The following is a 121,896-nucleotide window of genomic DNA, read 5'->3' as shown; positions in this document are numbered from 1 at the left end:
GTCCGAGTCAATACAGAAGACATCTCAAGATGTGAATGGAGTCCTCCAACCCTTGTATTATTACATACATTCATGATATTGTACCTGATTTAGCTGTTCAAAATAAGAAAGTCTGGAGTTGACTGATTCTGATTCCTGTGAATATGAATCAGTTGAATCAAATGAGTCAATTCTGCACAATAATTCTAAAAAGGAAAGGGATCTACAGTGGTGCTTGAAAGTTTGTGAACCCTTTAGAATTTTCTATATTTCTGCATAAATATAACCTAAAACATCATGAGATTTTCACAGAAGTCCTAAAAGTAGATAAAGAGAACCCAGTTAAACAAATGAGACAAAAATATTATACTTGGTCATTTATTTATTGAGGAAAATGATTCAATATTACATATCTGTGAGTGGCAAAAGTATGTGAACCTCTAGGACTAACAGTTAATTTGAAGGTGAAATTAGAGTCAGGTGTTTTCAATCAGTGGGATGACAATCAGGTGTGAGTGGGCACCCTGTTTTATTTAAAGAACAGGGATCTATCAAAGTCTGATCTTCACAACACATGTTTGTGGAAGTCTATCATGGCATGAACAAAGGAGATTTCTGAGGACCTCAGAAAAAGCACTCTTGGTGCTCATCAGGCTGGAAAAGGTTACAAAACCATCTCTAAAGAGTTTGGACTCCACAAATCCACAGTCAGACAGATTGTGTACAAATGGAGGAAACTCAAGACCATTGTTACCCTCCCCAGGAGTGGTCAACCAACAAAGATCACTCCAAGATTAAAGCGTGTAATAGTCAGCGAGGTCACAAAGGACCCTAGGGTAATTTCTAAGCAACTGAAGGCCTCTCTCACATTGGCTAATGTTAATGTTCATGAGTCCACCATCAGGAGAACACTGAATAACAACGGTACCAGCGAATTCTAAAGGAAAATGTCGGGACATCTGTCCATGAACTGAATCTCAAGAGAAGGTGGGTCATGCAGCAAGACAATGACCCTAAGCACACAAGTCGTTCTACCAAAGAATAAAGTTAATGTTTGGAATGGCCAAGTCAAAGTCCTGACCTTAATCCAATCGAAATGTTGTGGAAGGATCTGAAGTGAGCAATTCATGTGAGGAAACCCACCAACATCCCAGAGTTGAAGCTGTTCTGTACAGAGGAATGGGCTAAAATTCCTCCAAGCTGGTGTGCAGGACTGATCAACAGTTACCGGAAACGTTTAGTTGCAGTTATTGCTGCACAAGGGGGTCACACCAGGTACTGAAAGCAGAGGTTCACATACTTTTGCCACTCACAGATATGTAATATTGGATAATTTACCTCAATAAATAAATTACAAAGTTTAATATTTTTGTCGGGCGGCACGGTGGTGTAGTGGTTAGCGCTGTCGCCTCACAGCAAGAAGGTCCTGGGTTCGAGCCCCGGGGCCGGTGAGGGCCTTTCTGTGTGGAGTTTGCATGTTCTCCCCGTGTCCGCGTGGGTTTCCTCCGGGTGCTCCGGTTTCCCCCACAGTCCAAAGACATGCAGGTTAGGTTAACTGGTGACTCTAAATTGACCGTAGGTGTGAATGTGAGTGTGAATGGTTGTCTGTGTCTATGTGTCAGCCCTGTGATGACCTGGAGACTTGTCCAGGGTGTACCCTGCCTTTCGCCCGTAGTCAGCTGAGATAGGCTCCAGCTTGCCTGCGACCCTGTAGAAGGATAAAGTGGCTAGAGATAATGAGATGAGAATATTTTTGTCAAGGGCGGCACGGTGGTGTAGTGGTTAGCGCTGTCGCCTCACAGCAAGAAGGTCCGAGTTCGAGCCCCGTGGCCGGCGAGGGCCTGTCTGTGCGGAGTTTGCATGTTCTCCCCGTGTCCGCGTGGGTTTCCTCCGGGTGCTCCGGTTTCCCCCACAGTCCAAAGACATGCAGGTTAGGTTAACTGGTGACTCTAAATTGACCGTAGGTGTGAATGTGAGTGTGCATGGTTGTCTGTGTCTATTGGCCCTTTTCCACTACCCTTTTTCAGCTCACTTCAGCTCACTTCAGCCCGACACGGCTCGCGTTTCGACTATCTAAGAACAGCACAACTCAGCTCGCTTCAGCCCTGCTTAGCCCCCAAAACTCGCACGGGTTTGGAGTGGGGCTGAAGCGAGCCAAACCGAGCTGAGTGAGGCTAGGGGCGTGAGGAGACACTCCCCTGTGCACTGATTGGTGAGGAGGAGTGTCCTCACACGCCCCGCGAACACGCTGGGATCTGTAAACACCGTAAACCCGGAAGAAGGAGAATTACGAATTACGAGAATTATGAAGCCTTATGCGCCTCGCCTCATCTATACGCGCTTGCCAGTATCTGTTGGCGTTGTCGGTGACAACAAGCCACAGCACCAAGACCAGCAACACTAACGACTCCATGTTCTCCATGTTTATTGTTTACTCTCCGGGTTGTGAGACTACTGCTTAAAAGATCACTGATGTCACTGTTTGCGCCGCTTAACGACATCACCTGACGTCCACCCACTTTCGCTAACTCCACCAAATGTATCCACCCACTTCCAGCCAGCACGGTTCAGCGCGGTTGTAGTTGAAATGCAACTCCAACAGCCCCGCTCGGCTCAACTCAGCCCAACTCAGCACGGCACGGCTCAGCCCGACTCAGCCGCGTTGGTAGTGGAAAAGCGGCATATGTGTCAGCCCTGTGATGACCTGGCGACTTGTCCAGGATGTACCCCGCCTTTCGCCCGTAGTCAGCTGGGATAGGCTCCAGCTTGCCTGCGACCCTGTAGAACAGGATAAAGCAGCTAGAGATAATGAGATGAGATTAATATTTTTGTCTCATTTGTTTAACTGGGTTCTCTTTACCTACTTTTAGGACTTGTGTGAAAATCGGATGATGTTTTAGGTCATATTTATGCAGAAATATAGAAAATTCTCAAGGGTTCACAAACTTTCAAGCACCACTGTAGATAAGAGCTTTGGTTTTAATGCTGTCCTGTGTGTTAAATTCCTGATCTGGATTTCCTGAAGCATCTTCTCACAACGTAAATGATTAATCCACTGATGCTTACAAAGATGATGAATCCTAGAAACACACACAGGACTGAAACTTCATTGCTGTTGGTGGTTGATAATTGTTGTCGCCCTGGTTAAAAAACAAAAACACAATTTGATTATTTATTCAGAAACTTCCAAAGCTGTAGGCTGAGAAGCTGTGTGACTCAACACTAAAAGGCATTTGTGTGTCAGTTTTCCTTTCACACGCTACCTGACATGCATGGAGACTGACTATACATCAGTACAAAGTGGGACTGCATTTTCAAATAAAAAACTCAAACTCCACTGGAACGTTCACTCAGCAGCTCACAGTCACTACGAACAAAACCATGACCTTTCAGTTTTCAAGGGTCTTAATTCACATTAGAATAAGGGATACTGACCTTCTACCTTCAGTAAAACAGCTTCTGGGTCTCCGTCCTGAGACTCATCATGGAGGAGACACTGATATAATCCTGCATCAGACAGATGAACTGAACTGATGTGAAGAGAGAGACAACCATCTAGAAAACCTTTTATTGACATCATCAATCTGCTTTCTGATGCTTCAGCAGTCGTCACTGATCTGTTTGCCGGGGTGTACAGCAGAACCTTTTGTCCATCTTTCTTCCAAGTGACATCTTTAAGATCGTCCTGAGTGTTTCCGTAGCATGGGAGGGTGACATTCTCCCTCTCGAAAGCCTTTATAACTGTCGGAACTGTCAAGCAGAAACAAGTTCAGCTGTATGACTGTGCTTTTCTGTAAGAGCTACTCCTGTGTGTAGGATCACACTTTACTACACACGTTAAGAATGACAGTTTTTGCTGATGACATCAGGCACTTACCGATAACTTTCAGCTTTACTTCAGTAACTGGGTTTCTATTACAGCTGCACCTGTAGGAGCCGGCATCATTGTAGGCTACTGAACTGATCGTCAGGGAGAAATTTCCTCTGCTGGCATTTCCTGATACTGAAAATCTCTCATAATACTGTTCACCGTGACACATCCGGCTTTCAGCAATGATGGCTTCGCTGGGAATGAAGCGGGTCCACTGGACCACCGGACAATTTCCAGAGCAGGTACACGGGAAGGTCACGGGGTCATTCACTATGATTTCTCTGAAGATGAAGGCTTGGCACTGCAGCATCAACACGGAAACTAACAGATCAGAGAACAAATTAGAATAGAGATTTTGAACATGTGACACAATCAAGTCAGACGAATTTCCTGCCCATTACTGATCTGTGTTTTAGTTTACTCTTTTGGAAACCATCTGGACACAACATGGCAAACACATCCAATCTTTACCCCCCATGAGCCCCACTTTCCAGTTTAGTGAGAACTTGTGCCCCTGTTACACCCCAGCATGGCAGTGTTTAAATAAAACCCATAACAGTACATTTTCTTTATAATCCTTTTCCAAAACTCTTGTCTAATGTCTCATGAACGGTTTCTGACCATCACAGGAGAATTGTGGTCACTCCGTGTGCACTTCAGGAAAACAGATAAACCACCGAATATTATGGAAATATAAAGTGATGGAACTGAACATACAGAACAGAAGTTTTCATCAAGGGTAAAAAGTTTAAAAGTCAGGTCATGAGCACCTTCATTCATCTTTTGGAGTTTATGATTTAATTAACATTTACTCTGAATTCGTTTTAATTTATGATAAATTGTGCAATCAGCATTATATAGGCTCAGTCCTCACAGTTTCTGAGGGATAAATATCGATTATCATCTTTACTTTTTGTTTTTAGTCGGAACTGTTCACGGTCTCACATTCTTGCATGTGTTGAAACCGGTGCGCAAGTCTGGTCTGCGCATGCGCACTGTTTTGTACTCACCACAGAATGACTTTAAAATATCCGGCTGTAGTCCCTTCCCAATCACAGGAAAATCAGTCTTTAAAGCTGAATTCATGATGATGTCTGAGAAAAACTGACCTACAATACGAGGGGAAAAAACATTTATTATTATTTTTTTTTTTTTTGCCACAGTGACTTCAGCACCATTATACTTTCCCCTTTAAACTTTATGCCTCATGTTCTCTGAGTTAATGGAGTGTTTCTTAAAACACAGTAAAATATTGGTTTATTTTATTTCATGACACAGAAAGATGAAGAAATGAACAGCACGTTTACTTCACAGCAGCAAAGTGACTTTGTGGCTGTATGGATTTAAGTGTCACTCACTACTATTTAATAAAACAATTTAAAAAGACTCACCGATGCACGTTTGTCTAAGACAAGTGGGATGAAACACGAAACAGGACTGCAGGACTCTCGGAACCAAACTTGATAAAATAATGTCTGGCTCCTAATATATCTTCAGAATCTGCCTTTCTGCTGCCCCGTGCTCCGCCGCTGGCTCGCGCTCCGCCGCTGGCTCGCGCTCGCTCCCCCCGGCTTTCTGCTGCCCCGCCCTCCTGGCTTTCTGCTGCCCCGCCCTCCTAGTCGGATGTCCAATCAGTTGCTCAATGTAATCTGATGTATGTGTGAGAGGATCACCGCCTTCAACCGGTTTTTCTGTTCTTCAGGAACTTGAACGCGCTCTTCATTATCTCGAGTTGTGTTTGTGTTATTTATTTATTTATGACGGGACAGTGAGTACAATAACCCTTATCAAAAAGAAGTATACGTCAAGTTCATTTTATTAAGTATACTTTTGTGTACCAAGTATACTGATATCAATGTACTTACAGTATACTTGTAAGTAAACTAATTTAATACTTCTTGGGACTAAATTGGCCCACTTTTAGTTTATAAAAAGTACACTTTAAGTCTAAGAGAAGTAAACTCTGAGTATACAGCTAGTATTTTTTATTTTGTACTGCAAGAATACCACAAGTAAACTTATATACTAATAGTTTACTAGTTATATACTTGTAGTCGACTCTAGTTTACAAAAGCATACTTCATAGTGTACTAGTCCACTTTTTAGTTTACTAAAGTATACTTTGTAGTATACTGGAAATATACTATCGGTTTACTCGTTACACACTTCTAGTCCACTTTTTAATTTAAAAGTATACTTTATAGCATATTGTAAATATAATATTAGTTACGGGTTATATACAGCAAAGGCGGTCGCATTTTCTGCTCTCCCTCTCCCTCCTTTTTTTCCCTGCTTGTGCTTCTGTGTCTTGTCTCGTCTGCTGTACTTTTTGGAGAGACTCTTCCTGCATTACTTTCTAAACTAAAAAAAAGCATGGAATTGATAAACTGGTCTCCTAATGAAATTGACACAGTTTTCTCGACGAGAAGTTTGGGTTCGGGGGAACCCGTCTGTCCTGCCGGAACGTTTGCGGCTGATTACACGATGGACGTGTGGGAGCGGTGGCGGGTCGTGTGCCTGGCGATTCTTTCTGTGGAGGATATTGAAGATATCTACCTATTCGGAACCATGATTACAGGACTTTTGCTGATTGGATTAGGCATTGCCCTGGTATATCGAGGAAATCAGACAACGGTGACAGCTGTTCAAAGCCCCACAAAGCTGCCCGATATGATTGGAGTGGTGGGCAAAGCTGTTGGCACTCAGACTGTGGACATTCAGAACTTTAACCACAAAATGGTTGTTATCTCGGAGCAGCTTTCAGCTTTGCAAGGAATACATTTTTCGGAGATCAATTTGAATAGAATGGACAGATATGGACGAGTGGTGTGGACGTGCAAAGACTGCGTCTGGAAAGACCAAACAATTTATATCTTATCGACATTCGGCGCCCTGAGACAGCACCGGCCTTGGTTCAGGCCGTTGCTGAAGCAACATTTCCCCCTGAAGGTCACTGCCGGGAGACACTCTCGCATTCCTTCTCTAACTCTCCGCAGTCGCCATTTTTACCCCTAGTGTGACAAGCGGGTGCGTGACCAGCGCCTTCATGGCTGCAGGAGTGGACGGCTGCTTGCTTGCGCTGGATTACCTCCTCCCCTTCCCCCTGATTCCCCCCCTCAAGTCCCATGTTTAAAGTGTACTTGTGTTGTTGTGTGCTTATGTGCAAAGGTTTTTAAATGTTCCCATACTGTACTCCTGACAGGAGCATAGTGGGGGGTGGGGGTGTTCTTTTTTTCCTTATCTCTCCTCATGTTGTGTTTCCTTTTTATCTTTATCCCTGTCTTCCTGTCCTGTCTACCCTATGTCAATTGTATGTTGTATATGTACGGACAGGTTGACGGCTAATTTCGCTGGTACATGTGACTAGTGACAATAAAGGGCATCATCATCATAAGTCCCTGATGTGCGTGGAGTACAGAAGCACGGCAGGCGGGAGCTGATGTACACACACACACACACGTGTTCTGGTTGGGAGAGCCTCCCTCTCTCTGCTCTCTCCCTCCTTTTCTATTCTCAGTCACTGCAACCACACAGACGGGCACACTGACTTTGCCACTCACCTTCCCTGGCCCCGCCCTCCATTCACAAACTGATGATAGGCCACGCCCCCGCTGCCACAATCTCGTCCACTTTAGTTTTGAAGTTTACTGCAATTACCCATCTAGGTATACCATTAGTTTTCTCGCCCTCACCCTTACCTCATGCACACTACCAGTAGACAACTTAAGTGTTTTTTTACCTTAAGTTACAATGAAGTTATGAAGGTAAGAATTCACAAAATAACAACTGATATTCAGGATTAAGAACATATTCATTTTCTTTAAAAATCAAAACATTGTATTAAATGCCAAAGTATAAAAACATGGCAATGACGACTGAAATTGACATCCAAGCTCGAAAGAAAAATAAATAAATAAATAAATAAATAAATAAATAATCCCACTCAGGAGAAATTAAAACAAACAAACCTTATATGGAACCACAGACATACCTAAGAGTCAACAATGCTGTCTATAAGGCACAAATATTTTAATACTTTATTACACTTTTGTTAAGTATAGTATCTTGATCAAAAGTTCAAGTATAAGCTTAATATACTTAGACTTTTCTATATACTTTTCAGTATAAGCCAAGTATACTTATGCAGGGGCGTAGCCATCATTTTAGAAGTGAGGGGGACAAATTGTTCAGAGGTTTATTGAGTGATTTATCATCCTCTCACATTGAATTGCACCTCTCCTTAGCAGCTAAAGAACCACATAACCACAAACAGCACAGCACCAGGGAACCGACTTCAGTTCTTTAAAATGATATACTATCAAAATCTAAAGTCAAAATCTATAAAGTAAAATGTATAAATAGAATTAAGAATAGTAGTAGTGACATAGCTAGTTATATTCTCTTCTCACCTGCGACCCTGCATAATCGTCCCTGTTGGCCTCTGGTCCACTGTCTCCTCTCTCACCCTGCTCTTTCTATTGTGGCAATAAAGATTAAAAAATATGTGGAAAGCAACATTTTGAAATAGAATTAGGAATACAGTAATAATCAGCAAATTCATGTACTTTAAACTTTAACTACCACAAAAATAAATTAAATCTTTACAAAAATAACAGGTCAAAGGAACACAAATACATTTATATTCTTATTTTCTACCCAGAAGTGAGTAATCTTAGAGTAGCCAAAATAGTAACGTTACTCAAGTAAGAGTAGGGATGCAAATTATCGATTAATTCATTAATCGTTAGTTGATTGACCTTAATCGATTAACTGATAAGCGGGTTTTTTCCTGAGAACATACATTTCTCACGGTGTCTTTAATGTAAAGCAAAATATTGCTTATATACTGAATAAAAAAAAAAAATGCATGTTATATTCCCCAATTAATGTTTTATTGTACCAGTTGGGATACAGTACAGATAACGGCATTTAACCAAAATAAATTCTGCACAGAAAATTGAAATACATAAAAAAAAAAATAATAATTGTGCACTGGTTCACCTGTTGCATGTGAAACATTAAGCAACATAAAATAAATTTTAAATCTATACAATATGGGCTTAGCCTACACAATATTAAGCCTACATATAATTATCTGGTAAAGTACTTATATGAAAAACTTGAAACATTAGCAGCAGCACTTATAATGCCCCTTGTTCTGAGAAAGGTAACAGTAAGATTACTAGCCCTGGAAACTTACAGTAACATGTAGTACTGAACACAATTTAAATCATCCCTGAGGAAGGTGACAGTAAAATTAGAGGGCCTCTATTAACCAATTAAATGAAGACATAGGCTACCTCTCCTGAAACAAAAACATTCCTGTCTCAATGTGTTTTCAATAGACTCCTGACCTAGACCCCTGTATTTTTGTTCAGGAAAATAAGCATATTAACATGGTCTGGAGTAAGTCGTGTGCGTGGCCTGTTTACAGTGAGGCCAGCTGCTGAGAATACACGTTCAGATGAGACAGACGTGCCCGGTATGCACAGATATTGTCGTGCCACATTTGCCAGCCTCGGGGATCGCCCTTCATTGACTTTCCACCATTCTGTGGGACTGGAATCGAGGAGTGGTGAGGGATCCTTGAGAAACATGTCCACTTCTTTTTCTATGTCATTGTTGCAGCTAGTGGTATAGTTTTCACCCAGTAGAAGAGTCATAGCAGAAGTGTGCCTCTGAAGTGCAGCTCCCTGGACTTGCACATCATCTCCAGTGGTGGCTTCATCATCTCTTGATGTGCAGCTCACATGTTCTGCCATAGCCAGTTCAAGCAGCTTGGAATGAGCTGAGATCCTGCTTGCTGGCACCAGAAATCCCAGGTGCTTATGCCGTGGGTTCAGCATCGTTGCTATCATTGGCGTTGTTGATGTGAGGTCTTCAGACTCAACCTGTTAAAAATGAAATAAATGAGAAAGCTAGCATCAGAGTTTTATTTAATAAGGTTTGACATGACAAGGGTACTGTAACAACTGCATAAAAACGCAGTTTATACCGTGACAATGTGTCAGTGATAAGTATTAAGTTATGCACCCCACAATCTGTTAATATAGAGCTCAAATGTGATGTTGATTGAGAATTTAATTAATGGCCATAGCTTACCTTCATCCGTTCAACCAACGAAGTGTGCACTTTAGATTTGAATTCCGCCACTCTGCTGCCGTCTCCATCTGCCGTCTTGAGGTGTGTGTTGATCAGACTGAATGTGATTGGGTACGTGTTGGATATGGATACCTCAGTATCTGCAGACATTACAGTAGTTGCACATTTGAGAGCCTCCAGTGCCGGCGCCATGTCTTCCATCAGCTGCCAGAAGTCGTCTCTCAACTCCAGCGTCCTCGCATCTGTAAGCTTGGTCACTGAGCGGTCTGATAGTACAGCACACACGGCCCATCGCTGTTCTACGAGTCTGCCAAACATTTCACATACAGAGTTCCACCTAGTTTTGCAGGACTGAATGAGTCGATGAGCTGGTAGCTGCATTTGTTTTTGTTTTGCTTCTAGCGCTTTCGTTGCTGGAGTGCTGTGATGGAAGTGTTTCACCAACCTGCCAGCAGCTGCAATTACTCGGTTGACACCAGCAGCAGCGAATCCGTCGTTGACGGCCAGATTTAAAGTATGTGCAAAGCACGAGACTGATTTCCAACTGATATGTGTGGGGTTGTTTGCCGGGACAATGTTCCGAGCGTTGTCGTGAACACAGGCCCGGTGAGTCCCCATGACTCCACAGCCTGGTTCAGTTTGCCAGCTAAATTATCAGCTTTACACTACCGTTCAAAAGTTTGTGGTCACTTTGAAATGTCCTTATTTTTGAAAGAAAAGCACTGTTCTTTTCAATGAAGATCACTTTAAACTAATCAGAAATCCACTCTATACATTGCTAATGTGGTAAATGACTATTCTAGCTGCAAATGTCTGGTTTTTGGTGCAATATCTCCATAGGTGTATAGAGGCCCATTTCCAGCAACTATCACTCCAGTGTTCTAATGGTACAATGTGTTTGCTCATTGCCTCAGAAGGCTAATGGATGATTAGAAAACCCTTGTACAATCATGTTAGCACAGCTGAAAACAGTTGAGCTCTTTAGAGAAGCTATAAAACTGACCTTCCTTTGAGCAGATTGAGTTTCTGGAGCATCACATTTGTGGGGTCGATTAAATGCTCAAAATGGCCAGAAAAATGTCTTGACTATATTTTCTATTCATTTTACAACTTATGGTGGTAAGTAAAAGTGTGACTTTTCATGGAAATCACAAAATTGTCTGGGTGACCCTAAACTTTTGAACGGTAGTGTAGTGGCAAGTCACTGTAATGTAGCTTTCTGTAGTCAGTGCCGTCCAACAATCCGTCGTCAAAGCCACATTAGCCGCGGCTAGCTGTGTTTTTAGCTCAGCCTTCTTGTTTTTGTAGTGTGCTTCCAGGCGGGTAGTTATGGTCGCTCGAGAAGGGATATTATAACCTGGCTCCATGAAGTGTATTAACTCCCGAAATCCCTCGCCGTCAGTGGTGCTAATTGGCATGATATCTCTTTCGATCATGCCGCAAATCCTCTGAGTAATGCCCTCAGCTTTCCTGTCGTCGCATACTCGCCTTCCCATCACCGCAGCGACAGTCGGTTGTGAAGGCGGTATCTTAGCGAACTCGTAGGGCTGCTGAACTTAAACGTAGTACCGCAGAGTTTACATTGAGCGTCTTTGTCATCATTAATTAGTTTGAAATGCTCCCATACTCCACTCCATTTTGACCGCCTCATGTTTGTATGCTGGGTCTCTTGCCGCCCGCAAGAATCCCGCCTTACGTTCAAGTACGTTCGGTGTGGCCTAGATTAAGCAATGACACCCTCAACTGGCGACACTATGATATTTCACTGAAAAAAAAAAAACTCCTGTGGAAAATGGCCCTAGATTCAGTTAACCTACAATTAATTTAATTTAATCGATTAAATTCTTTGACAATTAACCGATAGTCGATTAACCGTTTACATCCCTAAGAGTATTGTTACTTTAGAATAATATTACTCAAGTAAAAGTAAAACGTATTTTGCAACAAAACAACTCTTAAGAGTACAATTTACCCAAAAAGTTACTCAAGTAAATGTAATGGAGTAAATGTAACTAGTTACTACCGCCTCTAAGTTAGCTAGCTAGCTTAACTAACTAAACTAACATCTATTTGTCATCTTTTAGCTAAACATTATCTACATTCAACAGCATTACTCAACTTACACGGTTTGTTTGGAAAAAACTGTCTAAAGTCTTTAGCCTCTTGGCTGGTTTGCTGAACATTCACTGAAAAAAAAACGTTCAAAAGTTTGGGGTCACCTAGACAATTTTGTGTTTTCCATGAAAAGTCACACTTTTATTTACCACCATTTGTAAAATGAATAGAAAATATAGTCAAGACATTTTTCTGGCCATTTTGAGCATTTAATCGACTCCACAAATGTGTTGCTCCAGAAACTCAATCTGCTCAAAGGAAGGTCAGTTTTATAGCTTCTCTAAAGAGCTAAACTGTTTTCAGCTGTGCTAACATGATTGTACAAGGGTTTTCTAATCATCCATTAGCCTTCTGAGGCAATGAGCAAACACATTGTACCATTAGAACACTGGAGTGATAGTTGCTGGAAATGGGCCTCTATACACCTATGGAGATATTGCACCAAAAACCAGACATTTGCAGCTAGAATAGTCATTTACCACATTAGCAATGTATAGAATGGATTTCTGATTAGTTTAAAGTGATCTTCATTGAAAAGAACAGTGCTTTTCTTTCAAAAATAAGGACATTTCAAAGTGACCCCAAACTTTTGAACGGTAGTGTACAGAAGCACTGCCCAGATCTGAATCACACCAAAGATACTCATACAATATTTTTTAAAACGTCTCTGATCACACACGACAGCGGGGTTTGTTTGCTGCCTTAGATCCGCCTGCTCATGATGCGTTTAGAGGCGGCTCGGAAAAACGCGTTTCCACATGTTAAAAATGAATTGAGTGGTTGTAATGGCTGTAAAAAAGTGCAGGGGACAGAGGGCACAAATACGGGAAGTGCGGGGGACATGTACCCCGCGTCCGCTACGCCCATGTACTTATGTATAACTTTATGAAGTATATCTCTGATAAGTAAATAAAAAATAAACTGAAAACATACTCTCTTATTTTTAGTTTAAAAGGAGTATACTAGAAGCACACTTGAATAAACTTCTTTTTTGTAAGGGAACTATTAACAGGCCTCCAACTTTCTGTTTGTTTGTTTTCCTGAAACTGCCGACTTTTGTGTTTTCCATTTTCTCTGTGGTGCACTATAAGTTATTGTGAGTAAGTGTGACGACAACTGTCATTAATTTTCATTGACAGTGTGAGCTGGATAGCAGCTGTATTGGTTTTGAGTGTAACAGTGTTGTAGGGCTCTAGAACACCTTTAGTCTTAAACTGGGTATATATATATTATATAGTCACAGCTACAATTATTGACACCTTAACGATCTTTTGGATGTTGCAAAAGTAGAAAAGACTTTCAATACAAAAATTGTGAATTAATAATTACTCAAACTTCCACTGGAAAAAAATATATGAGTAATTCCCGATTACTTAGCATATCAGATCACGTGACACCATTCCACAATAGCCCTACGCACATCTACATCATCACCTGTTTATCGCAGTGCATTATGGGGGATAGCCGGGTCGGCAGTTGTGCAATATAACGGATGTTAGATTAATAACCCTCTGGGGGTCTGAGGGTGTTTTCTGGCACTCTAATGATTTTAGTATGCTCTGATTTTGTTGTCAATTTCAACAAATCTAAGCAGTATTTTCAGTCATATGACTTTTTTGTATTCTGCACAAGTTCAGCTACAATAACATCTATGTAGTTTGTATGTCATTATTGTACTTTAAAAAAATGGATAAATGAAGATGTTGTAAAAAGCAGTTTTAGAACTGTGTTGGAATGTGTGGAAAAACATGACCTTACCCATTGTGTCAAACCGTTTTGGTCACCTGAGGTGATTCTGTTCAGTCTTTGGAATGCATCAAGCACAAAAGCTTAAATCTGCTCCATTGATTTGGACAATTAACTGGCCATCAAAAATGTATGTCCTATTGTTTTGAAATAAAGGGTTGGCAGTGGGAGGGGTATTCAGTGAGAAGAGTAAAAATTTCCATTCAATTCCAATGAGAAGAGTGAAAACCCCTCCCACTGCCAACTCTTAATGCCATCCGGTCAAGTCCCAATGGGTAAGGTCATGTTTTTTCACACATTCCAGCACAGGTCTAAAACTGCTTTTTACAACAGCTTCACTTATCTGGTATTTGATAATTCATGGACTGGAATCCTTCTGAGATAAGAGCTTTGGTTTTAATGCTGTCCTGTGTATTAAACTCCTGATCTGGAATTCCTGAAGCATCTTCTCACAATGTAAATGATTAATCCAATGATGCTGACAAAGATGATAAATCCTAGAAACACACGCAGGACTGAAACTTCATTGCTGTTGGTGGTTGATAATTGTTGTCGCCCTGGTTAAAAAAATAACAACTTGATTATTTATTCAGAAACTTCTAAAGCTGTAGGCTGAGAAACTGTGTGACTGTCAACACTAAAAGGCATTTGTGTGTCAGTTTTCCTTTCACACGCTACCTGACATGCATGGAGACTGACTATACATCAGTACAAAGTGGGATTGTGTTTTCAAATAAAAAACTCAAACTCCACTGGAACGTTCACTCAGCAGCTCACGGTCACTATGAACAAAACCATGACCTTTCAGTTTTCAAGGGTTTTAATTCACATTAGAATAAGGGATACTGACCTTCTACCTTCAGTAAAACAGCTTCTGGGTCTCCGTCCTGAGACTCATCATGGAGGAGACACTGATATAATCCTGCATCAGACAGATGAACTGAACTGATGTGAAGAGAGAGACAACCATCTAGAAAGCCTTTTATGGACATCATCAATCTGCTTTCTGATGCTTCAGCAGTCGTCACTGATCTGTTTGCCGGGGTGTACAGCAGAACCTTTTGTCCATCTTTCTTCCATGTGACATCTTGAACATTGTGCCGAGTGTTTCCGTAGCACGGGAGGGTGACATTCTCCCTCTCGAAAGCTTTTATAACTGTCGGAACTGTCAAACAGAAACAAGTTCAGCTGTACAACTGTGCTTTTCTGTAAGAGCTACTCCTGTGTGTAGGATCACACTTTACTACACACGTTAAGAATGACAGTTTTCTGCTGATGACATCAGGCACTTACCGATAACTTTCAGCTTTACTTCAGTAACTGGGTTTCTATTACAGCTGCACCTGTAGGAGCCGGCATCATTGTAGGCCACTGAACTGATCGTCAGGGAGAAATTTCCTCTGCTGGCATCTCCTGATACTGAAAATCTCTCATCGTACTGTTCACCGTGACACATCCGGCTTTCAGCAATGACGGCTTTGCTGGGAATGAAGCGGGTCCACTGGACCACTGGACAATTTCCAGAGCAGGTACACGGGAAGGTCACGGGGTCATTCACTATGATTTCTCTGAAGATGAAGGCTTGGCACTGCAGCATCAACACGGATACTAACAGATCAGAGAACAAATTAGAATAGAGATTTTGAACATGTGACACAATCAAGTCAGATTAATTTCCTGTCCATTACTGATCTGTGTTTTAGTTTACTCTTTTGGAAACCATCTGGACACAACATGGCAAACGCATTCAATCTTTACCCCCATGAGCCCCACTTTCCAGTTTAGTGAGCACTTGTGCCCCTGTTACACCCCAGCATGGCAGCGTTTAAATAAACCCATAACAGTACATTTTCTTTATAATCCTTTTCCAAAACTCTCATCTAAGGTCTCATGAACGGTTTCTGACCATCAGAGGAGAATTGTGGTCACTCCGTCTGCATTTCAGGAAAACAGATAAATCACCGAATTTTATGGAAATATAAAGTGATGGAAATGAACATACAGAACAGAAGTTTTCATCAAGAGTAAAAAGTTAAAAAGTCAGGTCATGAGCACCTTCATTCATCTTTTGGAGTTTATGTGATTTAATCAACATTTACTGTGAATTCGTTTTAATTTATTGTAATGTTATGGACTTTTCTGTGCAATAAGCATTATATAGGCTCAATCCTCACAGTTTCTATCGGATAAATATTGATTATTATCTTTACTTTTGGCGGCACGGTGGTGTAGTGGTTAGCGCTGTCGCCTCACAGCAAGAAGGTCCTGGGTTCGAGCCCCGGGGCCGGCGAGGGCCTTTCTGTGTGGAGTTTGCATGTTCTCCCCGTGTCTGCGTGGGTTTCCTCCGGGTGCTCCGGTTTCCCCCACAGTCCAAAGACATGCAGGTTAGGTTAACTGGTGACTCTAAATTGACCGTAGGTGTGAATGTGAGTGTGAATGGTTGTCTGTGTCTATGTGTCAGCCCTGTGATGACCTGGCGACTTGTCCAGGGTGTACCCCGCCTTTCGCCCGTAGTCAGCTGGGATAGGCTCCAGCTTGCCTCCGACCCTGTAGAAGGATAAAGCGGCTAGAGATAATGAGATGAGATCTTTACTTTTTGTTTGTAGTAGAAACTCATGTTCTCACATTCTTGCCTGTGAAGATGAAACAGGCGCATGCGCACAAAAGGTCCATCAGCGCTCTCGCGCTGTCTTTTTTTTAATGTGTAAATGATGGTGACGAAGGCGCTCAAATATCAACAGGCTTCAATGAATCATCTCGAACAGCACAATAACAGCACATCTGCTAGCTTCCTCTGACTTCAGTACTCACCAACCCGGGCATTACCGTCAATCACACAGTATGCGCCTGTTTTTCTGACCACATTGGAAATAAGCTTCGGCTTACTGGAAGTAAGATTTTTTAAAGAGGAAATACCATTAACACTAAGTAACGTTTTGATAAATTCAATATAAACCAGTTCAGGAAGATAAAAGATAAAAGATAAAATCCTTCAGGGACTTGCACAAGTTTATGTATAGTTTATGTATAGTTGTCAGTAGTTTTTTAGTAGTAGTTTTATATTAGTTTTATTGTACACATTTTCCTATGTCTATTTTAGTATTTATGTGTGCACTTTATAGTGAAGCTTTAAATCTCATTGTACTTGTATAATGACAATAAAGGCTTTCTATTCTATTCTATTCTATTCTATTCTATTCTAAAAGATCATGTAGTGACTAGACTCAGTGCCATAGTGTGTTTTATACAGAAAAAACAGGAACACTTACCAAACACAAGAAAGTCAGGGCTTAAAGCTGAATTCATGGTGCTGTCTGAGAAAAACAAAGTTCCAGTACGAGAAACAAGTAACATTTATTATTATTATTTTTATTATTATTATTATTATTTTCCACAGTGACATCAGCACCATTATACTTTCCCCTTTAAACTTTACAACTCATGTTCTATGAATTATTGGAGTGTTTTTTTTAAAACACAGAAAAATATTGGTTTATTTTATTACATTACACAGAAAGATGAATAAATGAATAGCACATTTACTTCACAGCAGCAAAGTGAGTCTGTGGCTGTATGGACTTGTTAAGTGTTACTACTATTTAACAAAACAATTAAAAATAATTAACTTACCAATGCACGTTTCTCCAAATCAAGTGGTTTGAAAGAGGACTGCAGTATATGAATGGAAAACGTAGTTTTCTGGTAACTTGGTGGCCAAGCACACCACCCCCTCGGGCATTACCGTAAGTCACACAGTATATCCACATAGAGCATAGGTGGCCAACCCGCGGCTCTTTGCCTGGTGTCATGCGGCTCTCACCTTCACATCCAAGTTGGTGTTCGTTTGTGGTTTTATGTGCGTTTTCGCTTCACTGCAGTTAATTACGGTTATTTTATTAAAGGTGCTTTGCTTAGTTTCATTACGGTATTTTCACATCATGACAAATGCGCAGGTGCGTGAGATGATATGCTAAATTTCAGATCTCAAAATGGCAGGGAAAAAATGCACTTCAAAAAGAAAATATGAAGATGAAAACAGGACGTTTTTAACAGAGTGGGAGGATTTATATTTTTTTCGTTGAACGTTATGGCAAGCCATTCTGCCTTCTATGTCAGTCGTCATTGTCGCATTTCAAGGCTTCAAATCTTCAGCGTCACTTCAGCTCACTACATGCTAAAATCGACCAGGACTTTCCGAAAGGGAGTGAACTTCGTAAACACAAGTTAATCACGTTAAAAAGTCAATCACAAAAGCAGGTACAGCTCTTCAAAAAATTTACAAAACAGAGACAGTAACACATACTGTTTGAGGAAATTAAATTAGCACTTTGTAATTTCCATTTTCCGACTGACTGTATTTATTTGAATACTTATTTATTTGAATGCAGGTCTTGTGCAGGTCATGCAATTGAGAATTCAAGCTGAATCAAAATGGCTTTTGCATTTTCGATGTGAAACAGGTAACTCCAAAATGCACTAGAATACAGGAAATTGCATCTAAGAAATCCAAAATTTTTCAGGGGAGGCCCCCCGGAACGCCCCCAATGGGGGGAATCCCCACATGTAAAGAATGTCTGCCTTTGTGCCCCACCTACAATTTTCTTCACCAGTCGCCACTGTTGAAAATGACTGGCCTGTGGTCTTGGTACTGCAGTAAATGTATCATTATCATGTTGGTGTGGGGCATTGGTTAAGTTGGAGTGTGACATCAATGTGGCTGTGTGTGTGTGTGTGTGTGTCCGCGCGCGCAGAAGGAAGGGTAATATTTGTGTGCCCATGTTCATGTGCCGATGTGGCTCTTTGCCGTAACACAGTAAGAATTGTCTCTTGGGCTCCAACTGGTTGGCCACCCCTGACATAGAGTTTCACAGTAACGAAGTACATTTACTTGAGTACTGTACTTAAGTGCACTTTTTGAGTATCTGTACTTTACTTGAGTATTTTTTATTTTTTTTTGGAAACTTATGACTTTAACTTCACTATATTTGAAAGCCGGGCAGCACGGTGGTGTAGTGGTTAGTGCTGTCGCCTCACAGCAAGAAGGTCCTGGGTTTGAGCCCCATGGCCGGCGAGGGCCTTTCTGTGCGGAGTTTGCATGTTCTCCCTGTGTCCGCGTGGGTTTCTTCCGGGTGCTCCGGTTTCCCCCACAGTCCAAAGACATGCAGGTTAGGTTAACTGGTGACTCTAAATTGAGCGTAGGTGTGAATGTGAGTGTGATGGTTGTCTGTGTCTATGTGTCAGCCCTGTGATGACCTGGCGACTTGTCCAGGGTGTACCCCGCCTTTCGCCCGTAGTCAGCTGAAATAGGCTCCGGCTTGCCTGTGACCCTGTAGAACAGGATAAAGCGGCTAGAGATAATGAGATGAGATATTTGAAAGCCAAATATCGTACTTTTTACTCCACTACATTTCTGCCAAGGTCCTCGTTAATCGTTCCTATGAAGCGGTTTTGAAAGTGGATGTTTTTTCTTTTCTTTTCTAAAATGTGATTGTTTTTTCCGCAGGTGACACTGAGACAGTCTGTCAGTAATCACTAGGGTCACGTCTTGTCCATAGACTGTATAAAATCAGTTATTTCTCAACAGCATTATTTGAACACGATCAGTTGATGGCAGAATGGAAGAAGGCGGTTCTTCTGAGGAATGCATACACAACCATGGCCATAACTAGAACCCATGTTTCAGTTTTCTGAAAGTATTAAAGATTCGTTTTGTTTCAAATGTTTGCTTTGTTTGTCGAAAACAAACCACGTCACAGCCTATAAAAACCCGCCATCCAACCTGTGGGAGCATATTGAGGTATATAAACATTTTATTCCAAGCCAAAGCTTGTACTGAAGTTGTCTGTGCTTTTAGAACTAGCGATAACCTCAACCCAATTGAAATGCTGTTGTGGGACCTTAAGAGAGCTGTGCATAAACAAGTGCCCTCAAACATGAATGAACTGAAGCAAGCGATGTTTAAAGAAGAGTGGGCCGAGATTCCTCCACAATGATGTGAGAGACTGATAAAATCATACAGAAAACAATTGCTTCAAGTTATTCCTGCAAAAGGTGGTTCTATTGCTTGTAGAACCACCTTTTGCAGGAATAACTTGAAGCAATTGCTTTCAAATATAGTGAAGTTAAAGTCATAAGTTTCCAAAAAAAAAATACTCAAAGTACAGATACTCAAAAAGTGCACTTAAGTACAGTACTCAAGTAAATGTACTTCGTTACTGTGAAACTCTATGTGGATATACTGTGTGACTTACGGTAATGCCCAAGGGGGTGGTGTGCTTGGCCACCAAGTTACCAGAAAAAAATTGAATCATGGGGTGTACTTACTTTTTCACACATGGATTCTACATTTTCACTTAATTTTTGTAAAATAAATCATGACATGGTAGAATCTGTTGTGTGTTACTTTACACTTGAGGTTAGATTTGCATCATTTTAGGGCCTGGTAAGGATCAGATGAGTTTTTGTTATGTCTTGATTGGTAAAACCATGTAACTGGAAGAGGCCGGGTGTACTTTCTTTTTCACATGACTGTAAATTCCACTCAATGTCTGTCCTTTTTAATGAGTTATGTGATTCAGTGAACTTTGACCTCACTGATGACTGACCAGAGCTCTATGGACCAATCAGAAAGTGTAAATATTTCCACATCTGGGCCTCTACTGAGCTGTCTTAAAAGCTGTTATGAAAAGATCAATAACAAGCCAACAAGCATGTTTGAATTTTGTTTTTCCAAATTTTACGCGAGTGTTAGATACGTGAGTTTACAAGTTATGTGAATTCATTGTATTTTATGTCCACCTGCATAAATGTGTTTATATTTTATAAAATGTGGTCATAACTTTGAAATATATTGAAGAAAACTGCTTGGAAACGCCTGATGCAGTACGGTGCAACGTTGGCAGCTTTGTCTGCAGAGTTTCAAATTTGAAAAGACTTTCACCAAAAACAGCATGTAACAAGACAGACGGACAGGTTTTACCGTCGTCATGGCACCGGTGGGACTTCTGGGTTCCACTTCCTGGAGAGTGCACCTCACAGCTGGTGATGGACTCCGTTTCCCAGCAGCCCCTGCACTGATCTCATGCCCCTGATGATGCCCACTTGTCCTGAGTTTATTTTGGTAATTAGTGTAGTTCTTTGTTAAAAACCTGAATTTTGTGCACCATTTTGTCTTGTGCTTGCTGTTTTCCTGCCATGTTGCTCAGCTCGGTTTATTCCACATTCCCAGTGCTTTGGTTTTCATGTTGGTTTTGTGAATAAAACTCTACACCTGCACCCGTCTCCTACTCCTGTGTGTCTGACATTTACAGTTTGGTTTGTTTGTTTATCTATAAGACAGATCAGTTGCCATTGCAGCTCACTGCTGTTTATTGTTCTCGTTATTGTGTGAGTTCGCAAAAGTTGAGTAAAATTAGGTCACAGTAGGGGGCAGTGTGCAAAATGTGGGTTACATAGAACCTGACAGACATACAGTCAACCCATGTTACCTGATTATCTTCACTGTGGCAGGGCTTCATGACACCGCCTTTGATGCTTTGTGACAAGAGGAAGCATGAAGTGGCAGCTCAGGTCTCTGCAGGGCGATGATGATGATGATGATGTCATAGTAACAATGGACAATCTGACAGAAAACAAGCCAGCCTAGGTAAACACACCTCTGAATAGAAAATTTCACACAATTAATCCACAGCCAGGGCTTGCAGGGATTGTGCACATTTCAGCCTCAGACTCTGTGATCACAAACTCAGGCTGCCAGTTACCAACACCTCAACTAAAGATTCTACAGCATTCCACTCCATAGACCTCATGGCGTCTGAATGAGCACTGCATAGAGAAACTATAAGGAGACAGAATTTGTGCCTCAACCACTAAATGCATTAAATGTATAATTGACAACAGAGGAAAAAAAATCATGCACTCATCATTGGATATGTTCATAACAAAACAATGCGTCTGTTGATTGAGTGGACGTTTATGAAGTAAAAAATGATCCATACTGATATTTCTGATGCTAAGTTACAAGAAAATTGTGCTCTATCTTACAGGATGTGAAAGAAAGTTCAAAAGCTCATTGTTTGCTGCGTCCATGGGCTGAATCAGATAACCTGCCTTGGATTTATGTTTTTTAGTCTAAAATAATTGGTTTGTTTTATTTATTGATAGTAACAGAGCCAGAATTGACGTCTGTGTATAAGGGACAGCCAGCACAGCGGGACAGGGGTGTGACGTTTTAGACATTGACGTTCTTCTTTCCGAGAGCAGCGCAAATTCAAATGTGCCCGTCTATGGCGTCAAAAGGTCTGCCTCAAATCGCTTCCTACTTCTCTTCACTTTCTCCTCCAACATATTTCTGATCACACAAACATGTTGCTTGCATGAGTCTCTACTCATTTACCCCCCCATTTGTGAGCAGTTTTCTGTGGCTCACCTAAAGGACACAATCATGCTCACCCATGACCCGCAATAGGTAAGCAGCATAGACAATTCATGAATGAATGATTTGATAGTTTTTCTTTATCTGCTCCCAGGGTACCGTTGGGACTGCAGCCACGTTTACTCATGAAATTTTGTATAAAATGTGTAATCACTGACAAACAGCTGTGATTTACGAAGAACAGAAACTGTGACCTAACACTAGGCCAAAAATTGATGAACAAATTCTGAACATGTTGAAATTGAGAGAAGAATCCTTTCTGAAAACGTGTATTTGTGTTCCCTGATTGTGTTTGTTTATTTTGTGCCAATAATTCTGTAGCTGACTGAAAGAAAAACTGACGCTTTGTACTGTTTTGTGGATATTTGTATGATTGAGGCTGTTTGATTTGTCTTTTGTGATTTGTTTTAGAAGAAAGTGATGTTAAGAAACAAAAAATGTAAAAACATATTTGTTAAAAAAATCACATTTTTGATCTTATTGAGATGAAATTGAAATAGTTTGCTTGAGTGGGTTATATAAGATAAATAATCACGTGAACATGGAGGGCTTTTTATTTGTTAATATGGATCTGTGTGCACTTTGTCCACTAGATGGCACTAGATTACACACAGTCGTGCTTTCATTATTAATTAAAATCTGTTTATTTTTTTCCCTCTATTCTCTTTTTGATGAAGCATCCTAAAGTGAAATGATTTCTTTTCTACAACAACAACAACGTTTTAAAAAGGACTGGGATTGGATTCTAAAAGGAGCCGATTCTGTTTGACTCGATTCCAGGCATTTGGATCTCGAGAGTCGACTCGTGAATCGATTCCACACAGCGAAATTCTAAAATATTGCTATTCTGGAGATGATAAATGAAAAACAAAAACAACTCACTACGACCACCAAAAATCTCTACCAGACATAAATGATCTGTTAGTTTATGACCAAAACACCCTGATAAAGATGTGCATATAGATGTCTGAGCAGTGAAAACACGGGGGGGGGGGGGGGGGGGGGGGGAGTTAATAACCCATACAGTTAGTAGTTCAGTTTGAAACACATCAGTTAGAAGCTGTATTACATATGTTTAATGAATTTTGCACGATTTATTTTGTTAGATCTCTTTTCCTTTTTAGAATTGTTGTGCAGAATCGACTCATTTGATTCAACTGATTCATATTCACAGGAATCAGAATCAGTCAACTCCAGACTTTCTTATTTTGAACAGCTAAATCAGGTACAATATCATGAATGTATGTAATAATACAAGGGTTGGAGGATTCAATTCACATCTTGAGATGTTTTCTGTATTGACTCGGACTTATCTTGGGTTTATTTGCATTTGGTCTTGGACTTGTTTCTGTCTTGGGCACTGCTCTTAACTGAGAGTTCGTTTCTGTTCTCAAAGTTTGGCAAGAATTCAAACAGCTGCCTTCATCAGTGGTGCAATGCACAAATTAAGCCAACTAACCAACTCAATCATGACCCCGTCTCACTTTCATCTGGACTCAACCCCCTGAAGACTGGATCTCAGGTAGTCCTGGTGTTGGAATTGCCTTGGACTCGACATTGGTGTTCTTGATGAGAGAATGATTTATTATAGTTCATCTATTAGTCATCAAAGATGATAAGATTATCTCATCTCATTATCTCTAGCCGCTTTATCCTGTTCTACAGGGTCGCAGGCAAGCTGGAGCCTATCCCAGCTGACTACAGGCGAGAGGCGGAGTACACCCTGGACAAGTCGCCAGGTCATCACAGGGCTGACACATAGACACAGACAACCATTCACACTCACATTCACACCTACAGTCAATTTAGAGTCACCAGTTAACCTAACCTGCATGTCTTTGGACTGTGGGGGAAACCGGAGCACCCGGAGGAAACCCACGCGGACACGGGGAGAACATGCAAACTCCGCACAGAAAGGCCCTCGCCGGCCACGGGGATCGGACCCGGACCTTCTTGCTGTGAGGCGACAGTGCTTACCACTACACCACCGTGCCACCCATGATAAGATTAATTAATTTTAAATTTATTTTAGGTACAAAATCTAAACAACAGCATAATATAGATTTTATGATACTGTTGGCCAAATTTCAAACACATAGATCTTAAATTTGTAACACACACAAAAAAAATAAACCTTTAGACAAGCTGGGTAAAGTGGCATGTTTAATTATATTTTATTAGAAAACACAATAAAAAAGTCATGAATTATTTTTCAACCTTCCATGAACTGAATACAGTGTGAACACAAGGAAAGAAAGAACAAAACAACAAGGCAGGTGAACGTCCTGGGATGAACAGATCAGCACTGATACTGTAACATGACTATTACTGTTATTGTTAGCTGTAAGGTTATTTACTTCATTGACAGATGAAAAGTATCTGATACAAATAATCTCAAGAACTGAACTGTGAACTGATCTGTAAATCACAAGTCCAGGTTTTGGACATGGGGTGGCAAATGTGGGTCCATTTGGCACCATCTACTGTAATATAATACTGAAAAGATTTGGTCAAACTGTAATAATGATTTCAGTGAGTTTATTTGTTGGGAGGATGTGTGGCCACGCCCCTTTCTTTTTTCTTTTAAAAAAAACCCAATAAAACTATGTACTAATTATCCGTGAGTTGATTCACTGCTTCTATGGGACAACTGTGTGACGAGATAGACCTGTGCTTGAAGAGAGCCCGCGATCGAGATCGATGTCTTGTCCCTGAATGAGAATCTTTTCCAAACAGCCCTGCAGGTGGTGCACAGTCTTTGAGTCCTCACTCTCACCTGCAGCAGTGTTCACACGAGTGTCAAATCATACAAAACACCCACAAGCATATAATAAAGCACAGAGTCCGTTTAAAGATATTTTGGAGCAAAATTAAACAGTTATTCCACAAAACTGAGTCGTACATGAGCCGATGAGGCATGTAGCACCAAGTTGGCTATAATCCATGTACGACAAGATTGAGTGGAATAACTGTTTTATTCTATCCACATTCACTGGATTTTGAGAAACGGAGCATTTTTATTTTAATTTTTTGCAAATCGATAAATAAAAACTTTATACAAAACGTCCAACAAAATAATTTTTGCTTAGAATGTAAGCAAACCGGCGAAATGACAGTATCAATTTGTGAAAAATGTGATAATAATAATTCATGAAAAATAAAAAAAGATACATTTTTACCATCAAATACTTTCATTTCATGTTTTGATGTTTTTTTTTTTTTTTTGTATTTTGGGGGGTTTTGTTTTCAAATACAGTTTTGATTTCATCCTCAGTTGGTTCAGGAACACACTCCACCATTCTGTTTTACTGTACTCACAGTATATGAGCTGTTAGCCTCGTAGTAGAGTAGCCAATCAGAGCGCACGATTGCTCATATTCAGTGAATGTGGTGAGAATAATGATCGATATATTAAAGGATACAGAGTTTTAGACTTGTATAAGCATCATTTATCTTGCAGTATTAATGACTAAGCTTCCAAAAATCTTGACTTAAAGAAAATGATCCATAAATAAACTATAAAACGATTTACACATACAATAGGTGACATTTCTGATCTGAAAAATCAGAACATCAGGGGAAGCTATATAGATCTGATTTTCGGATTACAACATGATAATTTAAATCATCATCAATGCTGTTTTTCACTGGTTTCAAAACTAATGGCACCCCATGCTCGATATTTGTACGTTAAACTGACTTGTTTCCGTCAACAACCATCTGCGATTTGTGTGGCTCCCCTCTTTTTTCTTTTAAAGTATGACAATTTCTTATTTAAAATATTCTTTGGGGCACCAATAATTTTGCATATGATTTACTGTCTTCTAAAAGGAGTTCTTTTGATAATTATTTTTGTTATTTTTGATTGGAAGAGTTCATGATTGTGTGTAATGTAGACTAAAATAATAAAATAAAAATAAATATTTTTAGTTTTATACAAAGTATTTAAAAAACCCCATCTATTTATTTTAGACATTTTGATTAATTGATTGAACACCAAAATTACTTCATGTTTCTCAGAGACCAGAAAACGATTGAATTAGAAATAAAGTGATTTTTATTTATTCATTTTAATTAAGGGTGTAAATAGTTCTGGAGTTGAAGCTTTAAGATTAAATGACACTGGTACAGTGTCTTGCAAAGTATTCATCCCCCTTGGTTTTTGTCTTATTTTGTCACATTACAGGCTGGAATTAAAATGGATTGTTGGAGGGTTAGCACCATTTGATTTACACAACATGCCTACAGCTTTAAAGGTGCACAGTGTTGTTTTATTGTGACACAAACAACAATTAAGATGAAAAAAATGAAATCTGAGTGTGCATAGGTATTCACCCCCTTTCGTATGAAACCCCTAAATAAGAGCTGCTCCAACCAATTCACTTCATAAGTCACATAATTAGTTGATTAAGATCCACCTGTGTGCAATCGAAGTGTCACATGATCTGTCATATGATGTCTGTATAAATCACCCTGTTCTGGAAGGACCCTGACTCTGCAACACTACTAAGCAAGCAACATGAAAACCAAGGAGCCTCCAAACAGGTCAGAGACAAAGTTGTGGAGAAGTATAGATCAGGGTTGGGTTATAAAAAATATCCCAAACTTTGAATATCCCATGGAGCACCATTAAATGGGTGGCATGATGGTGTAGTGGTTAGCACTGTCGCCTCACAGCAAGAGGTTCTGGGTTTGAACCCAGCGGCCGATGAGAGCCTTTCTGTGTGGAGTATGCATGTTCTCCCCATGTCTGCGTGGGTTTCCTCTCACAGTCCAAAGATATGCAGGTTAAGTTAATTGGTGGCTATAAATTGACCATGAGTGTGAATGGCTGTTTGTGCCAGCCCTGCGATGACCTGGCGACTTGTGCAGGGTGCACCCTGAGTCTCGCCCATGGTCAGCTGGGATAGGCTCCAGCTTGCCCTCTGCGACCCTGCATGGGATAAGCGGTTACAGATAAAACAAACAAACAAACAAGCACCATTAAATCCATTATAGCAAAATGGAAAGAATATGGCACCAGAGAAGGCTGCCCATTAAAACTCACAGACCGGGCAAGGAGGGCATTAATCAGAGATGCAACAAAGACACCAATCAAATTTCGTAATGTTTATAAAATACTACTATTGACCTTTAAAGTACTGAATGGTCTTGCGCCACAGTACCTGAGTGAACTTCTGGTCCTTTATGACCCGCCATGTCTACTTAGATCAAAAGGTGCAGGCTATCTGCTGGTACCTCATACTGTATAGTGAAGGCTACATCAGGGGGCAGAGCCTTTTCTTACAAAGCCCCACAGTTATGGAACAGCCTTCCAAGTAGTGTTCGGGATTCAGACACAGTCTCAGTGGTTAAGTCTAGGCTGAAAACATATCTGTTTAGTCAAGCCTTTTATTAATAGTGTTTATGAGGTAAAGGAGTAGATCTGAAGGGTCCTCAGACATAGAGTGTTTTGGTAAACTGGGATGTATGGATGCTGTCAATCCCCATTCACTTGCTCACTCGAGTTTGTTGACTGTGTAGTGGCTGCTGCTTTATGCCCCAGGGCTCCCTCATGTCTGTGTTACCTTCTGGCTCTCCTCTTTTAGTTATGCTGTCGTAGTCAGTTGCCAGAGTCCCTGCTTGCCCTCAGCACAAAATTTACACTGTTCTTACTCATCAGGTGACATTGGGCATACCTAACAACCTGTGTTTTCTCTCTCTTTCTCTCCCCTCCCCCACCCACATCTGTCCCTCTGAGTTACATGTCAACCCTGAGATCGATATGCTGACCTCTTCTGCTCCTTGGACCTGCGTGATCCATCCTGATGCCCTACGTCTGGCTGTAGTCTCATCACATTGCTCCTGTGGAGGATGGACCCATACGGACAGATGAAAGTCACACTTGGAAGATGTTCTGGACACTTACAGTAATGCTTTTATGGCTGAAGACTACAGTTGACTTGCTAACTTTAGGACTGCAGTTGTCATGAATGGTTTTGCACTTAAGTTTCCATCAATGAAGAGTTTATAACTTCAGCAAAACAGACTTCATGTTAAAACTGTTAAAATGTTATAATCACATTGTTATCACCCAAATGAGGATGGGTTCCCTTTTGAGTCTGGCTCCTCTCGAGGTTTCTTCTTCATGTCATCTGAGGGAGTTTTTCCTTGCTGCTGTCGCCACAGGCTTGCTCATTGGGGATAGATTAGTGATAAAATAGCTCATATTCAGTGGCATAGCCAGGATTTTTTACATGGGGTGGCCAAAGGGGGGCCAAGGATATACAAGGGTTTTATCGCATCGCTCCTGTGGAGGACGGCCCCATGAGGACAGTTGAGGGTTACACCTGGAGGATGCTCTGGACTCTTACAGTAATGCTTTTATGGCTGAGGACTACAGTTGACTTGCTAACTTTAGGACTGCAGTTGTCATGAACAGTTTTGCACTCAAGTTTCCATCAATGAAGAGTTACAACATCAACGAACCTGTCTTCATGTTAAAACTGTTAATGCTATAGTCATGCTGTCTGTTGTTGCCCAAATGAGGATGGGTTCCCTTTTGAGTCTGGTTCCTCTCGAGGTTTCTTCCTCATGTCGTCTGAGGGAGTTTTTCCTTGCCACCGTCGCCACAGGCTTGCTCATTGGGGATAGATTAGGGACAAAATTAGCTCATGTTTTAAGTCGTTCAAATTCTATAAAGCTGCTTTGCGACAATTTTTATTGTTAAAAGCGCTATACAAATAAACTTCACTTGACTTGACAAGGGGTGGCCATGCTGTGACTAAATAAGGGGGTGGGTCCTCCCCCGGGAAATTTTGAATTAGCTAGATTTGATTTCCTGTATTCTGATGGATCTGGTGGCATATCTGGTGCCTAACTCATGAACAAAACCCATGTGAGCCAAGAGGTCAGAAATTAATGTATTAATTTATTTATGTAACATGAAGCATCTGCAAAACAAAGAAACCATCCAACTCGTTTACTCCAGTTAAGCATCAGGATTTTAACGATCACTACTAAAATGCAAAAGTAAAAACTAAAAGATCACCTGTCCCAGGCACCTGGGAAGTAGTAAGGATATTAGTCAGGCTTGAATAAAGAGTGCTTTGCTCAGGAAAAGGAAAATACTTGTATACTTAACTCATACATACAACATACGTAAACACTTACAACATGTTGTGATATTGTCCATTGTAAGTACTGTACAAACTAAATGTGTTGAGTTACAAAGTGTGTGTGTGTGTGTGTGTGTGTGTGTGTGTGTGTGTGTGTGAGTGTGAGTGAGTGAAAGTGTTACACTGATGTAACACATGACATAGGTGAGGTGTAGTGCATGAGTGGTGTGTGTGTGAGAGAGAGGGGGAAAGTATGTGCACTGCATGTAGATATAGATGAGCTGTAGTATAAAATTGTGTGTGTGTGTGTGTGTGTGTGTGTGTGTGTTGAGAGTGCATGAGTTGTATCTTATAGTGAGTGAGAGAAAGACATAGTGTGTGTCAAGAGAGTGAAGTATGTGTTCATATGAGAGAGAGAGAGAGAGAGAGAGAGAGTTAAGACAGTGCATGAGTGTTACATTTAAATATAAAAATTTAGTGCATGAGTTGTGTGTCTGTGTTGAGAGTGTATGAATGTTACATGTAAATATAGAAATGTAGTGCACAAATTGTGTGCGTGTGAGAGTGAGATAGACAGTGTGGTAAGAGAGTGCATAAGTGTTGTGTATGAATGAGTGTGTTACATGTAAATATAGAAATGTGGTGCATGAGAGGGGTAGGGGGAGAGTGTGTGTGTGAGAGAGGGGTAGGGGGAGAGTGTGTGTGTGAGAGAGAGGGGTAGGGGGAGAGTGTGTGTTGAGAGAGAGGGGTAGGGGGAGAGTGTGTGAGAGAGAGGGGTAGGGGGAGAGTGTGTGAGAGAGAGGGGTAGGGGGAGAGTGTGTGAGAGAGAGGGGTAGGGGGAGAGTGTGTGTGAGAGAGGGGTAGGGGGAGAGTGTGTGTGAGAGAGAGGGGTAGGGGGAGAGTGTGCGTGAGAGAGAGGGGGGTAGGGGGAGAGTGTGCGTGAGAGAGGGGTAGGGGGAGAGTGTGTGAGAGAGAGGGGTAGGGGGAGAGTGTGTGAGAGAGAGGGGTAGGGGGAGAGTGTGTGAGAGAGAGGGGTAGGGGGAGAGTGTGTGTGTGAGAGAGAGGGGTAGGGGGAGAGTGTGTGTGAGAGAGAGGGGTAGGGGGAGAGTGTGTGAGAGAGAGGGGTAGGGGGAGAGTGTGTGAGAGAGAGGGGTAGGGGGAGAGTGTGTGAGAGAGAGGGGTAGGGGGAGAGTGTGTGAGAGAGAGGGGTAGGGGGAGAGTGTGTGTGTGAGAGAGAGGGGTAGGGGGAGAGTGTGCGTGAGAGAGAGGGGGGTAGGGGAAGAGTGTGTATGAGAGAGAGGGGTAGGGGAAGAGTGTGTGTGTGAGAGAGAGGGGTAGGGGGAGAGTGTGTGTGTGAGAGAGAGGGGTAGGGGGAGAGTGTGTGTGTGTGAGAGAGAGGGGTAGGGGGAGAGTGTGTGTGTGTGAGAGAGAGGGGTAGGGGGAGAGTGTGTGTGTGTGAGAGAGAGGGGTAGGGGGAGAGTGTGTGTGAGAGAGAGAGGGGTAGGGGGAGAGTGTGTGTGAGAGAGAGAGGGGTAGGGGGAGAGTGTGCGTGAGAGAGAGAGGGGTAGGGGGAGAGTGTGCGTGAGAGAGAGAGGGGTAAGGGGAGAGTGTGTGTGAGAGAGAGAGGGGTAGGGGGAGAGTGTGTGTGAGAGAGAGGGGTAGGGGGAGAGTGTGTGTGAGAGAGAGAGGGGTAGGGGGAGAGTGTGTGTGTGAGAGAGAGGGGTAGGGGGAGAGTGTGTGTGTGAGAGAGAGGGGTAGGGGGAGAGTGTGTGTGTGTGAGAGAGAGGGGTAAGGGGAGAGTGTGTGTGAGAGAGAGAGGGGTAGGGGAGAGTGTGTGTGAGAGAGAGGGGTAGGGGGAGAGTGTGTGTGAGAGACAGAGGGGTAGGGGGAGAGTGTGTGTGTGAGAGAGAGGGGTAGGGGGAGAGTGTGTGTGAGAGAGAGAGGGGTAGGGGGAGAGTGTGTGTGTGAGAGAGAGGGGTAGGGGGAGAGTGTGTGTGTGAGAGAGAGGGGTAGGGGGAGAGTGTGTGTGTGAGAGAGAGGGGTAGGGGGAGAGTGTGTGTGTGAGAGAGAGGGGTAGGGGGAGAGTGTGTGAGAGAGAGGGGTAGGGGGAGAGTGTGTGTGAGAGAGAGGGGTAGGGGGAGAGTGTGCGTGAGAGAGAGGGGGGTAGGGGAAGAGTGTGTATGAGAGAGAGGGGTAGGGGGAGAGTGTGTGTGTGAGAGAGAGGGGTAGGGGGAGAGTGTGCGTGAGAGAGAGGGGGGTAGGGGAAGAGTGTGTATGAGAGAGAGGGGTAGGGGAAGAGTGTGTGTGTGAGAGAGAGGGGTAGGGGGAGAGTGTGTGTGTGAGAGAGAGGGGTAGGGGGAGAGTGTGTGTGTGTGAGAGAGAGGGGTAGGGGGAGAGTGTGTGTGTGTGAGAGAGAGGGGTAGGGGGAGAGTGTGTGTGAGAGAGAGAGGGGTAGGGGGAGAGTGTGTGTGAGAGAGAGAGGGGTAGGGGGAGAGTGTGCGTGAGAGAGAGAGGGGTAGGGGGAGAGTGTGCGTGAGAGAGAGAGGGGTAAGGGGAGAGTGTGTGTGAGAGAGAGAGGGGTAGGGGGAGAGTGTGTGTGAGAGAGAGGGGTAGGGGGAGAGTGTGTGTGAGAGAGAGAGGGGTAGGGGGAGAGTGTGTGTGTGAGAGAGAGGGGTAGGGGGAGAGTGTGTGTGTGAGAGAGAGGGGTAGGGGGAGAGTGTGTGTGTGTGAGAGAGAGGGGTAAGGGGAGAGTGTGTGTGAGAGAGAGAGGGGTAGGGGAGAGTGTGTGTGAGAGAGAGGGGTAGGGGGAGAGTGTGTGTGAGAGACAGAGGGGTAGGGGGAGAGTGTGTGTGTGAGAGAGAGGGGTAGGGGGAGAGTGTGTGTGAGAGAGAGAGGGGTAGGGGGAGAGTGTGTGTGTGAGAGAGAGGGGTAGGGGGAGAGTGTGTGTGTGAGAGAGAGGGGTAGGGGGAGAGTGTGTGTGTGAGAGAGAGGGGTAGGGGGAGAGTGTGTGTGTGAGAGAGAGGGGTAGGGGGAGAGTGTGTGAGAGAGAGGGGTAGGGGGAGAGTGTGTGTGTGAGAGAGAGGGGTAGGGGGAGAGTGTGTGTGAGAGAGAGGGGTAGGGGGAGAGTGTGTGTGTGAGAGAGAGGGGTAGGGGGAGAGTGTGTGTGAGAGAGAGGGGTAGGGGGAGAGTGTGTGTGAGAGAGAGAGGGGTAGGGGGAGAGTGTGTGTGTGAGAGAGAGGGGTAGGGGGAGAGTGTGTGTGTGAGAGAGAGGGGTAGGGGGAGAGTGTGTGAGAGAGAGGGGTAGGGGGAGAGTGTGTGAGAGAGAGGGGTAGGGGGAGAGTGTGTGAGAGAGAGGGGTAGGGGGAGAGTGTGTGTGAGAGAGAGGGGTAGGGGGAGAGTGTGCGTGAGAGAGAGGGGGGTAGGGGAAGAGTGTGTATGAGAGAGAGGGGTAGGGGGAGAGTGTGTGTGTGAGAGAGAGGGGTAGGGGAAGAGTGTGTGTGTGAGAGAGAGGGGTAGGGGGAGAGTGTGTGTGTGAGAGAGAGGGGTAGGGGGAGAGTGTGTGTGTGTGAGAGAGAGGGGTAGGGGGAGAGTGTGTGTGTGTGAGAGAGAGGGGTAGGGGGAGAGTGTGTGTGAGAGAGAGAGGGGTAGGGGGAGAGTGTGTGTGAGAGAGAGAGGGGTAGGGGGAGAGTGTGCGTGAGAGAGAGAGGGGTAGGGGGAGAGTGTGCGTGAGAGAGAGAGGGGTAAGGGGAGAGTGTGCGTGAGAGAGAGAGGGGTAGGGGGAGAGTGTGTGTGAGAGAGAGGGGTAGGGGGAGAGTGTGTGTGAGAGAGAGAGGGGTAGGGGGAGAGTGTGTGTGTGAGAGAGAGGGGTAGGGGAAGAGTGTGTGTGTGTGAGAGAGAGGGGTAGGGGGAGAGTGTGTGTGAGAGAGAGAGGGGTAGGGGGAGAGTGTGTGTGAGAGAGAGAGGGGTAGGGGGAGAGTGTGTGTGTGTGAGAGAGGGGTAGGGGGAGAGTGTGTGTGTGAGAGAGAGGGGTAGCGGGAGAGTGTATGTGTGAGAGAGAGGTAGGGGGAGAGCGTGTGTGTGTGTGTGTGTGTGTGTGAGAGAGAGGGGTAGGGGGAGAGTGTGTGTGTGAGAGAGAGGGGTAGGGGGAGAGTGTGTGTGTGAGAGAGGGGTAGGGGGAGAGTGTGTGTGTGAGAGAGAGGGGTGGGGGAGAGTGTGTGTGTGAGAGAGAGGGGTAGGGGGAGAGTGTGTGTGTGAGAGAGGGGTAGGGGGAGAGTGTGTGTGTGAGAGAGAGGGGTGGGGGAGAGTGTGTGTGTGAGAGAGAGGGGTAGGGGGAGAGTGTGTGTGTGAGAGAGAGGGGTAGGGGGAGAGTGTGTGTGTGAGAGAGAGGGGTAGGGGGAGAGTGTGTGTGTGAGAGAGAGGGGTAGGGGGAGAGTGTGTGTGTTGAGAGAGAGGGGTAGGGGGAGAGTGTGTGTGTGTGAGAGAGAGGGGTAGGGGGAGAGTGTGTGTGAGAGAGAGAGGGGTAGGGGGAGAGTGTGTGAGAGAGAGAGCGGTAGGGGGAGAGTGTGTGTGAGAGAGAGAGGGGTAGGGGGAGAGTGTGTGTTGAGAGAATGCATGAGTGTTGTGTATGTATGAGTGTGACAATTAATAATCAATGTGTACTTCCACAAGTAACACACAACATCTCTATATTTTCATGTAACAGACAAACATTAACTTTAAAAGTTGTATTCTGCAGTTAGAGTGAGCAAAGTGATTCACAGACAGCTTACTTGCCGACGTAATTTTCTCTTTTGAGTCGTACAATCGAAAACCACCGACGTTCTGCTTTCTATCTATCTATGTGTGCACACAGCACAAATCCCACTGTAGCTGGATATCTCTAAAGACGCATATTTATCTATACGGTTGCATTTACATGTGTGGCAGCGGGGGCGTGGTCAAGCACTGGTCTGTGACAGGAGGGCGGAGTCAGGGAAGGTAAGTGGCAGAATCACTTCACCTGAGAGCAATTAACCTGTGTTTGTGTCTTCCCAGTGACCGCGCCCTATATGAGGAGGGAGAGCGAGAGCAGAGGGAAGCTCTCCCTGGAACCAGACGCCGAGTGTGTGTGTGTGTCTGTAACAGTAACTCTTAGTGGTTAGACTGAAAAGTTTGGCAATAAAACCGAGGTGCAAACCTGATCTCTGTCCTGCCGTCCTCTGTGCTCCACCCACACCTAGGGAAAGCTACAGTGGTGCTGAAACCTGGAACATGGAGCAATGGAAGTGGGCGCGGTGGTTCGGATCCCCGACGCGCCAGAGGCCGCCCTCGATCGGGCCGGAGCGTATCGCATACCAGTGAGTATCCAAGGGGCTACATATCAGGTGTTGGTGGATTCTGGTTGTAATCAGACCTCAATTCGCCAAAGCCTGGTGCAAAACGAGGCATTGGGGGGAGCACAAGGGGTGAAGGTGTTGTGTGTGCACGGGGATGTTCACCGCTACCCTTTGGTGTCGGTCCACATTATTTTCAGAGGGGAAAAAATTTATAGTGAAGGCGGCGGTTAATCCTCGCCTTACCCACTCTTTAATTTTGGGGACTGATTGGCCGGGATTTCGGGGTTTAATGACGCGCCTAGTAGAGAGTGGGTCCTGCCAGTTGACGGGGGGGGGTCCCGGGGTCGTTTTGGTGGGAGCAGCTGTCGCAGAGCCGTCTACGTCATCTCCGCGTCAGGGTGAGGCGCCACCGGCTCCTCCTCTCTCTATCGGGGAATCCCTCGCGGATTTCCCATTAGAGCAGTCGCGAGACGAGACTCTGCGGCATGCGTTTGACCAAGTGAGAGTAATCGATGGTCAAACGCTCCCGCCGAACGCCACCCCGTCCTTCCCCTACTTCGCGATTATGAAGGATAGGTTATACCGAGTGACGCAGGACACTCAAACTAAAGAGCGAGTCACGCAGCTTTTGATTCCAAAGAGCCGCCGGGAATTGGTATTCCAGGTGGCTCACTTTAATCCCATGGCTGGACACTTAGGGCAAGATAAAACACTAGCCCGAATAATGGCCCGATTCTATTGGCCGGGGATTCGCGGCGATGTCCGTAGGTGGTGTACGGCATGCCGCGAATGCCAGTTAGTAAATCCAGCGGCCATTCCAAAAGCTCCATTGCGCCCTCTACCGTTAATCGAGACCCCGTTTGAAAGAATTGGGATGGATCTCGTCGGGCCATTAGATCGGTCAGCACGAGGGTACCGCTTTATATTAGTTCTAGTGGACTATGCAACGCGATACCCGGAAGCAGTGCCTCTGCGCAATATCTCAGCACGCAGTATTGCAGAGGCACTCTTCCGCGTCATCTCCCAAGTTGGAATCCCGAAAGAGATTCTGACTGATCAAGGCACTACGTTTATGTCACAAACACTACGTGAACTGTATGGGTTATTGGGGATTAAGCCAATCTGCACCAGTGTATATCACCCACAAACGGACGGTTTAGTGGAATGGTTCAACCGCACCCTCAAAAATATCATTAAGAAATTCGTAAGTGAGGACGCACGTAATTGGGATAAGTGGCTCGAACCCTTGCTGTTCTCAGTGCGAGAGGTCCCCCAAGCCTCCACGGGGTTCTCCCCGTTCGAATTATTATATGGGCGTAAGCCGCGCGGCATCCTGGACGTGCTGCGGGAAAATTGGGAGGAGGGACCTTCACAAAGTAAGAATGAAATTCAGTACGTTATGGACCTGCGCGCAAAACTCCACATGCTCACCCACCTAACTCAGGAGAATTTGCGGCAGGCCCAGGAACGGCAAGCCCGCCTGTACAACAAGGGTACGCACCTTAGAGAGTTCACACCGGGAGATAAAGTATTCGTACTCTTGCCCACGTCGAGCTCCAAATTAATCGCCAAGTGGCAAGGACCCTTTGAGGTCACACGGCGAGTCGGGGACGTCGACTATGAGGTGAGGCGAACAGACGGGGGGGGGGGGGGGCGCTACAGATTTACCACCTCAATCTGCTCAAACTCTGGAATGAGGAGGTCCCCGTGGCGTTGGTGTCGGTAGTTCCGGAGAAGGCGGAGCTGGGGCCGGAGGTTCAAAAATGGAATTTGGCATCACATACCTCTCCAGTCCCCTGTGGAGACCACCTCTCCCCGACCCAACTCACAGAGGTCGCCCAGTTGCAGGCCGAGTTTTCGGATGTGTTCTCGCCCCTGCCCGGTCGCACTAACCTCATAGAACACCACATAGAGACACCCCCGGGGGTGGTAGTGCGTAGCCGCCCTTATAGACTACCCGAACACAAAAAAAAAGGTGGTTCGGGAAGAACTTCAGGCCATGCTCGAAATGGGCATCGTCGAGGAGTCCCACAGCGACTGGAGCAGCCCGGTGGTCTTGGTTCCCAAGGCCGACGGCTCGGTCCGGTTCTGTGTGGACTATAGAAAAGTCAACGTGGTGTCTAAATTCGATGCGTACCCAATGCCTCGTATTGATGAGCTGCTCGATCGACTAGGCACGGCTCGCTTCTACTCGACACTGGATTTAACGAAGGGATATTGGCAGATCCCCTTGACTCCATTATCCCGGGAGAAAATGGCCTTTTCCACACTGTTCGGCTTACACCAGTTCGTCACACTTCCGTTTGGGCTGTTTGGGGTGCCCGCTACGTTTCAGCGGCTGATGGACCGGGTCCTCCGGCCCCACGCCACCTATGTGGCCGCCTACCTGGACGACATTATCGTTTATAGTAACGACTGGCAGCGGCATCTGCAACACCTGAGGGCCGTCCTTAGGTCGCTGAGACGGGCGGGACTCACTGCCAACCCAAAGAAGTGTGCGATTGGGCGGGTGGAAGTACGGTATCTGGGCTTCCACTTGGGCAACGGGCAGGTGCGTCCCCAAATTAATAAGACAGCAGCGGCCTGCCCGAGGCCCAAGACCAAAAAGGGGGTGAGACAGTTCCTGGGGCTGGCTGGCTACTATCGTAGGTTTATACCTAATTATTTGGACGTCACCAGCCCGCTGACTGACCTCACTAAAAAGGGGGCGCCAGATCCGGTCCAGTGGACGGAGCAGTGCCAGCGGGCTTTCTCGGAGGTAAAGGCTGCACTGTGTGGGGGGCCACTTTTACACTCCCCTGACTTCTCTCTCCCTTTTATGTTACAGACGGATGCGTCGGACAGAGGGCTGGGGGCCGTTTTGTCCCAGCAGGTGGAGGGGGAGGATCGCCCGGTCCTATACATCAGCCGGAAGCTGTCAGTGCGTGAGGGGCGCTACAGCACGATTGAGAAGGAGTGCCTGGCGATCAAATGGGCAGTCCTCGCCCTCCGGTACTACCTGCTGGGGCGCCCTTTCACCCTCTGTTCGGACCACGCGCCCCTCCAGTGGCTCCACCGCATGAAAGATGCCAACGCGCGGATCACCCGTTGGTATCTGGCGCTCCAACCCTTTAATTTCAAGGTGGTCCACAGGCCGGGGGCGCAGATGGTCGTGGCGGACTTCCTCTCCCGTCAAGGGGGGGGAGTCGGCTGCAGGCCGGACGGCTGCCCGGCCTGAGTCGGGCGGTGGGGGTATGTGGCAGCGGGGGCGTGGTCAAGCACCGGTCTGTGACAGGAGGGCGGAGTCAGGGAAGGTAAGTGGCAGAATCACTTCACCTGAGAGCAATTAACCTGTGTTTGTGTGTCTTCCCAGTGACCACGCCCTATATGAGGAGGGAGAGCGAGAGCAGAGGGAAGCTCTCCCTGGAACCAGACGCCGAGTGTGTGTGTGTGTCTGTAACAGTAACTCTTAGTGGTTAGACTGAAAAGTTTGGCAATAAAACCGAGGTGCAAACCTGATCTCTGTCCTGCCGTCCTCTGTGCTCCACCCACACCTAGGGAAAGCTACAACATGTAAACGAAGGTTTCAGTCACTGAAAACGGATACTTTCGAAAACCCCGGGCAAAGTGGAGATTTCTGGAAACTCTGAATTGTCTGAGGACAGAATTGTAACTGTATGTCTACAAAGTGAGAAAACTTGAAGAGAGTATAAGAGATGAATAACTTACATCCCAAATTAATCGCACGTTCTCGTAGGTTGTTGTGTTGTCGGACTAGAGCATGACTATCTGATACCACTTGCTGCTTCAACGCGCGAAATCTTTATGTGCTGCGGTAATATGCATCCCTGCAGAAACCAAATAGGCGGAGCAAAAATCCAGCGGGCGGAACTAACATTTCGTGGGACATATCGGTTTTATAAATGTTATTGTCTGGGCCTGGGGTGGCCAGGGCGGGGCCAAGGCGTGCCCTGCGGTGGCCACGCCCCCCCGGCTACCCCTTAGCTCCACCCCTGCTCATGTTTAAAGACATTAACATTCTGTAAAGCTGCTTTGCGACAATATATATAGTTAAAAGCACTATAAAAATAAACTTGATTTGACTTGACTTGACCAAAGATTACACTGAAGGAGCTGTAAAGATCCACAGTGGAGATGGGAGTATCTGTCTATCGGACCACTTTAAGCTGTACAATCCACAGAGTGGGGCTTTGTGGAAGAGTGGCCAGAAAAAAGCCATTGCTTAAGAAAACACATTTGGACTTTGCCCAACAGCATGTGGGGACAAACACACGGAAGAAGATTCTTTGGCAAGATCACTAAAATTGATCTTTTTGGCGATCATGGGAAATGCCATGTGTGGTGCAAACCCAACACCCTGAGAACACCATTCCTACAGTGAAGCATGGTGGTGGCAGCATCATGCTGTGGGGATGGTTTTCATCTGCAGGGACAGGAAAGCTGGTCAGGACTGAAGGAAAGATGGATGGCACTAAATACAGGGCAATTCTGGAGGAAAACATATTTGAATCATCCAGATGTTTGAGACTGGGACGAAGGTTCACATTCCAGCAGGACAATGACCCTAAACATACTGCTAAAGCTACACTGGAGTGGTTTAAAGGGAAACATTTAAATGTCTTGGAATGGTCTAATCAAAGCCCAGACCTCAATCCAATTGAGAATCTGTGGTATAACTTGAAGATTGCTGTATACCAATGAAACCCATCTAACCTGAAGGAGTTGGAGCAGTTTTGCCTTGAGGAATGGGCAAAAATCCTAGTGGCTAAATGTGCTAAGCGAATAGAGGCATACCTCAAGAGATTTGCAGCTGTAATTGCAGCAAAGGGTGGCTCAACAAAGTATTGACTTGGGGGGTGGGTGGGGGTGAATACCTATGCACACTCCAGATTTCTGTTTTTGCATCTTAATTATTGCTTGTGTCACAATAAAAAAACAATTTGCACCTTTAAAGTGGTAGGCATGTTGTGTAAATCAAATGGTGCTAACCCCCCAAAATCCATTTCAATTCCAGCTTGTAATGAATGGAGATGAATACTTTTGCAAGACGCTGTATATTATACAAATGTAAATTCCTGTAAAACGCGATGATTATTGTGATCAGTAGCTTTACCTGGCACTCCGCCAAATGCTAAGCTCATCCCCTCCGTCCACCTCGAGAGGAAGTCAATGCTTTCATTCTCCAGCTCTGTTTCTCCATTTAACACCAGCGAATGTTTCAGTAAGGTCAGAGTCAGCTTGGAGGAGTCAGCAGTGTTGCTCGAACCGGATTCTTCCTCCAGCTCCACAGTGAAACCCTGCAATACAGCAAACCAGTTTTATTCTTTCCTCACATGCAACTTCCATCCATTATCTGTAGCCACTTATCTTGCACAGGGTTGCTGTTAGGACTGGGACTGTTTTGGCCTCTAGAGGCCGCTGTTATTTCCTGTTTTTTGTCTATGTTTGTTTTAGCCTCTAGAGGTCGCCACTGTGTCCTGTGTTGGTGTCGATTGCCTGTTTTCATTAGTGTCACCTGTTTCCAATTTATTTTGTGTATTTATACCCCCTGAGTTCACTCCTCTTGTCACGGAGTCTTTGTGCTGTTATGTTTAGCTCCAGTTACCTCTGTTCTGTGTTCCTTGCCGTTGTCTCTTTGGTTTTGCACTTTGCTTTTCTTTTTGGACTTTTTGGACTTTGTGTTTACTGTTTTTTGATCTTCTGAGCGTTGGTATTTTGCCTTTTCTTTTCTAGTTTTTTGCTTTTGTATTTAACTTTGACCTTTTGGATATTTTATTTTTCCCTTCATCTTGAGTGTTTTTTGGATTATATTTTTGTTTGGACTGTAAATATTGTAAATAAACTTTTTGATACTTTTCTACTTCCGCCTCACGCCTCTGCACTTGAGTCATCCCCCTGGTGGCCTAGTGGGGGTTTGCTGGATTATCACACCAACGAACCAGGTTCAAATCCCAGTAAAACCCTAACAGTTGCAAGGCAGGCTGGAGCCTATCCCAACTGACTATGTGCAAGAGGCGGGGTACACCCTGGACAAGTCACCAGGTAAAGCAGGGCTGACACATAGAGACAAACAACCATTCACGCCTATGGTCAATTTAAAGCCGCCAGTTAGCCTAACCTACATGTCTTTGGACTGTGGGGGAAACCCAAGCACCCAGAGGAAACCCATGCAAACTCCACACAGAAAGGCCCTTGTCAGCTGCTGGGCTCGAACCCAGGACCTTCTTGCTGTGAGGCGACAGCGCTAACCACTATGCCACCAATATGCAATTTATTTTTTAAAAATTTCTTCAAAAAATGGTCTTATTTTCCTGAAGTGCAACTTATTCAGTCGACTGTGAATCTTTTAAATCTTTTAATAAATGGCAAGACACTCTATAAAGAAAGCCAATTATTTATGTATATTTATTAAAAAAAACCTACATTGCATTACTTTATAGCAATGTGTAGTAAATTATGAATGCCATTATGAATTTGGATATTTGAACAGTATTTAACGTTAGGTTAACAGTTAGGTTAACGTGGGGCACCCTTGGGCTGAAGTGCCCTTGAGCAAGGTACTTAACCCCTGACTGCTCCCCGGGTGCTCTTGTGTGGCTGCCCACTGCTCTGCGTGTGTGTGCATGTGTTCACTGCTTCAGATGGGTTAAATGCAGGGGATGAATTTCACTGTGCTTGAAGTGTGCATGTGACAAATAAAGGTTTCTTCTCTTCTTCTCAGTATTTAATCCTAGAATAAAGAACCAACAATAGTCCAACACAGTCCAAAAATAAATAAGTTATACACAGAATGAGTCAAATAACTGCAGCAATGAAACAGAAGTGAGTAAAATAACTAAATTAGTAAAGAGATAATTTCATTACAGCACAGGGTTGTTCACTTATATGACCAAAAGTCTGTGGACACCTGACCATCATAATCCTATGTCCTTGTTGAACATCATCCCATTCCAGATTTATTCCCCCCACGTGTTTGCTGTTACTCTTCTCTTCTGGGAAGGCTTTCCACTAGATTTTGGGGTGTGGCTGTAGGGATTTGTGTTCATTTAGTTCAGCTACAAGAGCATTTGTGAGATCAGGTACAGAAGAGGCTTCAGTTCCAATTCATCCCAGAGGTGTTCAGTGGGGTTGAGTTCAGTCAGGGCGCCATGCAGGACACTCGAGTTCTTCCACTCCAACCTTAACACCTTTACACACCATGACTTCATGGAGCTCTTGTGCTTTGTGCACAGGGGCATTGTCATGCTGGAACAGGTTTGGGTCTCTTAGTTCCAGTGAAGGGAAATTGTAAAGCTACAGTGTACAAAGAGCTTCTATGCAGTTCAGGGGTGAACATACTTTTGCCCATATAGTGTGAGACAGTGATGAACATGGAGAGACTATCAACTGGACATACTGGGCTCTGGCTAATAGAGGGCGGTTTATTATATATATATATATATAAGTGAATTTGCACACAACACACACCACACACGTGCCAATGGATGTAAATTTATAGAGATAGTAGTGTTGCAGGGAGGGGCTCCCTGCTTCAATTCCTGCCTAATCCATCCCTGGGGATGAAGAATCTCTTGTATCTCTTCAGCTTTTAATTTACATTTTACTAAAAGTTATACGATTATCATTCAGTGCCTTCATACCCTGCTCTCCTTCCCCTTAACCCCAGGTAGAATGTACTGGAAATCAAGGCTCTGGAGACTCAGCAGTGTCCCACGCCAAGATCCGTACACCTCAATCGTGACTCCTCGCTCTTCTGTCTCCACTCCAGGAAGATCTGCAGCAATACAGAAGATAATTATTGTAAACAATAAAGCTCTCTAACAGTCAGGAGTCAAAGTGTTTTTGAAATCCAATGTGTAATTTGGTGTATATATATATATATATATATATATATATATATATATATATATATATATATATATATATATATATGAATGTTTCAAAATTATATCAGCATCTCTCTTTCTGAATGTGATCTACTGTTTAATTATTTTTTAATAACATACACATATTATTTTAATAACTGCCCCCAAACTCTCTACATTGTGATTGATTGTTTCATTTAATCCTCATTTTAACTTCATATTTATCTGCAAGAAGCGCTAAAAGGAGCCAAGTGAGTTTAATGGATGTCTTAGAAGTTTCAATAAAAAGTTAAGAAAAAGAAAAAGTAAATAATAATAATAATAATAATAATAATAATTATTATTATTATTATTATTATTATTATTATTATTATTATTATTATAATACAATGATTAAATAATGTTTCATAGTTTATTTGAACTTAAGTATCTTCTAAAGTAAAAAAAAAATTAGATTTTATGAATTGAATCTCCAGTCAAAATAAGAATTTTTTAAATATTACTTTTGCAAAAAAAAAAAGACTGCAAAATAATGCTCATAAAAAATTTCTTAAACTTTTTGGAACCTGAACAACTTTTCATGTAAATTCCCTTTGATTAAAATCAAATAAAATTAAAATTAATCTATATTTTTGAAATAAAAAACCTGAATAATTAATACATTTTTATTTTATATTTATATATATTTATAAATTGTCTACCAAAATGTAATCTTTCCCACCAATAAATGCTTTCTTGAACAAGAAAAAAAAATATTATACATAATATCCTCAGTTTTACATTATTTAAAAAAAAAATCTCATTGCTTCTATATAATACACTTCAGATCCCGGCCACACTAGGCATTTTGGATTGATGACGTGTCCGTCACGACATTCAGATGTATTACTTACTTTGACCTCCTTTTGTTTCTTTATTTCTCTGCTTTGTGTCACACTTTTAATCACTTTGATCTGTATTTTAAATGCATGAAAGGTTCGGTATAAATAAGGACAGTGGCATTATACACCCACCTGATGTATTAAACAGAATTAATCCACTTCCAGGAAAGTAGCTGCCTTTCTTTATCTCTGGAAAGCAAGTCGAAGGTTTCCAGCTCGGCTCTGTGTCCCAGGGAGTGCTCAGGTTCAGCCAATTTCCCGCTCGTATACATCCATCCATCTCAGGATTAAACTGAGAGAGCATGAGCGAGGGATGAGCTCACAGAAGTGCAAACATAACACCATAATAACAAATAGACGAGAATAAATTGACTGACAGGATGCAGGAGCCTCTTCTGATCCACCAGCATCCCTCCAAGAGCCAGACGTATTTTCCCCGTCAGTAGGTCATCTGTCTGATCCGACTCCATTCCCACCAGCAGCTCCACCTTATTGTTGATTTCCACAATCACGTACTTCTGCTCGCTGCGCAACTCCAACTGATAACATGAAGGCAAAAACAATGCAACACACAACAGACATTTTACAGAATATTTTGTTTCGTACAGTCAACACAGTTGAGTCATGGGAGAGTTTAAAATAGAAAACATTAGGTCTAGTTTTACTAGCCCTGTTATGCACCTCTCTCCGTCATGAATACATAAACACTTTTAATCACTTTGAACCTGTCACGTTGGTTTCTTTAAGATACACACTCACTGGCCACCTTAACAGGAACTTGTTGTTGATTCTCAGATTCCTGTTCTTGGCTGCAGGAGTGGAATCCTGTTCTTCTGCTGTTGCATGCTGAGATGCTTTGCTGCTCACCACAGTTATTAAGAGTGATTATATGAGTTGCTATATCCTTCCTGGCAGCTCAAACCAATCTGGCCATTTTCCTCTGACCTCCCTTATCAACAAGGCCTTTGTTTCCACCCACAGAACTGTCACTCACTCACTCACTCACTCACTCACTCAATGTTTTTTGCTTTTCGCACCATTCTGTGTCAACTCTAGAGACTGTTGTGTGTGAAGACCCCAGAAGATCAGCAGTTTCTGAAATACTCAAACCAGTCCATCTGGCTCAAACCAACACCCATGCCACAGTGAAAGTCACACTTTGAGATCACAAGTTTTCCCATTCTGATGTTTGAACACTGTGAACATTAACTGAAGCTCTTGATTTGTATCTGCATGATTTGATGCATTGTGCTGCTGTCAAGGGATTGACTAATTAAAGAACTGCATCAAACAGTAGGTGGATGTAGGGTTGCTCCTAATAAAGTGGTTGGTCAGTGTAGTCTCCCATATGAAATCTACCACATCCCCCTTGCTGTAATCCCCTCAATGTTTTAAAGAAACATTCGATGTCCTGCAGCATAGTGTTTAATCCATTATAAATTCCTTTACTGGTTACTGCCAAAGTTCCTCAATGTTTCAAACATGATATCATCCAATCTCTTTTCAAAAGACAACAAGTAGATTATAGGGATTACACTAACTTCTGACCTATCTCAAAACCATCATTAATCTCCAAAATTTTGGAAGAAGTTATATATTCCCAGCTAGTCCCATTCCTGAATACAAATAACATATTTAAAGTCTTTCAGTCAGTTTTCAGGACATTTCACAGCACCAACTCTGCACTTTTAAAGGTCACAAATGATTTACTGTAGTGTTATTGTACTTGAGTCCGGTCTCAAGACTCCTTTTGGAAGATTTCGGTCTCATCTCGGAATCAACTGCATTTTTACTCGGTCTTGTCTCAGTCTCAGACATAGAGGACTCGGGATTTTATTTCAAGACTGGTCAAGACCACAACTGTGAGGATTTCACTAAATTGCCTGTGCATTGTCTGATTTACTTGTTCACATTGTTACTATGATTGGATGTAAAATTTCCTGCTTCCAATGAAACCAATAACGTAACTCATTGCTAATTTGAAAATTTTTTTCCTGTTAATGGCTGTCACCCCTTCTCCACCCTCTTTCACACACATTGATCTGGTCTTGGTTTTGATTCGGTCTCGCCTTGCCTTGATCTTAACTTAATCTCAACCTCTCAAAGTCTTGGTCTTGTCTTGGTCTCGATACACTTTGGTCTTGGTCTTGACTTGATATCAACCCCTCAAAGTCTTGGTCTTGATACACTTTGGTCTTGGTCTTGATTTGATCTCCACCCCTCAAAGTCTTGGTCTTGTCTTAGTCTCGATACACTTTGGTCTTGGTCACAACTTGATCTCAACCCCTCAAAGTCTTGGTCTCAATACACTTTGGTCTTGGTCATGACTTGATCTCAGTTTAGGTGGTCTTGACTACAATACTAATTTACATCAAGTCATGACCAAGACCAAGTGCTTGCTTCTAACTTTGGTAACTGTGCCATATTAATTCTGTTAGACCTCAGAACAGCTTTCAACATTGTAGATTATGATGTGCTGATCGCACCATTGAAACATTATGTTGGTATTCAAGGTGCAGTATTAGAGTGATTTGTCTCTGACCTCAAAGAATGAACCTTTTCAATTAATATAAGTGCATTATTTTCCTCTGTGGCTACTATTAAATATGGATTACCCCACGGGTGTATTTTGGGGCCTGTGCTTTTCTCAATATATTTTCTCTCTCTAGGAGATATCATTCAGAAGCACAACATTGACTTTCACTGTTATGCCGATGACACTCAAATATCTGTCACTGCAGCTTAATGATCCAGATTCCTTGAACAGGCTTTGCGATTGCCTGAACTACATCAAAAGTTGGATGTCAAATAACTTCCTACAACTATCCATCCATCCATCCATCATCTGTAGCCACTTATCCTACAGAGTCACAGGCAAGCTGGAGTCTATCCCAGCTAACTACGGGTGAGAGGCGGGGTACACCCTGGACAAGTCGCCAGGTCATCACAGGGCTGACATATAGAGACAAACAGCCATTCACACCTATGGTCAATTTCATTCATTCATTCATTCATTATCTCTAGCTGCTTTATCCTTCTACAGGGTCGCAGGCAAACTGGAGCCTATCCCAGCTGACTACGGGCGAAAGGCGGGGTACACCCTGGACAAGTCGCCAGGTCATCACAGGGCTGACACATAGACACAGACAACCATTCACACTCACATTCACACCTACGGTCAATTTAGAGCCCCCAGTTAACCTAACCTGCATGTCTTTGGACTGTGGGGGAAACCGGAGCACCCGGAGGAAACCCACGCGGACACGGGGAGAACATGCAAACTCCGCACAGAAAGGCCCTCATCAGCTGCTGGGCTCGAACCCAGGACCTTCTTGCTGTGAGGCGACAGCGCTAACCACTACACCACCGTGCCGCCCACGGTCAATTTGAAGACACCAATTAGCTTAACCTGCATGTCTTTGGACTGTAGGGGAAACCAGAGGACCTGGAGGAAACCCACACAGATACAGGGAGAACATGCAAACTCCACACAGAAAGGCCCTCGTCAGCTGCTGGGCTTGAACCCAGGACCTTCTTGTTGTGAGGCGACAGTGCTAACGGCTACACCACCATGCTGTCCCCTTGCTGCAACTAAATGACAGGAAATCTGAAATGATTTTATTTGGTCCCCTAAATTGACAAAAAGTATCATAGGAAGCCTGAGTTTCCTGTCTCCATATGTTAAACCTTATGCCAAAAATCTTGGTGCCAAACAAATGAACACTGTTGTTAGGGGTAGCTTCTTCCAACTTAGGACAATTTCAAAATTCAGCCATACCTCTCTCCCCAGGACAGGGTAAAACTTATTCATGCTTTTATTTCATCTTACTTGATTATACTAATTTATCTGCCAATCTGCCCAGGTAAACTCTCTTTCAGCATTTACATCCACCTGTCACCTGCATTACTGATGCCAGGAAAAAAGAAATTGAATAAAATATTTCCAACAAACAAATGCATCACAGACGGTTTCTTGCCATTATTTTTGTTTTCATAATTTTTTATTTGTTATCTTGCCACTATACCCTTCTTCTTTCAGCTGTTAAGGGTCACCATAGCAGATCATCCAGATCCACATATTTGATTTAGCATCCATCCATTATCTGTAGCCGCTTATCCTGTACAGGGTTGCAGGCAAACTGGAGCGTATCCTAGCTGACTATGGGCAAGAGGCAGGATACACCCTGGACAAGTTGCCAAGTCATAGCAGGGCTGACACATAGAGACAAACAACCATTCACACCTATGGTCAATTTAGAGCCACCAATTAGCCTAACCTGCTTTGGACTGTGGGGGAAACCGGAGCACCCGGAGGAAACCCACACAGACACGGGGAGAACATGCAAACTCCACACAGAAAGGCCCTCGTCGGCCACTGGGCTCAAACCCAGAACCTTCTTGCTGTGAGGTGACAGTGCTAACCACTACACCATAGTGGTTTTTATAGGTTTTTACACCAGATGCCCTTCCATTCCCAATCTATCCAGGTTTGGGAGCACTAAGTATGCACTGGCTTGTGCAACCCCAGTGGCTGGGTACTGTTACCTAATTTGAATGTCTTTTGAATAGTGGAGGAGGAAACCAGAGCACCCGGAGGAAAGGCCCCCATTGGCCATGAGGTTTGAACCCAGAACCTTCTTGCTGTGAGGCGACAGTGCTAACCACTGTACTACCGCGCTGGCCCCTTGTGTGTTAAAAATCTCTTATTTTCCACCAACTCTCATCCATCCTACAACAAAGTCCAAAAAACTTTCCTCTTTTTTTCTTGTTTGAAAGTTCAGGTACTCATGTTTGTTAACTTGATTTGTATCTGCAATTTCATCCATGGCTGTGGTTCAGGAGCACATAATTGGCCCTTATTTCTTGGTGAAAGGATGAATTTCTTCTCTTGCCAATAACAGGCTTCTTTTAAATCATGTCCAGTCCTTTTAGTACTGTGCAAAAACAGTAAAAATTGAAGCAAAGTCAATGTTTGATGCAAGACGACCCTTTGCTTACAAAAAAATACTCGTCTCAGTTACAATGTGTAGAGTTTTATCAGGAAATGAGTTGTACGTTTGACTGAGCATCTTACAGAACCAGACATAGTTCTTCTGGACACTTTGACTATCACGCGTGCTTCTTAATTTTGCCGCAAAACCCAGTAGCCTTCATTATAATCATGATATTAATCTGCTACTTTCTTTACTGAAAAACATTTTTTCTGTAACATTCCATTTTGTGCTGGAAAACTAATGTTTGGAATTGTAAATTTTTTTTTTTGCACTGACTCGATAAGTGAAGATAATCAAAGAAATAAATTAAAAATCTATTACAAAGTTAGTACTAAGAAATAGGTTGTCTAAGATGTTTACAATACTGTATGTGGAGGGGCAGCACTGAGGTGTAGTGGTTAGCACTGTCAGCTCACAGCAAGAAGGTTCTGGGTTTGAGCCCAGTGGCCGACGAGAGCCTTTTTGTGTGGAGTTTGCATGTTCTCCCTGTGTCTGCGTGGGTTTCCTCCAGGTGCTCTGGTTTCCCCCACAGTCCAAAAACATGCAGGTTAGGTTAATTGGTGGCTCTAAATTGACCATAGGTGTGACTGTGAGTGTGAATGGTTGTTTGTCTCTATGTGTCAGCCCTGCGATGACCTGGCGACTTGTCCAGGGTGTACCCTGCCTCTCGCCCATAGTCAGCTGGAATAGGCTCCAGCTTATCTGCAACCCTGAACAGGATAAGTTACGGATAATGGATGGATGGATGTGGAGGAAGGAAATTAGTGTCACTTTCTATGAGCAGTAGTGTGAAAAAAATCCAGTGGCTTGGGGAATGCATGTCTGAACCGTCACACTCTGAAGATGGTGTGCATTGGACAGAGTTAGCCAGTAGGTGGAAACTAAAATGGGAAGAAAATGCATATTGAGCTTCATTCTTCAAGAAGAAAATCACATCTACAGTTGTTTTGTTTCTAAATTTTCATTGCAACAGTTAAACTGTTAATTTTAGGATTTGTAGTTTAGCAATTGACGATTTTACAAATGGGCGAGAGGCGGGGTACACCCTGGACAAGTTGCCAGATCATTGCAGGGCTGATACAAAGAGACAAACAACCATTCACACTCATGGTCAATTTAGAGTCACCAATTAGCCTAACCTGCATGTCTTTGGACTGAGGGGGAAACCGGAGCACCCGGAGGAAACCCATGCAGACATGGGGAGAACATGCAAACTCCACACAGAAAGGCCCCCATCAGCCACTGGGCTCGAACCCAGGACCTTCTAGCTGTGAGGTGACAGTGCTAACCACCACACCACCGTGCCGCCACATTTGTACATTTATTTGAAAATAAATTACTAATTAAATAATTAATATATTAATTTATGATGAAAACTAATTTAATTATTTCTTTTTAGGAGTTGCTGATCTTTTACAGACTGCTACAAGGAATAAGACAGTGACATGTAACATTTTTACTGCCATTAGCTCATCCGGCCAACAGGCAATTAGCTTATGCCATCATTTGTTGTCCATCATCCATCCAGCATCGTCCACATTTCACGAAAATTGCTTCTTTGCTCTCAATTCTTCACTGCATTTTTCTTCTTTTTGGCAGGAAGGTAATATATAGCTTCTATATATCGCTTGTATATAGTGCACATAGCTTACAACATTTTTGCGCAAAGTGGCTCACTTTAGATCGTTCCTTCTGGACTAGATGGGACTGGAGCGAGCTACGCCATCATTGACAGTCTCTTTTATTCTTTCTTTGCATCATGGTTCCCATGGCAACAACGGCAATATGCTCAAGTGAGTGTTGGTTTCTCTTTTGTTCCTATATCCGCCCACAACCCCCCAACAACCCCAAAAAGGTTTGCTTATTACCCAATGGTGTACAGATGTTTTGTGGTACCTCTTGATTAGTTTGCTTATTTATACCCTCTTGTATTTTTGTTTCTTTGTGAAGTCTCATCAGTGGTATTATGTATTTCTAAGCCTTTTGTTCTTGTTTTGTTTCATAGCTATGTGTATAGCTTTTCCTCATTTTGACCCTTGCTTCTTTTCCCAGTTGATTATAACTAATTATAATCCTGTCCGAATGTTTTGACCAATTACATACACTCTGATTATAATTCTTGGATTAATTACATGCTGATTTTACACACTTGTGTCCTGCAAGATTCATTTTAGACTAGAATTCCTGTGGGTGCCAATAATTGTGATACACCATTTAGGAATTCATCAATTGAAGATTTACAGAATGTTTATTTTCTCCACACCAAATGCAGTATTTATATATACTCACCGGCCACTTTATAAGGTACACTGTGCTAGTACCAGGTTGGACCCCTTTTTGCCTTCAGAACTGCCTTAATTCTTCATGGCAAAGATTCAACAAGGTGCTGGAAACATTCCTCAGAGATTCTGGTCCATATTGGCATAATAGCATCACGCAGTTGCTGCAGATTTGTCGGCTGCACATCCATGATGCGAATCTCCCATTCCACCACATCCCAAAGGTGCGCTATTAGATTGAGGTCTGGTGACTGTGGAGGCAGTGAACTCACTGTCATGCTCAAGAAACCAATTTGAGATGATTTGAGCTCTGTAATGTGGCGTGTTATCCTGCTGGAAGTAGTCATCAGAAGATGGGTACACTGTGGTCATAAAAGTATGGACATGGTCAGGAATAATATTCAGGTAGGCTGTGGCCTTTAAATGATGCTCAATTGGTAATAAGGGGCCCAAAGTGTGCCAAGAAAATATCCCCCACACCATTATACCACCACCACCAGCCTGAACCATTAATGCAAGGCAGAATGGATCAATGCTTTCATGTTGTTTACACCAGATTCTGACCCTACCATCCGAACGTTGCAGTAGAAATCATGACTCATCAGACCAGGCAACATTTTTCCAATCTTCTACTGCAAATTGTAGCCACAGTTTCCTGTTCTTAGCTGACAGGAGTGGCACCTAGTGTGGTCTTTTGTTACTGTAGCCCATCTTCTTCAAGGTTTGATGTGTTGAGCATTCAGAGATGGTCTTCTGCATACCTTGGTTGTAACAAGTGGTTATTTGAGTTACTGTTGTTTTTCTATCATCTCAAACCAGTGTGGCGATTCTCCTCTGACCTCTGGCATCAACAAGGCATTTTCTTCCAGAGGACTGCCACTCACTGGATATTTTCTCTTTTTTGGACCATTCTCTGTAAACCCTAGAGATGGTTGTGCATGAAAATCCCAGTAGATCAGAAGTTTCTGTAATACTCAGACCAGCCTGTCTGGCACCAACAACCATGCCACATTCAAAGTCACTTAAAGCCTTTCTTCCCTATTCTGCTGCTCGATTTGTACTTCAGCATGTCATCCTGACCATGCCTAAATGCACTGAGTTGCTGCCATGTGATTGGCTGATTAGATATTTGTGTTAAAGAGCAGTTGAACCTAATAAAGTGGCCAGTGAGTGTATATTTATAGCCATTTCCTGCTCATTTCTACCATGTAAGATGTAAGATGATTGATTAGAAGATGCTGTTGTTGTAGACATGAAGGAAACCTCTTACCTTGTGCCAAGCTCCATCATTCAGTTTGGGTCCTGCTTTCACACTGACCAGGATATTTGCTTTCCCAATCTGCACTTCAGGGATGCCATCACGCAGAGTAAGAACAAACCAGTCCTGGCCTTCTTTGGTGTCTCCGTAGAAGACGATGCCCTCCGGATCAAGGGTGCGAAACTCAAAGTAGGAAGCGATGCTGCAGGTGAAACCAGACGTGGAATATCACCTGTTGTTGAACTCTGTGATACCACAGTGCTGTTGAATTCCATTTAAATTTCTATAGCAGAAGCTCTGACAGTAGTGCAGTTACAAATCACAGGTGTATATTATTGCATTATTGTCTCCACAGTAACAACCTACACAAGGATTTGTGGTGGATGCTCCACATTAACATAGTAAAAAACGTGTGTAATCATTGATATGGTGCTGTTTTCTGTGAGATGTTTATTTAACAGTTATGGAAAGAGTTTTCAGTGTTGGTGCTTTGTAAAATTAGAGGTAAAGCTGAAGCGTTTACGCTATGCAGTTTCTTGGTAATTTCACAAGATGCATTTGTTTTGTTTTACTAACTTCGAGAGAGTCTAAATGAGAGAGGCTCATGAGGGAATGACTGTTTATAGCTGCTATAAAATCACTTTTTTGGACGTTTCACAACATTATATGTAGATATACTGTATAAATGAATACAACATGATAGGACATGTTGATATGTAATTAATAATTGTCAGTAAAGGCATTGAGAATGACAGCACTAGCCAAACTACAAACTTGGCCTCTCAGAACTACAACTCTCAAAGAGCACAGCACCCTCTGTCACTGGCTTATTTAAATCAGGTATCGTTCATTCACAACTCATCAGCCACACTACATTAGTCTCTCTCTCACACACCTTCAATGTGAAGTATCGTTCTGTGTTTCTCCAGTCCATACAAAGCCTTTCTATCTCTGCCAGACTCTAGTATTTCTGACCCTTGCTATCTCTCTTTATTAATGTTACCTGTCTTGTCCTTATTGCCCTGTTTGCCGATCGACCAACCCTTGCCTGCCTTTTGACTACACTTCTTGTTTCGTGATTTGGCTTTGTTTAGAGTTTGCTCCCTGCTCTCCCCTGCACATACATCTGTAAGTGCCTGCACTCTGACAGGATACTTCACCTATCGTGGATGTAGCAGAAGAGATGAAGCAAACTGCACTGAATGCTCAGAGACGACTTCTAGGAGAACATCAACAGATGCTTGCAGACCTCAACACCTGGATGGTGGAGCTTGCAACTGTGGTGTCGCAGGCCCTCCTAATGCATCCTGAAGTTTCTCCTAGTCCCGCATTACAACTCCCCATTCCAGAGAAATATGTTGGGAATGCTCTCGCTTGTAAGGGATTCTTACTTCAGTGCTCCATTTACTTCTCTACTATGCCTAATCTCTCTGATGAACACAAGGTCATTAAATTTCTGTCATTTCTCACTGGCAAAATGCTACAATGGGCAAGTGCCGTATGGAAAAATGGCGGCAAGCCCACAGCTTCTTATGAACGTTTCCTCAGGCTGTTCAAAAGAGTGTTTGACCATGAACCCAAGGGAATTGAAGTCGGTGAAAGTCTGCTCACCATCTCACAGGGTTCCAGAGGAGTCGCTGTATATGCCCTAGACTTCAGAATGCAACAGTCAGCAGATGGAATGATCCAGCACTGAAAGTGGTGTTTTGCCAAGGTCTCTGTCTGGAAATTCTCAGTGAACTGGCATGTAGAGATGAGCAACTAATGCTGGACTCCCTCAGTGACCTAGCAATACAACTGGATCATTTGCTGACCAACCGACCCTCACTCAAGGAGAACTCCAAACTTGTCTAGCCCTCTGAGCATGCCACACCTATGGAGGTTTCTCACACCTGTCTGAAATGTGCTGAATGTGAAAGAAGGAGGAAGGAGAGTCTTTGCTTCTACTGTGGGAGTTCCGAGCACCATATCAGCCAGTGTCCCATCCGTCCATCTCACACCAGTCAAGTTGAAAGCCCAGTTCACGTGGTGAGCCCGGTGAGAAGATTAAATGCAAAGTCATTTAAAGCTTCACTCACAACCCTCTGTAAGTGTTTTGGACACACACAGGTCGCAGGGTTTGGTAGCTCACAGCTGTGCCGCAGGGTCGCAGTGAACCCGGGGGAAAGTTTGGGGGAGGAGTACGGGCAAAGTACTTGTCAAGTACAGGTTGCATACCTGACTTCCTCGAGGCATGGGAAAAATCGTGCTGTTAGCCAATGGAAAGCGTATGTCTGACGCACATGATCAGTGTGTGTTCAGTGAGTGTAGAGTGCATGTGAATTGCATTTTTCCAGTTTCCTGCACTACGAGTTCGGGCCGCACTTGTGAAGCATGTGTGATGCATATGATTAGCACATGACAATCACTCATAACTAGCATGTGATGCAAGCCAGGAGTGGGTATAAAACCAGCGTGTCTGCAACATTCTGCATCTGTCTTTCAACTGAAGAACATTGGATATTTTGTGGGAAAATTTTAAAAAATTTCAGTTTAAAGTTTAGAAAATAGGACCCAAGAAGAAGCGAGCAAAAGTGAAGTAACCCAGCCTGAAACAGCAGAGGCGGAGGAGGAGGAAGAATTTGATGATGATTGTAGCAGCACCAGCAAGCCCTGCACGGACAGAAGGCACAGCATCCTGCCAGAGGTATTTTGACAGGTAAATACACATGTTTTAAACATTCATTTCAGTATCTATATGCTTATGTAATTAATATTATATATGCTGATTTTCATGTATGTTTCAGCTAACGACACCCAGAAGTGAGGACAGTGCAATCCCATCATCGCTGTCAGGCCATTGTGCCATGCTCAGTGATAAGGATAAGGATATCCCGACACCCCATCCCACCACTCAGCAGGAGCAGGAGAGTAGCTTGGAGTCAAAGTGTGTTTCAGTGCTCAAACTGTTGGGCTATTTAGTTGGGATTTTTTACAATGCAATAAAATGTGTTATTCCCTTATACTCATGTTTTATTATTTGATGTTTGCATGGTAAATTAACATATACTCAAATAAAAACAGCAAATGAGGTGGTCTTCTTCCCTTCTACAATGCTACACGCCACATGATCGGTTCCTTGGTTCCTCCCCAATATATATACCCAGAGTCTTGCCCCTCGTGTTGCGTGCAGGTCACGTGTGCTGCATGCAGGTCGCCTGTGTTGCGTGCAGGTCGCGTGTGCTGCGTGCATACCACAGATAGGGGTAGAAAGTGAGATGCACTTCTGTCTTGCGCACCACACAAATAGCAACTGTGGCATACTTGTGTAGTACTTCTGAGGCATGTCACTCATACAATGACCGTGCGTCACTCATGCGTCTTACTGTCATCGCAAAAAGCCCCTACTAGCCATACTGCTGACTTGGTTCAGGCGTACAAAAGGAGTACGGGTCCCGTACATAGTGTATGCGTTCTTGATTTGTCACAAGACCCGTAGAATTTGCATGTGCAGAACCAAAAGTGTCCATGGGCAGTCTGCGACCTTCTATGGCGCTGAACACATGCAAGTGTCGCGCAAGTCTCAAGCACGGTTTTGCCAAATTTTTTACCATAGACCTCCCATAGCAGCACATATGGCAGGTTGAGAGTGAGGCTTAAAGTACCTATGTTGTTAAAATTGGCATCCTCCACACATGTTCTGTCTGCTTTTGTCGACTCGGGGATAGAGGGAAACTTCATCAACTGCACGATCATCCAGAAGTTCGACCTGCCCACAACCCCTCTGCAGAGTCCACTCAGTATCAGGACCATCAATGGAGGACCAATAGGTGATGGTCTTGTCACCACTCACACTGCTCCCATTCACATTCAGGTGGGAGCACTCCACTCTGAACTTATCTCCCTCTACATGACCACCACTGTCAGTCACAACATCATTCTTGGCTACCCCTGGTGACAGCTTCATGACCCACTCATCTCATGGCAGAACAAGGAAATTCTCCAGTGGTCATCCACCTGTTTTCAGAACTGTGTCTCACGTCCCCAACTCAGTATTTTCTCCACCTCTGTTGAGAGTCCACAACCGTATTCCATGGAGAATGTTCCCGAGTGTTACCTGGACTTGAGAGAAGTCTTTAGCAAGGGGAAAACCTGCAGGCTACCACCGCACCGACCTTATGATTGTGCCATTGATCTTCTATCAGGCACATCATGAATGGAAGACCACCTTCAGCACAACCACCGGCCATTTTGAGTAAATGGTAATGCCCTATGGCCTTTCTTCAGTGCCAAGTGTGTTCCAGTGTCTGATCAATGACATGCTAAGGGACATGTTAGGCAAGTTTGTGATCGCATATATCAACGATATCCTGATTTACTCTCCAGACGAGAAAAGTCACCTGGAACGTGTCAGAGCCGTCCTTCAACATCTCCTGACCGATCGTAAGAACCTCGAATATCTCAAGAAGGCCAAAAGACTGAATCCATGTCAAGCCAGATGAGCACTCTTCATGTTTTAATTTCACGATCTCATTCCGCCCAGGGTCAAAGAATACCAAAGCAGATGCCCTATCTCGCACCTTCAACTCATCATGTCAGGATTCTGTAACTCACCCCATTCTCTCGCCCAACTGCTTTGTCTAGTCTATCACTTGGGACTGGATTAAGAGATAAAGAACTCCCAACCGTGGACAAGCCCTATCAATCTTCCACCGGGCCTTCTTTACATCCCAAAACACCTCCGAGGGCGACTTATCACTTGGGCTCACACATCTCCCACCATGGGACATCCTGGCAGTCAATGAACTCATCAAATGCTCAGGAACAAGTACTGGTGGGAGAACATGCTTGCGGAAATTAACCAGTTCATCACCTCCTGCTCTGAGTGTGCCCAGGCAAAGGTCCCATGAACCCCTCTTGCTGGCAAGCTTTGTCCCCTCCCAATACCTCAAAGACCCTGGTCCCATCTAGCCATCGATTTCATCACAGACCTCCCTCCCTCCCAGGGCAACACCACCATCATGGTGTTTGAAAAGTATTTGATGGTAAGAACATATTTTTTTAAAAGAATTATCGCATTTTTCACAAATTGCTACTGTCATTTCATCGGTTTGTTTCCACTCTAAGCGTGAATTATTTTGTCTGACGTTTTGTACAGAGTTTTTATTTATCGAATTTACAAAAACTAAAACTAAAAATGCTCTGTTTCTCAAAATCCAGTGAATGTGGATAGAATAAACCAGCTATTCCACTCAATCTCATCCCCCCTGCCCTGGATCCTTTCCAGTTTGCATATCAGTCCATCCATTCGACCAATGATGCCATCTCCACTGCCCTCCACTCAGCCCTCACCCACCTGGAGACAAAAGACTCGTATGTCAGAATGCTGTTCATAGACTTTAGCTCAGCATTCAACACAATCATTCCTCAGCAGCTCATTCACAAACTGGACCAGCTGGGACTCAACACCTCCCTGTGCAACTGGCTGCTGGACTTCCTGACGGGGAGACCACAGACTGTACAGGTCGGCAGCAACTCCTCCAGCACCATCACACTGAACACGGGGGCCCCCAAGGATGTGTGCTAAGCCCCCTCCTCTTCACTCTGCTGACCCACGACTGCACACCAACATCCAGCTCAAATCTCTTCATTAAGTTTGCGGATGACACGACTGTGGTGGGTCTCATCAACAATGGCGATGAGACAATCTACAGGAGTGAGGTGAGCTGCTTGGCCATGTGGTGCAAGGACAACAATCTCCGTCTGAACGTGGAGAAAATGAAGGAGATTGTTGTGGACTTCAGGAGAGAGCACACCCAGCATGCTCCACTATCTATCGACAGTGCTGCAGTGGAGAGGGTGAGCAGCACCAAGTTTCTGGGTGTGCACATCTCTGAAGACCTGTCCTGGAGCAAAAACACCACATCACTGGCCAAAAAAGCCCAACAGCGTCTGTACTTCCTCCACAAACTGAGGAGAGCAAGAGCCCCAGCCCCCATCATGCACACTTTCTACAGAGGCACCATCGAGAACATCCTGTCCAGCTGCATCACCGTGTGGTACGGCGCCTGCACCATGTCCTGCTGCAAGTCTCTGCAGCGCATCATGTGAGCAGCTGAGAGCATCATTGGTGTCTCTCTCCCTTCTCTAATGGATATTTATAACTCCCGCCTCACCCGCAAAGCCATCAGGATTGCAGGTGACCCCACCCACCCATTTCACAGCCTCTTCAGCCTGCTGCCGTCGGGGAGGAGACTGCGGAGTCTCCGGGCCAAAACCAGCAGGCTCAAGAACAGTTTCTTTCACCAGGCAACTCCCTCCCTGTTCTGCCCCTCCTCACCCCTCTGCCCCCTGCCACAGATTCTGCTAGCACACACCCCTTCAGCATCTGACATGCCATCCTCACAGTTTCCCCCCCCCACCACACACACACACACACACACACACATCTCATCGTTGTTCATTAACACACTGAACTCAGGGACCGCACATCTCACTTTACCTCGCTCATTTGCACTATTCCGCACTACCTCATCTTAACAGCTGCTAGTTTTTTTATACTGTTTATTTCATGTTTACCTGCTATACCTCAAGTGCCCTTGAATGTTTGGTTATTTGAACTAATTTATGTGTGTGTGTGTGTGTGTGTGTGTTTAGTCTGCGTCTAGTTCATATCTAGAGTGTTTATACTGTTTATATTGTCTGTTTGAGTGTTTAGTCTGTGTGTAGTTCTTATTTAGTGTTTATACTGTTTATATTGTCTGAGTGTTTAGTCTATGTCTTGTTCTTATCTAGTGTTTATAATGTTTATTTATACTGTTTATATTGTTTGAGTGTTTAGTCTATGTCTAGTTCCTATCTAGAGTGTTTATACTGTTTATATTGTTTGTTTTTTTCAATTATTCTTTTTTTTTTTATTTATTGCATTGCCTGTTTGCACCATGGGTCAGAGAGGACTGATATTTCATCTGTGCTGTATGTCGAGCATGTATAGCATATTTGACAATAAAGTAGGCTTGACTTGACTTGACATGGCTTATAGCCGATTCAGTGCTACGCACCTCATCAGCTATCAGCTCATGTATGATTCGATTTCATGGAATAACTGTTAAATAATAACCTTGACTTTGTCTCAGTGGAATTGTGAAGCTAGCTGGTACTAAATAAATTGGAAAAACTGTCACTAGCTAGCTTAAGCTTGGTGTATACTCAAGCTAGCTAGCTATAGTTTTTCCATTTTGTTTAGTACCAGTGTGTAAATGGTGATGTTTCTGCAACTGTATCACTTATTTATTTCAGTTACACACCAGTTTACTGAAAATCCAAGTAGCTTCATATTAATGCCTTAAGAGAAAGTGATTCAAAACAAATCCATAAATTAAGATAAACAAGACTCACCTCCAAAAAACCCAAATTAAACCCTAAAGGGCTCCTATAGACTGACCTGGAAATGGATGAGAGATTTGCACTGATGTGCATTAAAGGCTCCCAGGCTGTTGATTTATGGCCAAGGTTGATGACCTCATCTCCTGATATCTTTAATAAAAGAAATCTCAGTTAGTCACATGTGCATGCGGGAATGCAAACTTTAAGCTCAGTGTGCACTCAAACATCTTTCCTAGCTCTCTGGGATTTTGGTCTTTAAAATAGATACTATGAAATCTCTTTTATGTTAAAAAAAAAACGTAAACAACCAATACAAGCAATTCCACACGGTGAATTCAGGAATTATGGGACATTTTTGGATGTTTTTTCTTTGGACCATGTCTGCACCTGCTTGCACTCAAGACTCCACTTCCCAGAATTCACAGCAGCCTTCAAATATGGCCGCCTCGGACTACAACATCCATCCTGTACTTCACCGCTCACAGTCACCGAATTACTGATTGCACTCACCCGGACTCAAGCACCACACCACACTATATAAGCACGTTCACAACACCAGAACTTTGCGAAGTAAATGTTCAATTTGGTGTGTCTGAGTTTACCAAGACTTTTGCATCTTGCTCAGCTTTTCTGGTTTGATTTTGTTTTGGACTTTGCCTTTTTGCTATTGCCTCTGATATCCTGTTTGTACCTCACCTGACCTTTGCCTGTTTTTTGGTTCTCCTTTCTGTCTCACAATTTGGCTTTGTCTGCCAGTTTGCCTGAATAAACTCTCATTCAGCTTTTACATCTGCCTCTTGCCTGCATATGACAGATTACTTCAATATCATCATGGATGTAACAAAGAAGAGCAGGCACACTGCCTTGTTTGCACAGGGTCATCTCCAAGGAAAATGGCAGTAATGCCTGGGTGAACTTGATGCCTGCATCACTCAACTCACCAATGTGTATCACAGACACTCCTTGTGTCAGTTATGAACTCCAACATGCTTATATCCTGTCCTCAGCTCTTCTGGTTTGACTTTGTTTTGGACTTTGCCTTTTTACTATTGCCTCTGATATCCTGTCTGTACCTTGCCTGACCTTTGCCTGTTTTTTGATTCTGCTCTCTGTCTCAGGATTTGGATTTGTCTGCCAGTTTGCCTAAATAAACTGTCTCTCTTTCAGCTCTTACATCTGTCTGTCACCTGCTTATTTGACACTTTGGTGAGCTTGTGTGAAATTCTCATCAGCATTCTCCATGTTATACATCTCTGCAATAAGTCATTAGTTCTTTTGGTATTGTCTGGTAGGTAGCTTGACACCAAGTCAAATCTCATCTCATCTCATCTCATCTCATTATCTCTAGCCGCTTTTATCCTGTTCCACAGGGTCGCAGGCAAGCTGGAGCCTATCCCAGCTGACTACGGGCGAAAGGCGGGGTACATCCTGGACAAGTCACCAGGTCATCACAGGGCTGACACAGACACAGACAACCATTCACACTCACATTCACACCTACGGTCAATTTGGAGTCACCAGTTAACCTAACCTGCATGCCTTTGGACTGTGGGGGAAACCGGAGCACCCGGAGGAAACCCACGCGGACACGGGGAGAACATGCAAACTCCGCACAGAAAGGCCCTCGCTGGCCACGGGGCTCAAACCCGGACCTTCTTGCTGTGAGGTGACAGCGCTAACCACTACACCACCGTGCCACCACCAAGTCAAATGAAGACATTAAAAGTGAGACATAAATTAGAATTAAATTAAGCTTTTATTTCTAGAGGAATCCATTAATGAGCGCTTGTTAATGGCTGGAACAGTTGCATTGAACAAAATGCAAATTATGTAGAAACATGAAAAACTTCCATTTGTAAGTTTCTCACATTTCTACATAACCAGTAGAAACAGTAAGAAGTTATTTTACATGTATAGTATATTCATTCATCTATAAGTGGGAGAACATTCTGGATGGGATGCAAGTCAAGAAGGACATGCAGAACTCTGCACAGACAATAACTCAAGCTCAGGAACATTGGAGAACCCAGGAACCACTTGTCTTTGGTAGATATCCTTCTCTAGAGATGTGGCTGTGCTATATTCTTTCCATTTTTTTAAATAGCAGATTTAATATCCGGGTCGCGGAGGCAGCAGTCTGAGCATGGAAGCCCAAACTTCCCTTTACCCAGACACCTCGGCCAGCTCCTCGGGAAGAACACCGAGGCGTTCCCAGGCCAGCCGAGAGACATAGTCCCTCCAGCGTGTCCTGGGTCTTCCCCGGGGCCTCCTCCCGGGGGGACATGCCTGGAACACCTCCCCAGAGAGGCGTCCAGGAGGCATCCGAAAGAGATGCCTGAGCCACCTCAGCTGATTCCTCTCGATGTGGAGGAGCAGCGGCTCTACTCCGAGCTCCTCCCGAGTGACTGCGCTTCTCACCCTATCTTTAAGGCAGTGCCCAGCCACCCTCCGAAGAAACTCATTTCAACCGCTTGTATCCGCGATCTTGTTCTTTTGGACATTACCCAAAGCTCATGACCATAGGTGAGAGTCAGAACGTAGATCGACCGGTAAATCGAGAGCTTCGCCTTTTGGGTCAGCTCCTTCTTCACCACGACAGACCAGTAAAGCAACCGCATCACTGCAGAGGCCACACCGATCCGCCTGTCGATCTCACGCTCTTATAAACGATCGGATAAGCAGAAGAAGACGAGACGAGACAAGACGAGATTTAATATCACTTTGTATGATGTCCAAAGTTTGGGATTATTTTTTAAATGATCAAATCCTGATTAATACTTGGGGCGGCACAGTGGTGTAGTGGTTAGCGCTGTCGCCTCACAGCAAGAAGGTCCAGGTTCGAGCCCCGTGGCCGGCGAGGGCCTTTCTGTGCGGAGTTTGCATGTTCTCCCCGTGTCTGCGTGGGTTTCCTCCGGGTGCTCCAGTTTCCCCCACAGTCCAAAGACATGCAGGTTAGGTTAACTGGTGACTCTAAATTGACCGTAGGTGTGAATGTGAGTGTGAATGGTTGTCTGTGTCTATGTGTCAGCCCTGTGATGACCTGGTGACTTGTCCAGGGTGTACCCCACCTTTCGCCCGTAGTCAGCTGGGATAGGCTCCAGCTTGCCTGCGACCCTGTAGGACAGGATAAAGCGGCTAGAGATAATGAGATGAGATGATTAATACTTTTCCAGAACTTTGGCCTGGACTTGTTTTGATAGCGCCTTGATCTTCACAATGTAGGAATCTTCCAGAAACATGTGGAATATTTATGGTGCAATATTTCTCTTTCAGTTGCCAGTATTTTGTTAGTGCAATATTTCTACTTCAGATGAAGTATTTAAGTTACATTCTTATTTTGTTGTGTATATGTGGCAGCGGGGGCGTGGTCAAGCGCCGGTCTGTGACAGGAGGGCGGAGCCAGGGAAGGTGAGTGGCAGAATCACTACACCTGACGGTAATTAACCTGTGTTTTGTGTGTCTTCCCAGTAACCGCGCCCTATTTAAGGAGGCAGAGGGAGAGCAGAGGAGAGCTCATCCTGGGACAAGAATACAGCATGTGTGTGTGTGTGTTTCGCTAACAGAATAAAACTAGGCTGTTATACTGAAAAGTCTGGCAATAAAAAGCCTATTAGTACCTGAAGCTTTGTCCTGCCGTCCTCTGTGCTCCACCCACACTTCAGAGAGCTTTACAGTGGTGCCGAAACCCGGGACAAGGTGGAGCACCAACCTCGCAGCCCCATGGAATCCTCCCCGTTCGTGGACCTGGTCCACGCCCTCGCCACGGCTCAGCAAAGCCAGCACCAGGCACTCATCACGCTCCGAAAGGAGCAAGAGCGGCGCTTCGAAGCCCTGGTGCTGGCCCAGCAGGAAGATCGCAAGGCACTCCGGCATCTCCTTGCGTCGGCGGGGTCCACCAGCGCCCCGGCCGCGGGCCCGTCTCCCCTCACCGTGACCAAGATGGGCCCGCAGGACGACCCCGAGGCATTTCTCACATTGTTTGAGCAGGTCGCCGAAGCCTCGGGGTGGCCGATGGAGCAGCGTGCGGTGCACCTCCTCCCCCACCTGATGGGAGAGGCGCAGCTGGCCGCGCTACAGCTCCCCGCCGACCGCCGGCTGGCCTACGCGGACCTTCGCTGGGCCGTCCTCCAGCGCGTGGGGCGCACACCAGAACAACAGCACCAGCGCTTCCACACGCTGCGGTTAGAGGAAGTCGGCCGGCCGTTCGCGTTCGGCTAGCAGCTCCGGGACGCCTGCTGGCGGTGGCTGAGGGCCGACGATCGTGACACCGAGGGAATCATCGATCAGGTGGTGCTGGAGCAGTTCATCTCCCGCTTACCAGCCGGAACCGTGGAGTGGGTCCAGTGCCACCGCCCGGCGTCGCTGGATCAGGCAGTAGGACTGGCGGAGGATCATTTGGCGGCTGTTCCAGCAGCAGGACAACCGACGACATCTTCTCTTCTCTCCTCTTCTCTCTCTCTTTCTCCCCTCCCTTCTGTGTCCCATCCTCGCCCCATTCCCCCACCAAAGAGGCGGGGGCCGGCTCCACCCCAGCTGGCCCGCCGCACCCGTGGTGCCCTCCCGGTTCTCCCTTCTGTGTCTGTCTCTCCCCCCCTTCAGGTGAGTGAGCCCCAGAGCACCGGTGCAGAGGGAAAGCCCGGGCCGGTTTGCTGGCGCTGCGGGGAACCGGTCCACCTGCAACAACAGTGCGCAGCAATGGAGGTGGGCGCGGTGGTGCGGATCCCCGATGCGCCAGAAGCTGCCCTCGATCGGGCTGGAGCGTATCGCATACCGGTGAGTGTACAAGGGGCTACATATCAGGCGTTGGTGGATTCTGGTTGCAATCAGACCTCGATCCGCCAAAGCCTGGTGCAAGACAAGGCATTGGGGGGAGCACAGGGGGTGAAGGTGTTGTGTGTGCATGGGGATGTTCACAGCTACCCTTTGGTGTCGGTCCACATATTTTTCAGAGGGGAAAAATCTATAGTGAAGGCGGCGGTTAATCCTCGCCTTACCCACTCTTTAATTTTGGGGACTGATTGGCCAGGATTTTGGGGTTTAATGACGCGCCTAGTAAGGAGTGGGTCCTGCCATTTGACAGGGGGAGGTCCCGGTGTCGCTTTGGCTGGAGCTGCGGTCGCAGAGCCGTCTACGTCATCTCCGCGACAGAGTGAGGAGCCGCCGGCTCCTCCTCTTTCTGTTGGGGAATCCCTCGCAGATTTCCCATTAGAACAATCGCGAGATGAGACTCTGCGACATGCATTTGACCAAGTGAGAGTAATCGATGGTCAAACGCTCCAGCCGAACGCCACCCTGTCCTTCCCCTATTTTTCTATTATGAAGGATAGATTATACCAAGTGACGCAGGACACTCAGACGAAAGAGCGAGTCACACAGCTGTTAATTCCAAAGAGCCGCCGGGAATTGGTATTTCAGGCGGCTCACTTTAATCCCATGGCTGGACACCTAGGACAGGATAAGACACTAGCCCGGATAATGGCCCGATTCTATTGGCCGGGGATTCGCAGCGATGTCCGTAAGTGGTGTACGGCGTGCCGCGAATGCCAGTTAGTAAATCCAGCGGCCATTCCAAAAGTGTCTTTGCGCCCGCTACCATTAATCGAGACCCCGTTCGAAAGAATTGGGATGGATCTTGTCGGGCCATTAGATCGGTCAACACGAAGGTACCGCTTTATATTGGTTCTGGTGGACTATGCAATGCGATACCCGGAAGCGGTGCCTCTTCGCAATATCTCAGCACGCAGTATTGCGGAGGCCCTCTTCCACGTCATCTCCCGGGTTGGAATCCCGAAAGAGATTCTGACTGACCAAGGCACCTCGTTTATGTCACGAACACTGAGCGAACTGTATGGGCTATTGGGTATTAAGCCGATCTGCACCAGCGTTTATCACCCACAAACGGACGGTTTAGTTGAACGGTTCAATCGCACCCTCAAGAATATAATTAAAAAATTCGTAAGTGAGGACGCACGTAACTGGGATAAATGGCTCGAACCCTTGTTATTTGCAGTGCAAAAGGTCCCCCAAGCCTCCACGGGGTTCTCCCCGTTTGAATTGTTATACGGGCGTAAGCCGCGCGGCATTTTAGATGTGCTGCGGGAAAATTGGGAGGAGGGACCTTCACAGAGTAAAAACGAAATTCAGTACGTTATGGACCTGCGCGCAAAACTCCACTCGCTCACCCACCTAACTCAGGAGAATTTGCGGCAGGCCCAGGAACGGCAAGCCCGCCTGTACAACAAGGGCACGCGCCTTAGAGAGTTCACTCCGGGAGATAAGGTACTCGTACTGTTGCCCACGTCGAGCTCCAAATTAATCGCCAAGTGGCAAGGACCCTTTGAGGTCACACGGCGAGTCAGGTATGTCGACTATGAGGTAAGGCGAACGGACAGGGAGGGGGCGCTACAGATCTACCACCTCAATCTGCTTAAACTCTGGAACGAGGAGGTCCCCGTGGCGTTGGTGTCGGTAGTTCCGGAGAAGGCGGAGCTGGGGCCGGAGGTTCAAAAAGGGACATTGGCATCACGTACCTCTCCGGTCCCCTGTGGAGATCACCTCTCCCCGACCCAACTCACAGAGGTCGCCCAGTTGCAGGCCGAGTTTTCGGATATGTTCTCGCCCCTGTCCGGTTGCACTAACCTCATAGAACACCACATAGAGATGCCCCCGGGGGTGGTAGTGTGTAGCCGCCCTTACAGGCTACCCGAACACAAAAAAAAGGTGGTTTGGGAAGAACTTCAGACCATGTTCAAAATGGGCATCATCGAGGAGTCCCACAGTGACTGGAGCAGCCCGGTGGTCTTGGTACCCAAGGCCGACGGGTTGGTCCGGTTCTGTGTGGACTATAGAAAAGTCAACGCGGTGTCTAAATTCGACACGTACCCAATGCCTCGTATTGACGAGCTGCTCGATCGACTAGGCACGGCTCGCTTTTTCTCGACACTGGATTTGACGAAGGGATATTGGCAGATCCCCTTGACTCCATTATCCCGGGAGAAAACGGCCTTTTCCACACTGTTCGGCTTACACCAATTCGTCACACTTCCGTTTGGGCTGTTTGGGGTGCCCGCTACGTTTCAGCGGCTGATGGACAGGATCCTCCAGCCCCACGCCACCTATGCGGCCGCATATCTGGATGACATCATTTATAGTAATGACTGGCAGCGGCACCTGCAACACCTGAGGGCCGTCCTTAGGTCGCTGAGGCAGGCGGGTCTCACTGCCAACCCGAAGAAGTGTGCGATTGGGCAGGTGGAAGTACGGTATCTGGGCTTCCACTTGGGCAACGGGCAGGTGCATCCCCAAATTAATAAGACAGCAGCAATTGCGGCCTGCCCGAGGCCCAAGACCAAAAAGGGGGTGAGACAGCTCCTGGGGCTGGCTGGCTACTATCGTAGGTTTATACCTAATTATTCGGACGTCACCAGCCCGCTGACTGACCTCACTAAAAAGGGGGCGCCAGATCCGGTCCAGTGGATGGAGCAGTGCCAGCGGGCTTTCTCTGAGGTAAAGGCTGCACTGTGTGGGGGGCCACTTTTACACTCCCCTGACTTCTCTCTCCCTTTTGTGTTGCAGACCGACGCGTCAGACAGAGGGCTGGGGGCGGTGTTGTCCCAGGAGGTGGAGGGGGAGGACCGCCCCATCCTGTACATTAGTAGGAAGCTGTCGGTGCATGAGGGGCGCTACAGCACTATTGAGAAGGAATGCCTGGCGATCAAGTGGGTGGTCTTCGCCCTCCGTTACTACCTGCTGGGGCGCCCTTTCACCCTCTGTTCGGACCACGTGCCCCTCCAGTGGCTCCACCACATGAAAGATGCCAACGCGCGGATCACCCGTTGGTATCTGGCACTCCAACCCTTCAATTTCAAAGTGGTCCACAGGCCGGGGGCGCAGATGGTCGTGGCAGACTTCCTCTCCCATCAAGGGGGGGGGGGAGTCGGCTGCGGGCCGGACGGGCGCCCGGCCTGAGTCGGGCGGTGGGGGTATGTGGCAGCGGGGGCGTGGTCAAGCGCCGGTCTGTGACAGGAGGGCGGAGCCAGGGAAGGTGAGTGGCAGAATCACTACACCTGACGGTAATTAACCTGTGTTTTGTGTGTCTTCCCAGTAACCGCGCCCTATTTAAGGAGGCAGAGGGAGAGCAGAGGAGAGCTCATCCTGGGACAAGAACACAGCGTGTGTGTGTGTTTCGCTAACAGAATAAAACTAGGCTGTTATACTGAAAAGTCTGGCAATAAAAAGCCTATTAGTACCTGAAGCTTTGTCCTGCCGTCCTCTATGCTCCACCCACCCTTCAGAGAGCTTTACAGTATATTACATACATGGCCCATGTTTTTTTTTTTTTAACTTTTATTGCACTATTTTTGTTACTGTCTAGTTGCCAGATCATTGCAGGGCAGAAAATAGAGACAAACAACCATTCACACCTACAGTCAATTTAGAGCCACCAGTTAGCCTAACCTGCATATTTCTGGGGGAAACCGGAGCACCTGGAGGAAACCCACAGGGAGAACATGCAAACTCCACACAGAAAGGCCCCCACTGGCCACTGGGCTCGACCCCATTACCTTCTTGCTGTGAGGTGACAGTGCTAACCACTACACCACCATGCCACCTGGGATGAACAAAGTTTATCTTATTTATTGTACATTGTGTACGATATATTGTACATATTTGTATATTTGCTCATATTACACTAATTGTAACTATCTATACTTATATTCATCACTCAATCTGTATTTACACATCTCACTGTGTAGTGGTTAGCACTCTCGCCTCACAGCAAGAAGGTTCTTGATTTGAGCTCAGCAGCCAAGAGGGGCCTTTCTGTTTGGAGTTTGCACGTTCTCCCTGTGCTCCAGTTTCCCCCACAGTTCAAAGACTTGTGGTTAGGTTAACATGGGGCAGCCATGGCCTGAGGTTGAGCTGAAGTGCCCTTGAGCAAAGCACCTAACCCCCAACTGCTTGCTGGGCACTGTAGCATAGCTGCCCACTGCTCTGGGTATGTATGAGTGCTCATTTCTCATTTGTGTGTGCATGTGTGTGTTCACTGCTTCAGATGGGTTAAATGCAGAGAACAAATTTCACTGTCTGTGCTTGAGTATACGCATGACAAATAAAGGCTTCTTGGCTTCTTGGCTTGGCTTCACACTTCTTCATAATCAACATTGGATATATATATCAAAACACACACCATACCACTGTACATACACTGTATACCCTGTCATCCTATTAACTGATAATTCTGCTCTTATTGCACATCTGGATAGATCCTAAACTGCATTTCTTGTACTAGGACTTTAGCACTCTGTGCAATGGCAATAAAGTTGGATGTAATCTAATATACTGGGATCATGTGACACTTTAATTGCACAAACAAGGACTCCATTCAACTAATTATGTGACTTCTTGTGGAAACTGGTTGCACAACAACTTCAGTATTATGGGTTAGTTTTAATAGACTTCCAGCAAAGTCCATCTCAGTTCCAGGTTGTAACACTACAAAATGTGGAAATGTTTAACTATGAAGTTTCTTCTTCTTTACTGTTCTGCCTGATGGCAAGTCAGCTCTGATGGCTTCAGCTATTAAAGTTTCTTGGGAAGAATTACAGTACTTGCTTCCCATTGCTTTCTACTGGATTATTAAAGTTTCTTGGGAAGAGGTTTTCTTCCCTCAACCATTCTCACACACATTCACACCTATGGACAATTTAGGTGGGGGAAACTGGAGTACTCGGAGGAAACCCACACAGACATGGGGAGAACATGCAAACTCCACACAGAAATGCTCCCATCGGCCACCAGGCTCGAATCCAGAACCTTCTTGCTGTGAGGTGACAGTGCTAACTACTGCACCACCGTGACACCCAATTATGAAGTTTAAGACTTCTGAATTCAAAGTTCTGAACTTCAGAAAGAACTGAAAATTTGATGGGTGAAATTTTCATTAAATAAGATGAGAAAGATTTCACGCTGAAGACAAAGTGTTCACCCCCAGCCGATTTTACTGCTTGTGCACACTTTTTGTTCTTGGCATTTGGCTGGACACCATGATAAGTCAATAATAAGTCAGTAAACCACCCAGTCCTAACCCCCTATCCCACTTCCCTGGCTAGTGGTGGGTGGTTTACTGACTTAGTACTGACTTATGGCGTCCAATCTTTTCCTCACGCCATAATAATTACTATGGCATTGTTTAAGTTTGTCAAATATAAAGTGACAGTGCATTGTTTACTTCTTTCATTTCAAAAATTGACACTGGGATCCTAAACTGACATTGATCGGGACTGATCCTAAACTGTAAAATCTTTTTATTCTCACACACACACACACACACACACACACACACACACACTGGCAAGAAAAAATTATCCTTGTAAAATAACATTTCGGAGAAAATCCAGACTGACCTTTCCTGCTGAAACCAAGCAAAGTGAGTTCACGTTCAGGTACAATGTGAGCAACACACTTGCTTTCTTCAGGTTGTCCATTCTTCAGCTAATCCAGAGCTGGACAGAAAAAAAAAAAAATCCTAGGCTAATGAAAGAGTTTTGGACTGCTGTGAGTGAATATGAATTTCCCCAATTGTGAAATGTCAAAGATTTTGAGTCTGACGTTTAGCTGACTTTGGTACTGCACAGCAGCTCTGAGAGATCTCACAGCAGATGTGTTTGCATCACGTATTGATCATGGGCTGTTTGTTTTAAGTGGGATCGGCTAAGTTTAGGTGCGAGGTCAATGATAAAAAGAAAAGTGTCCTTAGGAAACCTAATGAATATCTGTATCCAATAAAAATCCATCATTACTCTAAAGCTGAGTCAAGTAAAGAGTGTGAAAGCTGTTTTTTTTTTCTGCTAATTTGTTGGTGATGTGATGGATGGGAAGGAAAATGCACACATCCCATATAATAATAATTTGTCAGTTTTCATTCAACAGTAAAGAAAATTTTATGTGTGTATACATGTATAAGCGTTTACAGAAAGGTCACATGAACTTTACATGTGAAATTTACACATGGAGTATTTAGACACCTCTCATGTTGTTTCACACAATTTTTCAAACATAGTATACATGATTTTTCACATTGTGACATGTGACTCTTTCCACATGATTTTTTTTATTCTCATATGTGTCAGAGATGCAGGCAACAGACGGATGCAAAAGCTGAAAGAGAGTTTATTCAAGCAAACTGGCAGGCAAATCCAAACCATAAGACAGAAAGTAGAATCAAAAAACAGCGGTCAGGTGAGGTCCAAACAGGATCTCAGAGGCAACAGGGCAAAGTCCAAAATACAAAACAAGGTCAAACCAGAAAAGCTTAGCAAGATACAAAAGGCTTGGTAAAGTCACACACACGGAACTGGGCTGGGTTTTCCAAATACCTTTAACTACCTCTTAAGATCCATTGTTAAAGGAGATATGCAGAACCATGGCCTCACTTTCCTTTATAAATGCCTTGAGACCTCAAGAATGGCACAGGAATAGTTTTAAGCATTAACAATAAATCTAATATAGTAATTTTTATGATTTAAGTGATTCATATAGGTAGCGGTCTGAGTGAATGACCTTGGCATCTGTGACATCACCGCAGTTAGGCTATCAGTCTCATCGCCGCTTCCGCTATACTAAAACACAGAGCTGACTGCAACTCTGATCCTCCGTTTTGAGCTAATTTATCACCATGCCACATAGATGTGTTGCTGGTGGGTGCAGCAACATGACAGAAAGTGGATTTATGCTGCATTCATGGCCCAAAAATGTTCAAACTGCAAAGATTTGGACGCATTTTGAGAGACGTTCATGGGCACATTGGGTACCTATGAAGTGGTCTCTCCTCTGCTCTGCACATTTTACTGAAGACTCGTACGAGACCTCTGATCTGTTGAGGAGCATTGGCTATAAGCCCGTATTGAAAGAGGGTGCAGTACCAACAGTTAAAGGAAAAGAAAATGACAAGAAAAGGAAAGTAAGTTCAGTTGCACCAGTTCTCCCAGAGTGTGAGCCAAGGGTTGTTGCTAAAACCTGGGATGGAACGGGATGGGATGGGACGTGACATATTATTGCTCGGGCAGTGACCTCCCCACGGTTGTTGCTAAAACCGGTGACGTCCCGTTCCGTCCCAGGTTTTAGTAATTGCCTGAGCCGAACAGTAATGGCGGAGTACTCAGTATGGAGAAAATGGAGAATGAGTGGACCAGTCGTCTGATTTCTCCACTGGATATGCTCGCCTCAGCAGCAATATCTCGCCCTTACGTAGAAGAAGCGAATAAACAGAGAACTGAATGAACAACCGAAAGTCAGATTGTTTCAAAACAATCGGCCACAAGATTGGCCTTCACAAAGCGAGAACACAGACAGGTAAGATGCAACTCTCATTTGGATACAAAACAACAAAAACAACAACATTTGTTGTTTACCTGCATCTAGATTAATACATGTAACTTGTATTGTGTATTTAAGTTACCAGTATAAGACTATTTAATTTGCTTCAGAATGTGATTGTCTCAGTTCATCTTATTATTTAATTAGCCTTTTACATTTTATCAGTGAAAATGCATGCATGTACATGTATGTTACATAAGTTATAACACCTATCCTGTTTTAATGAGAGTCAACCCACAATCACTGAAGTCAAATCAGTCTTAGTTGAGCAAGTCGGTCACGGTATTTCTTACTTTCACCATAAATTTTTATTTATATGACTTTGGTCTATATCTGTCAAAGGCCTCAGCCTTAAAACCAGTTCCTGCTATGACGTCACCCACCCAGGGCTGGCTGGCTCAGCGGGGCAGCTCAAATGCCAACTTTGGGGTCGATTTTAACTCTCAAAAATATATATATATTTTATTCCCATTTATGTAGCATACAAGAGTCAAGGATGGAGATACCATACACTCAGAAATGTATTTAAAAATAAAGGTTCTACGTATCTCCTTTAAGCTAATGTGATAGCCAAAGTAATACTTTAGTTCGCTCTTAACTTATGATGGACCTGGTGCTCACTCAAATTTTTGTTTTTCGCACCATTCTGTGTAAACTCTAGAGACTGTTGTGTGTGAAAACCCCAGGAGATCAGCAGTTTCTGAAATACTCAAACCAGTCCATCTGGCTCAAACCAACACCCATGCCACAGTGAAAGTCACAGTTTGAGATCACTATTTTCTCATTCTGATGTTTGAACATTGTGAACATTAACTGAAGCTCTTGATTTGTCACAAACTCTTGCTTTGTCTTGATTTCTGCATGATTTTATGCATTGTGCTGCTGTCAAGGGATTGACTGATTTAATTTAATTTAATTTAATTTAATTTAATTTAATTTAATTTGCCATAGCGATAAATATATAGGGCGGCACGGTGGTGTAGCGGTTAGCAATGTTGCCTCACAGCAAGAAGATTCTGGGTTCAAGTGCAGTGGCCAATGGGGGCCCTTCTGTGTGGAGTTTGCATGTTCTCCCTGTGTCTGTGTGGGTTTCCTCCGGGTGCTCCGGTTTCCCCCACAGTCCAAAAACATGCAGGTTAGGTTAACTGGTGACTCTAAATTGACCGTAGGTGTGAATGTGAGTGTGAATGGTTGTCTGTGTCTATGTGTCAGCCCTGCAATGATCTGGTGACTTGTCCAGGGTGTACCCTGCCTTTCGCCCGTAGTCAGCTGGGATAGGCTCCAGCTTGCCTGCGACCCTGCACAGCATATATATATGAGAGAGAGAGACAAATAACTATTCACACCTACGGTCAATTTAGAGCCACCAATTAGCCTAACCTGGATGTCTTTGGACTGTGGGGGAAACCAGAGCACCTGGAGGAAACCCACACAGAAAGGTCCCCGTCGGCTGTGAGGTTTGAACCCGAAACCTTCTTGCTGTGAGGCAACAGTGTTAACCACCTGGAAAAGACTTCATTCATCTCATCTCATTATCTGTAGCCGCTTTATCCTGTTCTACAGGGTCGCAGGCAAGCTGGAGCCCATCCCAGCTGACTACGGGCGAAAGGCGGGGTACACCCTGGACAAGTCGCCAGGTCATCACAGGGCTGACACATAGACACAGACAACCATTCACACTCACATTCACACCTACGGTCAATTTAGAGTCACCAGTTAACCTAACCTGCATGTCTTTGGACTGTGGGGGAAATCGGAGCACCCGGAGGAAACCCACGCGGACACGGGGAGAACATGCAAACTCCACATAGAAAGGCCCTCGCCGGCCACGGGGCTCGAACCCGGACCTTCTTGCTGTGAGGCAACAGCGCTAACCACTACACCACTGTGCTGCCCTGGAAAAGACTTTTTTCACACAAATAATTTCATGTTTTGGTTTTATTTTTTCCCCTCATATGCATACTTGTTTTTCATGTCATTACAGCTTATTATTTACATGAAGTCACATTTCAGGGCAAAACATGTTTAAAAAAAAAAGAAAAAAGGTTGTTCACATGTAGTATGTGAAATGTGCGTGATTATTGACACAGATTTAGTTGTAGGCCATCCTGTTCGTCTGTGTCTGATCGGTGGATGACCTTTGAGAGGTGATTGATGGTTGTTTGCCTGTTCCAGTGAACTTAAATGCACAGTGTGAGGTGTGTGTGTGTGTGTGTGTGTGTGTGCATGCAGAGGTTGTCCATGTTTAACTTAACTCAGTTTTCAAACAAAATGATGAAACTATGACCCCATTTATCATCTTTGTGGAACTTCATTTCCTGTCAAATCTGCACTCAGAATCTAATTTTATACATTTACTTTAATTTTCTTGCTGCTACCAGGGCTTTGAACCAGAATTTTTTTCCTATTGGTTCGTTCCGAACAGAAACGGAATTTTAACGTTTCCGGTTTTGGGTTCCACCATTAAATAGACGTTCCCGAACCGGTTAGAACAAAAAAATTTCGTTCCCGGAACGGTTAATTACATTCCCTGTCAGCTGTTTAACAAATGGCTATAAAATTATGTCTCTGTCTCATCCAGCTTAAGCCAAATGTAGGCTAATTCTATTACAACCTTCATTAAATAAGACAAGAAATAATTCAAAACAATGATTATTTCAAATGTTGGCGATTTGGATTCTCAGTATGTCTTCCCATCTACACAAACAGAAAAAGTGCCAAAAATGAAAGAGAATTCGTTTAGTGTGTTACCAAAGGCTAGTCAGGCCCTATAGAGGGCTACCGCATGACGTCACCGCGCCGCGAGATTTTGTTAGGCGCCATATTGGAAGACCAAGTACACATCTATGCAAGTACATACATACATAAAACAAACTACACCTGAAATGTAGCCAGGGCCGGTTCTGCCCTAATCTGGACCCGGGTGCAACATCGCGCAACTCCCCCCCCAAAAAAAAAACAAAAAACAAAACATCAGTCTAAATCAGGACAACCATCACATAACTATAAACATTTTAGATCAACTATTTTAACTAAATGGGCTATAATAAATAAGCCTGCAGGCAGCCACGGCGGGCTGCCTCAGAAAAGTAACCATTCAATGACACAACTGAAAGCCTGCAGCCACGGCGGGCTGCCTTAAAAAGTAACCATTTGTCCTACCTTAAAACTCGTTTTGCATTTTCTGCCTCCTTTTTTGTATTTTCGACCCTCCGTTTATTTTCTTTCCTTTTCTGAAAACCCGATTTGTGTCCAGACATTTTGTTCTGCTACCAACAAACTAACTCGTCAAGTCTCGTCTCTCGAGCCCACGATGATTCCCGTGGGAAGGGCAACAACTGATACATTTTTACAAACAGCCAATAGGGAGGTTGCAACGTTCAGGCTCTTCTTTGCTCAGACACTCAGTAATGCATTTACTCACTTTATCACGTGGAGACGTGATAGCAGTCCACCTTCCCGCGCTCTCCATTCAGTCAGCGAACGTCACACAGGAAGTGAACCCCAGCGGGTCATAGAAACTTGTGCAGGAGAAGAATGGCTTTTTTATTTGTAGGCTACGGAAACTTTGAGGAACGAAATAAAAACCGGTATTAACCGGTTACCATTATTTTTAATAAGCGTTTCTGTTCCGGAACATAAAAAATAATAAAGTTTCTGGTTTCGTTTCTGTTCCATGTGAAATAGAAAAAGTTCCCGGTTTTCGTTCCTTGAACCGGTTCAAAGCCCTGGCTGCTACAGACAGTAAACATTAGCAGTCACACTACACTATGCTTTCACATCACTTTAAATCTCAGAGTTTGAAAGAAAATTGCTGCTCGTGAAAAGGAAAATCATTTTTTTAACCATAAACTCTCATGAAAGTTTGCACACACCTTCTAATTCAATGTTCTTTATTTTTATTAATTAAAAGTCACTTCATGTCTTAAAGTAATGATGGATGTCGTTTCTCTTTACTTAGTTGAGCGGTTCATGACATAATATGGATTACTACAGTTGTGGTGTTGAATCGGGCTATTTACTGTTTACTGTTTGATCTCAAACGCATTAAGAAGGTGAGAAACTTGTCCACTAATTAACTTTTCATGAGACACGCCTGTTAAAACCTTCCTCTAGTGTTAGGGTCGGCACCGACCCGTTTTTAGGTTTAGCATGCATAAAAGTACTACATAAATTTGTTTATTGCATCAAGACTTTTTGACTTTGTCAGGAACTTCTATTTAAACAAAATAAAATCCAAAAAAATAATTTTACTAAATTATAAAATGCTCTGGTGAAAATTGTGACCTTTGTGTTGTTAGGGTCAATTTCGACCCAGTGAAAATATAAGATTATAAAACAATAATAAATGCCAAAACTGAAATCATAAACACACAATCAGCCAACAGCCTACAGCTAGCACTTCCTCCAACCACTTGAGCTTCAGTCAGGGGCTTTTCTCTTTGCCTGTTTGACAGAACAAACAAAGACAGACATGTCCAGGCATGTAAGGCCAATTGAGTTTAGAGTTGGTGACTTGCAGAGTACACATCTCCAATTTACAGCATGCAACAATGAGAAGAGGACTGAATGTAAGCCAAGCTCCGGATCATATCTTTGCTGATAATGAGGCAGAGGACACAGAGCAGTATAGCGATGGAGATGAGCAGGTCTCTGAGGAGGAAGATGATGTGGCGTATCAACCGGAAGACACAGACACATCTGATCAGTCTGATGAGGAGGTCACCGGTGCTGAAGCTGCTCCTGCTGAAACATTCAGATCCAAAAGTGGCAACATCTGTTGGAGCTCAGTACCTCCTGACGTACATGGCAGGACAGCTGCTGCAAATGTCATCAAAATGACCCCTGGGATCACAAGGTTTGCTGTGACGAGAGTAAGTGACATCAAGTCATGTTTTGATCTGTTTATGCCATTGTCGCTAAAAAAAAGTCATAATTGCTATGACAAACCTTGAAGGAAAAAAAGCCCATGGCAACATGTGGAATGACATTGATGAGGAATGCCTGGATGCCTACAGTGGTGTTCTTCTCCTTGCTGGAGTGTACAGATCCAGCAATGAGGCCACTGATAGTCTCTGGGACGCATCAACAGGCAGGAATATTTTTTGAAAAAAAAAAAGACTTGTTTTTTGCCCTTTTCTTGAAGTAAATATATATGGGTCGAAATTGACCCGAAACACCATAGATGCTACTATAGTTGATAATATTAAAATTAAAATCTTTTTTTTTTGAACATTTAAGAGATGTTCAAAAAAAAAAAAATGTTCAAAAAAAAAAAAAAAAAATTAAAAATTTTAATAAGCGTTTCTGTTAATTAATTTTTAATTTTTTTTTTTTTTTTGAACATTTAAGAGATGTGGGGCGGCACGGTGGTGTAGTGGTTAGCGCTGTCGCCTCACAGCAAGAAGGTCCTGGGTTCGAGCCCCGGGGCCGGCGAGGGCCTTTCTGTGTGGAGTTTGCATGTTCTCCCCGTGTCCGCGTGGGTTTCCTCCGGGTGCTCCGGTTTCCCCCACAGTCCAAAGACATGCAGGTTAGGTTAACTGGTGACTCTAAATTGACCGTAGGTGTGAATGTGAGTGTGAATGGTTGTCTGTGTCTATGTGTCAGCCCTGTGATGACCTGGCGACTTGTCCAGGGTGTACCCTGCCTTTCGCCCGTAGCCAGCTGGGATAGGCTCCAGCTTGCCTGCGACCCTGTAGAAGGATAAAGCGGCTAGAGATAATGAGATGAGAATGAAATGAGATTTAAGAGATGTGATCTAATACCCCTCATTAATAGTCAGGTAACAGAACAACCTTTTATTTGTTTACATTATTCTCTTGAGGTTCATTTGACCACTTTTTTATATTGAAAATGAGGGGTATGCTGTTAAAAGAAAGGCCCGGGGGCCACAACAAAAATATTAAAACCAATCTTTTCATGGATAAGGGAGCCTAACAAGGTAACCAAGAGGTGAGAAACAAATTGGATGATAAATAATTGTTTTTAGGGTATTTTATGGCTGATTTAAGACACAGGTCAAAACTGACCCGTTAACATAAGAGATCGTAACAGAAAGCTAACACCAGAGCAAGGTTTAATGAAAGGAATTCCAGGTGACTACCTCATGAAGCTGGTTAAGGCCCCGGTCACACCGCCCGAACTTTGCTGGAGCATTCCTGGAGCGGTGAAAAAAATTCATCACCGCTCGTAACCGTTCACCACCGTTTAACAAAAGTTGGCCCCTGTTAAAGCAACGCCGTATATGCTCGGCCACCGCTGATGTTTCTCGAGGGGCCCTCCTACCGCTCCGAAAGTTTTGAGCTGCACAAAATATTGCGAGCGGTGAGGAGGGGGCAATTTTCCGCCCCGGCAAAGTTCACCCCCGCTCCACCAACGCCCAGTCAAAGTTTGGCACTGCTAGACACAAGTTCGTGGACGCTTGGGTCCGCTAGGCCAACGCAGAAATCTTGAACACTGGACCACCGCTGCTTCGCCAGCGTTGCCTGGGCGGCGATTAAACGTTGCACAAACTTCGGTGGAGCGGTTGTAAGCGTTTTACGAGCGGACACGGGGTTGCTGGAACGGTGTCGGGCGTTGAAGCAGCTATCCATGGCGGCGATGAACTTTGGTTTGGCGTTGGTATAGAGGTGTCGGAGCGGGACCAGAATTTGGCTATAAATATGGGGAGAAATGGACCAGGAGCTCATTTGGAATCGAGCTGCCGTTGAGTTCAGACCTCATCTATATCGAATTTGCTCAAAGTTACAGTAAAACTGTATCACCATGGATGCTGAGAGACTTGCTATGATTGGTGCTAAACCAACTTTATACCCCCGCCGAGCCAAAGCCCGCATGCGCAGAACGCCGCTATACCAACGCTCGCGTCACCGCTAAACCAACGCTCGCTACCGCTCGCTACCGCTAAACCAACGCTAAAGCAACGCCGGCTTCAGCGGTGCACCGCTAAGCCAACGCCCGTGTTTTCGATTTTTTTCCCATTTTGTGCGCGGTGACGAGCGTTGTCGAAATTCGGCCCCCCCTCCCTACCGTTCAAGGAACGCTCCAGCAAAGTTCGGGCGGTGTGACCGGGGTCTAAGATAATGCCAGTAGTGTGCAAAGTGTCATCAAGGTAAACGCTGGATACTTTGAAGAATCTAAAATATCAAATATACTTTGTTTTTTAACACTTTTTTTTTAAACCACATAATTCCAGGTATGTTTCAGATGTTATTTCATAGTTTTGATGTCTTCACTATTGTTCTACAATGTGTATTGAGTAGGGGTGTATAAACTTTTGACTGGTACTGATAATATCTACATATTCTTTAAAACTTTCCAGGAATCATAATTGTTTTTAGACCACAATGTTGTTGAATTTTTGAATCTGATTGGTCAGAATGTGCGAGGTTAAATATAATGTGTATACAGTTGTGGTCAGAAGTTTACATACAGTGACATGAATGTCATCTTGGATATGAATGTCATGGCAATATTTGGGCTTTCAGTAATTTCTTTGAACTGTTCTTTTTCTGTGGCAGAACGATTGTACAGAATACAGCTTTAATAATAAAAAAAAAACACTAGAATTTGGTGTACAAGTTTAAATTTTCTTTGGGTTTTCTGAAATCAACACAGGGTCAAAAATATTCATACAGCACACCTAATATTTGGGTAAAATGTCTCTTCGCAAGATTCACCTTGACCAAACATTTTTGTTTACCATGAACAAGCTTCTGGTAGAATTGGTAGAGTTCAATTCAATTAAATGTTTTTTTTTTTCTTGGCATGGGCTTGACTTATAAGCACGGTCCATCTATTTTCAATAGGGTTGAAGTCAGGACTTGTTTTAAGCTTAATGTTAGCCTGCTTTATCCTCCACAACCAGCTCTGATGCGTGTTTCGGTTCATTGTCCTGTTGTAACTCTCAAGTGCCAAGTCATATTCAAGTTTCTGATGGTTTATGCCGAAGAATTCTGAGGTAGTCCTCCTTCTTCATTATTCCATCCACTTTGGGCAATGAACCAGTTCCACTGGCAGCAAAACAGCCCCAGAGCATGATGATCCTACCACCACCACCAGCTGGTACAGTGTTCCTTTGTACATCATGGTCATTGTGACCAAACAACTCAATCTTTGTCTCATCTCACCATACAGCTATCCTCCAGAAGGCTTTTTCTTTGTCCGTGTGGTCAGCTTCAAACTTTAGTTAAGCTTGAAGGTGTCAATTTTGGAGCAGGGGATTATTTCTTGGATAGCAGTCTCTTAGTCCATGGTGATCTGAACTGTAGACAGTGATCCATCAGCTTCCAGTTCATGGCAGGGCCATGCCATGGTGGTTCCCATGTTGTTCCTGACCATCCAAACCAATTTCCTTTCAGCTGAAGGTGACAGTTTGGGTTTTCTTGAAGCAAAGTGGCTTGGCAAAGTGACTACACCTCACAATAACTTACTGTACATACAATTGTTTGAACTGATCTTGGAATTTGCAGTTGTTTAGAAATGGCTCCAAGAGACATTCCGGAGTTGTGTATATCTGTGATCCTCTTTCTCAGATCTGCACTGAGCTCCTTGGACTTTCCAATTTTACTACGTGTTGGTCAATCCAATGAGTGCTGTAAACAAAACTTTTTTTATGAAGGCACAGAGAAGCTACCAGCTGTAGTCAATCATGATCACTAACAGGAAGTTTAGAGACATTTTGGAAGTTTGAGCACCTCTGAATTAATAATCTAAGTGAGTGTATGTTGATTTCAGAAAACCCAAAGAAAATTAAAACTTGTGCACCAAATTCTAGAGTTTTTTTTTTTTTAAATTAAAGATGTATGCTGTACAATCATTCTGCCACAGAAAAAGAACAATTCAAAGAAATTACTGAAAGCCCAAATATTGCCATGACATTCATATCCATTCAGCTCACTGTAAGTAAACTTCTGACCACAACTGTATATAAATAATGTGGGCGGTACGGTGGTGCAGTGGTTATCACTGTTGCCTCACAACAAGAAGGTTCTGGGTTTGAACCTCACAGCCAACTGGCATCTTTCTGTGTAGAGTTTGCATGTTCGCTACTTGTGCCTGTGTGGGTTTCCTCTGGTACCCCTTTTCCACCAAATCAGTTCCAGGGCTGGTTCGGGGCCGGTGCTGGTTCACAACTCGTTCAACTTGCGAGCCAGCTGAGAACCAGTTTGCTTTTCCATAGCTCGCGGTGCTAAGGGAAGACACATCATTACGTCACTGTATACGTCAGTTACATCGTTGTATATGTCATTACATCGCTGTATATGTCAGTTATGTCGCTATGTTTGCATAAACCTTGGCGCGAATATCGAAGCAAAAACAACGCGGAAGAAGCAGCAGCAACAACAACAATAATAATGGATGACTTCGCATTTGTACAGCTGCTGCTTCTTGTCACTTAAAAATGGCGATCTTTCACGGTCTTGTTATTGTTGTTGGTCTTAACAACTCTGCCCCCCCTGCTGATATAAGCGGTTCTTTCCTCTGGCCCAGCAGAGAGTTGGTGCTAGCCTGGAACCAGTTTTTCTGGCCGCAGAGCTAGTTCTTTGTCAGTGGAAACAGAAAACCCGGTTCCAAACTAAGCACTGGCCTCGAACCAGCCCTGGAACTGCTTTGGTGGAAAAAGGGCATGGGTACTCTGGTTTCCTCCCACAGTCCAAAGATATATGGATTAGGTCAACAGGTTACTCTAATTTGCCCATAAGTGTGTATGTGAGTGTGAATGTCTGTCTGCCTCTTTGTGTTGGCCCTGCGATGGATTGGTGACCCATCCTGGGTGAGCCCCGCATCTTGCCCAATGTCAGCTGGGATTGGCTCCAGCTTCCCTGCAACCTACAATGCTTAAATGGTAGAGAAAATGAAATATAAATAATGTACAAAGGGATAATTTAGAGCAAGCTTGTCATTATTGCTAAATAAACCCCTTGAGGGTGATTTAAGATACCTCCACTCCACTTCAACCCTGTCCAACACTTTCTGGGTTTATTTCATTTGTTTATTGCATTCATAGCTACTCTGTAACCTTCTTAAGATTAGCCTACTTAGGGTTATAATTCACATACAACTTTAAAATAAATATTAGAAAAATCATCCAGGGTGTTTTCTGATGGAGTCATGATTTTTTTTTCCCCACACAGTGCCACGAATGAGCTGACATTGTTAATTTGATTATTAAAGCAACAAAATTTCCCAGACTTCTTGATATGACTTCTTGCAGGCTGATATGATTGGACCTGGTCCTCCAAAGTCTGTGATCAGACCTGTGTCCATAGCAATGGTGTGTTGTTCATTGCAGCGGTCTGCTATTCAGAAATAACAGACTAGAGAATGGCATAATTAACGAATCAGAATTAAGCATTCAACAAAGCCATGCAACAATAGGAATTAACTTGTTTCGTGCACTTTCATTCTTTTTTATGTAACTATAAATCGATAAAAAGTACCCTGTTATTCTTTAATAGATGAAATGTTGTAGTTGTTGTGGTATAAGAGGAATAAAACACTTTGGGGCATCCTGTTCTTTGAAAACAATCATTTTATATATATATATATATATATATATATATATATATATATATATATATATATATATATATACACACACACACAGTGGGGCAAAAAAGTATTTAGTCAGTCACCAATTGTGCAAGTTCTCCCACTTAAAAAGATGAGAGAGGCCTGTAATTTTCATCATAGTTATACCTCAACTATGAGAGACAAAACGAGAAAAAAAATCCAGAAAATCACATTGTCTGATTTTTAAAGAATTTATTTGCAAATTATGGTGGAAAATAAGTATTTGGTCAATAACAAAAGTTTATCTCAATACTTTGTTATATACCCTTTGTTGGCAATGACAGAGGTCAAACGTTTTTCTGTAAGTCTTCACAAGGTTTTCACACACTGTTGCTGGTATTTTGGCCCATTCCTCCATGCAGATCTCCTCTAGAGCAGTGATGTTTTGGGGCTGTCGCTGGGCAACACGGACTTTCAACTCCCTCCAATGATTTTCTATGGGGTTGAGATCTGGAGACTGGCTAGGCCACTCCAGGACCTTGAAATGCTTCTTACGAAGCCACTCCTTTGTTGCCCAGGCGGTGTGTTTGGGATCATTGTCATGCTGAAAGACCCAGCCACGTTTCATCTTCAATGCCCTTGCTGATGGAAGGAGGTTTTCACTCAAAATCTCACGATACATGACCCCATTCATTCTTTCCTTTACACGGCTCAGTCGTCCTGGTCCCTTTGCAGAAAAACAGCCCCAAAGCACGATGTTTCCACCCCCATGCTTCACAGTAGGTATGGTGTTCTTTGGATGCAACTCAGCATTCTTTCTTCTCCAAACACGACAAATTGAGTTTTTACCAAAAAGTTCTATTTTGGTTTCATCTGACCATATGACATTCTCCCAATCCTCTTCTGGATCATCCAAATGCTCTCTAGCAAACTTCAGACGGGCCTGGACATGTAATGGCTTAAGCAGGGGGACACGTCTGGCACTGCAGGATTTGAGTCCCTGGCAGTGTAGTGTGTTACTGATGGTAGCCTTTGTTACTTTGGTCCCAGCTCTCTGCAGGTCATTCACTAGGTCCCCCCGTGTGGTTCTGGGAATTTTGCTCACCATTCTTGTGATCATTTTGACCCCACGGGGTGAGATCTTGCGTGGAGCCCCAGATCGAGGGAGATTATCAGTGGTCTTGTATGTCTTCCATTTTCTAATATTTGCTCCCACAGTTGATTTCTTCACACCAAGCTGCTTACCTATTGCAGATTCAGTCTTCCCAGCCTGGTGCAGGTCTACAATTTTGTTTCTGGTGTCCTTTGACAGCTCTTTGGTCTTGGCCATAGTGGAGTTTGGAGTGTGACGGTTTGAGGTTGTGGACAGGTGTCTTTTATACTGATAACGAGTTCAAACAGGTGCCATTAATACAGGTAACGAGTGGAGGACAAAGGAGCCTCTTAAAGAAGTTGTTACAGGTCTGTGAGAGCCAGAAATCTTGCTTGTTTGTAGGTGACCAAATACTTATTTTATTGAGGAATTTACCAATTAATTCATTAAAAATCCTACAATGTGATTTCCTGGATTCTTTCCCCCCATTCTGTCTCTCATAGTTGAAGTGTACCTATGATGAAAATTACAGGCCTCGCTCATCTTTTTAAGTGGGAGAACTTGCACAATTGGTGGCTGACTAAATACTTTTTTGCTCCACTGTGTATATATATATCAGGGCTTTGAACCGGTTCAAGGAACGAAAACGAAAACCGGGAACTTTTTCTATTTCACATGGAACAGAAACGAAACCAGAAACTTTATTATTTTTTATGTTCCGGAACAGAAACGCTTATTAAAAATAATGGTAACCGGTTAATACCGGTTTTTATTTCGTTCCTCAAAGTTTCCATAGCCTACAAATAAAAAAGCCATTCTTCTCCTGCGCAAGTTTCTATGACCCGCTGGGGTTCACTTCCTGTGTGACATTCGCTGACTGAATGGAGAGAGCGGGAAGGTGGACTATCATGTCTCCACGTGATAATAAGTGAGTAAATGCATTACTGAGTGTCTGAGCAAAGAAGAGCCTGAACGTTGCAACCTCCCTATTGGCTGTTTGTAAAAATGTATCAGTTGTTGCCCTTCCCACGTGAATCATCGCGGACTCGAGAGACGAGACCTGACGAGTTAGTTCGTTGGTAGCAGAACAAAATGTCTGGACACAAATCGGGTTTTCAGAAAAAGAAAGAAAATAAACGGAGGGTCGAAAATACAAAAAAGGAGGCAGAAAATGCAAAACGAGTTTTAAGGTAGGACAAATGGTTACTTTTCTGAGGCAGCCCGCCGTGGCTGCAGGCTTTCAGTTGTCATTGAATGGTTACTTTTCTGAGGCAGCCCGCCGTGGCTGCCTGCAGGCTTATTTATTATAGCCCATTTAGTTAAAATAGTTGATCTAAAATGTTTATAGTTATAGTTATGTGATGGTTGTCCTGATTTAGACTGGTGTTTTTTTTTTGGGGGGGGGGGGGTTGCGCGATGTTGCACCCGGGTCCAGATTAGGGCAGAACCGGCCCTGGCTACATTTCAGGTGTAGTTTGTTTTATGTATGTATGTACTTGCATAGATGTGTACTTGGTCTTCCAATATGGCGCCTAACAAAATCTCGCAGCGCGGTGATGTCATGCGGTAGCCCTCTATAGGGCCTGACTAGCCTTTGGTAACACACTAAACAAATTATCTTTCATTTTTGGCACTTTATCTGTTTGTGTAGATGGGAAGACATACTGAGAATCCAAATCGCCAACATTTGAAATAATAATTGTTTTGAATTCTTTCTTGTCTTATTTAATGAAGGTTGTAATAGAATTAGCCTACATTTGGCTTAAGCTGGATGAGACAGAGACATAATTTTATAGCCATTTGTTAAACAGCTGACAGGGAACGTAATTAACCGTTCCGGGAACGAAATTTTTTTGTTCTAACCAGTTCGGGAACGTCTATTTAATGGTGGAACCCAAAACCGGAAACGTTAAAATTCCGTTTCTGTTCGGAACGAACCAATAGGAAAAAAATTCTGGTTCAAAGCCCTGATATATATATATATATATATATATATATATATATATATATATATATATATTCTATCCACATTCACTGGATATGAGCAATTGTGGGCTCTGATTAGCTACTCTACTACTAGGCTATCAGCTCATATACCATGAGTAGAAGAAAAACAAAATGGAGGAGTGTGTTGCTGAACCAACCAAGGATGAAAGAAAAAACTCTACTTGAAAACAAGACCCTAAAAATACAAAAAAATTTTAAAAATATGGAATAAAAGTATTTGATGGTAAGAGTGTATTTTTTATTTTTCAAGAATTATTATTATAACATTTTTCCACAAATTACTCCTGTCCTTTTGCCGGTTTGTTTACATTCTAAGCAGACATTATTTTGTTGGACGTTTTGTATAAAGTTTTTAGTTATCGAATTTGCAAAAAATAAAAATGCTCTGTTCTCAAAATCCATTGAATGTGGATAGAATAAAACAGTTATTCCACTCAATCTCATCATACATGGCTTATAGCCAACTCGGTGTTACGTGTCTCATCGACTATCAGCTCATCTATGACTCAGTTTCATGGAATAACTGTTAAGTACAGTATATGTATATACTGTATATACTGTATATACAACCCCGATTCCAAAAAAGTTGGGACAAAGTGCAAATTGTAAATAAAAAAGGAATGCAATAATTTACAAATCTCAAAAACTGATATTGTATTCACAATAGAACATAGACAACATATCAAATGTCGAAAGTGATACATTTTGAAATTTCATGCCAAATATTGGCTCATTTGAAATTTCATGACAGCAACACATCTCAAAAAAGTTGGGACAGGGGCAATAAGAGGCTGGAAAAGTTAAAGGTACAAAAAAGGAACAGCTGGAGGACCAAATTGCAACTCATTAGGTCAATTGGCAATAGGTCATTAACATGACTGGGTATAAAAAGAGCATCTTGGAGTGGCAGCGGCTCTCAGAAGTAAAGATGGGAAGAGGATCACCAATCCCCCTAATTCTGCGCCGACAAATAGTGGAGCAATATCAGAAAGGAGTTCGACAGTGTGAAATTGCAAAGAGTTTGAACATATCATCATCTACAGTGCATAATATCATCAAAAGATTCAGAGAATCTGGAAGAATCTCTGTGCGTAAGGGTCAAGGCCGGAAAACCATGCTGGGTGCCCGTGATCTTCGGGCCCTTAGACGGCACTGCATCACATACAGGCATGCTTCTGTATTGGAAATCACAAAATGGGCTCAAGAATATTTCCAGAGAACATTATCTGTGAACACAATTCACCGTGCCATCTGCCGTTGCCAGCTAAAACTCTATAGTTCAAAGAAGAAGCCGTATCTAAACATGATCCAGAAGCACAGACGTCTTCTCTGGGCCAAGGCTCATTTAAAATGGACTGTGGCAAAGTGGAAAACTGTTCTGTGGTCAGACGAATCAAAATTTGAAGTTCTTTATGGAAATCAGGGACACCGTGTCATTCAGACTAAAGAGGAGAAGGACGACCCAAGTTGTTATCAGCACTCAGTTCAGAAGCCTGCATCTCTGATGGTATGGGGTTGCATTAGTGCGTGTGGCATGGGCAGCTTACACATCTGGAAAGACACCATCAATGCTGAAAGGTATATCCAGGTTCTAGAGCAGCATATGCTCCCATCCAGACGACGTCTCTTTCAGGGAAGACCTTGCATTTTCCAACATGACAATGCCAAACCACGTACTGCATCAATTACAGCATCATTGCTGCATAGAAGAAGGGTCCGGGTACTGAACTGGCCAGCCTGCAGTCCAGATCTTTCACCCATAGAAAACATTTGGCGCATCATAAAACGGAAGATACGACAAAAAAGACCTAAGACAGTTGAGCAAATAGAATCCTACATTAGACAAGAATGGGTTAACATTCCTATCCCTAAACTTGAGCAACTTGTCTCCTCAGTCCCCAGACGTTTACAGACTGTTGTAAAGAGAAAAGGGGATGTCTCACAGTGGTAAACATGGCCTTGTCCCAACTTTTTTGAGATGTGTTGTTGTCAGGAAATTTAAAATCACCTAATTTTTCTCTTTAAATGATACATTTTCTCAGTTTAAACATTTGATATGTCATCTATGTTCTATTCTGAATAAAATATGGAATTTTGAAACTTCCACATCATTGCATTCCGTTTTTATTTACAATTTGTACTTTGTCCCAACTTTTTTGGAATCGGGGTTGTATAGCACCCTGGTATAATGATGACACTCACACATTAAAACAGACCACTTGAAAATTGGAACGTAAATGGCGTCAAACAAAATTGGTAGTGTTCAAATTAGCTTGGAAGAAGAGCTTCCTGAAGTATAGAAAAGCTCTTAGTGCTGTGAGATCAACATATTTCTCCTCCCTAATAGAAGATAACAAAAATAATCCTAGATTCCTATTTAATACTGTAGCAAAATTAACCAGGAATAAGTCCACTATCGACACATGCACACCTGCAGTATGTAGTAGCAACGACTTCATGAATTTTTTTTTTTAATGACAAAATTGAGAATATCCGACAAAAAATTCAAACTACTAATTTAAGGTTAGACAATGAAAGTGACCTTGTAGTTAACAATATAACTGTATCAGATCATCAGTTAGAATGTTTTACTCCCCTAAAAGAAACTGAATTACTTTCATTAATCTCTACATCAAAAGCCTCAACTTGCGTACTAGATCCCTTACTGACACATCTATTCAAACAGATAATGCCTGGAGTAATTGAACCGCTTCTAAAAATAATAAATTCTTCTCTTATGATTGGCTATGTACCCAAATCCTTTAAACTAGCAGTTATCAAACCCCTGATTAAAAAAAACCTGACCTTGATCCCTGTCAGCTGTCCAATTATCGGCCAATATCAAACCTCCCCTTTATCTCCAAGATCCTTGAAAAAGCTGTGGCACAGCAGTTATGCTCATATTTACATAGGAATAACATCCATGAAATGTATCAGTCAGGATTTAGACCTCTTCATAGCACAGAGACAGCACTGGTTAAAGTAGTAAACGACCTACTGTTGGCGTCTGATCAGGGCTGTGTCTCGCTACTTGTGTTGCTTGACCTTAGTGCAGCATTTGATACCATTGATCATTCCATTCTACTGGATAGACTAGAAAATGTTGTGGGAGTTAAAGGAATGGCCCTCTCCTGGCTCAGGTCTTATCTAACTGATCGTTATCAGTATGTTGATATAAATGGTGATATTTCTAGACATACCGAGGTAAAGTTTGGTGTTCCACAAGGTTCTGTCTTGGGTCCACTGCTTTTTTCTCTATATATGTTACCTCTGGGCGATATTATTCGTAAACATTGTATTAGTTTCCACTGTTATGCTGATGACACACAGTTGTATGTCTCTGCAAAACCTGATGAGAGACACCAGCTTAATAGAATTGAGGAATGTGTGAAGGACATTAGACACTGGATGCTTATGAATTTCCTTCTGCTTAACTCTGACAAGACTGAAGTACTTGTGCTAGGACCACATACAGCTAGAAGTAAGTTTTCTGATTACACAGTAACTCTGGATGGCCTTTCTGTTTCTTCACGTGCAGCAGTAAAAGACCTCAGAGTGATTATTGACCCCAGTCTTTCATTCGAAACTCACATTGATAACATCACCCGGATAGCTTTCTTTCATCTCAGAAATATTGCAAAGATAAGAAATTTAATGTCATTGCATGATGCAGAAAAACTAGTCCATGCTTTCGTTACCTCCAGGTTGGATTATTGTAATGCCTTACTGTCTGGATGTTCCAATAAGCGCATAAACAAGCTCCAGTTAGTTCAAAATGCAGCAGCAAGAGTCCTTACTAGAACTAGAAAATATGACCACATCACCCCTGTCTTATCCACACTGCATTGGCTCCCAATCAAATTTCGTATTGATTATAAAATACTACTATTGACCTTTAAAGCACTAAATGGTCTCGCACCACAGTACCTGAGTGAACTTCTGCTCCTCTATGACCCGCCACGCCTACTTAGATCAAAAGGTGCAGGCTATCTGCTGGTACCTCGTATAGTGAAGGCTACATCAGGGGGCAGAGCCTTTTCTTACAAAGCCCCACTGTTATGGAACAGCCTTCCAAGTAATGTTCGGGAATCAGACACAGTCTCAGCATTTAAGTCTAGGCTGAAAACATATCTGTTTAGTCAAGCCTTTTGTTAATGGTGTTTATGAGGTAAAGGAGTAGATCTGGAGGGTCCTCAGACATAGAGTGTTTTGGTAAACTGGGATGTATGGATGCTGTCAGTCCCCACTCGCTTGCTCACTCGAGTTTGTTGACGGTGTAGTGGCTGGCTGCTTTATGTCCCAGGGCTCCCTCATGCCTGTGTTACCTTCTGGCTCTCTCCTTTTAGTTATGCTGTCATAGTTAGTTGCCGGAGTCCCTGCTTGTACTCGGTGCAACATGTATACTGTTCCTACTTATTCAGGTGACATTGGGCATACCTAACCACCTGTGTTTTCTTTCCCTCCCCCCCACCCCAAATCTGTCCCTCTGAGTTACATGGAGTCAACAGGAAATCTTTTGGTGGAGAGGGTGGAGACCTCGACTGGCTATCGTAGCCTGCAGGGAATTGGCCGTCAGACATTCTGTCGCATGTCCCAGACCCGGTGAAATGTAACTGAATTGTCTTGGCCAGCCCTAAAGGTCCCATCTGCATCTCATCATTGCTGAGGAGTGTGCTCCCATCACCCAATCAAGCATCCAGCCAGAGCAGGTCATGATATATTTTACCATATTAACATGCCATTGTTGTGTGTTACGCCTGATGTAAAGACTCTCGTCTCTGCGAGCCTACCACACAGATTTAATACTTGTCATTTTTAGGGCATACCTAACAACGTGTTTTCTTTCTCTCTCTCTCTCCCCCCCCAATCTGTCCCTCTGAGTTACATGTTGATCCTGGGATTGAGATGCTGGCCTCTTCTGCCCCTCAGACCTGCTGGATCCATCCTGGTGCCCTGTGTCTGGTCGGAGTTTTATCGCACCGCTCCTGTGAAGGATGGCCCCATGAGGACAGTTGAGGGTTATACCTGTTAAAATTGTTAATATTATAGTCAGGCTGTCTGTTGTTGCCCAAATGAGGATGGGTTCCCTTTTGAGTCTGGTTCCTCTCGAGGTTTCTTCCTCATGTCGTCTGAGGGAGTTTTTCCTTGCCACCGTCGCCACAGGCTTGCTCATTGGGGATAGATTAGGGATAAAATTAGCTCATGTTTTAAGTCGTTCAAATTCTGTAAAGCTGCTTTGCGACAATGTTTATTGTTAAAAGCGCTATACAAATAAACTTGATTTGATTTGATTTGATATGTATATCACTGCCTAAAAGTGGTGATCCCAATGAGTGCAAAATGTGTGTGTAAGTGGCGGTCAAAGTCACTCTGTCACTCATTATTCATGTTCTGGGTGGAGCCGTAAGCCAGGAAGCTGTATTTGTGATGCTCCAGACGCTCGCTGTGGTGTTTATATTCCCAACATGCCTCTGTCAGAGGTTTAACATGGTGTGTTATAAAGCTCATCCTGATTTGTCATTCATGCACAATGTAAAGTGTGTGTATGCTGTTTACTTGAGTGTGTTTTGTTTGTGTTCGGTGCATTGGTTGAACTGTGATTTTGTACAAGTCTTTTGGTGAACTTGTAGAGGTTTGGTTGGTCCTTGGTTGAGTGGAGCGAGGTGTGTAACGTTCAGAGCAGAGTCTGTAAACATCACTCTGCAAAATTGTGTATTTGTTTACAATAATGTTATGTTAATTATTTGTGTTTTGTTTTCTTTAGTTGTCACGGTGCTCAGTGTATGGTGTTTAATGCCCGGTGTTAGATGCTATACTCGTGTTCCAGAGGAATAAAACACATCTGCACCCGTCAGAGACTCTCTGCTGTTGTTCTTAATGCCGAGGGCTGCTACAGTGTTACTAAATATCATAATCCCACATTATTTTTTAAAAACCAAATTAAAAATAACCGACGGATAAAAACCCATCTATCTTATAGAAATAAAGAGACAAATTTCATTGTCTGGTGATCAAGTGTTTATGAGATACATTGCCTTGCACTTACAATCGGGTTCCCTGTGGTGGTACACAGACATCGTTCGGTTGCAAAAACTGTCAAAAATCAGCTCGATGCATTACCATATTCTCTTAAACACGGAGCGCCACTATAATAAGTTTACAGTGATAAGAATAACTCTGATTCCTATAACAGCAGTCCAACAAATGTCTTATTCTTCATATTCTTTACTTATTCAGATGACTTTTTTAACATTATGTGACAAAGGACATTTAGCAACATAAAATATTTCCATTCTGAAAGTAGAAAAGGTGACCTTAAACATCTGGATGTAAATTTTCTGCTTTTGGATGTGGATTTCTTTTTTTTAACTTTGAAAATGTAAATATGATAAAGAATTAAAAAGTACTTGGAGAGTAAAATACAGTCTGAGAACACAATACCTGTTTTCTCACCTCCTTTACTTATTAATGTTGTAACTCTAATGCAAAAGTCCCAAATATGCAATGTAAAAATAAAAAATAAATAAAAATAAACAATTCTCTGTGCAAATTTTGCTTCAGTTACCAGAGACTACTTTTGTTGTAGTCATCGTGTCGACTATGGAACTGATTCAATACGCTTTAGTAGGTCATCAGGTTAATACTTTATTTGTATGGTTGTAGCATGGACAGAGGGAGACTGAAGAACTAGAGTGAAGAAATAAATGAAAGTGAACCAAAAAAATATATCGATTATTACAGGCTTGATTTGGCAATGTGTTAACAGATCCTTTGTGTGAAGAAGAAGAAGAAGAAGAAAGAAACAACCAAACATTTCAGGAAACATTTCAGGCCAAATATGTCAACCTCTAAAACAATGGCACAATTGTAGCTTGTACATTTTCACAATACCGGGACAAAATCCATCACATGCCTATGACTAGACCTGTTGAACACACATACGTAGCTAAACTTTTAGCTATATGGACTGAATTTTGACATGTCTTTTGGGGACTTTTGCTGGTTTGGATCTAGCTAAATTGCTTTGTGTGTCACTAGTATTTGCGTTTTTAGGAATGGCGAAAAAAACAAACAGTGTGTGGGGTGTGTGACCCTTGATACAGTACGTAGGTGCATCCACCTACACTCATTCTGTCATTTTGCCTGCAAAGAACATATTTTGGTGGCATATTTCAGGCAAAAGAAAAAAAAAGTGCCTTGAAATGTTTTCCTGCTTGCAGGATGCTGTAATAGGTCCTTAGTTATTCAACATTCACATTATGAGATTTTAAAATAAATTAATAATAATAATAATAATAATAATAATAATAATAATAATAATAATAATAATAATAAAAACACTGGTACATGAAATTACAAATTTGGTTTGGTAATTAAAATTTTGGTAAAGTGCATGGTCATAAATTAACATACTGTGTGTTCTTGGTAGCTTATTTTAAACGCTTTTCAGGGATGTTTTGAATTTTCAAATTTTAATTCGTTCGTGACTAATTTATACATCTGTTCTTTTTTTTACTGGTTTATCAACATCAATATCAGCACCTTTAATGGACATAGTTTATTTATCATGTTGTATTACTCATGAGCAGCGCTGAGTAAAGAAGGAGATTTTTAAAAATTCTAGAATTAAAATATAATAAGTAATGTAAAGTTTAAGGCTACGTTAAAAAAAAAGAAAAAGAAAAAAAACCTCAACCTGTATCTTTGAGACTACTTCTGGGCTATGTCACAATACAAAATCAGTACAAATAATCTGTACAATCTAATTGAGGACTTTGTTTATTACCAAAAAAAAGTCTTATCATTAACTTTTATGTCTATATTTCTTTTCAGAGAGCTGTTATGCATCATTTCGCATTGTAAAATGCATCTTTGTGCTTATTTGCTAAAGGTTTGTGTTATGTTTATGTAACAGTCCCATCGTCATCTATTACTAAAGGTACAGATTGTAATTTCAAATAAGTACTCTGTAAATTTTGAGATATCTTGGGGAAAAAAATATGATTTGCAATATTGCTCTGCATCGGCTCACACTAGTTTTGTTAGTTCAAGCTTTCTTTTGCATTTTTCTGGCCTAGAAATGAGCGCCACCCCCTAGATAGACTAGCGCTGCTTACAGTTATGCACTGTTTCTTTAACAGTTGGAATGATTATTTGTAACAGCTGGAATGATTTGATTAAAATAAAAAAAATAATAAAAACCAAAACCATATCATGTTTCGGTCATGACGATGTAGTTAGACAGATTCAGTGATCTGTCAGCTTCAGAAAATCCAATTCAAAGTAATTCATAAAAAAAGTAACGGCAGTACGATGACAGATATTTCTAAATGTATCCTACTCCGGTTGATCAGATTACATGTAGTCCGTTCCAACCCAACACTGCTCATGAGGAAAGCATACAAGGAGAATTTAACAACAGGTTGGTAGGGGACCAAAACCAACTCTGATTTGGTGGCAAGCCTCAAGGGATATGGTGCTTGTTTTGGTTTTCCTTTTCCTCAAATGTTCTCTAACACACACACACACACACACACACACACACACACACACACACACACACACACACACACTGTGAAAGTACCTACACCCAAGAAAAGCAACAAATCTTCTCATTGTGTTCAGAAATGAACAGTGCTGTGGTTTCAATGCACTCACTTCAAAAGGACATTATAAAATGTTCGGTTGTGGGAAGAGGAAGGGGAAAAATCACAGTGTGAATGATTTATGTTTGCGGGGACTTTTATAAGTGGACAGCACGTCCTGTAACTGTGAAAAAGTCATGAAGCACAGCTTCAGGGTGGAGGGGAGTGGGGGTGGGAGGGTGCACAATTTTTTTTTTTTTTTGGTTTCAATTTTAAGTTAAAACGATAGAACGAAAAAAGACTAATTGAAAATAGACAGCTTTACAGCAGATAGTATTTCAAGCCAACCATCAGCAAAAAAAAAGAAAAAAAAAACTGAACCACACATGAGAAAGAAAGCGAAGTGATGATTCGTTATGGCGATACCAGAGGATAATGAAGAAGCGAATGCTGCTCATGCGTCATGATTATATTGAATCCAAGTTCCTAGACATGTTTCTAAGACTACTGTATATATGTGAATACCTCATATCGGTTTGTTATTACATGTTATTTTTCAAGTCAGAAAACATCTACCATACTGTTCATGTTTTTGTTAACCTCATGACTAAAATTACATTCATATTCATATGCACTTGAAAGACCACCTTCAAGCACAATCCTCACAAATCTCTCTATCAAAAAAGGGAAAAAAATAGGTAAAATAAACAAATTATATTGTTTTAAAAAGATATATATATTTTATATATATATATGTATATATATATATAAAAAGAGGAAAGTCCTAAAGGAGTGTTCAGTCCACTCCAGGTCAGTGAACAATTTTTCTTTTTCTTTCTTTTTTCTTTTTTTAAGTCCTAAGCATTGCAACTCAGACCACGTGCAGACATCAGGAGGAGCTGACGTCAACTCTTGCTGTTTCTGTGCACTGCAGAGGAGACGTGGAGGGAGACGGTTGGCTAGCCAACATAACCCCCGGCTCACACGTAACAGGCTTCCTTAGATCACGTCCGCCTGAAAAACGGTATTCACCAGCTGCTTCGAGCTTTATTTTCTGCCACTTTGTAATGGAAGTTCTACTGGCAATAACAGACTCGCTGCACTTTGCTCCACTTCCCTCCCACTCTCTCTGTCGCTCTCATCTGCTTTTTACCTCGGTCTCTCTCAGATTTCAGTCAAGTATATGGAGTGTCTTTGGTGGACACCAGGGGGCACTGGGGAGGAGAAGGCCACTAAACTTATTTTCCTTTCTAGAAATGAAAAGGTAATCGATGAGTACTCAGATGTTTAAAAAAAAGAAAAGGTTTTGTGTCCAGTTCTTCACTTGAGCCTCCTAACAGTTATTCCAACGAACGACTTCTACAAACATATTGTGTACGTGACATTGCAAAATGCAGTCCATCCTTAATTGCCATTAAATTACCAAGCAACCATGATGCTGGTTAGATTAAAAAAAAAAAAAAGATCACATATGAACAAACTCCATCCAATATGACATGTAGGTAAGCTATCAAAGCTGCTAAGTTGTGACTGACAAAGGAAGAACCTCAGCTAATATTTCTACTTGCTGATCTACAAAAAAGTTGTAACAGCCTGTCCAGGAATGATGCTCATATATCCGCATCGATATCAATATCTGTTTAACTGAACGAGGCGGATATAGCACAAATGTTGCTGGCTACAACTGTGCAGTGCATGCACACATCACCTTCAAGACACCCACACACGGCGCAGACGCTCACATCGAAGCCAGTACTGAAAATACACACAACAGAACCTACATAATGTTGTAAAAAGACAGCTAGCCCAAACTACATGCATGATGAGAGGTTGTAACACACACACACAAAACTGCTTATATTCTATTGTCTTCCTTCCCTGTATTGAGTGTGTATCTTTCCATTTTAGAACGAAGAGCTTGGCCCCTATATTATTTCTATTTGCAGTAATAAAAGCCTGTATCAGACCTAAAAATATGATAATTATTGGTATACTGTCACTAGTGGAAAGCACACTTTTTTTGTCTTTTTTCCCCCCAGAAAATACACCCTGTTAGCTCTCCAGATGTATTATTTATAACAGTTATTACAAACAAATCTGAGAGGACATATAACCAAGCTCTAACTCTTCTAAAGAGGGAGAGGAGTGGTGTGTCAGAGGTGTGCTTTGCCATTGGCAAAGGGAAGAGGTCCACGTTGGACCAGTAGATCACCAGATCACAACTTCCCCTTTACCTATAGGTCCTACCTCCAAGGCACCTCTCCATTACTTCACTATATTTAAATTTGTACATACACCTACGGTTTTTGCTACTTTTCCAAGGAGACTTAAATGTCTGTGCAATTAGTTCAGTTAACAAACAGCAACAACACATCTTCCGTCTAAGGTCTGGTCCTCTTTTAAGCTGTACAGTATTCCTTCAGTGCTGTGGACTCCACATACGCTCATGGGTTGTCACTGTTTCGCTTTGTGCTACTGCTGCTATTATAAAGGCTGGGGTTCAAAACTAAAGGGTGGGGCAAAGGGGCACCTACTGCAGCATAGTTGAAAAGAGTGGGTAAAAAAGGCAAGGGCTCTACTTTGTCCCCTGGTGCCATCATATTGAGAGCCATAGGAAGGGTGGCAAGGTTGTATGGGTATGGTAGTAGCTGTGGGCCATAGATAAGTTGATAGGGATCGGGGTAAAAGGGCAGTTTTGTTGAGTCAGCATGGGGTACCATCTTCCCCAGTGCACCAAAAGATAAGGGTGCAGAAGGGTATGACATGAGCATCTGGTCCTCCTGTTTCTTACCAGAGCAGTACCCTCCTGGTATGATTAAGGGAAGTGCATACTCCTCCACAGGATAGCCAGATTCTCTACAGGGCTCTCTTGAAGAGGTGCTGTCCTTTGTCTCTGGCTCTGAATGGGGCACTTGGGGGTGCAGTGCAGATTGAGAAGAGGGGGACTCACTGCTGTGATCTGAACCTGTTGGAAGCACAGATCTTTGTTTCTCAACACTTTGCATGCCTTGGTGTGCTTGGTTTGTATCTAAATGTGACCGAAATTGTAGGTTCAAAGGTCTTGGAGAATGACTAGGGGACTGTGGGTGCCGTTGTGGGGGTCCTTTATGAGTGGTTTGAATGACAGAGCATGTGGGAGAGGGCACAGGGCTTAGTGGCTCCTCTTTGGGCACTATGAGCATCGCATCATCCATTGATCGAATTTTGTTGGTTGAGTATTGGTATGCAGTTTGCTGGGAAAACTCCCTCTCCCTTGCCAGTATTGTTGGCATGGACAAATCCTCTGCTTGGATGCTGCAAGCTGTTCTAGATACTCTAAGATCTTCAGCCTCTTGTGCAGCCTCTTGTGAAGGATCACTGATGTGAATATCTCTGTGTTGGTGTGTTTCTGCCTTTTGATCACTCAAAACACTGTCTTTGACTGATTGTAATTCAGCGGCTATATATGGATCTGCATCTGTTCTAACCTGTTCTGAACTTGTCATTTGAATTTGACAGACTTGGTTTGGTCTGTCAGTGGGTGTGAGGCTCCTTCTCCTCTGATCCTGTGCATCTAGATTCCGTTTCTCAGGAGTTCGGAAGTCCAGGCATTCTGTGCCATTCATGACCAGCACACTGGGGAGACTAGGGGAGATGACCCTTGACCTTTCTGGTGTTGGGCTGAGTCTAACTGGGGAAGATACAGTGCACAAATGTGAACTCTGGCTTTTGTCAATAGTGGCTAACTTTGGACTTTCACCAGTAACTAATCTTTGGTGCTCTTCATTCCTTTCACCTGCCTGTTTTTGTGTGTGTTGAGAATCTGATTTGAGAAAATTTATAACTGGGATGGGCTGAGCATGCCTAGGTGTAATGTCTGAATCTGTCCTTTGAACTTTGTCTACCTCTGGTACCACAGTAGCATGACTTTGCATGTCTAGCACTGGCTGCATGGTCTCTGTAGTGTTGCCTAGCTCATGCCGCTTCAGGTGGCAGTTTAGTGCAGCAGCAGTCTTGCATACTTTATCGCACTGTGAGCAGGTATATCTAGTCAACGGCCTTCTTCCCAAGCGAGCTGTACTCCCCTTTTCTATGAACCGCCTGTTTAATACACTGCTTGTCTCCTCTAATTCCGTTGAATTTTCCTTGCTTGATGGCTCTGAATTACATGAAGCAGAGGTAGGCAGAGGTTTATTTTTTGGGTGACTGTTTCTCTGATGCTCCTCTAATTTGGTCTGAGAAGGGAAAGTAGCTCTGCAAAATAGACACACAAACTCAAATAGATGTGTTAGCTCATGTTTGTCTCGCTTCCTTGAGCTGGAGAACCAGCGGCCACAAGATCCACATTCAGAGGCCTGATCCCCAGACCAACGTTGTTTGATGGTAGGGGAAACTGTGTATTGAGAATTCAGAGCTGATTGGGATACAGCTGTGGAGAAAGAAAGGTCATGCTTTCCAGGACCCCCCTTTCCTTCCTCATTCTCTTCTGTTATTGTGGGAATACAAGGAGCTTGAGTGTTGTCTTTGATCTCCTGCTGATGTAAAACTTCTTTTCCCTCCTCTTTGACTTCATCTTTTTCTTCTTCCTGTACACCATCCCCCTCTTTGTTTACATCATTCATTAGTCTTTCTGCTCTCTTCATCAGCCGCAGTGATCGTTTGTAGTGCATTTTGCGCTGCCAGCTCTTGATCTTCTGCATATGCAAAGTCTTTCTCTTGGGCTTATAAGAATAATAGGGTCTCCACAGGTTGTCTTCTCCATCATGATCATTCCTGTCCTCCCTGACTTCTTGCCGGAAGAAATACTTCCTCACCTTTCCTGGAAGTTTAGAATCTCTTTCTTCCTGGCTGGAACTACGATGACCATGGTGTTTGCGGTGGTGGTGGTGGTGGGTATGCCGTGGTTCTCTCTGGTCTCCATGCAGGAAGTTGCCCTTTTTGTCTTTACTTGGTGGACTTTTGTCTCTCATGAGGTCTGTCTCAGATATACTTCTTTTGACAATTGCCTCTTCCCCTATACGTACAGTGATCTGACAAAGAGGCCCACTCCCTTTGACCTCTGAACCCACAGATATGGGAACCACTTTGCTTGATTCATTCTTGGTATGAGATTTTCGTCCCTTGTGAATCTTTTCTGTTGGCTGTTGGATTTTTGAGACTTCTGTACGTGTGCTGATTGTGTCCCACTTACTATGAGCATGTGAATGATCTTTTTGTGCATGCTTTTTAAGTGTTTTTTGCAAAGTCTTATCCATTGTATGACTGCTCTCAGAAGGACATTTTCCATCCCCAGAGGGTGTCTTATCTCTTTGAACAATGACAGACGATGGGAGTGCTGTGCTATGCATAATGACTGAGGGTTTGCTATGTCCAAATGTAATGACAGAAGAAACTGCTGTCTCTGGGCTTTTGACATTTTTGCCTTTGACACTACTGTTGCCAGAGAGATGTGACTCTGACCTTTCCTTGTCATTGACCTCTGCTGGTACCTCTGCTTGGGCTGTTGCCAGCTTCCTGCACTTCTCTGTGTCCATCTTGATCAGGAAACTCTCAGGATCTGGCTTAATGTCTTGAGGATGAATATCCTTAAGGAAGGAGTCTAGTTTACTGGGGCCCAGACTTGGAGGGAGGCTGCAGCCTAGAGGCAAAGGCAAGGCAGCTGATGGGTCCGATTTGAGCAGTCCTTCAGCTAAAGCCTGGTTGTACGTCTTATAGGGCCGTTTTTGAGAGCGCATGGGTAGTAGGCGGTAGAGTTTAAGTGCATTAACCTTCTGCTTATAGCCTCCATTGGCTGTCTTCTCACTTGAAATAAGGCCAGGACTAATGCCATGGAATGCCTTCTGGTGTGTCTTGAGGTTGTAATAGGTAGGAAAGGCCTCCCAGCAAAATATGCACTGGTATCGCCTTTCACCAGTGTGCCACACTTCATGTTTGGTGCGGTACTCTGCCAGAGCAAAAACCTTGTCACAATAGTGGCATGGGTACTTCCTACGCCATGAGTGCACATTAGAGTGGCGCTTGAGACTTGACAGAGTCATGTAGGAGCGTTCACACACTGAGCAGAAGTAAATGATATGTCCATCAACAATCTTCACAAAGTGATCCTCATCCCTGAGGGCATCACTGTGAGAGATTGCCCTGGCATGATGTCCTTGGAGGCCTCGTCCTTTCTTTATGGGTCGTCCAGGTCCTGTTTCTTGTCCAAACTGTTCTGGTTCTGTTGCCTCGTTTGTTTTCTCCACATTCCCCTCCTCCAAAGGTTCCTGTTTGGGCTGGATGGAGAAAGCTGGCAGTGCTTGCCGACAGGTGGCCTCATGGGATTGCAGTCTTTTATTATGGATAAAGGCTTTGCCACAATGGCGGCAGCTGAGAAGTCGTCCACCCCGATGAAGACGCATGTGCACAGTGAGGGACGAGGCGGTGCTGAACAGACGGTGGCATACCCCACACAGCAGCTCCGGTTTTGGCACTGCTTGATAGGAGTCATGGAAGGATGGAGGAGGGAGGGTCAAGGGAGAGACAGAAGGGGGTGAAAGAGGAGGAGGGCTTGATGAAGATGATGGTGGGTTTATACTGGGAAGAGGGAGGCTCAGTTCAACATGTAGGCTGTTTCCTTTACGTTTTTTGCCTTTTGCACTTTCCAGGTCCTTTGTCACCTGACCTTGGTAGGCTCTTGCACTCAGGTTGAACAAGATATGTGCAGTCTCTGTTGTTGAGTGTTCTGGGTAGTCATTAGGCAGATTAGCTCCAGATGTCTCTCTTGAGTAGTCCATTTTAGCAGATGTGTGCAGTGCAGATGTTGGAAAGTGGGGGCCACTACCAGCCACAGAAAAAGACATAGTGGATTTGCAGTTCTTACTGACAGGTGCAGTCAAATCAATGGGGAGAGTGGAGGAGGAAGAGCAGGATAGGTAGTCTGATTTTGATCCTTTGGACAATGGTTTCTCTCTGAGAGTTTCCTCCTTCCATGCAGTGCTATTTGAAGCATCTCTGTCAAACGCTATAGAAGAGGAAGGGGGATGAATTATTGGACAGTGCTTTTGTGCAGAGAAACTAGGCAGTCCAGCGCTGATTGGAAAACTAAGAGATATCCTTGTTGTTTTGGTACCATCCACTTCATCTGTCCCTTCTCCCATCCTGTCTCCTCTTATCTGTTTATTTCTGTGTTTCATTTGAGTCCTTTCCTTTAGTCCTTTATAACACTTTTTTTCACCACTCACTTGAAACAGACCGTTAAGGAAGCAAGATGCGTAAATGCAGTTCAGCAAGTTCAGAAGTACTGAACAGAGCGAGGTAAAAGTTAGAACCGTGTCCACCACTAGAATGGAAGATTGGCAGGCATTCAGGAAAGGAGGAGAGTCAGTTGGAGAAAAGCTCAATCCTTGGATATGGATGCTGTACACAGCGATGATTCTTAGATGGATATAAAATTGAGTCTTCTCATAGATCGAAGCAGGGCGAGCCAGGTGCTGTTCATTTAATTCCAAGGGCACAACGCTGGCATGGAGGGGGTGCCAGCCGTCCATTCTGGACACCATGACCCCACCCCCAAACCTGAAAAACAGACAGAAAAGTGTTTAAATAAGCTTGTATGCAAGTATCAGTTGAAGGCAAAACAAAGATGATGAAAGCATTGCATCTCAAAAAACCAAACATAATCGTGAATAATGTCATTAGACAGTATAAAGCATGCCTTTCAATTAAATATTAAATAGACAGGGTTAATTTTCATTTTAGTCATCCTCATTTTAAGTTTCATTATTACAAAGTTGGAAAGAATCTTAGCGATCAGTATCACTGTTCCACAGCGATGCTTTCACTTCTTTTTCTTGAACTTAGTTCATTTTTATCATTACCCAGCTTAAAAAACAAAAATACTGATGGTATATTTCCATAAATATGTGCAAGATTTGACAGAGAATGGTGGTGGGGGTGGGGGGATGAGGGGGTGGGGGCAATGATCCCTCTAATCCACCCTCTGTATGTCATTTGAGGTAGAAACGCAAAGTTCAATAACCACAGTGATCTGTGTAGTCTTTTTGGGATTTTTTACAAAGATATTCAGCAAATTATTTGGTAGCTGGTTAATTCTGTTCACAATTTAAATACGCACGTACAATTCATCTATGTATTTGCAATTATGCTACACATGAAAAATCCCCAGTCATGGTTTTCTGCCTGTGTTTTAGCCAGGCAGGCAGGCCTCTGTAAAATTCCACAAGCAGCCCTGAACACACTGAAACTAGGTCAGCACTGTTATTGCAGAGCGAGAGAGCAAGAGAGACGGAGAGAGGCGGTGAAAAAGAGCCAGGCCAGAGACAGGAACAGCCAAACACACACGCACACGCGTACACGCACGCACACATTAACAGGGACAAGCACACACAAGCACATACTCTCTACCACAGCCATGCACACACCTAGCACATTTGCAAGGCGCATACCAACCAGTTTGCCTGTAAACAAGTCACCTGACAGGTAGTGTCACCAGAACATAGAAACATAGCCACTGACTGTGCAAAGGAAGTACTAAAAAATAGGGCTGTAAATTTACATTACATAATCTACAGTGACAGGAACTGCACAAGGAGTAAAGCAAAACATGTCAAGGCAAGCAGAAATTTTTTTTGCTGTTTATCAACTGGATCAATGATATACATTAAACATATTGTGAAATATTAAGGAATAAGTGACCAACACTGCACCTGTTTCAATCCATGTGAACATGACAGGCTCAAAACAGGGAAAGAAATGCTTACAAGGGGTTCCACATGTCAGAATTTGTTTTGTGCTATGGATGAGGAAATGCATCTGTCCCTGTTTCCGTCACCCTTTGTGCGTGACGCACACACTGCCTCTCAACAAGCCGTCCTTAGCTCAAGAGGCTGGCCAAGCGTGACAGGGGTTTTACCGCCACCCTCCCTTTCATCCCCAGCACTCCAGCACCCCCTCTACTCAATATACGCAACCGCCTGAAACAGTTAGAGAGACAAACATTTGACAGACTGGTAGTACCATCCTTAAATATGTCCTGTAAAAGTAATGGAGCAAAACAAATATTAATTTGTTTCTCTATGTCTCTCTATGTTTGTTTTCCTGGGATATGCAACTCATTAGCAACTGACAGTATCGGTTAGGTTAGGAAAGAAGGAAATCTGTGAAGTGATGTCATGTCAGAAAAAAGGAAGGTGCTCTTAGATTGTGCACTGATATCCTGTATACTGTGTGGATGCATCCATATTTTTATTTAGTCATTAGCAACGAGACGAAACAGAAAAAGAGCTCTCCGGAAAAGAGGAAACTATGACGGCCTTTGGTTTTCATCCGGCCTGTGACTCTGGACTGGGCAGAGCTGGACTGTGAAAAGGTGGCCGTGACTAGATCCTGAACTCTGAACAACCCCCCTGGACAAAAAGCATGGTTGAGCTGGCCAGAAGGAAAGGGGAGGAGGGGGTGATGGTGGAAATGAAGAAATTGGCAATGAAGGGTGAGCAAGAACAGGTTGGGAGCGGGAGGCAGGGATGGGTTAAGAGGTGGAAGAGGTTTCAAATCCTGTCCTATATCTTTAAGATGCTCAGGTGCTGAGCGCGTATCTTGATAGGCCATGCTCCAGTGGCTGTACCCATGGAAAAAGCCACGCTTGACATGAACTGGAAGTGACTCCCATAATTCTTTAACTGCAAAAGTCAAATGAAATGGATAGAAAGAAGGATAAGATTGAAAGCATAACCCAGCATCTAGCGTTATAGCTATTTTCCTAAGATCTTGCAACTTAGATTAAACTTGGCAGGAAATCTCAATAGACACTTCGTCATCATGTTATAATCTAGAGGCTTTGTAAAGTCAAAATGCAAAAATGGTAATCACCATTTGAGCAATGACAAGCTCAAATACAACCAAAAAAAAAAACAACCCACACCCAGATAAATGTTTAGTAAATGAGCAAACTGCTCACTCCTACATCATGATCCCACTGAGCCCTACGGCCCATTTCAAACAGGCTGTAAAAAAGGAACCTGGTGTACTTTCAAAGCATTTGTACATCCCACAAAACAAGAAAAAAAAAGAAAAAGACGGGACAGCAGGGCCGTTTTATAATCTTTTTTTTTTTTTTACATTTGTGCATTCACATACTATATTCTCATACGAAAACTTGTACTGTTTTAGTAATTTCCAACTAAATGTATACTTACTATAAAACATTAAGTGTCACAAATTACAAGTACCACAAAATCTGTAAAATGTATCTGTAAAAAATCTATAACAAAAAAAAAAACGTCTTAGTTTCTATTAAATCGGAGTGACTCATCGGCCGTGAAAAAGAACTGCGTGGTTGAGCCACGAGAGGAGAGGATAAGGGAGGCAGGCCTTGTTTTGCACCACACACACACACACACACGGTCGCACTTCCACATACGCACAGACGCACGCACACAGGCATGCTCATGCACACACAAATAGGACAACACTCCTCTTATCTCGCGTCTTGTGTCCTATGCAGAACTCAAACAACAACAACAGTCGATATGATAGTGGTGAAGAAGAAGAGCACGGGAGGAGGAAGAAGAGAGGAATGAGAAAACAGAAAAGAGTCTGATGGTCTCTTCATTTCTCTGCCAGGCAAGCACACAACAAGACTACGTACCTCGAAAAACCTCCTGCTGCATCTCTGCTGCGATCTGTCTCTCTCTCTCTCTCTCTCTCTCTCTCTCTCACCCTCCCTCGTTCTGTGTGTGTGTGTGTGTGTGTATGCTTGTCTGCGCCTCTGTGTGTGTGTGCGCGTGACCGAGAGAGCGCAGGCAGCGCACACACAGGCAGCACTATGTAGAGACGGAGGGCAGGGACGACTCTCGCACTCCCGAATCTCCCCCTCCTTCTCTCCTTCTTTTCTCTCTCTCGCCTGCTCTCTCTCCACACACTCTTTCTCCCTCTTGCACTTCACTTTGACTCGGACACACGATTCCAGGGTGTTCCTTCTTTCCCCTCGTTGCACCAACTATCCCACCGTTTTTTCCCCTTTTTATCACCCACCCCTCTGTCCCTCTCTCATCATTTTAATTCCAGCCCCCCCAACACCTTTTTTTTTTTTTGTATTGTTCGTCATACACGCACACTCATGCACTCGCCGTAGCCCATATTACACAAAGCCGGGTGATAGCATAGCGAGCGAACAAGCAAGGGAGCAAGCGAGGGAGGGAGAAAGAGAGAGGGAGAGCAAGAGGACGCCATTTAAGCAGTTTGTTACGAGCACTGCCAGTCCCCAAAATGGCTGAAAACAAACAGGAGCTATGCCAACAGGAAAAAAAAAACTGGGCACAGAATAGAATAGACAGTGGGAAAGGAGATAAAGAGTAAAAGAGAGGAGTGGAATGGAGAGAGCAAGAGAAAGAGAGAGAGAGAAGACAATACTTTGCTGAAAGCAGAACTCTTTAAATGAACTGAAGTAGTCAAAAGGAAAGAAAGATCAAAGCGAGGAAAACATACGTTTGGACATGCTCTTTGTTTTCCATTTTCTTCTCCGTTTACTGCCCTCCATAAAGAGCTGGAGGTTTATGGTAAGTGGTGCTGAAAGAGCCAAGTAAACATTGTGGAGTTCCTGCAGGAGCGGGCGCAGGTCAGAATCAGGACATATGTACGTACCCTCACCAGAGAATATTTTATTGGGACATGCATTCACGCTAGCCATGAAAGACCCATTAAACAAGCACCACGTCAACAGAGTTGCTGAAGTCTTGTTATGCTCATCTAAAGACTCCTGTTTGCGTGTTTTCACTCATTTGCAAACTGCACGTCTACTGTTACTATTATAATCCCACTATCTGGTGTCACACAGCAGTAGTTCCCCTTCGAGTCTGGTTTCTTTCAAGCTTTCTTCCTCGTGTCATTTCAGCAAAACTTTTGCGGCTTGCTCATTAGAGAGCTAAATTTATTTCCAAAAGCTGCTTTGTAATGATGTTTTCTTGTTAAACGTAGTGTGCGAATCAAATCGATTAATTGTGCCTCTTGTATTTGTTCTGTTATTCTGTTGTTCTGAGAGGCTGGTGGACACAAGTTTTATGAAAATGCGACTCAGAAAGCAGAATCCGTAGTCAGTAAACAGACAAATAAGTCAAGATTTTTATTCGCACAACAATGAGAAATGCTTCAGATCAGGAAAGAGACAGTCAGGATTACAAACTAAAGGCCCCAGTCCAATAACACTGATAACTATAACTATACCTATAACTATTATGCCTGAATTTAGTTCCAGTCTGGAGCAGAAACACCACAACTATAATCCCGACTATAATATCGGTGGGTGCTGCCACTTGGGAAATAAACGCATGCAACTCAGGAATAGTCATGGAAGTTTTTTCCAAGTAGTAGCACATTATTCCAGGTCATACTGTACAGCTTGGACTTCAAAACAGCCCATGTACACACTCCGGCGACTGATTATAATACAGATAGGTCACGGATTACAGAAATATAATAAAAAAGATACAAAATACGGAGTGGTTATGGATTCTAATACGGATGCATCACGGATGCTAATGATTTATGGATTGGTCACGGACGTTTCAGTATATTACAGATTGGTGACGGATTTCATACGGATAAAAATTTAAGACTCCTAAAACAATTAAATGTTTGGACTGCCGAAGTTCATAATTAAAATATCTTACTTGCATTTATATATTTAATTTATTAATTTACTATTGATATTTCATGGAAAATCACATATCTGTGAATAAAAGGTCCATGCTTTTTGTTATATTTTTTATTTTCCGTGACTCCATATTCCGTGACTTCATGATGCAACAAGGATGTACAGAGATGCTTGGGGAAAATAGCATGTGCTCAGACAATGTCACATGTAAACAATTACCTGATTGGTGAGATATTTTATCGGATCAGGTCCAAGCCTGGAAAAATCGCTCCAGAAGCAAGCTCACTGATACGGATAAACTCAGGCCTGGGCTATAGGGATCGTTATCGCTCTGGTGTGACCACCAACCACATAAACTGCAAGGGACCCATTTATTTATGGTTATCCTTATAGTTGTAGTTGTAGTTATAGTTATAGGTCTTGTGGGACCAGGCCTTAAGAGAATAACAGAAACCTGACAAAGGACACTTGTGAGAAAGTAGTTTAAATACACAGAGCTGATTGGAGTTAAACATAAGTGGAACTAGTGTTCAGGTGAGTATGTGAAGGATTTCTCATCCCTACCTTCACCCACGCGAAGTGTTTTTGGATTTTGACGGTGGTGATAGAGAGCCACAGGGTCATCATTGTCTGAATGGGAGATAAAATTATATCACTGAGTCTTATTATTGGAGAAGCTTTGATCACCATATTCTCAATTAGTCTGAAATCACAACATTCCTACACTGAACAAGCTGATAAAACACTCCCATAACCTCCAACTCACACAAACTCCGCCCTCTTCCAAATGATAAACTCCAAGCCATAGGTTATAAAGGGAACAGTATGCAGGAAGAAGCAGAGTGAAAAACACACCAACGAATCATGTTTACTGCTAACAAGCTGCTACTGTAGAGCAAGGCATACCCCTGGGGGTGGGGCATACATGCTCTACATGCTCTAGAGAGCCTTTAATTGGACAAACACAAGACTAGTACAGGATGAGTCATAAATAAGTTGTAATCATTCTCCTGAACCTATTTTTAGCTCATTCAGCAGGCCAGGCCGGATGAGCTTATGTGATCACGCATCGTCTGTCGTCCGTCCGTCCTCCGTCTTCGTCGTCTATCCACAATTTACAAAAATCGCTACTCCTCCTACAGGATTGATCGGATTTCAATCAAACTTACATACAGTGTCTTACAAAAGTATTCATTCCCCTTGATGTTTGTCCTGTTTTGTCGCATCACAAGCTGGAATTAAAATGGATTTTTGGGGGGTTAGCACCATTTGATTTACACAACATGCCTACAACTTTAAAGGTGCACATTGTTGTTTTATTTTGTTTTATTTAAGATGAAAAAAAACAGAAGTCTGGAGTGTGCATAGGTATTCAAACCCCCCCAAAGTCAACACGTTGTAGATCCACCTTTTGCTGCAATTAAAGCTGCAAGTCTCTTGGGGCATGTCTCTATTAGCTTAGCACATCTAGCCACTGGGATTTTTGCCCATTCCTCAAGGCAAAACTGCTCCAACTCCTTCAAGTTAGATGGGTTGCGTTGGTGTACAGCAATCTTCAAGTTATGCCACAGATTCTCACTTGGATTGAGGTCTGGGCTTTAATTAGGCCATTCTAAGGCATTTAAATGTTTCCCTTTGATCCACTCCAGTGTAGCTTTAGCAGTATGTTTAGGGTCATTGTCCTGCTGGAACATGAACCTTCATCCTAGTCTCAAACCTCTGGCCGACTCAAACAGACTTTCCTCCAGAATTGCCCTGTATTTAGTGCCATCCATCTTTCCTTCAGTCCGGACCAGTTTTCCTGTCCCTGCAGATGAAAAATATCCCCACAGCATGATGCTGCCACCACCATGCTTCACTGTAGGAATGGTGTTCTCAGGGTGTTGGGTTTGCACTACACATGGCATTTCCCATGATGGCTAAAAAAATTTTAGTCTCATTTGACCAGAGAATCTTCTTCCATGTGTTTGGGGAGTCTGCCACATGCTGTTGGGCAAACTCCAAACGTGTTTTCTTAAGCAATGACTTTTTCTGGCCACTCTTCCATAAAGCCCCTCTCTGTGGAGTGTACGGCTTAAAGTGGTCCTATGGACAGATACTCCTATCTCCGCTGTGGATCTTTGCAGCTCCTTCAGTGTTATCTTTAGTGTCTTTGCTGCATCTCTGATTAATGCCCTCCTTGGCCAGTCTGTGAGTTTTGGTGGGCGGGGCCTTCTCTTGTCAGGTTTGTAATGGTGCCATATTCTTTCCATTTTGCTATAATGGATGTAATGGTGCTCCGTGGGATATTCAAAGTTTGGGATTTTTTTTATAACCCAATCCTGATCTATACTTCACAACTTTGTGTCTGATCTGTTTGGAGGCTCCTTAGTTTTCATGTTGCTTGTTTAGTAGTGCTGCAGAGTCAGTGTCCTTCCAGAACAGGTTGATTTATACAGACATCATGTGACAGATCATGTGACACTTTGATTGCACACAGGTGGATCTTAATCAACTAATTATGTGACTTATGAAGTGAATTGTTTCGACCAGCTCTTATTTAGGGGTTTCATACGAAAGGGGGTGAATACTTATGCACACTCCAGATTTCTGTTTTTTCATCTTAATTATTGTTTGTGTCACAATAAAACAATTATTTTCACCTTTAAAGTGGTAGGCATGTTGTATAAATCAAATGGTGCTCACCCTCTAACGATCCATTTTAATTAGTGTGCTTGCCAAAGGCAAGCACATTATTGCTCTTCTTAAGTTTACTTATTCTGCCTTATTCCGACACGTTTTTTGGATCCACTACTCCTCCTAGGGCGTTCGAGATAGAGACACTGTTCCAACTCTGAGACATCTGGCCCAAAGTGGTGTAGTGTGCTTGTGTACAGCTCTTGAATCAACGCGCCCGTTCTCTTGTTCTTGTCGTTTTTCTTTTGTTTTTTTCCCATAGAGAATGAATAGGGCTCATGAATCGAATCGTCCTACTCGGACACGTTCCATCACAGATGCACCAAACCTCATGTGATAATTCAGGCCAACTCCCCTGACAAATACATGCAATCGGTTCTGACACGCACTCATATTTTTCCTTTCTTTTTGCTCATCCCTTTTTCCTCCATAGGCTTGCATTGATTTTTGGCCCCATTGAAAATGAATGGTGTTTCAGGAGAAAAACTTTCACTCTCCATCAATTTTTTTAACCAAGTGACCAAACTTCAAGAAACTTCACTTGATGCCTCAGGCCAAGCCCCCGCACAGATCCATCCCCTCATCTGAGACCTGCACTCTTCTTTTCCTTGGTTTTCACGCATCTCTTTTTACCTCCATAGGCTTCCATTGATTTTGGGCCCCATTCAAATGAATGGAGTTTTGCTCAGTAACACTTCACCACACATCCACCAAACTTCATACGGCACCTCAGGCCAAATCACCATCACACACATGATATCGGTTCTGACCCGCACTCGGCTTTGTCTTGCCTTTCATCCGTCCATTTTTTCTCCATTTTGCCGCTAATCAGTGGAAGCTTGACTGAGTCATTCCTCCCTTCCCCCATAGGTGATGATGCATTTGGCAAGGATCTGCTCATTTCAGACTTTGACAGCAAATCAACTTCAACTCAATGGCCACTTTATTAGGAATACTTACACGCACACACGATAGCAATTAGCATATAAGCATTCATGTGTTACCATGCGAGCTGTTAGCATGTTACCCATTACGATATCATGCCTGCTGTTAGCTCGCGAGTTGTTAGCATGTTCACCATTAGCATGTTATCATGAGAGCTGTTAACATGTTAGGATTAGCATGGTAGCATGCAGAGTTCGCATGTTTGCTGTTAGCGAGTTTGCCTGAGCATGTTAGCATGTCACCCTCAGCGTGTTAGCATGCTAAAAGTTAACATACTAGCCATTAGCATGTTAGCCTGTTAGCTGTTAGCATGATAGCTGTCAGCATATTAGCCTTAAAGTGTTAGAATTTTAACAAATAGCATGTTAATCATTAGCATGTTAGAATGCTAGCTGTTAGCATGTTATCTATTAGCATGTTATCTATTAGCATGTTATCTATTAGCATGTTAGCATTAACATGTTAACATGCTAGCTTTTAGCATGTTAGTATGCTAACTGTTAGCATGTTAGTATGCTAACTGTTAGGATGCTAGTTGTTAGCATGTTGGCATGCTAGCTTTTAGCATGATAGCTGTTCTGCTACAGCTCAGCAAGCACACTTTGCATTTTCTCTGTGGAAATGCAGTCTAGTTCCAGCTTGTGATGCAACAAAACAGGCCAAACACCAAGGGGGATGAATACTTTTGCAAGACACTGTACAATGTTCCCCAGGTGGGTGTGCATAAAAGTTGTCAAGATGGTGGTGCCACCTGTCATCTTTACAATTTTATCGGTGTCTTGGCCGGTATGAGCTACAGCCTCATTGAGGCTATTTTTTGTATATTTGTATCGAGATCTCTCAAGCACTATGGAACAGGTAAAAAAAAATTCCAGAAATACTAAAATTTAAATTTGCATAAGCGAAAGAAGATCAAGTAGAATTATGTCTTATAATACAGCCTTCAGACTAGCACACTTTGTGATTAAACATTTTTAATAAACAAGAAACACATAAAATTGCTTTTCCTTTGTTTTTTTTCTCGCTCTGCTCACCTCTCTGGATATCTATATATACATACCGTATATCTATCACCTATTTTTATTTCCATTGAATTCTCAAGTGTGTCTCATTACATGCACACATCCCAGTCCATGTCTCTTCCCTGTCCCTCTCTTTATTTCCCCTCCTTTCGCTCTGCCTCGTTTTCTCACCTCACATTGTGTACCAGGCCCCTTGTCTCCATGGGAACTCGCCTGGAACGGGTGGCGCTCTTATGATCCCGCCGGCTTTTCATGGAACTTTGTCATTTCTTCCCCCTCATTCATTTTCTCAACCAATTTATCTGTTTATCCCTTCGTGCCTCATGCTGAGTACAAGTGTCCGGCAATTGGTGTATAGATTTTGTGGTTTAGAACGTGCCAGGCCACATATGTTCCAGCATTCCCTCCCGGCAGGCTGCCATTGACTCTGTGAGGGAAGGCAAGCGTAGATCTGTTTGTGCTCATTCGCCACAAAGTCATCCTGCTTTTTAGGTTAGAAACGGAGAACCCGCAGCCACACAGCCACAGAAATGAGAGTTAACTGGAAAAACTGTCGAGGTTTGTGGCTCTGGAAATCCTTAAAGAACGCTTCTCATGGTGCATTGGGTTCAGGATTGTATCGTGCCAAAGAGATATTTCACCATCGCTGTAGGGGTTTGCAAGTTATATAACGTCTGCAACACTTTATAATCTCCTGACTATTACTGAAAAACATTCAAAAAAACATTTATTTTAATCCATTAACCCCTTACACGTTCAACTTATTATTATGCAGTTGATTCAACTTCTTATAAACTTATTTTTCAACTTTACAATCTAAAACATTTCAAAATCTAAAAAGCTTTTTTCATGAATTTACAATAATTCATGAAAAAAGAAAATCTAAATATTGTATCTCAAAAAGAAAGGAAATAAAAAACAATGTCTTTAACTCCCTATATTATTATTATTATTATTATTATTATTATTATTATTATTATTATTATTATTCAGTTCCTCAAATTAAAGCATCCATAAAATGTTTTTATTTATTTCATTTCACAACACTGTTTCCTTCAAATATTTAATTTGCACTAGCATCGCTGGCGCAAATTGTGACTCTCACTCAGGATCTTTACACTTTCTTCTTCTTCTTCCTCTCCCTCCTCTTCTTATTATTAGTCTTGTAACATTTTTTTAGGACACTATTTCTCCCTCAGTTTTCAACCAATCATCACCAAATTTCACAAGAAGAATACCTCTGGGCTGAATTTACTTGCGATGACTTTTGGTGCTGATCAGGATCACTGAACCAGAATGATCCATGAAAAATGAGATTTTTTTTCAATCTGTCAATTTTCATGATTTTTTCAATCAGGTATTTTATTCCCCACTAGCCAAAAGGCCCGAAGGGGATTATGTTGTGGCGATGTTCGTCCATCCGTCCGTCCATCTGTCCATCCCAGGAAGGGTACTCACCTTCTGAAATCAGCTCCTCTCACAATTTTTGGAAGAATTTCACGAAACTTGACAGGCTTCTTTGTTATATGTCAGTAATATGCATATTGCAATTTTGTTCAATTCAGTCACATTTTACCAGAGTTATGGCCTAGTTGCCAGTGGGGGATATTGTGCTCTCAGAGCACTCTTGTTTATTTTGTTCAGGGCGGCAGGGTGCAACTTTTTCTCACTAAGCATCATTCTCTATCTCTTACCGTTCTGGATCTATAGGGTACAGTGACCAGATGTCCCGGTTTGTAACAGCTAGCACAAATTACTGTGACTTTAGTCACAGTCTCTATCTAGTTATTATTATCTCATCTCATTATCTGTAGCCGCTTTATCCTGTTCTACAGGGTCGCAGGCAAGCTGGCGCCTATCCCAGCTGACTACGGGCGAAAGGCGGGGTACACCCTGGACGAGTCGCCAGGTCATCACAGGGCTGACACATAGACACAGACAACCATTCACACTCACATTCACACCTACGGTCAATTTAGAGTCACCAGTTAACCTAACCTGCATGTCTTTGGACTGTGGGGGAAACCGGAGCACCCGGAGGAAACCCACGCGGACACGGGGAGAACATACAAACTCCACACAGAAAGGCCCTCGCCGGCCACGGGGCTCGAATCCAGACCTTCTTGCTGTGAGGTGACAGCACTAACCACTACACCACCGTGCCGCCATTATTATTATTATTATTATTATTATTATTATTATTATTATTATTCAGTTACTCATGTTAAAGCATGAATAAAAACATTATTTCATTTCACAGCACTGTTTCCTTCCAATAATTTTGCTTGATTTTACATATTAGTAAAAACAAAATTTAATGAAAATATTTAAGACATTTCCCTGAACTTTAAATTGTTAATCCACTTATTTAGTTCTTCATATCAAAGCATTATTCACTAACAACTAATAATTCAGTAACTACAGCTCCCATTGCTCCTTAAATCATTAAAATCATTTCTGTATATTAATTAATGTTTAATATATTATTAATGCCCAGTAAACTACTACATTGCCCTGGGAACATCTCTAACCCTTTTGCCAGAATATATGAATATTCAAGAACTAGCAGTCTAGTCAGAAGGTCAGAACTGGTCAGAAGGGCTGGCTCAGTCTTGGACTGTCCTCTGGACTCCATTGAGGTGGTGGGTGAGAGGAGGATGTTAGCCAAGCTGACCTCTATCATGGATAACCCCTCTTACCCCCTACATGAGGCTGTGGGGGCTTTAAGCAGCTCTTTTAGTAGTAGACTGCTACACTCACGGTGTAAGAAGGAGAGATACCGCAGGTCATTCATACCTGCTGCTGTCAGACTGTATAACACCCACAACTTGTAATGTAGCACCAATAACCTGTTTGTCGTTTAATTTGCACTACTTCACCACTACTACCTCTGCCATCTCTCATCGATGCAATTATTATGTGCAATAATATAGGCCCTAAACTATTTTTATGCATACTTAAATTTATTTATATATATATATATATATATATATATATATATATATATATATATATATATATATATATATATATATATATATAATTTATGTATATATGTGTGTATATATACAGAGTCTACCTGTAATGTGCAATTTTTCCGAGCCTCTCAATAAGGCAATTTTTCTATACTTTTTCACGGTAGATAATGCAAATAGCCCTCTGTATTTAATCCTTCGCTTGTCTAATTTTTATTTCAGTTTTATTTGTTATCTGTTTGACATTTTCTTGCTACTGTAACACGTAAATTTCCCCGATGTGGAATGAATAAAGTGAATCTAATCTAATCTAATCTAATCTAATCTAATCTAATCTAATCTAATCTAACTCACTGCTAGTGCACTAGTTAGCTTGTGTCACAAACCGGATTTCAGTGTCTGAGTCAAAATATAATGTTACCATAACAACCACCATGTTGTTCATCAGTAAAGTTAGCTAGATAACTCAGCATGTATGTTCTATGGTTAAAGGTTTTCACGTATTTTTTTATTTTTGCATATCAAACATGATTGGTCAAAACTCTTCAGATTATTTTGTCGGTGGTTTCACAGATATACAGTGTTGAGTTTGTTTGAATGGAGCCGTGGTACGTTTTCTGCCTCGCTACGGTTCTTTTGGCAGGAGAAAACACTGCAATAACACTTGGGTTCGAGAGCCTCTGAGCTCCCAAGTGAACTCTGGTGACTTTGAATCGACTCACCTGCAGGAAGTGAATCAGATATGACGTGTGGTTTGCGATGCGCTGTTTTTTGTTCGTTTGTTTGGTGGTTATTTTATTTTATATGTAAGCTGCTAAACTGATCCAAAGCACAGAGGTGTAGAACTACAGAAATGCCATGAATTGTGGAGATTCAGACTGAAGAATAAAAAGTGAAAATAAAAAAGATAAAATAAAAGGTTTCCTCCGGGTGCTCCGGTTTCCCCCACAGTCCAAAGACATGCAGGTTAGGTTAACTGGTGACTCTAAATTGACCGTAGGTGTGAATGTGAGTGTGAATGGTTGTCTGTGTCTATGTGTCAGCCCTGTGATGACCTGGCGACTTGTCCAGGGTGTACCCTGCCTTTCACCCGTAGTCAGCTGGGATAGGCTCCAGCTTGCCTGCGACCCTGTAGAACAGGATAAAGCGGCTACAGATAATGAGATGAGATGAGATGAGATGAGATGAGATGAAAAATAAAAGGTGATTTTTTTTGTGAGTTCTAAGTGCATTGGTAAAGCTTTCCTTACTTTTTTCATTTTTTCTGATCAATGAATGAAAGAGTTTCATGAGGACATTTTCAGCTCTACACACTCAACAGCAACTTTTTTTTTGTTTAATTATAAAGTTTAAGTTTAAAACAAAAGTAAATCAAATAGCAAACAAACCAAAAGTATTTATTCTTACTCGAGAAACAAAAATAATCTGTGCTTTTTTTGTGAGAATATACTGAAAAATTCTTTGTTTTAAATGACCTATGCATCTAATTAATGTATGCAATCTGAATAAACCAAGTAAATAAATAAATCTCATTTTGTATTCAGTGGAAATGTAAATACACCACTGGACCTCATGGTGTAGATCAGCAGAAGACCCTTTATGTACTGATTAGATGCATTTTCTTGGACTGTAAATAAAACAAAACTTGTCCATCCTTAGTCTGTAAAGTGCTGATGGAGTCCAAAACAAACACGTGTTCTCTTTATGTTGCTCTGAACATATGTGACAGTGTTTATTATTCCTCAGCTGGTCACGGTGATGATTGTGTCGTAGTTTTGTGAACACGACTCGGGTGAATGTTCCCGCGTTCGATGCTGATCAAAGGCTATCTTCAGTATGACATATGGATCAGTGGACACTAATGAGCAAGCCGTGGCCAGCTGAATCTCCACGGCAACAAAGAGCCTGGGACATCTGGAGAGAGACACACACACACACACACACACATGCTCCTGGGAAGGTTTGGGGGATGAGGGGAGTGGCGAATGCGTCACGGTTGGTGTGTGTGTGTGTGTGTGTGTGTGTGTGTGTGTGTGTGTAGACAGGCATGAGAGGGCTGAAAATATAAATGTTCTAATTATAACCTTTTTCCGCTGGACAGTGTGGGACAGTAACTCTAACAAACAATTCATAACAAACCATTTTGGCGTTATTTCAACGCCTACATGAGTGTACCATACCGTACCCAAGTACCTGTGCTGAATTCGCTCTCTTCGTTCCTTCTTCGTTCTTGATTTTAATCGTCAAACATAAATGTCGCACAGACATCCTGCCAGAGTTTCTTTCTCATTTTAAATGTCAGTTGTCTGTCAGCTTTCGGAGGCAACGTCAAATTTGGTCAGAATTAATATATGGCCCGTTCTATAACTACGGTTACATTTCAAGTGTTGACTCGGTTAGTCATCGTCAACTCTGTTATTATTAAACCGGGCAATCCATTAACGGAACTGACGATAACAGAGTTGACATTTCCCACCATTTTGTGTCTTAACTCCACATGCTAACCTCAAACTAGCCAACACGTGGCATGTATAAAAACTTCATTTTATGGATTTTAATCATATTATTGTGTTTTTTTAAAAATGAGTGAGAGATTCATTCCAATATCACAATAACAGATTTGATTAATAATTAATCTACCGTTGGTGTAAAATCCTCAACGTTTTGTTCAGATTAACAAGAGAAGAAACATAACGTACCTCACTGCCTTTCTGAAGTTTCCCGCCAGAGGAAATGACATCACTCGATGCAGGTGTCATGCATATTATTAAAAGTCTTTGTGGATTTTATGCAGTATTATAACAGAGTTAACAGAGTTGACAAGAACATTGGGATGGATAAAAAATATTTTTTTTATGACTGAAATTTCACATCATACAGAAAACAGACTTTCTGTTAAAACTGCAATTGATGTTATAACAGTTAATAGAATAAGCCCCCAAAAAACAGACTGTTAGACTGAATCACTTCCTGTTTATTCGAGTTGAATGGATGAATCAGGAGTCGAAGACAGCCAATAATGTGGGGGGAGGAGTGGGAGTCATTTAGTTAATGTTTTATGGATAAATTGGGTCTGAAATGTACGTCAAGCATTGCTATTGGTGAACGTTTGTCATAATTTGCATTATTGTTCAAAACTAATTCAACAAAGATTTCTTTTGTGGAAAATAACTAAAGGTTTATCTCAGAGACCCAAAATGCACCCTGAATTCTAGAATGACCCATATACACACACACACATATACATACATACATATATATATATATATATATATATATATATATATATATATATATACACACACACACACATATACACACACATTTTATATATATATATATATATACACACACACACACACATATATACACACACACACACACACACACACACACACACACATATATATATATATATATATATATACACACATACACACATCTCTTCAACCATGCAACTTGTATAAAATCCACCATGTGTAAGTTATCTACTAAATCCTTCTGTTCACTCGACATGCTCACAAGCTCGAGTACAACACACTTACCCAACAGATCCTTCACATCACACTTACAATAAATCCACACGACAATGTCACAGTCAAGAATATAACAATCAAGTTCAAGAGTAAAACCATTAAAGGGAGATGATTAAGTCTGTTATAAACTTATTTCTGTCATGTAATAAATACAGCTGTTATGAAGGACTGGAGTAAACCTGCACTGATCTCATCAATGACTGTGCAATAAATCTATCATTAATCATGGTTAAATATGGAATAAACCTAAAATGTGTTTTTACTGCAAAAGTTTTAATGTCGGGGTTAAATACAAAATAAACCTGTGAGTAGTAAATGTATTATTATTGTGGATTAAATATGAAATAAACCTACTAGTCTCAAGTTACATAAGTAACAAATGCATTAGTATCAGGATCTTCTTCTTCTCGTATGTCAGCCGTAGTTGACTGTTTTACTGCAGATTTGTTAGCGAGCTCAGGAGAGCTACCCAGGATGGACATCGAGGACGTAGAGCAGTTTCCACCCAACCATTCACGCACATGGGCAATTTAGAGAAGCTAGTTAACCTAATCTGCATGTCTTTGGACTGTAGGGGAAACTGCAGCACCCAGAGGAAACCCACACAGACAGGGAGAACATACAAACGCCACACATACCCCTTTTCCACCAAATCAGTTCCAGGGCTGGTTCGGGGCCAGTGCTGGTGCTGGGTCACAACTCGTTCAACTTGCGAGCCAGCTGAGAACCAGTTTGCTTTTCCATAGCTCGCGGTGCTAAGCAGAGCCACGTCATTACGTCGCTGTATACGTCATTACGTCACTGTATACATCAGTTATGGCGCTACGTTTACATAAACCTTGGCGCGAATATCAAAGCAAAACAACATGGAAGAAGCAGCAGCAACAACAACAACAACAACAATAATAATAATAATGGATGACTTCGCGTTTGTACAGCTGCTGCTTCTCGACGCTTAAAAATGGCGATCTTTCGCGGTCTTGTTATTGTTGTTGGTCTTAACAACTCCGCCCCCCCGCTGACATAAGCGGTTCTTTCCTCTGGCCCAGCAGAGAGTTGGTGCTAGCCTGGAACCGTTTTTTCTGGCCCCAGAGCCAGTTCTTTGTCAGTGGAAACAGAAAACCCGGTTCCAATCTAAGCACTGGCTCCGAACCAGCCCTGGAACTGCTTTGGTGGAAAAGGGGCAACAGAAAGACCCCTGTGACTGTGAGGTTCAAACCTGGAACCTTCTTGCTGTGAGGCAACAGTGCTAACCACTACACCACAGTGCCACCTGCATCAGGGTTAAATATATAGAGGATATTCCACGGTTGTGCGAAGATATGCAGTTTAACTTTGAGTGGTGAACATATTTCAACATGAGAAGATAAACATCATATCTTTGCGTCACCGTGTAATGTTCTTTATATTATATGGACACATCCACAAAAACAAATACGCAAGTTAATCAAAAGAATTTAAAATTTTAAACCGGTTCGCAATTTTGACAAACAATTAGTCAGCAGGAAAACCCTGGGAGTGATGTCACTGGAGTGGAATATCAGGAATTATTATCCATACAGGACACTTTTTCCATGGAATAAAACATGTATTCTGTTCCCTTTTAGTGGATTTCATAGCATGCAATATTATTAGCATATCGCTTATCCTACGTGTATTATGTCACTCTACCTAATGGAGAATGAGCGTTGAATATGGTTGACGATATTGCATGGTTGTCAAGACAACATGACGTCACACATCGGAGACGTAAAACTTCCACGCTAGCGAGCGATTGTGACAATTTGTAAACAAACATGGCCACCAGGTTTGCTTTGTTAAATATGGAAGATTTTGAGATCATTTTGAAAGAGAAAGATGCGTTGAACACCTGAAAGGAATGTGTATGTGTGATAATATTGGCTGGCTTTTTTTTTTTTGTGGTCTATCAGATATATTCCATTCAGCTACTCAGCTTCGATTCGTTCAAGATCATTCTAACTGAATGGAATATATCTGATATACCACACAACGCCAGTCAATATGGCACTCAGATCCACGATGTATTTCATTTGAAAATTGTGAGTTATTCAACATGAGAAGATAAACTTCATATCTTCAGGCCAATGTGTAATTTTCTTTTTATTATACAGACACATACACAAACAAAAAGTATACAAATTTATCAAAACAATTCATCAATTTCCTCACGAGTGACATATAGAGATTTATGTCATGGTTTTGGTTCTCCATGTCCTGGATGGAGCTCATATGAAAAATACCAGTGGGGTATTTCCCAGTAAAACACTCGTGTCCATATAATATACAATAAAAAAAAAATCAGTGTCATGATGTACAGTGTAGTACCAAAATTAGTATCATTATTATGGTTAAATATATAGTTACTTAGGAGTATTATACTTAAATATGTAACAAATGTGGATCTAAATATGTTATACACATAAAAGAAATTAAATATGTAATATGCATAATATTATGATGGATGCATGTGCAATTAATATGTGAGGATCATGGTTGTACACAGGTCATGTATATGTAATGTAATGTATGTAAATGTATTAGTATTGCGGTTAAATATGTAATAAATGTTTTCTTATCAGGAATGCGCTTTAACATAGTGTTGGGGTTAGATGTGCAATAAACATATTAGTGTCGGGTTAGACGTGTTATAAACATGTTGGTGTTGGGGTTAGATGTGCAATAAACATATTAGTGTTGGGTTCGACGTGTTATAAACATGTTAGTGTCGGGGTTAGATGTCTTATAAACATGTTAGTGTTGGGGTTAGATGAGTAATAAACATTCGTGTTGGGGTTAGATGTGTAATAAACAGTGTCGGGTTAGATGTGTTATAAACATGTTTGTGTTGGGGTTAGATGTGTAATAAACATTAGTGTTGGGGTTAGATGTGTTATAAACATTAGTGTTGGGGTTAGAAGTGTAATAAACATAGTGCCGGGTTAGATGTGTTATAAACATGTTAGTGTCGGGTTAGACGTGTTATAAACATGTTAGTGTCGGGTTAGACGTTTTATAAACGTTAGTGTCGGGTTAGACGTTTTATAAACATGTTAGTGTCGGGTTAGACGTTTTATAAACATGTTAGTGTCGGGTTAGACGTGTTATAAACATGTTAGTGTTGGGGTCAGATGTCTTATAAACATGTTTGTGTTGGGGTTAGATGTGTAATAAATAGTGTCAGGTTAGATGTGTTATAAACATGTTAGTGTTGGGGTTAGACATGTAATAAACATATTAATGTTAGAGTTAGATGTGTTGTAAACAGTGTCAGGTGAGATGTGTTATAAACACAGTAGTGTCAGGTTAGATGTGTTGTAAACATATTAGTGTCGTGTTGTAAACATATTACTGTCGGGTTAGATGTGTTGTAAACATGTTAGTGTCGGGTAAGATGTGTTATAAACATATTACTGTCGGGTTAGGTGTGTTGTAAACATATTAGTGTTGGGTTAGATGTGTTGTAAACATATTATTGTTGGGGTAGATGTGTTATAAACATGTTTGTGTTGGGGTTAGATGTGTAATAAACATATTAGTGTTAGGGTTAGATGTGTTCTAAACATATTGTCAGGTTCGATGTGTTATAAACACATTAGTGTCAGGTTAGATGTGTTGTAAACATATTAGTGTCAGGTTAGATGCATTATAAACATATTAGTGTCAGGTTAGATGCGTTATAAACATATTAGTGTCGGGTTAGATGTGTTATAAACATGTTAGTGTCGGGGTTAGATGTGTAATAAACATTAATGTTGGGGTTAGATGTGTAATAAACAGTGTCAGGTTAGATGTGTTATAAACATATTAGTGTTGGGGTTAGATGTGTAATAAACATTAGTGTTAGGGTTAGATGTGTTGTAAACATAGTGTTGGGTTAGATGTGTTATAAACACATTAGTGTCATAAACACATTAGTGTCAGGTTAGATGTGTCGTAAACACATTAGTGTCAGGTTAGATGTGTTGTAAACATATTAGTGTCAGGTTAGATGTGTCATAAACACATTAGTGTCAGGTTAGATGTGTTGTAAACATATTAGTGTCAGGTTAGATGTGTCATAAACACATTAGTGTCAGGTTAGATGTGTTGTAAACACATTAGTGTCGGGGTACATGTGTTATAAACATGTTAGTGTCGGGTTAGATGTGTTATAAACATATTGGTGTTGGGTTAGATGTGTCAAACACATTAGTGTCAGGGTAGATGTGTTGTAA

The 121,896-nt window shown here is 42.9% G+C and overlaps 4 protein-coding genes across 4 annotated transcripts; all 4 read right to left on the bottom strand.

Moving 5' to 3' along the window:
* Positions 1–3,732: 3,732 nt before the first annotated feature.
* Positions 3,733–10,570, bottom strand: LOC132898667 (E3 SUMO-protein ligase ZBED1-like). Its single transcript, XM_060940382.1, has 4 exons — positions 9,953–10,570; positions 9,330–9,741; positions 3,857–4,171; positions 3,733–3,785 (listed from the first exon to the last, which is right to left on the bottom strand). Exons 1-4 carry the CDS (start codon positions 10,568–10,570, stop codon positions 3,733–3,735), a joined length of 1,398 nt encoding a protein of 465 aa, XP_060796365.1.
* Positions 10,571–14,227: 3,657 nt separating this feature from the next.
* Positions 14,228–17,119, bottom strand: LOC132898666 (cell surface A33 antigen-like). Its single transcript, XM_060940380.1, has 4 exons — positions 17,083–17,119; positions 15,107–15,421; positions 14,664–14,978; positions 14,228–14,370 (listed from the first exon to the last, which is right to left on the bottom strand). The coding sequence occupies exons 1-4, from the start codon at positions 17,117–17,119 to the stop codon at positions 14,228–14,230; spliced, it is 810 nt and encodes a 269-aa protein (XP_060796363.1).
* Positions 17,120–24,886: 7,767 nt separating this feature from the next.
* shbg (sex hormone-binding globulin) lies at positions 24,887–69,788 on the bottom strand. The gene is made up of 8 exons (XM_060938726.1): positions 69,708–69,788; positions 59,360–59,451; positions 51,949–52,138; positions 43,783–43,944; positions 43,538–43,697; positions 42,300–42,433; positions 39,773–39,956; positions 24,887–25,023 (listed from the first exon to the last, which is right to left on the bottom strand). The coding sequence occupies exons 1-8, from the start codon at positions 69,786–69,788 to the stop codon at positions 24,887–24,889; spliced, it is 1,140 nt and encodes a 379-aa protein (XP_060794709.1).
* Positions 69,789–91,289: 21,501 nt separating this feature from the next.
* Positions 91,290–104,709, bottom strand: zbtb4 (zinc finger and BTB domain containing 4). Its single transcript, XM_060939228.1, has 2 exons — positions 104,504–104,709; positions 91,290–101,412 (listed from the first exon to the last, which is right to left on the bottom strand). Exon 2 carries the CDS (start codon positions 101,394–101,396, stop codon positions 96,324–96,326), a length of 5,073 nt encoding a protein of 1,690 aa, XP_060795211.1. The 5' UTR covers positions 101,397–101,412; positions 104,504–104,709; the 3' UTR covers positions 91,290–96,323.
* Positions 104,710–121,896: the final 17,187 nt, after the last annotated feature.

The sequence above is a fragment of the Neoarius graeffei genome, chromosome 14 (assembly GCF_027579695.1).
Source record: "Neoarius graeffei isolate fNeoGra1 chromosome 14, fNeoGra1.pri, whole genome shotgun sequence".
In the NCBI taxonomy this organism is placed as follows: Eukaryota; Metazoa; Chordata; class Actinopteri; order Siluriformes; family Ariidae; genus Neoarius; species Neoarius graeffei.
Note: the sequence above shows the minus strand (reverse complement) of the source record. Positions and strands in the feature narration are given on the sequence as shown.

Coding starts and splice junctions, on each gene's coding strand:
- LOC132898667 (XM_060940382.1), bottom strand. CDS start 10,570: ATGGGGACTCACCGGGCCTGTGTTCACGACAACGCTCGGAACATTGTC. Junction 9,742..9,952: donor CGTTGGTTGAACGGATGAAG/GTAAGCTATGGC, acceptor CATTTTTAACAG/GTTGAGTCTGAAGACCTCAC. Junction 3,786..3,856: donor AGTAAAGCTGAAAGTTATCG/GTAAGTGCCTGA, acceptor TCCTACACACAG/GAGTAGCTCTTACAGAAAAG.
- LOC132898666 (XM_060940380.1), bottom strand. CDS start 17,119: ATGAATTCAGCTTTAAGCCCTGACTTTCTTGTGTTTG. Junction 15,422..17,082: donor CCCTGACTTTCTTGTGTTTG/GTAAGTGTTCCT, acceptor CTGATCTGTTAG/TATCCGTGTTGATGCTGCAG. Junction 14,371..14,663: donor TGTTTTACTGAAGGTAGAAG/GTCAGTATCCCT, acceptor TTTTTTAACCAG/GGCGACAACAATTATCAACC.
- shbg (XM_060938726.1), bottom strand. CDS start 69,788: ATGGACAACCTGAAGAAAGCAAGTGTGTTGCTCACATTGTACCTGAAC. Junction 59,452..69,707: donor GCTTGGTTTCAGCAGGAAAG/GTCAGTCTGGAT, acceptor CTTTTATTAAAG/ATATCAGGAGATGAGGTCAT. Junction 25,024..39,772: donor AGCATTTGGCGGAGTGCCAG/GTAAAGCTACTG, acceptor ACACTGCTGCAG/GTGAGAGTGAGGACTCAAAG.
- zbtb4 (XM_060939228.1), bottom strand. CDS start 101,396: ATGGTGTCCAGAATGGACGGCTGGCACCCCCTCCATGCCAGCGTTGTG.